At 47.4% G+C, this 121,896-nt stretch overlaps 2 protein-coding genes and 1 pseudogene across 2 annotated transcripts; 2 read left to right on the forward strand and 1 right to left on the reverse strand.

The window, feature by feature from the left end:
- Positions 1–74,184: 74,184 nt before the first annotated feature.
- CCT6B (chaperonin containing TCP1 subunit 6B) lies at positions 74,185–113,680 on the reverse strand. Its single transcript, XM_075561394.1, has 14 exons — positions 113,507–113,680; positions 111,136–111,199; positions 110,506–110,640; positions 103,291–103,464; positions 101,289–101,392; positions 92,665–92,775; positions 92,363–92,522; positions 89,518–89,600; positions 89,080–89,176; positions 88,644–88,791; positions 79,503–79,636; positions 77,098–77,200; positions 74,866–74,938; positions 74,185–74,360 (listed from the first exon to the last, which is right to left on the reverse strand). The coding sequence occupies exons 1-14, from the start codon at positions 113,641–113,643 to the stop codon at positions 74,288–74,290; spliced, it is 1,596 nt and encodes a 531-aa protein (XP_075417509.1). The 5' UTR covers positions 113,644–113,680; the 3' UTR covers positions 74,185–74,287.
- LOC142460637 (small Cajal body-specific RNA 11) lies at positions 102,440–102,566 on the forward strand (annotated as a pseudogene).
- An 83-nt stretch (positions 113,681–113,763) lies between the features above and the next one.
- ZNF830 (zinc finger protein 830) lies at positions 113,764–120,943 on the forward strand. Its single transcript, XM_075561393.1, has one exon. The coding sequence runs from the start codon at positions 113,809–113,811 to the stop codon at positions 114,904–114,906; it is 1,098 nt and encodes a 365-aa protein (XP_075417508.1). The 5' UTR covers positions 113,764–113,808; the 3' UTR covers positions 114,907–120,943.
- The last annotated feature ends 953 nt before the right edge of the window (positions 120,944–121,896 follow it).

The following is a 121,896-nucleotide window of genomic DNA, read 5'->3' on the forward strand; positions in this document are numbered from 1 at the left end:
GATCCCCGATGGCGTAATGTATTACCTGTGGGGCAGCTTACCGCAAGGTCGGCAGTTTGAATCCACCAGCTGCTCTTTGGGAGAAAAGGGTGGCTTTCTGCTCCCATAAACAGTTGAAGTCTTGGAAGCACACAGACCCATGCTATCCTCTAATGGACTTGATGGCAGTGAGACTGGTTGAGTAAATTTTGCGGAGGGAGAAACATCTGCCCACAGCTTCAACACAGACACAGTCCAGCCCTATCATTTCACAGATGAAGCCACTGAGGCCCGTATGGGTAACAGGGACCCTCCCAGGATACACGGTTAGTTAGCAGGAAAGGCAGGATGAGACACCCCTCATCCCTCTGCCCCCACCCCCGAATGAAAAATCCGGGAGCCGATTCTCACTCACAGCGATCCTGCAGCACAGAATAGAACTGCCCGTTGGCTGTTTGGAGCTGCCAGTCTTTATGAGGGCAGAAAGCCTCCCCGTTCTTCCGCAGAGCGGCTTCTGCTGCTGGTGGTAGGTGTCATGGAGTCAGTTGTTGACCCGATCCACAACAGAGCGAAACCTACCAGTCCCGCGCCATCTTCACAACGGTTCTTATGTGCGAGCCCACAGCTGCAGCCACTGTGCCCGTGCAGCTCTTTGAGGGACCTCCTCTCTGCGTTCTTGCCCCTCTTCTTCACCAAGCATGGTGCCCTTCTCCGGTGACTGGTCTCTCCTGACATGTCCGAAGTATGGGAGGTGAAGTCTCGCCAGCTTTGCCTCTAAGGAGCACTCTGACTGTACTTCTTCCAACACAGATTGGTTGGTTCTCTTGGCAGTATATTTTCAAGATTCTTCACCAGCACCATAATCTAAACACATCTATTCTTCTTCGGTCTTCCTTATTCAATGTCAAACTTAACACATGCATAGGAGGCCACTGAAAATACCATGGTTTGGGTCAGGTGCACCTGAGTTCTCAAAGTAACATCCTTGCTTTTCGAGATTTTGGGGGAAGTCTCTGGGGGAGGGAGGGGATAAGGAGGAGCTGATGTCAAAGAGTTCAAAAAGAATGTTTTGAAACTGAGGGTGACAGCAATTGTACAATTATGATTGATCTAATTGAATTATGGATTGTTATATCTGTAAGAGCTCTCAATAAAAATGATTAAATTTAAAAAGAAAAAAAAGAAGTCTTGTACAGCGGATTTATTTCAATGCAACTCGCTAGTTGATCTCTTGACTGCTGCTTCCAGGAGCACTGATTGTGGATCCAAGCAAGACAAAATCCTGGACAACTTCAGCCTTTTCTCTGGTGATCAGGGTGTGATCTGCTGGCCCAGTTGTGAGGATTTGGATCTCCTTTCCATGGAGTTGTAATCCACACTGGAGGCTGCGATACTTGATCTTCACCAACAAGTGTCTCAAGCCCTCCTCACTTGCAAGAGGCAAACTTAGGTCAGAGCAGCCAGTGGGTTTGAACTGCTGACGTTCTGGTGAGCAGTCCAACACATACCTCTCTACAACACCAGTGGTCCTCTCCGGACCCCAAGCACCAAACCGGACTCACTGCCATTGAATCCATTTCAACTCACGGAGACCTTATAGGACAGGTGGTACTGTCCCTGCGGGTTTCCGGGACTGGAACTCTTTGTGGGAGTAGAAAGCCTCATCTTTCTCCCTGTGGACCCCTTAGCGAGCCCATTCCCCACCTCTCCTGGGCAGACTCAGAGCCCACGCTTCGCCTGCAGAAACGTAGGCTCGAGTCTTCCTGATAAAGCCGGGGTACTGCTGAACAACGTTTTAATTATTTTGCAGAATTGCTTTAATGGGTTGCGTGAGACTTCAAAGATTTTTAATAAAACCTCGTGAGCTCTGGGGGCTCCATCCCCTCCCCGTGCTCCCCTTTGTTATCGCCCCTGATCCCATGAAGATATAACATTTGTCACTGTTTCATTAGGAGCTACGGTGCCCTGTGTTATTTATGAGCTTGCTATTTATTGAAAATTGTATCTTTGAGGGGGGGGAGCGTGGGGTGAAGTTTATCACAGAGAAGCCTTGGCAAGAAAATTAGTGACATTCTAAGTCCCCAAGTCCCTGCTCCTATAAAAACTGATTGAGTTCACAGTCCCCAAGTGCCAGCATAACTAAGAGCCCTGTCCCAAGGGGGGCTCTCTGGGTTCCTTGATGCCTTCACTGTCCTTAGGAGAGGGCAAGGGTTCTGGTCACCTCCTCCCAGGTTGACCTACGCCTGTCTTCCTAAACACAGAAGCTGTTTCATCCCAAGTAACATATGCACAAGTCAAAGAGAGTATGCTGCTAAACAACAGCCTATTCCCAGGCTCGCACCCGTTAGGCAGCCACCTCTAACTTTTAAAATGTCTCCGCTTATATTTACTTCCATTTTTCTCAATAATACACTTCTGTTGGTATTTCTTGATTCATCCATTTTAGACACAATCTATTGACTTGCTGCTATCGTAGACAAGGATTTAGCTCACTCACACCACCACCACCCCTCCTGCCGTATCTCTATTTTTAGTTCCTCTCCCGGTTACTTTTGTGATCCTCCATTCTCTAGAGCAGTGGTTCTCAACCTTCCTAATGCCATGACCCTTTCAGACAGTTCCTCATGTTGTGGTGACCCCCCCAACCATAAAATTATTTCATTGCTACTTCATCACTGTCATTTTGCTACTGTTATGAATCAACATGTAAATATCTGATATGCAGGATGTATTTTCATTGTTACAAATTAAACATAATTAAAGCATAGTGATGAATCACAAAAACAATATGTAATTATATATTGTGAAATATTTATTTCTAATGCCAAATCAATGAAATTTTGTCTTGAAGCATGGTGTAGCATGGGTAACAGTCTTCACACCAGGTAATCTACATGGGGGCGGACCCGCCTGGAGGTGGATAGAGGAGCGGTGTCTAGGTTCCTAAAACCATGAGAAATAGCATCTATAAGCCAAGTTTTTCTGCACATTTTTTATGCTGAACAAGCCCTCCTCAGCGTATACTTGATTGAGGGTCCCACTTTCCTATTCTCCAATGCAGTGCAGGTGTTCTCCAATCTCTCCCGCTCACCTGTGGGCGCCCGCAGGCTCTGTGGGTGGTCCGATGACTACTGCTATCACGGCTCTTCTTTCTCCTGCACACCGGCAGCCCCTGTGTTGTCCATGCCGAACTGGGCAAGAACCTGCCCGCTTCTGTGTGTGGTACCTGGGGCGCACGGCATCCTCATCCGCTGAATGTCGGATGCGCTGCTCTTCCTCTCCCGCGCTTCTCCAGGACTGTGGCCAATGACGAGCTTTCGCAGCCTTACTCATGTTTGGTCACGCCCCCTTGCTCCACCCAAGCATTGCTGACTACAAGAACCGGTACATCTCTGGTCTCGGATTTACAGTACGTTTATTTACAGTCCTTAGTCTGCTACATTTTATTTTTTATTTTCTTATTAACCCCTATCCAGACCCAGTGTTGACTACGCTTGCACAGAGCAGCCTGTGTTCAGGCTCATAATATACATGCTGTGTTGTGTGTGCGCTGTGTTACTGGATGTGTTGCACAACGCTGCGTGTGTGTGTGTTATGAGCCCTAACACCGGCTGCTCTATGCAGTCATGTCATCACATTCTGGAACATCATCAGCCTGCGTTCGGCCTCATACTATACAAGCTGCGTTGTGTGCGTGCGGTAAGGCAGCATGTACAGTTATTGTTGACTCCACATTGTTTTTGTTGACCCTCTTTTCCACTCACAGAGCTACTTTACTGTTTGTCTTTGAAATATTCAAAAATATTGAACCTATTGATGCCTCAATTAATGTAATTATATTGGAATCTATTTTTATGTGGAAATTTACCAATAGCTGCTGCATTCCCCACCCTAGGCTTGTACTAGAGTCAGTTAAGTTCCCCGTTGTGTGTGTGTGTGTGTGTGTGTGTGTGTGTGTGTGGTAAAATTAGATGTCTCGGCTTCTATTCGGGCCGGCTGATACTCAAGTATATCCAATCAGTGTTTTCTGATGGTCTTAGGCGACCCCTGTGAAAGGATCGTTCGACCCCCCCACCTCCAAAGGGGTCACGACCCACAGGTTGAGAACTGCTGCTCTGGACAGAGTAAAAGCACCCCGGTTTGAAAAAGAGGCTGTCCCCACCCTTTCCTTCATCGCACTTCTGAAGATCCCAGCTCCTCACTCTGCCACCCAGACGCTCACTTGTGTGCTGTTGTTCTGGTTGGCACTATTTCCATTCATTCTATACCCCTGGGAGAGTTCTTCTAAGAGTTGAAAAACTACTGAAAAGCATTACATGACTGTGCGCAGATATAAGGGGGTCACGTAAGAGTCAAGGAGTGCACGATGAGTGACTAGTGTCCTGTCACGTGTGTGTGTGAGCCATTGGGTTTTCGCCGGTTTAGTTTCAGAAGTACATCTCCAAACCCTTCTCTCTAGTCCTTCAGTCTGACAGACACCCTGGCAACATGCAGGCCTCCCCTGGCAGGTGTGGGGTAGCTGTGCGTGAGGTACATTGGCAGGAAATTGGATACAGGCCTTCTGCATGTCAGGTGGAAACTCTACCGCCGATCCAGCAACGCCTTTCTGTCTTGATTTACTCGCTCGCTTATTGCAACACAATTTCGGTGGCTTCCTTAAAAAGGCTTGATGGGAGGTACATGTATGACTCCTTGCCACTTAAATGATGGGCTGGCTGAACACAGAAATGCTAGGCTGAAAATCATTTCTTACAGAATTGTGAAGAGATCTGATGAGAGTCTGATGCGAGTCTACTCTGTGTTCTTTTTTTTAGGTGACCTGATGGTTCGTTCCAAAATCTGGAAAAGATTTCTTTCTGCCTGTTTCCTTCTGTAGGAGCCCTGGGGGGGGGGGGGGGGCATGGTTACGAGTTGGGCTGCATTCCACATGGTCGGCAGTTTGGAACCACCAGCAGCTCCATGGGAGAGAGTGGGCTTTCTACTCCCATGAACAGCTACAGTTTTGGAAATGAACTAGGCGGGGTGGCAGTGGGGGTCGTGCTGTCAGCCAGCATTGACTTGTGACAGTGACTCTGGAGTTTGGTTGGTTTTCCCTTTTGACTAGGACGTTTTGCAAAGTGGTGTGAACTTCTCATTTCCTGTGTTGGATACTCCCGGGCCAATTTAAAATTTTCCAGATTTCAATTGTAACTTACATATAGCAAACAGCATTGATTTGTTGCTGTTGTTGTTGTTAAAATGCACTGCCGTCAATCAAGTTGATTCCAACTCATACAAATCCTGTCCACGGTCTCTAAAGTTTTGAACCATCACAGAGCACAGAGCAGGGGCCCTATCTTTCTCCTGCAGAGCTGCTGACCTTATGTTTATCAGTCTCATGCTAATCCAGTAGAACCACCAGATGACAGAGAGATGTAAAAATGTCCACCTCCAGCAGATTCCCGCATGCCTCTCCTAGTCGGTAGCTTTCTAAGAGTTCATCACTCCTGGGACCTCAGTCACCGCAGATAGGGCTGCCTTTTGTTGTTCTGGTTGGCAGTACAAACGGACCTACGGGAGAAATGGTCATTCGCACTGTAGCCTTTCACCGTGCGTCATGCATCAGGATGCTAACTGCAAGGTCAGCAATTTAAACCCACCGACCACTCTTGGGGAAAAGGTGCCCGTCTGCTCCCACGCAGATCCACAGTCTCAGAAACCCTAGCCCTCTCGGAGTCAAAATCAGCTCTGTGACGGTTTGTGTTTGGTGGAGGTTTTCCTCGGATCAATGACTATGGGAGAGTGCTGATGTTCTCTGCGCAAAACCTAAAAACAAACGCTCCTGTAGCTGAACGGGTTGAGTTTCTTGTTATTGTGGAAAGAAAAACCACCCCCCAGGGATCTGCAGACTGGCTCGGTAAGAAGCTGCAAATCGATCCTCGCTGCTGTCAATTCATTCCAGCTCGTGGAATCCAAATGTGTCAGAGTGGAGATGTGCTCGGGAAGAGTTTTCAAAGGCTGCCATGTTTGGTAAGTAAATTGGCAGGTCTTTCTTCTGAGGTACTTTTGGGTGAGCGTGAATCTCTAACTTTTCCGTTAGCGAGAGAGCACGCTAACCGTTTGCGCCAACAGGGACTCCAAGGGGATGCTGCAGCTCGCTACGTTCCCAGTAGGCTCTGCCTCGTGGTGACCTATGTATATCTGAGTGGAACACCGGCTGGGTCCTCCAGCATCCTCACGATTGCTATGTTCAAACCCATTGCCAGAGCCACTGTGTCAATTCAGCTCATCCAAGGTCGACCCCCGACTTCACCAAGTATGATAGCCTTTTCCAGAGAAGAGTCCCTCCTGGTAACATATCCAAAGTGCACGAGATGAAGTCTTGCCATCCTTCTGGAGCATCTCCTGGCTGTACTCCCTCCTAAACAGACATGTTACTCTCTGGCAGTCCGTACACTTTACATATTCATAACCAACCCCACAGTCCAAAGGCATCCACCCTCGGGTCTTCAGACTCGTGGTCCAGCTTCACGTGCACACAGGTGACTGAACACACCAGGGCTTGGACTGAGCGCATGTTTCTTCATCCTCAAAATGTCAGACACCTTCGCTCTTTAACACTTTAAGGTCAGTGGTTCTTAACCTTCTTCCAGCCGTGACCCTTTCCTACAGTTCCTCATGTGGCGGGGACCCACCCAACCATAACATTATTGTCGTTGCTACTTCCTAACTCTGACTTTGCTACTGTTATGAATCGGCGACCCCTGTGAAAGGGTTGTTAGACCCCCAAAGGGGTCATCGCGACCCACAGGTTGAGAACCGCTGCTTCAAGGGGGTTCCTGTGGCCGTGGATTTGGCTACTGCCAAGGCATTTGATTTCTTGACTTTCTGCTTCCGGGAGCATTGATTGTGGACCCAGTAAAACTGAATTCTTGACAACTTCAATCTTTCCTCCTTTTTATTATGAGTTATCTTTCGGTCCAGCTGTGAGCTTCTTTACAAAATGTATGTCTCAGACGCTCACCCATGTTGTACCATGTAAACGTTGTTGGTTCTTTCTTATCGGTACATGTAATTTCATGATGTGCGTAAAACCCATTTATTTACCCACTTCATTTATGGAGAACACATCCATTTTGAGGGCAATGCCTCCCATGTTGGAACTGCTGTGGACAATGGCTCTTCAACATTCATGTACATGGTGAAACAAGTCTGTATCGCATTTCTCCTGAGCTCATGCCTGTTGTTGTTCTTGTTGCTCTGTATCTACTCTGAGCGACCTCACGGGACAACAGCCCAAAACCCTGCCGGGCCCGGCACCATCCTTACAATGGCTGTTGGGTTCACGCCCATCCTGTGTCCATTCATCTTGTCAGGGCCTCGAGATAGAATGGTTGGATCCTAAGATGGGCACCTATGTACATTTCATAGCTGCTCCCAAACAAGACCCAACGTGATGTGCACATTCACGCTCCTGCCAGCAGCATCCCAGAGCTACACTGGCTCTACATCCCCCCAACACCTGCAGACCTTTGCCTGTTGTCAGTCTTGGAGGAGTGTGGCGGCATTTCATTGTGAACTTTATTCGCTTTGCCCTGATGATTGATAATGTTGAACGATGTTTAATATGTTTAGGGACTGTCTTTGTACTTCTTTTATTGACTTGCTTTGTTAAGTGCCTATTCAAATATTTTGCTCATTTTTATCAGCAAAAGTCTTTTACTCGTGGGTTTCTAGGATTTCTTTATATCCTGTGTTTACAAGGCTTTTGTTAGGCGTCTGTGTTGCCAATACTTCTCCCAGTCTTTGTCTCGCCTTTTCATTCTAGTGATGTTGTCTCTTATTGAAGAAGCGTTCTTAATTTAAATAGGGTCTAATTTAGCAATATGTTCTTTTATGTTGGTGTTTTGCGGGGGTTGGTTTGATCTAGATGGGTTCCTGTTTCCTTTTTCACATTTAGGTCTATGACCCATCCTAGATTAATTTCTGTCTATGGCAGGAGGTCAGAACTTTGTATATGGTATGAGGTCAGCAAAAGGTCCATTTCTTTTTCATGTGGATATTGAATTGCCTCCGTGTCAATAGAGCTCTTCAATGTGTAGAGTTAAATCTTTCAGCTTTAGAAAATTATCTTGTATTGTTTCTGGGCAGTCTCACGCCTCTGCCTTTCTCTGTTTTGAAATTCCTTTTATTGAGACGCTGGGCCTCCTGGAGGGCTCCTCTGGGCCTTTCACACTTTCTACTTCTTCTTGGCTCCTTCCTTTTTAAGTTCTGGGCACTTTCTTCAACTTTACTTTCCACGCCTTAAATGGAATTGTCTTTCACGTATCACATTTTTTAATTTCCGGGTGTTCTATCTTGTTTTCTGATTATTCCTGTTCCTCCGCTCTTCCCTTCTTCCAGCTGTTCAGTGACTAGCTTCCCCTTTCCTCTCCTCAGTGGACCATTCTCGTTTCCTGCAGGGCCTTCTGCACGGGAGCGGAGGGAAGAAGCGTCTGGTCTTGCTTAGTGTTCCAGAGACTGCTCATGTCTACGGAGATTCCACTTGCTTTGATCCATTATTTTCTCTCTCTTTCTCTCTCTCTCTCTCTCTCTCTCTCTCTCTCATCTAAGGTCAAATTAGAAGAAGGCTTATTAACAATTTGCAATAAGCAGATGACACATCCTAGTTTGCTAAAAATGAGGACCTGAGGCACTTGCTGATGGAGATCAAGGATTGCAGCCTTCAGTATGGATGGCAACTTAATGGAAAGAAGACCCAAATCCTCACAACTGGACCGATAGGTAACATCCTGATAAATGGTGGAAAAGTTGAAGTTGTCAAGGATTCGGCTGTATCCACAACCAGTGCGCATGAAAGTAGCAGTCAGGAGGTCCACTGTCACGTTGCCTGGGGTAAATCTGTTGACAAGACCTCCTAAGAGTCTTAATGGCTCGCTGAGCCTCACCTTTCAAGTTCTCCGGTCTCTTGCTTTCTGATGGTCTCAGACGAGGGTGCATCTGCCTTAGCCAGTTCCCTGCTTCAGCTGGCAAGACTTCACTGCCTACAAGACATCCCTGAGAAGAAGCCACATGGACCTACCCTGATGCAGCCCTGGGTGCTGGAACAGCCGTGTGGAGACCCCTGCCAGCGCTGAGATGCTTACATGCTCACTGATTCAGCTTTCCTCCTGCAGTCGGCATCATAGTGTGTGTTTTGTGAGATGGAGGAGGACTTTGTGAATTGATGTCGGACAAATAAGCAAATGTTGGACTTGTGGGCTTGGGCAGCACTGGGTTGGGGTGTTTTCTTGATGGGCACTTACCCTTTATATAAAACTCTCTCTTCTACATATGAGTTTCTGTGGATTCGTTTCTCTACTGTACCCAGACATACACACCATGGTATTTCCAATTGTCTCATATACATGTGAAAGTTTGACATTTAATAAGAAAGACCGAAGAAGAATGGATACATTTGCATTGCGGTGTTAGGGGAGAACACTGAAAGTACCATGGGCTGCTAAAAAAAAGGTAAGCAAATCTGTCTTGCGAGAAGTACAGCCAGAATGCTTTTTGGAGGCAAGGACAGAGAGATTTCATCTCACATACTGTGGCCATGTTGTCAGGAGACTAGTCCCTGGAGAAGGACGTCATGTTGGGAAAAGTAGAGGTGCAGGGGGAAGAGGCAGGCCCTCAATGAGACACACTCACACAGTGGCTGCAACAATGGGTTCAAGCACAGGAACAGTGGTGAGGATGGTGCAGCCTGGCAGTCTGGCCAGTGTTTCGTGCTGTGCTGCAGAGGGTCACGACGGGTCGTAACTGACTCTCTGGCACCGAACACCACCGCCAACATGGCCAGCTTCCCCAGGGAAGCACACTCTGAGCCAGACTTGCATGCGGGTAGTTTGCTGACGTGTCCTTAGAGCCAGACCCTGAGCAGAGGGTGGAGGAAGGAAAAATGGGGAAGGGGAGAGGGGTAGACTGTGATGCGGTTGCCACAAAGGCTTCAGCTGGCATCAAAGAGAACTCTGGATAGGAAATGGCCCTTCATCTTGTCCCACCTTGCAGAGATGAGCAGGAAATTTATCATCACCCTACTCTCCAGTTGTTGAATGCAGGCTGCCCCCAGGGAGGAGTTGTAATCTTGGGCAAAGCAGCTCTATCGGGTTGGGAGAATTTATTGGACAAGAATTTGACTGAGAGTCAACATTCACAATGGCGCGGAGAATGAATGCCCCTATCCCTCTTGCACAAGCACCTTCAGGATACAGTTCTATACATCAGCATCTTGCTTCCGACAGAACAGGGTGCATGGATACTGCTGCGACTAGGGTGTGTGTAATTCCTTTCCTCTTATGGCAGGTTGAGCACTTCCTCAGGAAGATTATGTTTTGACTTAGCCTAGTTATTGATCCAGTGGCCAGGAGAAGTGGGGGCAGATTTTGAGGGTTGTACATGCTGTTTGACAAGACAGCAGCTTCTCCATGATCTTCTAGCAAGTGTGGTCAAAGGGAGATCCTTGACCTCGATGAGTAAGAGCAGGCCATTTCTTTAGCTTCAATGAACCCAGGAACACCCGAAGATTTATGATTTTCAAATGCATTTTGCCCAAATGGTCCTATCACAAGCCTCAAGGCACCCCCCACCCCCCTGCTTCTCAGTCAAGGTCCTGACCTTGGAGTCGTGAACTGGGGCTACTAGTCAACTTTTTCCAAGATCACTGTCTAGTCTTCCTCCTTGAACACTAGGTTTCTTTAGGTAAGTAGACTCTGAGGCATATATTTGCAACCAGGATGTTTACTGAGGAGCTTCTTTGGACACCCTAGGCGATGCTAAGTGTTAGGCATTAGGCTCCTAACTGCTGGTGAGCAGTTCAAACCTCCAGCCTCCACTGGAGAAAAGGATGGCATTGCCTCCTTCCATCAAAATGTACACTCGGTATAGGTCTGTATGAGTTGAAATCAACCCTCTACAGGTCTGTATGAGTTGAAATCAACCCTCTATAGGTCTGTATGAGTTGAAATCAACCCTCTACAGGTCTGTTTGAGTTGAAATCAACCCTCTACAGGTCTGTATGAGTTTAATCAACCCTCTACCGGTCTGTGTGAGTTGAATCAACCCTCCATCGGTCTGTGTGAGCTGAAATCAACTTCGTGCAGAGGGTTTGGGTTAGTGGGGCTTTCCTTGGATCGATGTCCATTGGAGAGTGCTATGCTCTCCAAGCAAATCCTTGAAAGATACTCTGGGAGTGGAATAAGCTGAGAGTTTTTGCTTGTTGTAAAAAGAAAGGCTATACACCATGGCCCTGCAAGGTGTATCAGTAAGAAGTTGTGAATCAACAGTGTCTGTCAAGTCAATTCTAACTCATGGCAACTCCATATGTGTCAGAATAGAATTGTGCTCCCTAGAGATTTCAATGGCTCTTTTCTTTTCCGTTGTGTTCTTTGAGGTTGAATCCCAAGTCTTTTTTAAGGTACCTCTGGGTGAACTTAAATCTCCAACCTCTCAGTGGCTGAGCATGTTAACCATCTGCACCAACCAGAGACTCCAAGTACATGTTGGTGTTGTTGTTGTTAGGTGCCATCAAGTGCCAGTTCCAACTCACAGCAACCTTATGCAAACAGAAGAAGGGGAAAGGCCTAGTACTGCATCATCCACACAATTGTTATGTTTGAGCCCATTATCATAGCCACTGTGTCCACCCAGCTCACTGAAGGCATTCCTCTTGCTCACTGACCCTCCACTTTACCACGCATGATGTTCTTTCCCAGAGTCGTCTCTCCTGATAACATGTCCATAGTACATGAAGAGATGTCTCACCACCCTCACTTCTACGTGCATCTGTGTCAGTCTGGGTAGACTAGAGAAACAAATACATAGATACTCCTATGTGTATGAGAAAGAGCTTTATGTAAAAGAGCAGGTGAATATTGAGAAGACATCCAGCCCAGTCCAGATGAAGTCCATGGGTCCAATAGTAGCCCTTATGTCCGATACCAGTCTATAAAGTCCTCTTCAGACTCATGAAACACATGCAATGATGCTGAATGCAGGACGATCACAGGCCAGTGGGTGGGACGTCTCGTGGATCCAGTGGTGTTGTAAGCATCTCAGCTCCAGTTCCAGAGGTCTGACTCCATCAGCCTCTCTCCATGTATCTTCCCCACAGGGATGTCTCACAGGGAGTAAGCAGAGAGGGAGTGTGTCTCCCACCTCCAAGGAGGAAATATAGGAGCTCCCAGAATCCTCATACCCACACTGAGGCCTCATTGGCTCTATCCTGATTCACAGGCTAGACTCCACCCCTATACTATTAACCCTCAAATTGGCACCAGATTATGTAACTACCACAGCATCTAAGCTGTACTTCCCCCAAGACAGATTTGTTAGTTCTTCTGGAAGTCCGTGGTACTATTCCTCACCAACACCATATTTCAAATGCATCCACATATTTCAAATGCATCCGGTCTTCTCTAGCTCTTGTCCAGCATTCGCATTCTTATGTGGTGATTGAAAATACCAGGGCTTGGGTCAGGTGCACCTTAGTCCTCAAATGAGATCTTTGCTCTGACCCTTTAAAGAGGTGTCCTGCAGCAGGGCTGGTAAAGGTGGTCTAATTTCTTGACTGCTGCTTCCATGAGCATTGATTGTAGATCCAAGCAAGATGAAATCCTTTACAACTGCAATATTTTCTTCGTTTATCATGTGGCTGTCTGCTGATCTAGTTGCAAAGATTTTTGTTTCTTTACATTGAATTGTAATCCACACTGAAGGCTGTAGTCTTTGATCTTCATTAGTCGGCGAGAGATTCAGGTCCTCTTTGTTTTCTGCCAGTGAGATTATGCCATCTGCACATCGAAGGCTGTTCATGAGACTGCCACTAATCCTGACGCTGTGTTCTTCTCCACAGTCCAGCTCCTTGGATGACTTGCTCAGCATGTGGACTGAGTAAGTATGATGCAAAGAGATGACTGTGCCTCGCATCTTTCCTGGTTTTAAACCATGCAGCATCCCCTGGTTCTGTCGGAATGACTGCCTCTTGGCCTACATACCTGAGCACAATTAAGTGTTCCAGAATTTCTCTTTTTCACAATGTTACCCAGTTTGTTATAATCCACAGAGTATAATGTCTTTGTATAGTTAGTGAAACACAAGGAAACATCTTTCTGGGAGACTCTGCTTTCAACCGAGACCCATCCGACGGAGAACAAGAGTGTTAACCCTCATGCCGTCTTCTCCCTTGACTGCAGCTTGAATTAGCGACAGCTCTCTGCCTATGCACGGCTACAACCCTTTCCAAACTGTGGAGCCAAATCGTACTTGCATGTGACAGTGATGATATGATTCAATAATGTCCACATCCTGTTGGGTCCTCTTTTTTCAGTAAGAGTGTAAATATAGGTCTCTTCCTGTTGGTTGGCCAGGTCGCTGCCTTCCAATTTTCTTGGCAAAGACTGATGAGTACTCCCAGCACTGCTTCAGTTTGTTGAGATGTCCCCACTGGTATTCGGTCACTTCCTGGAGTCTTGCATTTCGCTAATGCCTTCGGTGCAGCTTGAGCGTCTCCCTTTAGCGCCATCCGCTTTTGACCATCTTCCACCTCTTGAAATCGTGGACACTGGCCAATTCTTTGGGGGACAGTGATCCTCTGTATTCCTCCCCCTCTTCGTTTGGTGCTTCCTGCATTGTTCAATATTTTACCCAGAGAGTTCTTCAATATTTCAACTTGAGGCTTGAATGTTTTCTTCAGTTCTTTCAGCTCGAGCTATGCTGAGCTTGTTCTTCCTCTGGTTTTCCGACTCCAGGCGTTTGCACACTGCATTATGATGTTTTACTTTGGCCTCTCAAGAAGCACTTTTGGAACTTTCTGCTCAACTCTACTGCCTAATCATTTTTCTTCATTTGCTTTGACTACTGTATGCTCAAGATCAAGTTTCAGCGTCTCTTCTGGCCTCTGCTTTGCTCTTTTCTTTCTCTCCTGTCTTTTTAACGACCTTTTGATTTCTTCACTTATGATATTCTCTATGTCATATCACAACCCGCCTGGCCTTTTCTTTGGTCATTGGCGTTAAACAGGTCAAAGACGTTCTGGAGATGCTCTCTGAATTCAGGTGGGATGCACACAAGGTCATATTTTTGCTCAGGTGAACTGTTTTAATTTTCTTTTGTTTCAACCTGAATTTGCATATGAGGGTGTTATCAAGACTTTATTATGGGATTTGGACTCATATTAAATTATTTGGGGGATGGTTCAAGGAAATGGGACTTGGCTCTAAATTCTTTCTGCTAGAACACCCATTTCCATTGAGTTTATTCCAACTCATAGTCATGCTATGGGTCAGGATAGAACTGCTCTATAGGGTTTTAAGGCTGTAAATCTTTTTTTTAATTTAATAAATATTTTTATTGGGGTAAGGCAGTAAATCTTTACAGAAGTAGGCTGCCTCATCTTTCTCCCATGCACGTGCTGGTGGGTTCAAACCACCGAACTTTCAGTTAGTCATCGAGTTCTTACACATTGTGTCATGAGGAATCCTTTTCTATTAGGAAGCAGGGGTGATTCCCTTCTTCAGCACCCTTTCCTAGAGGGGAGGAGAACTAAAACCATGTTCAAGATGTAGCTGGTACAAAAAAAGCACTATCCCTCCTACGATCCAAGAAGGGAAATGTTTGGTATCGGGTGGTTTGGACAGTGGCCATATGTTCGTCTTTGCGTAAACATGATTACAGGGCGGTCTTGCTTTTTCTCCCAAGCCATCCTGGTCACTGAGCAGTCTGTGTTCCCAGGCCTGTCTGTGAGTGCTAGACCACTTCCTAGCAATGCCAGGATGCCCGGGGCTGTTCTTCTTTCTTGGGAGTGATGGAAACAGGACCAGGTAAAGTGAGAGGTCTGATGGAGTCATAGCAAAGCCTCAACTACACCCACAGGGAATGCTGAAGCTCAGCGGCCTTTCAGAGCTGTCCCCTGAGGACGCAGCTAAACCTTTAAGTCTCCCACGCTGAGCAATCTTTGGAGGCAGGCCATCACTAGAGAGGGGATCTCGGACGTGGCAAGTTCAGAGAGCAACCAACGAGCCTTCAGCTGCCACCATTTCCAGGCACTGGGAGGAAGTGGATGGATGCCTTGGCCCTGGAAGTGGAACCTGGGCAGGACACTTCAATATCCATTACATTCCATCTCCTTTCCCTTCTCTCTCTCTCTCTCACACACACACATATGCACATCCTCTTAAACTAGGACTTTGAAATTCTCATTTACCAGAGAAATTAAGGGATCTGCATAATGTTGTCCTTCCCACCCCCCATTCCGACCATGTGGAACAAAAGATGAGATGGAGAAGAGAAAGGCTGGAGGAGGAGAAAGGTGAAAGACGGAAGGGCAGGCCCAAGGATTCCATCCCGGCGCATGGGTAGGGGGCAGAATTAAAAATCACTAAAACTAGCACCATTGCACAAAAGCCTCCCACCACAACCCCAGCTCAGCCGTGTCTTCCTCATCCCTCCTGGGAGCAAAATAATGCAAAATATCCTTCTGAGTAGCTAATCTGCACTACAAAGAGAAGCTGGGGGGAGGGAGAGACTTAGGCTACAGGGAAGGATTCAAATTGAAAATGCTCAGGGGGCCCCATTAATAAAGACAACAATTCAGCTTCTCACTGCGCAATCAGAGAACAAAGAGGAGAAATTGCTGAGTCCCCTACCTGAATGGGGAGGAAGGCACACGGAGCAGTGAGACACAGACAAGTTGATTGGGCTCGAACCACAAATGTCTCTCTGAGTCTCTCCAGAGGAATTTACAGGATGGTGGCTTTAATAAACTGCTATGGGGCCCAGAGCAAACTTGCCCCTGGCTACTTCCCTTCGTAGGTCTCCCAGCTGGAGCTGCAAAGGTGCTCTGCCACAGGTGAGCTGACCAGGGTGCTGGATTCAAATGGGAGTCTCCCTGTGCTTGATCATTGCCCTCCAACACAGAGACCACCCCCTCCCGGTCCACCTGCCCCCACCCGGTGTGGGAGTAGAATTGATTCACAGAGTGTTCTAATCATTGAAGCAAACCAATAGGCCTGACTTCTGAGACACCTCTGGGTAGGTTTGAACGACCAATCACCTAGCTAGTAGTCAAGCACTTCACCTGAGCCGCCCAGGGGCTTCTGAAACCTCTTTACAGTGTTGCCTGCATAAAGAGAAGGATGAGCACTAATGACGAAACTACCAGTTAGGTGCCAGGCGCTGCTGAGTTAGTTACTTTGTCCTTTATCTCGGATGACTGCCAACAGCCCGGTGATAACGGTCAGAGACAAATAATCAGCATGCACCAGAGCTTAATCTGCAGTCGTGCATCGTTTAACGCTCATGATAAGTTTTGTGAAATGGGACCTTATGTGATTTGGATTTTGTGGGAACATCACATCATCATCTGGTCCTGCTTTTTCTCTAAGCACCTGGAACACGTTTCATATCTTAGGCGTGGTCGCTGATGTGCGGACAGGGGTTCACTTTTGTGTTTGGGATGCAATCCATCCCTCTCGGATTTTCATTAGACTTGTAACTTTCAGTGGAGCACATCCTTAACAGCCTGGAGAATTGTTTCCCCTTTGTTTTTGACAATCTTCATGAATAGCGAGTGTGACATGCCTAAATCGAGAGCATTCAGTGATGTGTCACCTGTGGGTTGTCTGGGACCCTTGTGTGTCACTTCTAAAAGGATACTTATTCTTCACTTCGTGTTGCCGCCATCCCCGACACTGGTTTGGTTGAGCGTGGGAGCCGTGATTCACTTCACAGTAATACAATTTTTTAACAGAAGAAAATTAAACATAGAGGTATCGCTATAATACTCAAGAGATACACGCTACATGAGATCAGATGCGGCTGCCTACCAGTTGAAATTAATACAGTAAACCTGTTAGGTAGAAAGTATAGTGGCATAAGTCAGCAACAAAGGCATTTGTGATGAATATATATATATATATAGTTATAGTTATATAGTTATACAGATCAAACTCCCAACCATGGCCATGCTTCGGGAGAAAGACAAGGCAATCCCCCCTCCCCCGCCCCCGTAAAGATTTATAGCCTCTGAAACTCAACGGGACAGTTCTCTGTCCTTCAGGGTCAGCGTGAACTCAAGAGCAGGGGACAGGTAGCACGTTCTGCTGTTGCCTGAGCAGACGTCGTGCAGGATGGGACTGTACGCCACAGGCTGTGCTTGATCTCATTTGCGCAACAAAACTGTGATGCAGCCCCAAGTAAATAACTCCAGGTTTTGGGGAAACAGTTTTGTTGAGATAAATTCAGATCCCCTACAATTCACTCGTGAAAGGTGCAATTAAATGGCTTCTAACGACCATCAGCACAATCGGTCTGAGGATATTTCCACCACCTCCCCCAACACCAACCCCTGGCACTCCCTTCAGCTCTCCCCTCCAGCTCCTCAATTCACCAGCTTGGCAGCTCCCAGCCCTACCCCCAGCCCCAGGCAATGGCTGGCTCACCTTTTTTTTTCTCTAGATAGTAGCCTATTCTGGACGTTTTCTATCAATGGAATCATACCAAATGGAGTCTGACTTCTTGCACTTAGAAAATAATGATTTCAAAAAAAAAAAAGAAAATAATGATTTCAAGGCTTGCTCGTGTTGTATCATACATTAGTATCTTCTTTCTTTTTGTGGGACAATAATATCCCACTGCATGAATGTACCATGTTTTATTTATCCCTTTGCCAATTGATGGATACTCAGGTTGTTTCTACATTTTGGCTAATTATAAACAATGCTACTATGAACCTTCATGTACAAGTTTTTGTGTGGACATATGTTTTTATTTCTTTGGGATATCTACTTAATTTTTTCACAATTTTATTGGCCTATAATTCACGTACCATTCAATGGCTTAAAAATACTAAAAAGGGTTGATCGACCATTACCACAATCAATTTTAGAAACATTTGCTTCACTCTTGTACCCATTATTATTAGCTCTCCATTATCCCCAAACTCTTCTGTCATTACCCTAACGAACGAGGTGGTTGTCTCTACGAATTACCTATCCTGAATTTCACATAAATAATATCACATCCCAAACCCCAACAATGACAACAAAATGAAACAAAGAAAAGCCTCAATCCAAAAATAAGCAGAAGATCATCGGACCTGCTGTTAGGAGCCATCGAGTCGAGCCCTGTGCACACAGAGCAAAGCGCTCCCCTAGACCGCATTAAACGGGTCAGAGGGGGAAGGACATCATAATCTGCTAGGTTTACCTGCAGGAACCCACTTTCCAATAGTCTAGTCACACGCCTAGTCCATGGTCTAAGGGAGTTCAGTGGAGGCTGAATCTGAGCAGGGGTTCTGCAAATGGACTGGGGGCTTGCCCTGCCATCCACAGCCTTCTGCAAACTGAGTGCTCAGAATCTAAGCTCTGACACAATGCCTTCATCTCATCACGGATCTTATTATGCACAATCCTTGGATCACATGCGCTGCTGGTTCCTCCGACGTGCACTCAGCGGACACTTCACTTAGGCAGCTGCTTGTTTTAAAACAAGCCTTAAGACCCCAGACGCCATTCTTTCTGAGAGCCGGGCACCATCTGATTTATGCACCACATTTTGTGATTGCACCCGTATCTTCAGTGATCACTTCACGAGGGCAAGCATTGTTCTTAGATTTGGGGCTTTTAATCAAATTTGAGCTCAACATGAGATATCTGTGTAGGAGTTGAATTGCTAGACCATATGGCAACCCAGGATTCAACCCTTTGAGGAGCTGCCAGACTCTTTTCCAAAGGGCCTGCATCACTTTACATTCCCACAAGCACTTTATGAAGGTCCATATGCTCACACATTTGTTATTATCACCTTTTTAGATCTAACCATCCTCTTGTTGTTGCGGACCCATAGAGACCCCGTGCACGACAGAAGGAAACACTGCCCAGTCCTGTGCCAGCCTCACGTGTGTCCCTGTGCCTGAGCCCATTGCTGCAGCCACCGTGTCCACCCCTCTCATTGGACTAAAGTGGGGTTGTGACATCCAATGACAACATCCTAGAGTGGGTATGAAATGGCATCCCATGTGGTTTTCATTTTCATGTCCTTGGTGACCAACCATGTTGACCATTGTTGGCATGGGTTTATTGGCCATTTGTATGCCCTATTTGGAGAAATGACTATTTAAAACCTTTTTTATATTAGATTATCTTTCTTTTTTTATTGAATCATAAGAGTATCATATATTCAAGATATAGACCCCTTATCAAAATATCATTTGAAGATATTTTCTCCCATTCAGTAGATTGTCTTTTTACTTTCTGATAGTGACCTTTGAAGCTTAAAGATTTTTTCATTGTGATAAAATCAAATTTCTGTTTTATAGTTGTTATTGGTTATAATAATCCCATTTTACAAATGAAAGCATTGAGGCAGGGACATTTAGCAACTGGTCTGTGAACTCAAAATATTAACTAACCAAGTTACGATGTAAACTCACGTGTATTGACTCAGAGCTTCTGTTGAGGGCCTGGGGAAGTCACTATGGGCAGGGAATCTGCCACATGTAGCCATGCTCCTTCCCAGCCTGGGAGAGTGTCTGCCCTGCCCACAGAGATCAGAAATGGCACAGCATCAGGCCCTGGCAGTTCAATGGTGTTACCTTGTCCCAGATACAGATACCAGAACCATCATTCAGCATGCCTGCTCCAAAGGCCCACACAGCACAGGAGAGAAACTCTCCCTCCTGGAACGTTTCTGTACAGTGTAGCCTGGAAGCAGGAGGGTGGAGAAAATAGCCTCTCAGGCTAGGGCCCATCAAATCATCAGAAACCAGAAACCCACCAACGAGTCTTAAGAAATTTAAATAAAATACTCTCTGCTCCCATCCATGACCTCGCTTTTATCAATACAGATCCCTGTGTTCAACAAAAGTGCACTAAGCTGAGAAACAGTGGAAGATGGAAGTCTGGGATAGCCTTGTCCAGCAATGTAGACATTGAGGCACTGTTTCATGACGTGACCAGATTCTTGGCTCTGTCAACACCATTCAATGGGGTCAATCTCACAGCCATCTCCTCCTCTATTTTCCCACCCGTTGTGCATTGAATGGTGTCCCCTGAAAAGATACGTTGGCGTCCTAACCTCAAAACCTGTAAATAGGACCTCGGTTGGAAAGAAAGCCTTTGAAGATGTTATATTGGTTAGCATGGGGTCATGCTGGAGAAGGTTTGGTCCTCCTCTATTCTGAGTGGTGTCCTCCTAAAAAGAGGCACGGAGAACATGGGAGAAAGACGGCTGAGTGATGACAGGCAAAGACTGGAGCGAGGCATCCACAAGCCAAGGAACGCCAGCGGCTGCCAGGAACCAGTCAGAGCTTGAGAGACCCAAAGAAGAGTTTCCCCCAAGAGACTTGAAACAGAGCATGACCCTGCTGAGACCCTAAATGTGACCTGTTAACCTCTAGATCACCGTACAGCACACGGGTTGTTTTAAGCCGTCACGTTTGCGGTGACGTTACAGCAGCCAGAGGAAACCAAGGCACTTGGATTTTAAAGTGTGAAAGTGTGACTCGCCCCTGAGAGAGAGTCTGTGCAAGCCTGAGAACGCAGAGGTGCGTCTCGAAGGCCCCACTGCTCCTGCCTGTGGACGTCCTGCAGCCGCTTCAGGTGCCAACTCAACCATCGAGCTTCCTGCACCGGAAGATAGGGTCCAGACCTCTCTGTTGAATACAGCGGGGTTTCAGCACTTTATGGACAGGTTCCCGATCGCTTCATTCCATTTCTCCAGGGAATTTTTGAAGCCTCCTTCTATTATTCTTTTATGCTTCATTCTCGGACAAACCCTTTTTGTACAAAAGGCCCATCCTGCCTGGAGCACCTTCTTCTTGTCTTTCCACTTTATCTCTCTTTTTAATTAAAAAGAAAGGAAGAAAATCACTCACCTCTGCCCCCAAAGAAGCACAAATTAAGTCACCATCACAGTGTTCCCTTCGCAAACAGCACTTCTATGGACCATAACCCCAGGACTGCTGCCAACTTCCCAGGAAACTTTGCCCAAGTCATCTCACCCCTCGAGGCTCAGGTCTCGTCTCTAAAATATATCCTGTGAGCTGAAAGCCCTCTCCCCCTCAGACATCAACTCTCTTTCTTCTTTTTTTAAAAATCATTTTATTGAGGACTCATACAGCTCTCCTCACAATCCACCCATCCATCCACTGTTTCAAGCACATTTGTACATTTGTTGCCATCATCATTCTCAAAACATTTGCTTTCTCCTTGAGCCCTTGACATCAGCTCCTCATTTTTCCACCTCTCTCCCCACCCTCCCTCCCTCATGAACCCTTGATAATTTATAAAAATTTTCCCCATGTCTTACACTGACTGACAGACATCAACGTTCAATCAAACGATTGACAGGCCTATAAACATAAGCCCCAACACCTCAGAACAACCTACCCTCTGCGACCAAGAGGACACTATCTGCCAGAAACAAAGGCAGGCAGAGGTAAGAAGGACAGGCGGACGGGGATGGGAACCCCGGGAGGAGCTGGGAGAGCGCCGCTCCGTTGTGGGTGATCACAATCAAGCTCAGAACTCAAAACGTGTGTGAACGGCGGAGTGGAAAACCACCGTGCTCTGTAACCGTCCCCCCAATGACAATTAGACATTAAAATTAAAAGGCACTCATTCAGTGGGGCACTTTAGTTTTGTGCAAAACGTTAGTTTTGGGTAGAGTTGGTGCAAACGTGACACAAAAGAATAAATATGCATGCAACTCCGTTACTTATGTGCATGCTCAAATATTTCAGGGTAAACAATCCTGGTGTCCACAATGTACTCGAAGTGCATCGAAAAGCAGAGGTGTTGATGGATGGAGAGGGAAAGGGATGGATCGATGGACCATTGTGTGACAGAGAAAATGTGCCAAAATGTTAAGACAAGCTGGGTGGTAGGAATATGGGCATGTACTGGTTAATTCTTTCACATTTTTAAAATGATCATCAAATGATGAAAAATAAATCAAGGAAGCCGTTTGGGCTCCCCTCTCCTGAAGGCCCCTGCCACCGTGAACACGTGAAGAGTCCTCATTCTACCCCTGAGTCACAAGAATGCAGCTATAGACTCCCGGGATGAAACACTAGCCTAGGGTGCAATGACTTCAAGTGCAAACCAAGGGCACACCCCACCTGCTCTTGAGGACGACAGGCCCTGTTTCCTGAGCACCTGTGGTGTGTCAGAAACGTCATCTTTAACCCTCCAGCACCACTATGAGGGCGTGGCCAGAGGGACCCTTCTTAAATCTAAGTCGGATCCCATTATTTCCCTGCTCAAAACTCCCCAACGGCTTCCTTCTCACTTGCAGTCAATGCCAACATCATTAAAATGCCCTACGAGATCTACCCCCACCTCTGCCATCTCTGCGTCCCCCAGCTCACTCCACTGCTGCCACACGGGCCTCCTTGCTGTTCTGGGAAGGTGCCGACCAGGCACTCACATCAGTGACTTTGCCTTAATTCTTCCCCCCGCTTGGAATTCTTAAACCAAAGCCAAACTCACTGCCATCAAGTCAATTCTGACTCGTAGCAACCCTGTAGAGCAGGGTAGACCTGCCCTGTAGGTTTCCGAGACTAACCCTCTACAGGAGTAGAAAGCCTTGTCTCCCTCCTGAGCCGTGTCTCCTGATCTCAACCTGCTCCCCATGGGGTTAGCAGCTCAACTCAGAACCACTATGTACCCAGGGCCCCTTGGAATTCTGAACCGGCGACAATTTTGTCGCCTAGAAGAAAGCTGGTAGTATGTGGAGGCATTTTCATTACCGTGACTGGGAGGCATTACCGGCATCTGGCTGGGGGGAGGCCAGGGTGGTGCTCAGCATTCCACAGCGCGCAGGACAGCCCCCTACTGCAGGTAAGCACCCCGCCCAAATGGCCATGGTGTTGAGGTGGAGTACCTGTGCCCAGAGGGCTTCATGGGTCACTCCTTCAACTTCCTTCAACTTCCTGCTCCGGCCTCCGTGTGTGAAATAGAAAACTGCTGACACTCCCAGGCTCATTACTGGGTCTTATCTTTCCAATGGACCATAACCCTCCTGTGAATCTATGCCTCTCTCCTTTCCAAGCTAGAGTGTACGCTCTGTGAAGGTAAGCTCCGTGAGGACAGGGGCTTTGTCCTCCGGTGCCTTCGGCCTGGGCCACTCTGTTTGCAGCCCTATTTCCCAGCCCCTGAAGAGGTACTGCGCAAACCCATCAGTGATCTCCATTTTACAATTGCAGAAACTGTGACTCCGCTGAGCATCTTACTCAAGGTCACCATCGTGGATGCCGTGACCTGCTGCCCAGGCCTCCCCTTCAGGTCTGATGCCCTCACTGCCCCAGCTGCACTATCTGCTGACTAGTAAGGGCTCAGGAATGGCCCTCGACCCAGCGCTCCCTTGCCCGAACTTAAGCTCCTTCCCAGAAGAGCACCCATCAAATGACTGCTTAATGAGGAAGAACAAGAACGGGGCCCTCTTGTCCGAATCTGGGAATGCTAGAACCCCTTCTAGTACCACTGGGTGGGCTGAAGCCCCTGCTGCACTGACACCCACATTCAACTGCTCCCTCGCCCTCATCCCATTTCCCGTCGGTTATAGATCTTCTTTTTGTGAGCACACCCCAATAAACTCCCTGCACCACACAATCCCCCAACACAGAGCCTGCTCCCAGGGGAGCTCAACTGAAGATAGTCCCAGTTTGGAACAGACTTAAATACCCTCATTTTTCTGGTCTTCCACACTGCCCCTGCCTTGTCTGGAATCGGTCAAAGGCGGGCGAGGGGCTGGGAATGCTCAGGGGTCTGAGTCCTCTGAGACACTCCCAGTCTTCAGGGAAAGATGATGCTCCCCATCAACTCGCCACCAGGAACAAAGCATCATGGGCAGAGTGAGCCAGATGCCAGGAGGGCTCAGGAACAGGCCCACCAGGGAGAGGCTGCCTTGAGCTCAAGGCCATGGCAAGGTCACTTACCTAGAAGTCAATGGGACCGATCCCCTCCCCGAGACTCGGAGCACAGACTGGGTGACCTCCAGAGAGGATTCCAACCAGCGGAGCCAAGAGCAGTGATGCAGCCTGTGTGTCCTGGGTCTAAACCTGGACTAAAGGATCCCCGGAGGCCCTGTTTCTATGAAAAAGAATGCCGAAGTCCCAGCAGTCCCTGGCTGGAACCTCCCAGACTCAGTCCAGCTCTGGCACGGTGAAGACCAGTAGCCTTCAAGAGCTCCTCCTCCGCCTCTCCCGGGGCTCAGCCCTGCTCTGGGCTCAGATCACCTTCAGCTTTGCTCTGTTCCCTCCTGGTTCTCCCTCATTCCTGGGAGTCTTAAGAAAGTCTCCAAATATGAGAGAGCTTCCAACAATTCATGGAGAAACGGAATGGAAAGAACATGGGATTTTGCTCACAACATGTTTGAAGTTCCCTCCTTCATAGTCACCTGCTTCCCTTCAAGTCTGTTGTCCATTCCCACTTTCTAGACCTGCCGTGGCCGCTATCCTGTGCCTCTTAGCCACTCATCAAATGCTATGGAGGGAGCAAGGGAGAAAGACAAGATTAAATGACCCATCCCCGATAGAAGCACTCTGTATTTGGCTGCTTTAGAGCCCGGGCCTCTACAATATCATTTCTGAATTTCCCTCACTCTGTCAAAGAGCCCAGGCGGCGCTGCTGGGGAAGTGTGTCCCTAACCACACGGTCTGCGGCTCAGACCCACATCTTTTATCTGCCAAGGCATGTCCCTCACCTCCACCTTGAGGTTGGAGAAAACTGAGGTTTGGGAAAAAGGGAGAGCGCTTTCCTGAGGGCATTTAGAGACCTGAGAGCCCAGAATTGGCCCTTCTCCAGTGGCCCTTTCAAAGCAGGGCCACAGGACCCTGCCCTGGGAAATGTAGGCTGGGGGTACTTCCAGCGGCCAACCCTATTATCTTCATACTTAGACCTGCATCACTCTTTTTGTTTGGTATGTGATCAAATGTAATATAAACGCTACTAGTTTCAAAAAAAGAGAGAGAGAGAGATTCCGATCTTGGCAATGTGCATTGCTTGGCGATGCCGAGACCCCGGGTGTGAAACACTAATGGGCAGCTTCTGCCCACACAGTCATCAGAGAGCCAGGGACAGATGCTCACTGGCCGGCAGAGCCACGGAGTAGAAGCAGTGGCAGCTACATCACACTTTCTCTGCCCAGCTTGGTTCTGGGCCCGGGCTGCGGGGCCACAGGCGATTGGCAGTGTGCGGGACAAACACAGCTCGGGTCCCTTTGGGCTGGCCCACTCTCCGTAGTCATCCTCTGCCACCCACCCCTGGCTTCGGTGGCTGCAGAGCTGAGGCCAAGCTCCTTACCTTGGTCACAGTATGTTCCTTCTGTGTCTTCAGTTTCCATGCTGAGAAAATGCGACGGCTGGACGTGGCGGTTTCCACAGGGCTGTTCCAGCAGCAATGATCCGGGGGCCCCGGGGCCCTACCAGGTAAGAAAGAAGCCCTGCCTCTCTCACCCCCATGGGGTGGAACCCAGAATTCCTCTGACCAATCGACTAACAAAGCTGTGCCTCTCCAAGTCAGCCTCCCACCTCGGGCTCCCTGGGCACCCCAGGAGCCTCGGCCACTCGACTCCTGGTTCTGGATGTGGGCCCTGAGCCTGTTGCAGCTGGAGAGGAGACGAGGGGCCAGCACCGACTGCCATTTCTCCGTGCCAGGTCCAGAGCCAGGGGCCTCTCCTCAACATTTCTGACCGCCATTCTTTCATGGGCAGCTGGATCCCCAGCAGAGAAGTCTAAGGCTTGGTTGGAGACGTTCATTAACTTGTATGCCATCACACAGCTCTAGGTTGGCAAGGCCAGATTTACAGCCCGGGATGGCCCCGTGTCCTCTTGGCATCATCAGAAGACGACGGAACCCCAAAAAACCACTCGCAGAGAGAGCCCATGAGAGCCCTGTTGGTTTTGATGAAGAAGATAGTGTGTTTCTCAGAGAAGTCAGGGTTCAGGACTCGTGTGAAGAGGCAGCCAGATATCAAGGACAAACCTCAGGCTCTGGAAGCAGCCAGCTTGAGATCAAACCCTGCCTCTACCATGTGCCAATGGGGTGAACTTGGGAAATTGATAAGCTCTGTGATGCTCAGTTCACTTATGGACCGATACCGACCTCGTAGAGTGGGTGCAAGGACCGAGCCTGACAATGCACAGGAGAAACCCAGGTGAAGCACATAGGTGGGGCCATCACAAGGCTCCATCCCCTCCCTCCACAGGCCAGCTCTGTCCAGCCTGGAGTCCTGCTACCCCTCCAGATTGTGAGCCCTAAGAAATGAACGTGGACATGCTCGCCTGGACAGAAAACCCACCCGAAGAAGCAGTCCTCCTCCTTGGCTTCTGCCCACGGAGCCACAGCAAAGAGGCACAGGGCAGACACACAGGGACCGCAGCAGGCTCTGCCTCCTCCCGCTCAGCCTGGGCGCCTGCCATCCCCGCGCATTCCCTTCAAGCTGAGAGTTGGCACGCAGGCGCCCCCAGCCAGATGTTTGCGTTGTGTTAAGAACGGCTTAAATAAAGCCTTTAAAACAAGACTCCTCCGCCATCAAAGGGACATTCCGCTCCTGGCTGCGTCTCTCTGACACGCGAGAGAAGTTTGTTAAAGCAGGAAATGGGGAAGAAACAAGCCCTCGGCAAAGCTGGAGCGTGTTGAAAAGCACACAGGGTTTGCCACCGTGCCCGGCCCCTCCGATGTCTCCAGCGAAAGCAGAGCGGGCGCTCTGGGACGAGCCAGTTTCCCCAACCCCTGGCAGAAACCGGCAGCAACAAAGGTGTCTGGGGGAGCTGACCGGGGGTGGTCATCTGACAAACTCTCCCTGGCCCAGGTTAAAGAGACATATGCTTGGTCGGCATTGGCGATGCCTCCTTCTCCCTCCCGATGCCTCTTCCCCCAAGTAGGGACTTGAGAGGAGAACGGAGCCCACCATGGTGGCACCAGAAGCACTCCTTTCAAGGAAGAGGAGGCTGTTAACTGGAAACACAGTGAATCCAGGGCGCATGAACCCTTCATGATCAGTGCTGAGAGTGGCGATACCGGAGGGTAGAGGGAAGGTAGGGTAGAAAGGGGGAACCGATTATAAGGATCTACATATAACCTCCCTGGGGGATGGACAACAGAAAAGTGGGTGAAGGGAGACGTTGGACAGTATAAGACATGACAAAACAATAATAATTTATAAATTATCAAGGGCTCATGAAGGAGGGGGCAGGGAGGGAAGGGGGAAAATGAGGAGCTGATACCAAGGGCTTAAGTAGAGAGTAAATGTTTTGAGAATGATGAGGGCAATGAATGTACAAATCGATTGATGTATGTATGTATGGATTATGATAAAAGTTGGGGGAGCCCCCAATAAAATGATTTAAAATAAATACATTTAAATTTTTTAAAGATGCTAATTTGCAAATAATTTGGTTCTATTTTGTTTTATTGTTTTAGTCTTTTTTCTTTACATTCTGCAGCAAAGGTATATGAATAATTTATGTGTTTGAAAATGCAATCATTGTACATCTAATAAAATTAAAAGTCTGCATAATGCTAAAAAAAGAAAACAGTATATTAAAACCTCGAACAGATTTAAATGGATCATAAGGGAGATGAGATGATCGGGTGTTAACCTAACTGCATCTACAACGATTCACTTTCCAATATATTTTGTACACTAGCAAGACTATCACATCTCTGGTTCCTGGTCAGAGGGGATTCGCCAGGGGCTTTTATGATGACTAGCTTTTTCAATCGCTAGACACCATCTAGCTTCTTCACCCTACTTTGCTGTAGAACCTATATCTTCAGTGATCTCTTCATGAGGACCAGCATCAAGCCGGGCCATGTCATAAGAACGAATTGTTCTTAGATTGGAATTAGGATGAAGTGCATTCCTGCACGTCTGGTTTACTTATGTCTCTGTTCCGCCTTAGAGACATCACTGTCAGTTCATGTTGGCGAACACGATCCATCCCTCCTCAGGGCATCGCTCCCTCTGCCCTCGGACCAATGCAGAACTACTCTTATGAGTCTCCAAGCCTGCCAATGCTTGCAGGAGTAGAAAGCCTCAACTTCCCCCTGTGGAGCTCATGGGTGGTTTCAAACCGCTGACCTTGCAGTTAGCAGCCCAATGCGCAACCACTTGGCACTGAGAGCGTCATTAGTTTCGCCAATGGTATAGAACTTAAAATACTTTCAAGAAAAGGAAGTTATACAAGTATAAGCCAGCTATGAAACACGGTGCGTGCATCGCTGACTTGTAGAGACTGAACCCGTAAGTGACTGGATACTACTTACATAAACAGCAGGTGTAGGTGAGAGGGCACATGCTTCCATAACATTCCTTCACAGCAGCAGAGCCACGCCTACCAGATTCATCCCATCATGACAAAGCAAGGAGGACATTCACATAGCAAAGACATGGTCGCTCCCAGCCACCATCCATTGGGCACCCTCAACTCTCTGAGGGAGTACAGAGCTGCTCCCACAATGCTGGTGGTGGTTTCAAACTGCTGACCTCCTAGTTAGCAGCCCCACACAGAACCACTGAACCCCCAGGGCTTCAGGGGGGCTGTTGCAGTTCTGTATCAAAAGAGAAGAGATTCAGAGGGAAGACTGCCACGGGACTATGGGAATTACGCGTTGGCGAGCCCCAGAAGGCCTGGGGTTACGAGAAACTGGGAGAGATAAGAAAGGAGCCTTGGAAGAGAGCAGAGCCCAGCCAACCCCCTCCATCCCCAAGAGTTTCCATCCTCTCAGTCTCCCGGTGGGTGCACAAACCCTGCGCTGCTCTCGGGCTGATCCCAAGGGAAGCTCCCAGCCGGGACTGAAAGAACCGAAGTGAGATTGCCACAGCTGCCCGTCAAAGGGCACGGCGTCTTCCTCATCCCTCACAGCTTCACTGGACGCATGAGCGGGCCTGCCATTGAGAATCCCTTTGTGGGGAGGTGCCAAGGCTGAGGTCAGATACATCGGGGGTTGGTTCCCATTCCACCGCCCACAGCTGTGTCCTTCACCTCTCTGAGCTTGCATGTCCTGATCTGCCTTCAGAGAAACAACAGCGCCTTTTCCCTCCCATCGTGGTTACGGAATCAGAAACAACCATGTCTATGAACGTGGCTGGAACAGTCCGTGTGACATAGTATGAACTGGATAATTCCTTGTTAACACCAAGCAATTCTTCCAAGGTCACGGGTGCAACCTCAAATTCACCTCAGGAATGTCCCCCGGCATCCCACATCCTCCAGTTCCAACAAGGGGGTGCTTTGCCTCGAAGACTTGCGTGCCAGGACAACCTCTGTAATGCATGCTAAGGGACCCTCATTCAGTCGTCACCAAGGACGCACTAGCCAGGCCTTCAGAAGGGCCCTCATCTCTCTGTGTCATAGCCAGCGAGTCCACTTCGACTCAGCAACCTGATAAGACAAGGTAGAACTGTCCCTGTGAGTTTCAGAGACTGTAACTCGTGACGGGAGTGGAAAACCTGTCTGTCATCCTCAGAGCAGGCTGGTGGATTCGAACTGCTGACCTTGAGTGAACCCTGCAAATCTCTCTCTCTCTCTCTCTCTCTCTCTCTCTCTCTCTCTCTCTCTCACACACACACACACACACACACACACGGTACCACAACAAACTACACACCCATGGGGGTTCCTTGAAGAATTCGGTTTGCCTCTCAGAAGCAGCACTTTAGAAGACCAGCTAAGCCTCTAGCTCTAGCCTAGTGCTTCCCAAAGCTGGCAAATGTACCCCTCCCTCTCCTTGCCCCTCCCAGACAAGGTCCCCCATCTATAGGGAGCCCTACACGGGGTCTCTGTGTGACCCCCATGCTCTGGTGTCTGAGCAGAGACCCTGCCCCACCATGGACCTCACTTGCCCATTGTCTAAGGCATGACCACCCATGAAGCTAAACGCAGATCACCTTCTGCTGTCTCCAGCCAGCTCCTCCTCTGCACCCCTAGCAGGGTCCCCAGCCCTTCGACCAGTCCTCTGCCCACCCCCTTTATGCTACCACTCTGAACCACTCATAAATTGCCAAGTTTGACTCATTTTTCTTCATAAATCCAGAGCTTCCAGCCTCCTGTTTGATTTGTGTGCTTGAATTATCCATGAAATCTTCAATGGCTCGATGAACAGCCAGGCAGAGGTCCCACTCAGCTCCTGGGAGGAGCAGCCGCCAAGGTGAACCATGACGGGTTGGGGGGTTCCCAAGGGGCACGGTGGTTTTCTAACCTCTGGAGAGGGAAGAAAGCAGCCTGGTGGACTGGGTGGTGGGCTGCTGACTGCAAGACTGGAGGTTCAAGGCCACCAGGGGTCCTGAAGGAAAAAGAGGAAGCTGTCTGCTCTCATCATAGATCCCTGGAAACCCCAGGGAGCAGCTCTACTCTGTCCTGTAAGGTCCCTATGAATCGGGAACCACTGGAGCGCAGTGGGTGAGGTGGCTAGGGGAGAGACTTGAGGGATGTGGCCCAGCGCATCAAGGGGAAGCACTGACCAGTCCAAGAGCACGCTGCTCCCCGTCAAAGGAGGGGAGGACCCGGTCACACAGTCTGTCCCCAGGACAACGCTAAGTCCCCTCAGAATTTTGGAACTCAAAGGCAACTTCAGATGTACCTGATTTTACAGGCAGGACAGCGAGGATGACCAGGGGTGGGACTAACAGCACCCTGTAGTGGAGGCAGGGCTGGGGCCAGTGCTGTGAGCCCAAAGGCAGGAAAGAAGCATCTCCACCCACAAGTCTCCCCAGCCCACCTCCCCACCTGCCAGGTAGCCCCTTCCTGCTGCCAGGACCCTGAAGAAATGGCCCAGTCGGCGGCCCCCAGCCTATTTATGGAAGCGATCCAGCCCCAGCTGAGAGCTTAAACACATCTCCATCATCAGTTCCTCTGACCCTGCTGCCCCCACTGTTTCTCAGGAAAGTTCGCTGAGATGCCCACCTTTTTCCATCGAAACCACCAGTCCTCAAAGAGCCAGCTGAATGAGGCCTCCTGCCTCTGTCACCAGCCCCACCCCGCCCATCACGTGAGGGAGACACTAGTGTGACATGGGCGAGATGAGACCCTGGGAGAGGCTGATGGCGGAGCGCACACACACACGCTCCGTACACGCGGCTGTCAGTAATGATGTGATTGTGGAGAACCGCTTCCTGACAATAAACGCCAACCCGTCTCTCTCCCTGCTCCTGCTGGACAGCTCTGGCTGGGATGCTTGTCCTGTAATGAGCCCTCAGCCACTGCCTGAATAATTCATGTGGGGGCAGGGCTGGGTCCTGAAGGGGGGTTGGGATGAAGTGGAGGAGCCGGGAGGGAGAACAGTGCCCTTCGGCTGTGGGTGCTAAGACGGGGATGGTATTCAAAGCGACAGCTGCACGTTTAGAGAGGTGGAAGGAGGGTTCCAGGAGAGGGAACAAGGGTGCAAAGACCCCCAGGCTGGGCCCTGGGTTTCAGCTGCCTGCTCCCCAACCTGGGCTCCGTTTATCTCAAAGCTGCCTCCTGTCCTTGAGTAAATGGCCAGCACTTCGCAGCCAGCAGTGAAGCCCACAATCCCTCTGGGAGGGAAGCCAAGAAGACGTTATCTTAGAACTGAGTCATGTTATCTTAGGGACACTGAACGGACACATAGTGTGGTCTTGCCCGGCTTCGCATCTCAGCCCTGCCCCTTGCTAGCTGTCTGCTCCCAGCAGAGAGCCCTGAGACCAGGCATGCAGCCTCCCCAAGCCTCACGTCCTCAATCTGTAAAGTGGGGCTAAGAATGTCCCCTACTTGCCAACGCCCCTTGCTGAGGCCTGTCAGTGTGTCACACAGTGGTGGCTTCTGTGCACCTGGCTTTTCACATACCAGCGGGGTCACCCATGGCGGATAGGCTTCCGCAGACCTCCCTCACTACAACACATCAGAAAGAAGGGCCTGGCATTCTACTCCTCAAGAAAAATGGCAGTGAAAGCCTTATGCACATCATCTGACAGCGTGAAGGAAGGTGAGCCCTTCGGGTAGAGAGACCCCAACTCCCACGGAGGAAAGGCAACCTCCTCGACTAGAGTCACATTGGTGACGGGGATGGGGTAAAGCTTTCAGGACCTGTGTCCCCGGAGGGCACAACTCACAATGAGAAGACGGGTCGCTCCTTTCATAATTGGAACACGGAATGTACACGGCACGTCTCTACGAAAACTGGAAGTTGTCGAGATTGAAATGGAAATCATAAAGATTGATAGCCTCGGCATGAGTGGGTTGAAATTGACTGGTATTGGACATTTTTAATCAGACAATCATATAGTCGACTGTGCCGGCAGTGGCAATTTCAGAAGGACTGACAACATTCTAAGAGAATATGTCAGGCTCTATCCTGAAGTACAGTGCTGTCACAGCGCAATTCCCTCCACCTGCAAGAAAGACCAGTTAATAAGACTATTATTCAAATTCATGCTCCGATCACTAACTCCAAAGACAAAGACATGGAAGGTTCTCACCAACTGCTACAGCCTGGTACTGATCAAATATGCACTCAGGATACATTGTTAATTACTGGTGATTTGGATCCGAAAGTTGGAAACAAAGAAGCAAGATCAGTAGTTGGAAAATATGGGCTCAGTGTTAGAAAAGGCACCAAAGATTACACGACAGAATTTTGTGAGACCCACAACTTACTCATTGAAAATACCTTTATTCAACAGCACAGACAGCTTCTACATGCATGGACAACCAGATAGAATCCCTAAGAATCAACTTGACCACACATGGGCAAAGTGATGAAGGGAAAGCTTAGTATCATCAGTCAGAACGAGGCCAGGAGTCAACTCTCATGGTTGGAACAGATCAACGGACGGAACAGACCATCGGTTGATCATACGCAAATTCAAGTTGAAGCTGAAAAAAAATTAAAACAAGGTCACAAGAGCCAAAGTAAAACTCTTGAGTCTATCCCACTTGAACTTGGGGACCATCTCAAGAAGGGACTTGAAGCACTGATCAGTAAAGATCAGATGAGTTGTGGAATAACAGCAAGAATATCACCCATCAAGAAAGCAAAGGGTCATTTAAAAAGATAGAAAAGACCAAAATGGATATCAGAAGAAACTCAGAAAATTTTGTTCTTGAACATACACTAACTAATGCCATTGGAATAAATTATGAAGAAAAAAATGAAATATGCAAAGACAAAGTTGAAAACCAAAAGGGAAGGACATGCTCCACATTTCTCAAACTGGAAGAACTGCAAGGAAAACCAAGCCTCAAGTTGTAACATTGAAGGAGTCTACTGGTAAGTATTGAACGATGCATCAAAATGTGAAGGAATACACAGAGTCACTGTGCCAAACATACTCAATTGATGTTCAGTCCCTTCAAGAGGTGGCCTGTGATCAAGAAGGAAGATCAAGATGCAGTGAAGGTATTGGGGAAAAACACAAACATCCAGGAATGACAGATGACCAAGTGAAATATTTCAACAAATGGATACATATACCAAGAAACTTGAAAGACAGCTATTTGGCCAAACAACATTCCAAAGAAAGAAAATCCAAACGAATGTGGAATTATCAAACAGTATCATTAATATCATTTTCAAATAAAAGCTTGCTGCAGATAATTCAACAAGGGTTGCAGCAATAAATTAATGAAGAACTCTCAGAAATTCTTCATCAGAAGAGTCAGATTCAGAAGAGGCTATGGAACGTGAGGTGTCATTGCTGATATCAGATGAATCCTGATGCTTATCTGTGCCTCACTGACTATGCAGAGGCATCTGACTGAAGGTACAGATAACATCATGAAGAATGGGGATTCCAGAACACTTCATTTTGCTCCTTGTAAAACCTGTGCATAAGCAGTCATCTGAACAAAGCAAAGGGGTGTCAAGTGGTTTAAAATCAGGAGAGGTGTGAGTCAAAGCTGTATCCTCTCACCATACTAAGTGAACCTGTATGCTGAGCAAATAATTCGAGAGGCTATACCATATGAAGAAGAATGCAGCATCAGGATTGGAAGGAGACCATCAATCCGTGATATGCAGATGACACAACCTTGATCAAAGGGAAGAGACTTGAGCCCTGACTGATGAAGATCAAAGACTACAATCATCCGTATGGATTGTAAATCTACATCAGGGAAACAAACATCATTCCTTATTACTGGACCAATAAGCAACATCATGATAAATGTTAAAATTATCGAAACTGTGTTAGTCTGGGTAGCCTAGAGAAACAAATCCATAGAGATTCATATGTGTATAAGAGAGTTTTATATAAAGGGTAGTTGTACATTAAGAAAGCCTCCCAGCCCAGTGCCACCCAAGCCCTTAAGTCCAATATTAGCCCATATGTCTGATACCAATCGATAAAGTCCTCTTCAGACTCGTGAAACACATGCAATGACTCCAAATGCAGGATGATCACAGGCCAGTGGGTAGAAAGTCTTTGGATTCAGTGGCGTTGTAAGCATCTCAGCGCTGGCAGGGGTCTCTATGTGACTTCTCCGGCTTCAGAGGTCTGGTTGCATCAGGGTAGGTCCATGTGGCTTCTCGAGCTCAGGGCACTAGTGTAGTTCCTTGTGTCTTGTCAGCTGCAATGTCTCCCAGGGGGTGAGCAGATAGAGAGAGCTGTCTCCCACTTCCAAGAAGGAAATACCAGATTTCCCAGAATTCTCAGGAGAAAGTCATGCCCACACAGAGGCCTCATTGGCTATGACTGGACTGACAGACTAGACTCCACCCCTTCACTCTTAATCCTCTCGAGTCCCAAATCGACAATAGATTATGTAACTATCATAGAAGGTATTGAGGATTTTTTTACTTGAATCTATAATCAATGCCTATGGAAACAGCAATCAAGAAATCAGATACATATTGCAGTAGACAAACGTGGTACAAACGATCTCTGTAAGTGTTAAAAAGCAAGACTGTCATTTTGAGGACTAAGATGTACCACATTCAATCGCTTCATAGGCAGGTGAAAGGCGGGCAATGCATAAGGAAAAATAAAGAAGAATTGATGCTTTAGAATCATGGTGCTCACAAAGAATATCGAATGCACCATAGATTGCCAGAAAAAAATTTTTTTAATCTGCCTTAGAAGAAGTACAGCAAGAATGCTCCTAAGAAAGAAGGATGGCAAGACTTCATCTCACACACTTTGGACATGCTATCAGGAGGGCTAGCCCTTGGAGGAGGACATCAAGCTTAGGAAAGTGGGAGAAAAGGGGAAGGCCTTTATCAAGACAGACACAGCGGCTGTAACAGCGAGTTCTGACTTAAGCAAGGATTGTGAGGATGGTACATGCCAGGGCAGGGTTTCAGTCTGTTGGGCACAGGGTCGTTTTGAGTCAGAACCAACCTGGAGCAACTAATAACAACATCAACAGCTTGATAAATTCACTCTGCAAACATTCACCAGATAATAAGCATAAAGGGGGGGCTGTAGGTAAGATTAATATTATTCATGTTCAGGCACAAGGCAAGATTGGGTTTTTAATCTGCCTTCAAAATGAATCACACACCCTTCACCCTCTGTGACTTATTTGGGGTTCTCTAAAGAAACAGAGCCCGAGAGATACACGAGGGTAAGTCAGAAATTATTGCCGCACAATCATAGAAAGTTTTATGAAACAAGCACATGAAAATGTTGAAGTCTTTGTTTCTCAACACGTCCTCCCTCTGGGGCTGTCTACTTCTGAAAGTGGGGTTTGATCCCTCTAGCCCTTCCCCTCCAAGAACTCTGTCTCTATTTACACCGTGCCCAAATGGCAGTTTGGACATCCTTGGGGGATTCAACTGGTGCCTCCTTTCCAGAGTTCTTTGAGTTTGGGGAACAAAAATAAATCTAAAGGGGCAAGAATAGGACTGTGGGATGGGTGGGGTATGGTTTCCCAAGGGAATTCTTATAGGACAGTGTGGTGGTTACATAATCTGGTGTCAATTTGAGGAGTAAGAATGTAGAGGTGGAGTCTAGCCTGTCAATCAGGAGATAGCCAATGAGGCCTCTGTGTGAGCATGGCCTTCTCCTGAGGATGCTGGGAACTCCTGTATCTCCTCCCTGGAGGTGGGAGACTCTCTCTCCGCTCACTCCCTGTGAGACATCCCTGTGGAGAAGACACATGGAGAGAGGCTGATGGCAGTCAGAGCCTTGGAGCTGAAGGACCCCGTCAGTGCTGAGATGCCTACAAAGCCACTGGACCCACAAGACTTCCCACCCACTGGCCTGTGATCGTCCTGCATTCAGCGTCACTGCGTGTGTTTCACAAGTGTGAAGAGAGCTATATAGATTGGTATCAGACATATGGGCTAATATCAGACTTATGGACTTGATCTGGACTGGGCTGGGCTGTTTTCTCAATATTCAACTGCTCTTGTATATAAAGCTCTTTCTTCTACACATGAGTGTCTCTATAGTTGCTGTAGTCTGCCTGGACTCACACAGACCGTCTTTGCATCCCTTGAAGCAGAGCAGGTGTTGCATTGTTGAGATGGGGGGGCGCGGTTCTCAGAACAACTTTTCTGACTTTTTATTACTCGCATGGTGCTCAGTTTCTTAAAGCTCCATTATAAGAAGTCTCCATCATCACCCTTTGTCTTCCAAGGGCGTCTATCAAGGCTGCCCTTCTGGAATCTCAAACATACTCCTGAGCTAACCTACCTGCCTTGAATTCAGCTGGCCCGGCAGATGCCCTGACAATTTTTGATTGTTTGTTTTTAATGAAGGCACCCCAATGAGACTTAAGACAAGCATTTTAACCTTCCTGGGAGAACTTGACAGCAGTCACGTCACCCTCTGATCACAGAGATATATTTAGATACGTTTTGTTTGGAATACGCTTGTGCATGTGTGAATTGAAGTGTGTGTGCGTGTGTGTGTGTGTGCGTGTGTGTTCAAAAATTGGACGTTAGGTGACAGGCAAGCTTGTGTTCCAAAACCCATGGGTCAGGTGATGGAGAAGAATGCAGAGTGAGGGAAATTTGCCAAAATGTCTATTTACAATCTGGAGGCCGGAACACACCCCAGGGAAACTCCCTTCTGCTCGTACGGTTTCCAACTGCTTGACGGAGGTCCACCCACATCATGCAAGATAAACTGCTTTACTCGCGGCCAAGGACCCCATCCCGTAACGACTTCGTAACACAGAGTCTAGATTAGTGTCACAGCCTTGCCAAGTTGACACATAAAATTAACTGTGTCTGTCTCGGAAGAAGTATAGTCAGAGGGTCCTCAGATGCTAGGATGGCAAGACTTTGTCTTGCTTACTTTGAACGTGTTATTATGAAGGACTGGACCCTGGAGCAGGAGGACCCTCAACGAGATGGATGGAGCCAGTGAGTGCAGCAACGGGCTTGCACGTAGCATCGGCCACAAGGATGGCCCAAGACCAGGCAGCGTTACTTTCTGCTGGGACCCACGTACCTAACAACCATCACAGCCCACATCTGCACGGCTTGTATATCAACCAGGCATCCTCTCCTCCCGCTGTGAAGGGTTAAAACGATTCACCATCGCCCCACGGACAAGGAAGCGCCAAGCTCCCGCTTCGCTCCATTAGAACAACGGCCGTGCGGAGCGCCTGCGCCCACTGGAAGGGGCTGCGCAAATGGGTTCTTTATTAACATGCTCTTAAGGCGCCGACTTCATTATGCGATGCTCCTGGGCCCTGATGGTCCCTTCACTTCCATTTTTCGGTGGTGAGCAAGCAGGCCTGCAGCTGCGCCCTAAACCATGGACAGCCTTCCGTGTTGTAATCAAATGAAACGTACAGCAAAGCTCATCGGCCACACATGGATGCTGAGCAGTATGATCGTCTGCCTCTTGGAGACAAGCTCTCGAAGACAAGCAACAGCCTTTGGCCGCTCCCGAAGCCTTCAGCGGAGGTGGTGGTGCTGGGTTTAAATCACATTGCAGGCACATGCTCAAATTCATTCTGAGGAGACGCCAAAGACCCTGGACCCATCCAAACACCCAGTGTTTTCTTCTGTCCTCAAACCTACTCAGCCACTCTCAGCTCGGGGGGGGGGGGGGGCGCCCCGTCATCGGGGTGCTTCGTGCATAGGTCTCAGTGGGAGAAAGGGCCGGGCCTGTGAGCTGCACTGTGCCAGATGGCAGTTCTGATTCTGCCATGCACCTGCATGGCCCAAGACGAGTCCTCTCGGGTCTTCCCAAGACCTTAGCATTTCCAGCGGCTCGGGTTAAGCTCCAGGGGCCCCCAGGGGGCGGGAATCGCTGGCTTTGGGAAGCACTGCATGTCCATCGTGACTGCAGCAGCCAGCCTCATCTTTCTGGGTTGGGGAGAGGGGGTACCCGGAAGAGAGCTGGCAGGTTTACACCACCAGCCTTGAAGTGAGTGGCCCAACACTTAATCCACCGTGCCTCGAGGCTCCTTGGATGGCACGGACACCCTCCAGATACCGCCACGGCGGCCTCGCACTGCTTGAGCTTGAGGTTGAACTTGAGACTGCCCAGTAAGCTCTGGAAGAGCTGGGGGGTGTCCAGACTTGCAACCTCCAGACTCTAACGCCTCTTCCTCTTCCAGGAAAGCCCAGCAGCCGCCCTGTGCCCTGTGCTCCCTCCAGCGCACGCTGCCAACGCTCCGCGCTCTCTGAGGCCATCTGCAGTGACGGCCCCCTCAGGGCCTACTGCCGGGGAGCCCTGTACTCAGACCTATCACATGGTGATAGAATTGGGTCCGTCTCAACTCACAGGCACAGCGCCAGCACACAGTAGGTGCTCTCCTGAGGGTGGGGGTGGGGAGCGGGACCGTGCTGGCTTTTCCCTAGAGGTGGGGAGGACCCTCGAGAAGGCACCCAGTTGGGGAGGCTGGGCAGCATACATCTGGAGCGGCATGGGTGCTCTCAGCCCAGCAGGCCCACCACCTGGGAGTACAGCTCACGTGTAATTGGGCACTTACCAAGGTGCTGGGTGCTGCGCTTCGCACTCTGCACCCATTACCGTATTGACTTTTCACAATCGCTAGGTCGCGGATGCCATTAGCCCGACTTCCAGATGGGGCCGGGAAGATCAGAGGGGCTTATTAAGCTGCCCAAGGGGACACGGCCCCTAAGTGGTGACACCGAGGCGCCAGTCAGGGCTGCCTCTGGCACACAGGCGCTTATCCACACAAGCTGTCTACCTGCCCCCAGGCAGCCACCCTGTCTCCACACACTGTGTCGCCTGGGTCTCAGGCTTCTCAAGTCCAAGGCTGAAGGAGCCGGAGGCTCAGCTGAGACCTGCATGGTCCCTCCCATCTTCCCCCACCCCCACCCACCCTGGGCAGGGCTGAGACCGCCAGAGGCCACCATCAAAGGGTAAGCACCCCCGCTCCATTACCGGGTCCGTTCTGCGGTTCCTAGATATAAGGTTCTCCAGCCACCCGCAGAAGCTAAGGAGAGGGAAGGCCTGGACACAAAGCTGGGCGAGGCCTAGCTCTGCCCTGCAGGCTCACTTCTCCCTGCTGCTCCTGCTGCAGGCACCCAGGCCCCAGCCCCTCATGAACCTGAACCTGCAACCCGGTCCTCACCTGGATTCGCCCTTCTCACGAGCACTGAGTGGCAACCAGGAGAAAGACGGTCTGATGGCCAAGGTGTGGCTCCCAGGGACTCCCGGATGGAGGTCAGAGCCAGGCACACACGAGAAGAGTCACTTCTAACAGAGCCCATGGTGGATCTAGGGACCCTGGTGGCATAGTGGGTATGCATTGGGCTGTGATCCAAATGGTGGGCAGTTCAAACCCACCATGCTTCTCCAAGGGAGGACAGGGCTCTGTATAAAGAATTATGGTCTCAGACACTCACACGGCTGTTACTACCACACTGCATGCTCATGATGGGGTCCAGGGGTGGCCAATGAATTGACCAGAGGTTGGGTAGGGCCACGCCCTGCCTTCTACATCTGGGCCCGGGGTTTCCATCTCTCCACATCCAGGTAGCCAGCTGCTCCACCGGTTCCACCTCTCCAAACCACCACATCCTTCAGGGCTGTCCAGGGGCACCCCGGGGTCCCTGAGGAGGGCAGGGAGACCTGCTGTGGACAGAGCCTGGCACTAGAGAGCTGTGAAATTGGGTGAGGACCTTGTCTCTGAACGACAGCCTGGAGGGGGCTCAGAATCCCAGGTGCCCCCTATACATGCCCAGCACCCTAGCTCCTCCCGCCTCCTCCCGCCTCCCCGCCCTCTTCCTCCAGGAACACCCACCCACCCAACCCTTGGAGCTGCTGGCTGCCACAGGGCTCTGCAGAGGGTCTGTGGGGTAAGACTGCCCCCCACAGGCAGTCAGGGGAGGAGGCTGCTTTGCTCTGAAAACCTGGAATTCCATTGGCAGCTTGGGGGCTGGAGGGGGGGTGTGGATCTCTGGGGGACAAGAGGCATCAGAGTCTGTTTTCTAGATTCTCTCCAGGGCGCTGGTTGGCAGTGCTAGGGGCCACACTCCCCAAACCCAAGGCTGGTAGAAAGTTACTGGAAAGGCTCTCAGGACCCGACTGACAGATGGCTGGGGGGGTGGGGGAGGGGATCCTCAGAGGGCAGAGGCATCTTCTCCCACAGCCCGCTACCCCCAGACCCACCCCCAGCACAGAGATCTGAGGGCAAGTGCTACCCATGGCCCTCCCTGCACTGACCCTACAGCAGACTGAGCCTTAAGGATCTCTCCACACCCCCTCTCTCTGCATCTGGAACCAGAATCCCCTTTGCAGCCAACACCCTGGGCTTAGGCTCCAGTCCAGGGAGGTCCAGGGTGGGGAAGAGGGAGGGGGAGGGGGCGTGGAGGCCAATGGGTGGGCCCAGTGTTGTGCTTTCAAGACTGCCTGGAAGAAGGGGGGCCAGGCAGGAGCTGGAACCCAGCCAGTGCAGGGAGGAACCCCAGAGAGCAACTTCTGACCAATGGCAGCAAATCTGGGAGGAGAGCGGCTTGGGGTGGGGTGGGAGGGAGACACCCCAGAGCCTATTTCCATAAGCACATGGTCACCGCCCTCTCACTTCATTGGAGAGTCTGAAGCAAGGGGTGGGTGCCCGTGGCAGCCAGGAGCACTGCTAACCCAGGGGCTGGAAAGCCAGCGTGGGCCTATGCGGGCCTCCTCCCCCCGAGAGGCAGTCTCTTCTTAACTTAGGCCTGGGTTCCAAGCACAGACCTACAGCCTCCTCTCTGAGTCTTGGCTCCCTCACTTCAAAGGCACGTTCAAAGGCAAGTGCTGCCAGGGATGGGCCTGCCTGGGCTCGAAACCCCTCTGGGTTCCCATCGAGGCGGGGATTCTCAGACAAGAGGCTTCACCTCTCTGTCTCCTCACCAGGCAAACAGACGTCACACCATGTGACACCACCTGCGCGTCACCACCTGAGGCTGCCATTGCATTTAAAGAAGGCAGCGGGTGTCAAGCTCCTGGCACACAGCGAGTTGCGAGGGGGCAGCGTTATTGACAACCAGATGTCACCGTGTTAGGCCGGGTTAACTAGAGAAACAAATCCAGAGACATGCTATCTGTGTAAGAGAGAACTTTGTATCAAGAAGTAATTATGCATCAATAAAACATCCCAGCCCGGTCCTGATCAAGTCCATAAGTCCGATATTAGCATAAGTCTGATATTAGCCCATGAAGTCCTCTTGAGACTTGCACAACACATGCAATGATGCCAAAAGCAGGAAGATCACAGGCCAGTATGTGCAAAGTCTTGTGGCTCCAGTGGCGGTGGAAGCATCCCCAGAGCTCTGGCTGCCATCAATGTGGCTCCAGGTGGCTTGTCAACAGGAATGGGAAGCAGAGAGAGTGTATGTCCTGCCTCCCAGGAGGAAGACCAGACAGAGTTAGCCACGCCCGCACAGAGGCATCATTGGCTATGATTGGATTGACAGGCTAGACGCCACCCTTGCAGTCAAGTTAACAGATTATGTAACTGCCACTGCCACCAGCCACAATCAAGCCCGAGCCAGGAGCCCAGCCATTTCCAGAGGGCTTCCAAAGCCCAGGGGTGGAGTGCGGGTGCCTTGATGACCCATCCATCAGTCCCACCCATCATGGTCCTAAGTTCTAGGGAGCTTCTAGGCCCCTTCTTCAGGGCCCTGGATGCCGGAGTGCAGAAGATCTCATGGGTGGGTGGTGGTGATCATGACCTACCCTGTGCAGGGAAGCCCAGTCCCCTGCCTCTCTGTCTCTCGGGCCCCGCACCCCAAGCTTACCAGTCCACTGTCCCTCGGGCCCCACACCCCAAGCTGCAGCCTGGTAGCCCCGGCACCTTCCACATTCTAAATCCGTTTGAGCCCCGTGCTAACTAGGACCACCAGGAGGGCAGAGGAGGCGGTTTCTGGCTGGCGGTGTGGCAGGGCCAATTCAGATCTCTACCCAGGGGCGGCGACAGAGGAAGGCCATGCGATGGATTGACCAAGTGGCTGCAGCCGTGAGAGCCATTGTGAGCACAGCAAGGACGCACGGGTCGCTGGGCTTCAGAACCGACTTGAGGGCACCGAGCAACCACACCGGCGCTCCCAGACCCGGCCGACTCCAGAGGCTCCTTCTGCGCTCCCAGATCTGCACCCATCAGGCTGAGGTCAGGCACCCTGGCCCCAGAAGAACCATGTGGCACTAGATGGGCAAGACCTGGCACAGGTGAGGGCAGTGAGACCTGGGGAAGGCAAGGGGGCAAGAGTCATCCCTCTCAATAGTGTACCTCCACGTCTACAGCTGCACAGAGACCCACGTTCACTCGTGGCTACGTTGGGGGGAGGGCGGTGGGGGAGGGACTGCTGGGAGGGGGCTGCGTTGCCGTTTGGGGGGTGCGTGAAACATTGGGGGATGGATGGTAGCATGCCGTGGGGCTGAGATTCCTGTTACTGGACTGTACACTTGAAAGGGCTGCAATGGGAAGCTTTGGGGCGGGGGTGCCCCTGAGGGTGTGTTTGTGTGGGTGCATTCCGTTGTACAGAGGGTTGCTGGAAGTTGGAGCCAACTCGACAGCCCCTAAGGACAACGGATCTCACCACAGTGCAAGTTTTCAAGAGAGCAGAAACAAGCCTGCGTAGTTGGTGACAGAGACCAGACCCCAGGCCTGCTGAGCGCCGGGCCAGCACACTCCCGGCTGCACCCACGGCACCCGTTCTCCCTATGAGCCCAGCAAAGACGGGTCAGGAGCACACACTCCAGCCCCAGGCAAGTCTGAGTTCAATTCCTGGCTCCCTCCTATCCTGGCTGGGACGCCCCTGGGAAGCCGGCCTGAGCACTCTGCTGTTTTACCTGTGCAGGGGTGGTGAGGAGGATGGGAGCTGGTGCAGAGCGGTTGGGGACAAGCTGGAGCTGGCATCCAATGAGCTGGTCATATGGCCACCCCTTTGACGGTGTCTTATATTCACACACACGTGCACATAAGCATACACATATATTACACATTAGTGAAAGGGAGGAAAACATAAAATCCTGAAAGCAATAACCTGAGACCTTTGTCCCATCCCTGCACACACCTGCCTTTGGTGGTGTTGGATGAGGGGAAGAAGGGAGAGGGAGAAGAGGATTGGGAAGGGGTGGCAGCAGTGGGGGGGAGGGGGCTTAAGGGTAGTTGGGGTAGGGGTGCAGGAAGCCACCCAGAGCTGACAATTAAAAACAAACAAACTCACTGCCATTGATTATCTGACTCATAGTGACCCTACAGGACAAGGTAAAACTTCCCCTGTGAATTTCCGAAACTGTAACTCTTTACTGGAGTAGAAACTCCCATCTTTCTCCTGTGGAGCGGCTGGTGGTTTTGAACTGCTGACCTTGAAGATCCCAGGGCAACTTGTAACCACTGTGCCACCAGGGTCCCTTGACAATAAGAGACCAAGATTTTCCTCTGCTGTTGAGCTGCACCTCTCCCAACTGGCCCCTGCTGGTCACCTAGCAACAAGCATCTCTCCCGAATCCTTCCCAAATCACCGAGAGCTTCTCTTCCACCATGCCCTCTGTCCACCCTCGCCAGCAGCCTCTCCTCAGGCAAGCCACCTCCCAAGGGAAACTCGCACCTCAGGTCCCTCTAGGGCCCATCTCCCGGGGCAGGACAGCAGTAGAGAATGTTGCTGAGAGCTGGATGGCTGGGCGGGCAGCTGACCTGAGCTGCGTGGGACTGTGGAGATGGAAGGGGGCCAGCCCTGCCCTGAAAAGAGAGAAAGGGCGGAGGCCACTCTGGACCATCCCGGTTGATCTTGATCTTTCTGAGGCCTCTCTTGTGAAGACCCAGCTGCAGAGTCCACCCACGTGGCCCTCTTTGACCCCGGGAGTCAATGTTTGAGGAAAGCTTTGGACCAGTGATGCATTAGGGAAGTCTGCGGCACAAGACCTCTTCCGAGTACTGAAGAGCAAGGATGCTCCTCTGAGGACCGAGGTGCGCCTGACCCAAGCCACGGCATGCTCCATGGCCTCATTTGCATGTAAAGTCGGACTCTGCATGAAGAAGACTCAAAGCATTCGAAGGTGGTCCATGAAACATTGCAAGTATCATGGACTGCTTAAAGAACAAACATCTGTCTTGGAAGAAGTACAGCCAAAACACTCCTCAGAGGCAAAGATGGTGGGACTTTTTGTGCCAACAGGGCTCCCGTAGGAAATGTGGGCAGAGTGTACACTGTCAGTCAGGCTGCAGCTTGATGGGAGGGCGACGGAGATAAATGGCTCTCTGGAGGCCGGCTTGCCTCGCTCTTTGCTTTGGACATATTGTCAGGAGGGGTCCGTCCGTCTCTGGAGAAGGACGTCGTGCTTGGTAAAGCAGAGGGGCAGCAACAAAGAGGAAGGCTCTCAGCGAGACAGACGGCAGCCGCGCCGTCTGTAGCCAGGCATGGGAGCAATTGTGAGGACGGCAAAGGGCCTTGCTGCTCCATTCTGCTGTGCACGGGTCGCTATGGGCCGGGACAGCCTCGGAGGCACCTAACAGGTACAATGGAGACCAGTAAAGAAGCGGAGAGGAAGCATCTGCCTGGTGTCGTACACCCATCTTCCCTCAGGCCTGGAAGGTAAAGACTGAACCTCATTTTACTGACAAAGCTACCCAGATAAAAAGGCCCTAGGAGAGCGGTCCCCACCCCCGGCACCCCGGCCACAACTGGACCGTTGACCCCAGGACTGTCCTGGGAAGTGACTCTCCTGTCCTGTCTGCTGCCCTGGCCTCAGCAGTCTCCTATGCCGGCTCTGTGTGGGTTCATCAGACTGCCATCACCAAAGGCCACAGCAGAACAGAAATGGCCTTCTAAGAACAGAAATTGATCATCTCACTGTTCTGAGGCTCTGAGACCCAGCCCAGGACCCCGTCCTCTCTGTGCCCATGCATCCTTCCTTCCCTCTCAGCTCCGCCAAGCCCCCGGTGTGCCTTGGCTTGTGCATGTAGCTTCACGGGCATCTTCCCTCTGGGACTCTGTGTGTCTGCTCTCTGCTTCCGTCAAGACACCACTGAGACAGAACTGAGGACACCCTCTTCCATGGGCACCTGTTACCCCGTGTTGTTCTCGGGTGCCATCGAGTCTGCCCCTGCCCATAGCAACCCTGTGCACCAGAGAATGAAGCCCTGCACAGTCCCGCACCTCGCGGCTGTTCCGATGTCTGCACCCATGGCTGTAGCCAGTGTCATCCGTCTCACTGGGGCCTTCCTCTCCTTCGCTGCCCCTGCACTTGACCGAGCCTGGTATCCATCTCCAGGGACCGGTCTCTCCTGACAACATGGAAAAAGTATATACGATGGCGTCTTGCCATCCTGGCCTCTAAGGAGCACTCTGGCCGTACTTCTTCCGAGACTCATCAGTTTGTCCTTTTAGCAGTCCATGGTACTGTCAGTATTCTTCTCCGGCACCACCATGCAAATGGGTTGAGGCTCCTGTGGTGTCCAACTTTCACATGCATGTGGGGCCGTTGGAAATGCCATGGCTTGGGCCAGGTTAACCCACAGCATCTTCAAAGACCTTATTTCCAAACAAGGTCACGTTCACTGGTCCTGGGGGGTGGGGTGGGGGACAGAGAGGGGAGGAGACTTCAGCATACTGAGGGATTCAAAATGTAACCACTGCAGGCTCCTCGATGGGCTCTCCAGGCCCCAGGGTCACTGACAGACCAGGTTGGCATAGTCCGGTGGTTCTAGACCTTCCTCATGCCACAACTCTTTAACACAGTTCCTCATGTTGTGGTGGCCCACCCCCCAACCATAAAATGATTTTTGTTGCTACGTCATCACTGTAATTTTGGTACTGTTATAAATCAGGTGACCCCTGTGAAAGAGTCATTTGACCCCCAAAGGGGTCGAGACCCACAGGTTGAGAACCGCTGGCACAGTCACAACACACCAGCCTCAAAGCCTGCGTGCGGGCTGGCAGCTGGTGCCTGAGTGCCAGGGCTCTTCATCAGTAGGTTCCATTTCGCCCAAGCCTGGTCTCAGAGGGTCGGTGCTAGGCCGACCTCAGAGATGGCCCCGAGGAGCAAAGTGAGGGCCAGGAGCCAAGCGATCTGAGTTCCTGCCATCAGTTTCCTGTGTGACCCTGGGCCAGCTGTTGACCCTCTCTGCCTCCTGGCTCCCATCCACACAATGGAGGTCCAATTGCCCCTTCCTCGCCGAGCTACTATCAGGATAAACCGAGGGCACAGCCCCAGGCCTTAGAGCAGCTCCAGGCACGGGGACCGGCTATAGTTATCCAAGGGTTTGCTACTCTTTATTTCCAACCATTGTGAAGTTCACCGGTGATGCAGTGATTAAAGACCTCGGCTGCTCACTGAGAGATGGTGGGTCAGACCCAGCAGAGGAGTAGGCTGTGACGGTCTGCTTCCACGCAGGTGACAGCGCAGGACACCGTGCGGAGCAGGCCCCCTCTGTCCGGAAGCATCAGAATCAACTCCATGGCAGGGCGTACCCACTAGACTGGAGGTCTTCCCAGCTTCACAGGTTATTTTCCTGCCTCGTCTGACCAAAGCCGCACCTGCGGGCAAGTTCAGCAAAGAGCCACGACTTCCACAGAACAGATCCTGGGTCTGCATCGGGTGTCAATCCACTGACCACAGCCATGTGCCCAGGTCTGCGCTGAAGGCCAGCACATGGCCCCGCCCCTGTGACTAATCTCAGCCTGGAAGCCCTGGTCCTCCCCTCCAGGGCAGCCTGTTGTTGTCATCCTGGCCAACGCAGCCCCTAGGCTTCTGTGCACGTCCCCCCAACCCACCCACCTCCCACTCTCTCCCCCCCACCACCCCCCACACACACTCACTGGGACCAGGTTCAAGTCAGTCTTCTCCCTCTCCCCACAGCTGCTCCCACAGTCAGGGAGAATCAAAGCATGAAAAACACTGAAATTACCAAACGCAATTTCCCTCCCGAGACCAGACCCATTTGCTGCAATTTGTATTTCCAAGCCGAAACTGCAGCTCGGGAGCCGCTCCTAGCAATCCCCGCCCCCACTGACCATGTCCATCTCCCCAGCACAGTGCGTGTACACACACACACACACATCCCCGCCCCCACTGACCATGTCCATCTCCCCAGCACAGTGCGTGTACACACACACACACACGCACACACACACGCACACACACACACACACCCTCCTCGTAATGACGGTGCTACCAGAGAGAGGCGCCAGAGCAAGAGCGAGAGACAGGAAAGAGAAAATAAAACAGGTACTCAGGCTCTCTCCGCTACAGCAGCTAGGGCAAGGACAGAGGGCAGAGCCCGCTACAAGGAGCCCAGACTGGTTTCGGGGGGCTCTGCATTAAAACAACACGTGAGATGCCTACTCACTGGGCTTTCACGTCTCGGGGACACCTCCAGCCCCTCAGACAGTGGTCTCCCAGTGGACAGAAGTCATGCCAGAGAGGGACAATGGGCTTGGCCCAGGGTCACACTGCCGAGGGGCGTGACGCTGTCTTTCCTAAGAAGTTGCTTGTTCTCGCCAAAGACTCACCCTGTGACTTGGGGCACCTCTTTGGGCCTCAGGTTTCTCATTCCCAAATTGAGACTGGACCGGTGTCTTCTTGACCTTCCTCTTTTTTTTTTTCTTCTTCAAATCGATGCTCTTGCTTGAAGAACCACTACAATCCCATGCCCCTTCTGAAGGACAAACACATAGAGAGGCTCTTGTTTGTTTTCCAAAAGGAAAGTCCTGTTTTCCAAAGGGAAGATCCCTTTCCAAAGATCATGCCCCTGAGTTAGCTTTCTCACGTGCCTTTCATGCTCTCCGGGTCCCAGGAGATTCTGGCGCCCAGCAGGAGGCAGCATCCCTGCTCAGCTCCGCACAGCAGGGGCAGTCTCCCCGGGGCCATCTCTGAGAGGCAACAGAGAGTAGGGTGCAGGGGGTGGAGGCCCTGCCTGCAGTCACAGTGCCTGGGGCAGGCTCCCCGGCTCTCTAAGCCTCACTCTCTACCACGCCTGTGAGAGGGTCTCTACGGCACTGTGGGGTAGGCATTGGACTGCTAACTGCGAGGTTGGCGGTTCAAACCCATTAGCCACTTTGTGGGAGGAAAGTGAGGCTGTCTGCTCCTGTGAAGACTGACAGTGTCGGAAGTCAGTGGCAGTAAGTCTCTGGACAGACCACATGGTTGAGCTTGAAGACTGGCGTAAAGGTTGGAGGTTTGAAACCCCCCAGGGGCACCCTGGGAAGCAGGCCTCAGCTCTATGGAGCAGGTCCACTCTGCAAAGTGGGGTGGCCGTGACACAGGGTTGGGCTTGATGGCAGCGTCACAGGGCAGCTGTAGTTCTGTGGGAGAATCCCTGCCATCCATGCATGGAGGTTCCATTCTCGGTCAACCAACCCTATGCGCAGCCACCACGCCTCTCCGCACGCGGGCGCGTCATCTCCGCACGCGGGCGCGTCATCTCCCCATGCGGGCGCATGATCTCTTCACGCGGGAGCATGACCTCTCCACGCGGGCGCATCATCTCCCCACGCGGGCGCGTCCTCTCCCCACGGGGGCGCGTCCACTCCCCACGCGGGCGCGTCCTCTCCCCACGCGGGCGCGTCATCTCCCCACGCGGGCGCGTCATCTCTTCACAAAAGCTTCCATGTGGCTAAGAGGTTGTCATGGTTTCCACGGAACTTTCAGAGGAAGAGAGGTGAGGAAGAAAGGCTTGGCCCTCTGCTTCCAAAAATCCAACAAGGAAAATGGTAGGATGCCAGTGATCCGGAAGGACGGGCAGCACGTGTCCTGGGGTGCGTGGGATCAGGACTCCCTCCTCGGCAGATCCAAGCACACGTCACCCCCCTCGGAGCCCCCCTGGTCCGCAATAGGACCCAGTAGCAGTTAAGGTTGGCGCCCTCTGACGACTCACTATCATCTGCACCCCGGGGAAATGTCGACAGCAATCTTGGGTCCCTTTGCTCGGTAACCACCTGGGAAGAAGCACACCAGCCTGTGTGATCACGAGGTGTGTTAGTTTGGGTAAACTAGGGAAACAAATCCACAGAAACTCATACTATAAGAGAGAGTTTTATATAAAGGGCAAGTGTACATTAAAAAAGCATCCCAACCCAGTGCTGTCCAAGCCCATAAGTCCAACATTACATGTATCCAACAGCAATCTACAAAGTCCTCAATCTCACAAAACACACAATGTCGCTGACTGCAGGAAGAAAGCCAAATCAGTGAGCGTGTAAGCATCTCAGCGCTGGCAGGGGTTTCCACGTGGCTGCTCCAGCACCCAGGGTTGCATCGGGGTAGGTCCATGTGGCGTCTCAGGGATGTCTTTCAGGAAGTGAGCCTGGCCAGCTGAAGCAGGGAACTGGCTAAGGCGGCTGCAGTCTGGTCGGATGATCAGAAAGCAAGAGATCAGAAAATCAGAAAGGCAAGGCTCACCGAGCCATTTATCTCTCTGCCCTTCAATTAATCCCACATGTGTTTATCGGCTGGGATGGCACAATAAACCTTAACTGTCTCAGGAGGTGTTGATGGGATCAGGTATCAGGCATCAAAGAACAAAAAAAAATCATATCATTGTGAATGAGGAGGAGTACGGAGTACAGACCCAAAGCCCATCTGTAGGCAACTGGACATCCCCTTACAGAAGGGTCGCAAGTAGGAGACAAGCAAGTCAAGGTGCAATATAGCACTGATGAAACATAACTTTCCTCTAGTTCTTCAATGCTTCCTCTTTCCCCTCACCACCCCCACTATCATGACCCCAATTCTACCTTACAAATCAAATCCGGCTAGACCAGAGCATGTACACAGGTACAGATAAGAACTGGAAACATGGGGAATCCAGGGCAGATAAACCCCTCAGGACCAATAATGAAAGTAGCGATACCCAGCGGGGAAAGGGGAAGGTGGGATAGGAGGGAACCAATCACAAGGATCTACATACAACCCCCTCCATGGGGGTGGACAACAGAAAAGTGGGTGAGGAGAGATGTTGAACAATGTAAGACATGACAAAATAATAATAATTTATAAATTGACAAGGGTTCATGAGGGAGGGGGAAAATGATGAGCTGATACCAAGGGCTCAAGTAGAAAGAAAATGTTTTGAGAATGATATGGCAACAAATGTCCAAATGTGCTTGACACAGTGGCTGTGTGTATGGATTGTGATGTTGTATGAGCCCCCAATAAAATGATTTTAAAAAGAAAGAAAGAAATCGAGCAGAACAGTGGGGAGAAAGGAGGCAGAGTTTGGACAGCAATGAAAGAGGGGACAAAAATTGGCTTCACCCAGAAGCAGGTACTTGGTAGCGTCCATCCCAGCTCTCATCCTGACAGATAACTTTGTGTAAGTGGCCTGGCCCATGCCGTCTTTTCTGCCCAAGAGACAGGTGGTAGCCCCAGCAAACAGCTAGCCCAGGGAAGGGGCGGTGGGGAGGGGGGTGTGTGTCAGGCAGGGGGGCGGGGAGTGCTCAGCACCAGACAGAGCCAAGCACTTAATACACATTTCCTTATTCCTCACAACCACCCTACCACGTAGGTGCTCCTGTTCGCCCCATTTTACAGAAGAGAACGAGGCTCTGACTTCCCAGGACTGTCTCCAGCCCGTGAGGGGCAGAGTCCACGACATGCCCCTCTCTCTGTCTAGACACACTCTCCTGACAGACCACAGAAGGGCCTTCTGGCCTGCACACCTCTGCCTCTTCACCTGGTCCGTAGTGACAACCTGTGGGAAGGCAGAAGCTTCCCAAGTACAAAAGCAACTCTGCTCTTGGGCCTGGCAGGTCCCAAGACCCAGGCAATTAGCTCATGTGAGGCATGCGTTTCTGTCCTTGACCCTCCTTTCAAAGAAGGAAATGGGTTCAAGGTGACTCCTGGCCCGGCTCAGTCTCCTACCCGCGCTCTCTCTCTCACCCATCTCCTCGCCTAAGACTGCAGCAAAGACTGTGGATGGCAGGGGGGCATCTGGAGCAGGGGTGACATGGGGTTCCCCTGCCGGCTCCCACAATGACAAGAGGCCCCCAGGAGCAGAAGTAGAATTCCTAAAGGTCATCGTTCACCCCCATGGGCACCCTGTTCCCCAGGCTAATCGCCTCCCAAATCCAGGGAGAGTCTGCACTTGGGGGGGCGGGGAGTGCATGGCTTCCCGGAATCCTTGCGGTCCCTTTAGCACAAGATAAATTGTTGCCTCGGATTCAATTTATTCCTCCCTCGCCCCCACCCTGTTCGGTTTCCTAAAACAATAAGAAAACACATTTCTCATCACTGCATTTCATCCTTCAGGCGGGGGCCAGCGCTGCACGTCTGGTACCGCGGTCGTGGGGTGCAAGCGTGAAATGAGGGGGGCGGTGAAGATGGGGGGGCTGGACTACAGAGAGGCAAAGTGCTGGGAAGGAAATGTTTGGGGGATAGGGCCTGGCTCTAATGATTTAATCACTCTCTCACTTCCCTGCACCCGCAGAGGCGGGCCCTCCCTGCCGTCTGCTGGGGAGACTCAGTGAGGACTCACCAGCCGGGGGAGAGACTGGCCTATAAATCACTAAGTCCATTACAGCCTCGGCCAACTCTGACGGGGGCTAGTTCTGCTCGGAGGGAACCAGGCCAGGGAAGGCTGCTCTCCGGTTCTGGGGTTGAGGTCTTTGTGCTGCCCCGCGGGAATTGGCCCGGCATAAAAAAACCCTGACATTCTAATACCATATTCCTTTCAGGGAACTGGAGTTTGCAAAGTAACCGATGGGCCCTGTCTCATTTCCCTCCCATCCTAGGGTGGTTCTCTCCAGAGCTTCCGGCTCCAACCCTTAGGTCTTAGCTGACAAAGCAAAAATAGAACACACATAGTCGATAGCCAGACAGGGGAAATTATACTCCGAGCCGAACTAGGAACTGAGCCTCATTCTTAGGAAGCAGGACACGTTGCAAGGCATAGCGCCCGGATCTCTCGGTAACCAGATTCTGAACAGAGCTCAGCTCCGAGATGGGGGCCAGCTGGCCCACTGTCCTGCTTTGAGCATGCTGCTCTCCACAGACTTGCCAATCATTCCGTCTCGTGGATGGGGCTTCTGAAACAAGTCGCTGTGACCCCTGGAGACACCTGGTGACCCAGGGACAAGCAAGGTAGACAGGTCAGCTCAGAAGGTCAGGGCAACGGGGTTTTGGGGGGATTCCAAAATCTTGCTTGGTTTTCTCAAAGGACACAGGGCAAGCATGAGGGCTTCTTAGGAAGAAGGAGGTAGGAAATGGGAAACCGCCTTGGTGAGGCAAGGGCCAGGGATGCTCCCCTGAGGAATACGCCCGCCGGCTTCCCGGGCAGCAAGGACCGTCCCACGAGAGCATCACGGGGAGACCCCACCCCCATCTAGCCCAAAAGCTTGCTCTTGCCCTTGGAGGTTTTTGGTTTGGTGTTTGTTTGTTGTTTTATTGTTTTGTGTTTGTTTGTGCATTCCCAAAACTCAAACGTTTGAAAGGAGCATGGTCTGAGCCCTTCACAGAGACCCAAACCGCCGTTCTGACAAGGAATAGCAGGAAAAGTGCCCAGTGCCCCAAGGATGAGGTCAGAGAGACGCAAACCCCCCTGGGGAAGGTGCCGGCTCCCCTGAGCCTGTGTCCCGGGGTAGCGCCTTCGCACCTTGATGTCGTTTGCGGAACAAGGATGGGTGTGGTTTTGCATCGGACTGCGTGTCTCACCTTCTGACAGATGCAGGGGTTCCTAGAAGGGGGTGGGAAACCTCCACGATCTTTTCACTGCACCTTCAAAGCCTTCTGGGCTCGCTGTACAGAGGAGGTGCTATAAAACTATGTCACACGGCGCACTTAAAAGACCACGAAAGGGAGGGCGCGTCCGGAAAAAAAAAATGTTCATAACCTGAGCACACAAGGGTCGTCACGTGAACGCGAACGGGAGGCACGGGGCAGTGCTTTCGGGGTAGCTCTTCCTGTGTCCCGCGGGGCTCCAGGTGTAGCGGGTTCTGCTGAGCTGCTAAACCGCAGTCACTGGTGGGAACCCAGCAGACGGCCGTGGGTGAAAGACGCCGTCTGCTCCCATGAAGACTTACAACCTTTGCCCTAAGTTTCACCGGGAGTCGGAAGGGTCTCAACAAGAGTGGGTTACCAGGTCTCCCGTTCATTGGATCCTCTGGATGGCCCTGCCCAGGTAAATGCTGCATAGAATCCTTATTCTAAACCAAACCAAACCAAAGCCAATGCCTTGCTGTGGAGTCAGTTCTGATGCAGACAGGCCCCTTTCTGATGCAGAAAGGGTAGAACTGCCTACTGGGGTCTCCAAGATTGAGGTCTTTACAGAATCCCGTTGTCACATCTGTCTTCCTCAGAGCGGTTGTGGGGCTTGGGTTGCCAATCTTCTGATTAGCAGTCGAGTGCTCATACAAACGGAGCCCTCGCGGGGTAGTGGGTTACAAGTTGGTCTGCTAACTGTCAGGTCAGCAGTTCAAACCGACCCACTGCCCTCTGGAGAAAGGAAGTTTTCATCCACTATAGAAATCCACAACCTCCCCATTTGTCGGCCACTGGAGATCCACTTGCAGAGGGGTCTAGGGGAGGAGATGAGCCAGTCAAGGTGCGATGTAGCAACAATGAAGAATACAGCTTTGCTCCAGTTCCTAAATGCTTCCTCCAAATCCTACCTTGCAAGTCTAGCTAGACCAGAGGATGTACAGCTAGGAACTGGAAACACAGGGAATCCAGGGTGGATGATCCCTTCAGGACCAGTGGTGTGTGTGTCGATACTGGGAGGGTAGAGAGAGAGTGGGTTGGAAAGAGGGAACCGATTACAAGGATCTACATGTGACCTCCTCCCTGGGGGACGGACAACAGAAAAGTGGGTGAAGGGAGACATCAAACAGGGCAAGATATGACAAAATAATAATTTATAAATTATCAAGGGCTCATGAGGGAGGGGGAAGTGGGGAAGGAGGGAAAAATGAGGACCTCATGTCAGGGGCGTGGGTGGAGAGCAAATGTTTTGAGAATGATGAGGGCAATGAATGTACAGATGTGCTTTACACAATTGGTGTATGTATGGATTGTGATAAGAGTTGTATGAACCGATTTTTAAAATAATTAAAAAAAAGAAATCCACAGCCTCAGAGAGGTGAAGCGACTTGTTCAAAGTCTCTGACCCCTCCCTCACCAAGCCACACTCCCCCCTCTTCCCCATCAGTGTCTGGAGAGGAGCAAGCAGAAGTCTTCAGGACCAGAGCAGGTGAGATCCCTGTGTGGATCTGCAGCTAGTCCCCGTGGGGTCTTTGGAGTCCATCCATAGGGACAATCGTTGATGCTAATGAATGTTTGCCCTTCAGTGGAATAACCTCAGCAATGGTAACCACCAAGTTAAAACTGCCCGTCCAAATCCAAATTCAAAGGCATGCCGTTTTCAATTGCTAGAGAAGTGCGGCCCCACGGAAGTACAGCCAAAAACGCTGTGAGCTCCAGGTCCCAGGGCTGCGGAGCCTGCCCACAGGGCATTTAAGTCTCTGCAGAGCTGAACCAGGGCCGCCTGCCGTGTGGGGGTGCAGGAGCGCCCTGCTGCTTTCTGGGTGGAGATGGGAAGGGGCTCGTGACCACCCGCCTTCATCTGAAAATGGGACTGAGTGGGTGCCATCAAAGCCACTGCTAAGAACCCCTCAGCCTTGTGGCTGAGAACGCTGATGATTATGCCACCCCAGCCAGCTGAGGAAGGTGACCCCCCAAACAACAATACCGATATAATTGTCTCTGTAGTGGGCAGGGATCTCATATCCTTAAATATAGAAATCTTGGAGACACTCAAGCCCACGGGATAAATATTTTTAGGTGTTAAGCGACACCGCGCCTGTTCAGTGTGCATTTGTAAGATCTGAGGATTTGCCCTGTTTCAGAGCGTGGGTCAGCCTTTAATTCCAGCTTAAAATATCTACTGGTAACTGAGTCACAGCTGAGATTTTAAGTGGAAAAAGGCTTCTTAAACTCACGTACATTGTGAGGTTACTTAAGATTCTCTACGGTTTTTTAAACTTTCTTAATTACTTGGGAAGGTTTGTTAGATAATCTAGCACTTGAAAGTGAAATAGGTTTATCACATGACATTTTAAATATTTGAAGGTGTTTTCCTTAGTTTGTCAGTGGAACAAACATCAATCAGAAGTCCTTTAATGATGTGTTTGAACTATGAAATGATATGATATCTGTACTAACTCGCAATTAATAATATTTTTAACTGAAAATAAAAGACTACAGCCTTCAGTATGGGTTGTAAATCAATAGAAAGAAAACCCAAATCCTCACAACTGGATTGTGAAGTTGTCCCGAGTTTCATTTTGCTTGGATGCAAAAAGGAATGCTCATAGAAGCAGCAGTCATGAAATTAAATGGCATATTTTAAAAAATAATCAAACAAAAACCCACCAAACCCACCGCCATCAAGTCAATACCAACTCACAACGGGCACATAGGGCAGGGCAGGGCTGCCCTGGTGGGCATATGAGACTGTGACTGGCTTTGTTGTTGTTTGTTTTCTCATCTGCATCTTCGTTTAATATACGTTCTGTACCGAGACTGTCACTTTGTATAGGAATAGAAAGCCTTGTCTTTCCTCATAGAGTAAGTAGCTTGTGGTTTTGAATTTCTGGCCCTATGGTTAGCAGACAGATGGTTAAGGATGATTGTGTCAACCTGGCCATAAACACACGTGGGATTAATTGAAGGGTGGAGGGATAAATGGCTCTGTGAGCCTCGCCTTTCTGGTTCTCGAGTCTTTTGCTTTCTGATGGTCGGAACAGGGTTCAGCTGCCTTAGCCAGTTCCCTGCTTCAGCTGGCAAGGCTCACTTCCTGCAAGACATCCCTGAGAAGTCACAAGGACCTACCCCGATGCAGCCCTGGGTGCTGGAGCAGCCACGTGGAGACCCTGCCAGCTCTGAGATGCTTACACGTTCACTGACTCGGCTTTCCTCCTGCAGTCGGCATCAGAGTGTGTGTTTTGTGAGATGGAGGAGGACTTTGTGGATTGATGTCGGACATATGGGCTAATGTGGGACTTGTGAGCTTGGGCAGCACTGGGTTGAGACGCTTTCTTAATGTACACTTACCCTTTATATAGAACTCTCTCTTTATATATGTGAGCTGTTTCTCTAGTTTACCCAGACTATCACACAGCCCAACACATAACTACTATGGCACCGGGTCGCCTCCAAGGACATAGGACGGCACAAGACCCTTTTACAGCATTGAAGAGCAGAACGTCACTCTGGAGTCTAAAGTGGGCCTGACTTGAGCCGTGGTTTTTCAATCGCATCATAAGCATATGAATGTTGGACATTGACTAAGGAAGACCACAGGTGAATTGATACATTCGAATTGAGGTGCTGGTGAAGAAAGATGAAGGTACCATGTACTGCCCAAAAAACAACACGCAGATCTCTCTAGGGGCAGTGCCACCAGAAACTCCTTAGAACTGAGGGTGTGGAGACTTCGTCTGCCAGGCTTTGGGCAGGCCACCAGGAGAGGCTGGCGCCTGGGAAACGGTCAGAGGCTGGCGCTTGGGAAACTAAGGGGCAGAGGACAAGAAGAAGCCCTGCAAGGGAATGGACTGACACCGTGGCTGCACCAACGGGCAGGAACTTCACCGTGATGGGGCAGGTCCAGGTAGGGTTTCCTGTTGCGCACAGGCTCCTGAGTTGGAACCATCTAGACAGCACCCAGTAACAACCACCACCACTCGGCGGTGCCTGGGTCACCATGAGTCAGGACCGGACTTCGTGGCGACCAACGTCTTTGAGACACTGGAGCCGGAACTCTGAGCCGTGGCAGCTGGGATTCAGTCAACTGTCTCAATCCCTGTGTCGTAAATTCCCCCTTAAAGTAGCCCCTCCCCACCAGCCAGGGCCAGCTGGGGGTGGGGGGTGGGGAAGGAGAGGGAGGAGCCAGTCTCCTTCCTGTGCTCATAGGTACTGGAGCCAGAACTCCTGTCCAGCTTCCCTCGTCTGAGTGGCCCCCAAACTGGCAGCTCGGGCAGCACCTGGGTGCTTGTTAGAAATGCAGTCTCAAGCCCCAGCCCCAGAATCAGCATTTTACCAGGACCCAGGGTGACTTTGGTTCAGCCACCCTTGCCTTGGCGTCCAACTTGTCCCTCGCTGCACAAGACCCCAGCTGTCTAGGGGAGAGCGGGGAGCTCAGCCCAGAGTGGGGCTGGCCTCTCTCCCTGGGGAAGCGAGCATCTTCCACGGCTGGAAGCTCCTGGCCAGCGGCTTCTGAGAAAGGTACATTTTGTCGAACTGCCCAAGGCCACGCTAATCTTTAATTATGCCGTTAATGTCTGTCTCCCCCCAGGTAGCCCTTATGCCGGCAGTAACGGCAGGGCCTGGCTTTAAACAGCTTGCAGATTTCCTGACAGTATTAATGGAAGTTTTGCAAATTGATTTGAGGAGATTAGATGGAGAGAGGCTAGTGTGACTTGACGTGAGGCCCATTCTAAGTGGCTCAAATCCTTCCGCCCTTGATCTCTGCCCAGGGCAAGAAGAAAGAGCAGGCGTCCAGGGGCCTGGCTTCCCGGGCTGGCTCTCCTGGGGTAGGCTGTGACCTCCTTCTGTCTCTTCCTCTCTGAACAGGTGGGAGGAGTCAGGCTTGCTTCACTGGGTAGTCTCTGCTGGCCTGAGCTCGGATCACTAAGTCGGAGAAGCTGACAGACCGGTTAGACTTAAAGGTCTGTGTGCGTCCTTCTTCCATCACCCACTCAGTCACTCAGCGAATAGAACTGAAGACCTAGGTGAGGCTGGACAGTAGGTGCTGGGGACACAGAAATGGATGAGCTGCTGCTTTGTGGGTAGCATGCAGATCCCTTCAGGAGAGACAGAGAGACAGACATGGACTGGACCTGCTGGGCTACCCTAGGTCAGAGTGCATGGGCCCTGCCTCCACCATCCCCTTTGCTCTGGGGCGCTAGAGGGCCAGAAAGTCAGTGAAGTGTGGCAAAGGTGCCAGGAGGCCTGGGTTCTTGAACCACCTCAGCCTCTAAGGGGCACGTAACCTCCGACGAGCCACTCTCTACCTCCGGTTTCTTTCTCTGGAAACGGGCGATGCTTCCTGGTTTTGTCAAGGGGGTGGGGCTGAAAGAGGCAGCGTGAGCTAGTGCCCCTGTGGGCTTACATGGCAGACGGATGGGTCTACCTCTCTGCAGGGAATTCTGCTGGGGCACCGTCTCCAGGGGCCAAGCCTGGCTCCGGCTCCATTTCATCTAATGACTGACCTCAAGCTTTTAAAAGGTCCCCAGGAAGATAGCAGAGAGGGCCCTAGAACCATGGACCCAGAGCCAAGGTAAGGATGCGGGGTCTGCCCACTCCCTGCCCCCATTGGTGTGGCCTGGCTCCTCAGGCGACCCCCATCTCTAAACCACCCCGTTACTGCAAGCTTGGACCCACCTCTCCCTGACTCCGGTGACCCAGGATGGGAAAGTACTGACTTGGGGTCCCCCATGGTCTTAACATACCCAGGGGCGTCCTGGCTCCCTGCACACCCAACGTGTTCCTCCAAGCCGGACCACCTCTGTGTTTCTGCCCCTGTGCCTCTCGCTGCCAGCTGCCAGGTCTCCGGCCCTCTCTCTGTGTGCCAGATCCCCGAGCGCCTGAGTTCTGCCCACCACTGTGGCCCAGACCCCAGGGCCTCTGCCAGCTCTGAGCGCACCAGGCGCGATCCCCTCCACTGTCACTGCAGTCTGAAGCAAGGCAGACTTATGGGCCTCGGTTTTAGTCTAAAAATAAGTTTCAATTAAAGTTGAGCGGAATGAGAGGGAATGTTGCCTTGGGCAGGCCGCCCCTCTCTGAGGCTTCCTTTCAAGCAGATGGTTTGTAGCATTTTTAATTAATGGGAAATGGTGCAGATGGGGGCCCTTAATAGCCTGCAGCAAATGTAGGGGCTGGGGAGGGGTGACTGGCCTTGGCCCTAAGCAGGCTCAGGGCCAGGGAGGGTCCTGTGGAGGGAGTGGAAAAGGCCCTACCTGCCCTTCATCCAGGACTCAATGGCTACCTGGCACCCAGCACCAGGGGCTAGCCCCAAGGAGGGCAAAAGCCTTGTGCCCTGGAACCTCCGCACTGAACCAGCATGCTATAGGCCAGCAGGGGGCTGGGGCTGGGGTGGAGCAGGGCCAGCTGCTCCAGGCCTGTCAGATGAGCCAGGAGGGCCTTCTTGCTGGTATTTTATATACCTCTCATCAAAACGGGCCTCCACCTTGAGCAAGTCTTTCTGTTCAGAGCTTTCGCATTCTCCTAAGGATTGGAGCCTCATAAAACTGCAGGTTTGAAAGGATCAGAAAGCCCAGGCCACTCAACCACCAGGAGCTGCCTGCCTGCCAGCTGGCCTGCCTGCCAAGAGGCGGGCTGGCCTCCAAGGCCAGGCCCTCGCAGCCTCCAGCTTTCCCTATGGGCACCTCCTTCCTTCGGAGAAGCCTTCTGGAGAAGGAGGGTGGACCCCGCCTCTGAGAGAATCATCTTAGCGGTGAGAATTAAAAGGGTAACCCTGTCCTTGTGACGGTGCTGCCGGTGAGTGGTGTCGAGTTGAGGCAACATTGTGCAAGATCACTGCCACACTCCAGCCCGCTGGTGCGGCCGTGGTGCAGTGTAGCCATGGGGCCGTGGTGCAGCGGGGCTGTGGGGCTGTGCCTCCCTCCCCAGGTACCCTCTGCTAGCCCACCAGCAGACAGCCTTCTTGCCACCTGTCAGGGCTTCTTCCCTAGCTAATCTCTGGCACTAGGTCGCCATCTCTGTCTGGAAGCGCCACCTGAAGTCTGTCCGTGAGTGATCCTGTTGGTCTTGGCCAGAGCAGTGGCTCTTTACAACACGCCAGTCACCGCCAGCGGACAGAGGGGTGGTGAAACTGGTGCTGGGGCCAGGAGAAGAGCCAGGGGAATCCGTTAGGTCCGCATCTCGGCCGAGCAGCCCTGCTGCTTGGTGTCTCTGCTGTCTCCTCAAAGAAGGGCCCGTGGTCAGAGGCTGTGTCCTAAGGCAGCATTTCCCGGCCACTCAGTCAGTCAACACAAGCTCCCTGAGCCCGTACTATGGGCCAGGCGCTGTCCTGGGCACCAAGGACGCAGCTGGGTGTGGAGAGTGGCAGGGGCAGGGAGGGAGGAAGATGAGCAGTAAACAACCCAAGGTTTTATTTCATGTCAGGTAGCAATGAGTCGTGTGAAGGAAAATAAGGCAAAATATACAGACTATGGCCAAGAGGCATAAAAGAAGAATATGAAACAAAACTGCGGGAAGGGGTCAGCAGGCAAGGCTGTGGCAGAGGAGAGATGCGGGTTGAGTGGGAAAGCAAGAGCAAAGTCCCCAAGACAGAAGCAAGCTTGAGAGGAGGATGTGCAGGGAGGCAGACCAGCGTGGCTGAAGGCTAAGAGTTCTAGAAGCAGCGGGGATGTGGAGACGCCCCCACCCTCCCTGCTGTGCTGCTGCAGAAGGCTCTGAGAGACCATGGAGGTGGGAACAGGGATCATCCACTTCAGGGGCCCCAAAGAAGTGGGACTGGGAGGGAGGAGTGGATGGCTACAGGGCCTGAAAAAGAAGTGCTTTGTGACTCTTGAGAGATGTGAGGACCTGAACTTCAGTGGGGAGGACCCGGAGGGGTGGAAGATACCAAACAGCAGCAGCAGCAGCGACCATACTGGTGTCCCTCTTATCCGAGGGTCCCACAGCTGCAGTTTCAACCGTCTGAGGATCGAAAATATTTGAGGGGAGGAATCCAAAAGCAGTTATGGAAACATGCGCTCTGAGACTGAGAGGGAGCATTGCCTTTGCATGGCATTAGGTTTTATAAATCTCTTGAGGTGGCGCGGAAGGAGGGGCTATAAAGTACAAGGTTACGTGGTCCTATCGCACCATAAGTGGACTCGAGCCTCCCCCAAGACGGATGAAAACAGAGGTGCTGGACTCGGTCCCCACGGCGCCCTAGAGGCAACCACGACTGCCCGGCACGGTTCTTAGCGCTGTCCTGATTGTGGTTTGGATGAGTTTCCAGCGCGCACTGGCTTTCCCTCCAACAAGTCGTACATGTTTGTTTAGTGACCTGATGGCAGCCACTACCATGTGCCGGCCCTCCTCCCTCCTGCTCCGCGTGTGCTTGACTTCACACAAGTCTCTTCTTTCCCCACGATCCCGCGACGCCGGCACTCCCATGAGGAGGAATCTCAAACAGCTGCGTGTGGTTTACACCGCTGCCCAGTCAGGTGGCAGAGCCAGGGTTCAAACAAGGCCGGCTGGTCTCGGGACGCTCAGGTGAGGGGCCTGGATAAAGATAGCAGGCTGAGCCAAGGAGAGAGGGGGACTCGGGACAAACTTTGTCTTCCGGATGGCTTTTCTCCCCAGGAGGCTGCTGGTCCTTCATTGTGTGTTTGGGAGGTTTTCCAAGGGCTTTTCTATTTGATGCTTCCGGTGGACACAGAGGAGGACATGCAGACCCCAGAGGTGGTGACCTTCGTAAGAATGATGAAGACTCCAGCCCCCCTGCTCTTTCATTCAGCCCAACAGTACTGTGGAGGGGCCTATGAAATGGCAGGCACTGAGCTAAGCACTCCAGCACAGGGGGGGAATACTAGCTCAGAACATTCCTGGTTGTCCTCGCCCATCAGCCCAGTAAGGAGCACTCTTGGCCCCTAGGGCCGTGGGGGAAGAGCACCCTTGGGTTCCTGCTGTGCCTGACCTCCAGGGACATGTCTCCAGCACAGCTAACTACTGGGGGTCATTCTTCCCCAGCTTCCTCCTTAGTGCTAATGTGCTTAAGTAATGACTACATTTCAAAGCCTCTGTTGCCATTAGGAGTGAAAGGGAGAGAGCAGAACGGCTGAGGTGAGCCTTTGCGCCCTTTCCCCCACTCCCTGCTGGAACTCCAGACCACTGGGGATCAGAGAGGCAAGTCTGAGGGAGGAACTCATGCTGTGAGCGTGGAGCAAAAACCTAGAGCCTGGGACACACATGACAGTGAGGCGCCAGCATCCAAGCCCTGGCTCCCTGGCTCTACCTCTGAGCGTGAGAAACCCACGTTCCTGAGGGTGAGTCGAAGGTATTGCTATGAGGGGTCTCGTTCAGAGATGCATGGGCTTATTGTGTAAAATGGGGTAAGCAGAGCCCTGTAATCAGTGGGCGGCTGCAGACAAGTTCTCTCTTTAGACACTCCGCGGCATCTTGGTACTTAAAAAGGCATATCAAATCCAAAGGGGCAAGCGCTTGATAGGTTTTTCTTGAGGGACTTAGGATCACCAACAGGGTCACATTTTGAGAGTTTTGTTTTTTAAACGTTTTTGTGGTTTTGCAGCAGAACTAAGCCTCATAGGTTGCTCAAATTAAGGTTATTCTTCATCTCCGTTCCTGACAGCCAAACTGATGTCCTAGTTGAGACAGTACTTACAGCCGTTTGCAAACTGATACGGGTTGCCCGAATCCCAGATTGGTGAGAGAACAGGACGCAAACCTGCTTCCTCGTGGACTCAAGCTGCCAGCCTCTACACCCGCTGCGCTCGTCTCAGGGCAGGCTGCCTGCTTCCTGACCTGCAAGTCGTAGGAATTTCCTATTTACCTTCTCCTGCACCTTCAAGTCCCAAGTCGCCGGGTTTTTTCAGGCTCCCAGAAGCAAGGCCCATAAACTTATTTCATATAAATTTTAGATGTGCTCTTATCTCGGGAACACCTGCATCCTAGATGTGTCTAGATACAGGGTGGTGTCGTCTGTGAGGACATTCTGGATAGCTTGCGTTTCCTTCTCGTGCCCGACCACACTAGTTAACGCTCTGGTGCTGGGTCTGATCCAGAAGTGAGAGCGTCCCTGCTCCTATTACCCCTGCTCTTGGGTGGAAGGCAGGCAGGCCTCCACCACTCGGCTGATACTCACTGCAGGTGTTTTGTAGGATCCTTTCTCGAGGTAAGGAAGATTCCTTTTACTCCAAGTTTGTTAAGCGTTTTTTATCATTAAGTTTGAAAATGACTCTGTGTAAGTCCATTGTGTCGATTTTGTTCTTTTTTTTAAAACATTTTATTAGAGGCTCGTACAACTCTTATCACAATCCATACATATACATACATCAGTTGTATAAAGCACATCTGTACATTCTTTGCCCTAATCATTTTCTTTTTATTTCTTTTTTCACCTTTTATTAGGGGCTCATACAACTCTTATCACAATCCACACATATACATACATCAATTGTATAAAGCACATCCGTACATTCTTTGCCCTAATCACTCTCAAAGCATTTGTTCTCCGATTTTGTTCTTTATATTATTTTTAATTTTCAGATTTAAATCAACCTTGTATTACAGGACAGATCCTACTTGGTGATGGTATATAATATTTTTACGTGATTTTGGTGTTTTATATAGAAAGTATGAAGTTGGATTTGGTTTCCCAGCATCTGTTGAGGATTTTGCATGTACGTTGAAGAGGTTGTCTTTTCTTGTGATGTCGGGGCAGTTGCTGTGTCCCCAAGACCAGCCCCAGGTCTGATGATTTGCCAGGAAGGCTCACAGGAGTCCACACAGGGTCGTACTCCTGGCTGTAATTTATTGCCACAAGGCAGCAAAGGGGAGAGGCGCGTGGAGGCAGACCACAGGGAAACAAGTGCCAGTTCCCCAGAGTTCCCTCCCAGGGAAGTCACCCAGGACACACCTAGTGCCCAGCAACCAGTAGTGCAGCACGTGTGAAATACTGGCCACCGAGCAAGATCCAGTACGCAGGGTCTTTACCAGGGCTGACGACATCGGCAACCCCTTGCTTGGCATCCACCCAAATCCCAGATTCCCACAAAGAAAGGAGGTACTCGGTAGCAACCACAGTGCTTGTATAAACAAGCTGGGCCCCGTGAGCTAGACTTCAGGCAGGGGAGTGGGAGCCTGGTGTTCCTTACAAGCCCTTCAAGTGATTCCAGGCAGGCTTGCTACGCGAACTCTTTTCTGCACGCATTTTCAACCACAAGCCCAGACGTCAACAGAGTGTGCCCAGAGAATTCAAAGGTACTGTTGTGATTTCATCCACAGGAGGTAGGGAGGCTCGGTGACACAACGGTCTCGTTTCCCTGAAACTGCGCTCCGTCAGCTGCCCGGCGTGTCTGCTGTAAGGTCAAGTCTGTGTCTGCAGAAAGCTTAGCGCAGTGACAGAAGGAGCTCTCGATCCATGTCAGGCAGTGCTGAGGTCAGAAAGAGTCCAGACACTGTGGCCCTTCAACAACGCTCAGGCCAAGCCAACCCAGCTGCCTCCAGATCGATGGGGAGCCATGTGTTCAGAATAGACAGCTGAGCCCCAGAGGGCTTTTCTGTGACTGCTTTTAAAAAAAGAAGAAAAAATTGCCAGGCCTTTCTTCCAGGGTCCATCTGAGGAGAGGAAAACCTCCACCCTTTCAGTTAGCAGCCAAGCACGTCACTGTCTGTGCTACAGGGACGAGCCAGCTGGGCTGTTATCAGGTGCGAGAATGACATGCTGCCGGGGCTGCGGCATCCTCACACCCTTCCTGTCTGACCCTATTGCTGTCTCAGTCCATCTCGCCAGTAGCACCCCTCCACCCCCAACCGCACCAGGCGTACCAGGGACAGTTGTGAGGGCGCGGTGGAGAGGGTGCACACTGGTTGGAACAGCCGCTGGCGCATCCTTTTACTCATCCGGCCCGACAGCCCAAGCACCACGGACACTGCTTGAGCCTCCCTGGCTAGTCAGAAGCTTGCAGCATTACTGCCACTCATTGATTTTACTTGACTCCTGTCACAAACTGTACCCCGATTTTCCTTGAATGCACACACTTGATGGTCACAAAATTCAGAATGGTTAGGCAGTTGTTCTGTGCTCCATGTGGACCAGACACGGTGTGAAGCAATGTACACATGCCCTGATCAGGGAAGCCTGGTGGGCACCGCTGTTACCCCCTTTTCAGAGAAGAGGCGCATAGCTGGGGACTGTAGAAATGGGATACGGTTCTAGGAACTGCGACTGGAGGCTGCCCTGTTCTACTGCACAAGCCACACCTGGGGAGTCTGCTTCCCCCTCCTCCCCCAACCCCTGGTCAGGATAGCTGTTCACCCATCATCTTCTCAGACTCAGACCACCAAACGAGGTAGGAAATGAGTATTTCTTGAAGCTCAGGCTTAATGAAGACAAATATCACAAGAAGTTGGATGGGGGAGAAGACCTGGGTGCCAGGCATGCTAAACATCCTACGGTGGACAGAAGCGTCAGGCCACCTGCCGTATGTCAAGCGCCCCTCCAGTCAGCAGCTCTACATGACGAGTCGGCCCTGCCTGCCCCTCTGGGACACCAGAAAGAGGCAGCAGAAAGGGCCTTTTCAAGCTCACTGCTTTTGAAGGCTTACCTGATGCTTCTCCAAGTTTTGTGAAGCCCCTGCCAGGCGACCATATGGTCCAAACCTGTTCCTCACCCTCTGTATCTAGAATTAGCTCCCAGGTACGGGCAGGAGCCAGAGCCAGAGCCATGGGCTATTTGTCCAACAAGACACTCGGCTCCAGCCTGGCCCAGGCTGTGCCAGCGGATTCTTGGAGAAAGCAATTAAGAAATGTGGAGTCTCAGGAGGAAAGGAACCGCTGTGGCCATTGCTCATTGTGAGTGTCATCAGCTCGGCTCTGTGCCGTGGGGCTTCAGCAGCGCACAGAGAGCAGCCGGGACCACGGGGACCATGGGCTCTGGAGAAATGGCAGCGTCCTCACAGTTCTTGAGGGAAAGCACCTCCCTAGAAGACATGCTTAGATGTGTGGACTCGCGGAAGAGTAAGGATTGCCTATGGTTAGATTTAACCTTCAGTCATCATGTTTTGTAAATAGTCCATAAATAGCTTATAAACTAGCAACAGTTTATAAACAGTGCAGCGGCACTACAAGCAACCAAGACACTGTGATCTTCCAGTTGCCCATCGTGGTCCCTTTCCTATAGAGCCTCAACGCCTGGCCAGGAGAAATGATGACTGAAGGTTAAATCGAGCTCCTGAAGCACTGATTTCCTCACCGATCCACTTAAATGCCTTCCCGTGTGGAACAGGGCAAGGAGAGCAGCCCTGTTGACAGAGTCGCTGCGAATGGCCGTTGACGACTGGCTCCTCACCCCCCCCCCCAGATCGCTCTTACAATTATATAGGTGGCTGTAAAGGAAGAGAGAATGGATGGTTGCAAGGTCTTTATACTTGGAAAGAGAGATTAAATGGAACTATGTTCAAGAAGCAAAAGCCTGGGATGGCAGCAACATCGTGGGCGGCTGGGAAGGTAGTCATGTATGCTGATCGGCGGCATCAAAACATAAAGCAACAGTGATGGCCCATAAAGTGCTCTCCGAGAAATGGTTACCATTACTAAAGGAACTATAAAGACGAGCGGGAGGCACGAACGGGGAGGGGAACGGCAGGCACGGGGGGGGATAGCAGGCCTCGGCTCAAAATATTTTGCAGGAGTTGGAAGCGTATGAAACAATCTTAAGATCAAGCCTTTTTTTTTTAAAGAGAACTGTCATTTATATTTCTTAGTAACCTACACTCCAAAAGATGGAAAAATTAGTCAAGCCACTTGCTTGATACAATGGATATATGGATTGTTATAAGAGCTATAAATGATTTATAATATAGAGATAAAATGTCTGGCAGCTCTAGCATGAAGTGGCCTTAGCTCACATGGGCAGTTCACTCGGCATGACGTGACCCCCAATCTACAAACACATTAAAAAAGTTAGCATAAATACAGCACATCTCACGTTTAAAATGGGAAAGGCAAAATGTTCAAGAGGAAACCACAACAAAATAAGCACTAACAGTAAACTGTAGGAGCCAGGAAAGATCAGAGATGAGATGTACAATCTAGTTACAGAGTGGGGATCAGTCTTGAAGGGAGGGGTGGAACAGAGGCCCCTAAATGAAACTGGGGCCTTGAAAAGGCTGCCCTGTCCGCCATGGGAAAGCTAGACACCCTCTACCCCCTCCCCTCGCCCCCACAAGCCAAGCAAAGCAAAGCAGCAAGGATACCTGCTCTGCTGAGGGCCCGACAAGGAACTAGAGCCTCAGATGGACATCTGGAATGATGGGTTTATAACACCTGGGCGCAATACGAAGCGATGGAGCCCATGTCTCTCAGCTGCTGGGATTGTAAGTTGGTGAAGCCTGATGGAGGAGAGTCTGGCGACGCATCAAGATGACAAAGCAGGCTCCTAGCAGAAAACAACACAACTGTAACTGAGACTCCTACCCCCAGCTGAATGGAGCGGCTCTCAATAGTTAGGGTGAAAATAAATAAATGGGCAATAGACACCTTTAGGACACGTAACTAAGCGCGTAATATTACGAGACTTGCACTAGAAAGTCAAGAAGACGAAATTGGGGGCAGGAACAAGAAAATTACAAGAAAGAATGGTAAGCCAAGAAATGGAAATCTGAAAAATTTTAACAGGAACTGACTACAAAAATTATTTTTGTTATGACTAATTTGGAGGATTTAAAAACAAACGAATTAAAACACTGAATAAGCAATCATGTCAATCAAGGCAGGCGTGACTATTTTAAGTGTTCTCGGAACTCTGTATTGTTAGGGAGGAACACAGAGTTTACGTTAAGTATGCAAGTAAAAAATTTTGAGTTATCCAACAACAATAAATATAGGATTTGTTATTTTCAAATTATCCGAGCAAAAGAGGGTTATGGGATAAACACAACTGGATCGATCCAAAAGAAGGCAGTGAAAAGAGAAATCATAGGAAAAGAGGTAAACAGAACACACCGAAAGAATATGGCAGAAATAAATCCAACCCATCAATAATCATGGAGTTAACCAAACATGCCAGTTAAAAGATATTGCCATATGAATTTGAAAAAGTAATAAAGTCTAGTTATGGGCTATTTTTAGAAACATACTTAAGACCTACAAATAGAGTTAGAAGACAGGAAAAAAGTACAAAAGATCACCCACCACATACCTGACCCTACCCCCAAACCCGCTGGTACTGTCATTGAGCATAAAATAAGACTTGGAGGAGGAAAGCATCATTTTATAAAGCACAGAGACAAAACTGAGAGAGCTTCAAAAGAAAGTTGATTGGAAAATGTTATTCAAAGGTAGTGGGATTTTTCCCACCAGTTTTTGAGGCCCCCTTATATAAACTACCCAAATTGACACAGAAATAGAAATATTGATGACCTAAACGAAGAGTGGCCACCAAAAACCACTCCCTCCCATCTCCAACGCTGTCCGTGGCCAGCCCTCCCGCCCTCCAGCAGGCTCAAGCTGTCCCGAGAGAGGGTAACAAGCCCTCCTTGTAAACAGTTGCTATATCACTGACACGAAAATCGGACAGGGAGAGCAGAACAAGGGCGATTACAAGCTAATGGTGCTCTGAGCACATGCATGCAACGCAGATGCTGGCATTGAGTCTAGGGATGTACACAAAGCCAGAGTCATGTTTCATCAAATCCAAAGTGTCCCCGACTCTGAGATGCATCCGCACTTTACACACTAAGAAAGAAAAAGGTTTTGTCACTTAGACCAGGGCATTATGCTTTCTTTTATCACGTATACATTCTAGCTTATCCTTACTTACCAGAGGAGTTTTGCGAATTATTCACAAGGCTTCTTCATCGCTCATTCTTAGGCATCACTAATGTTTTACAGTGTTTCGCACTCAGAGTCTAACTCTTCTAAATGACTGTGATATCTATTCCTTCCACCCTGAGATGCTGACACATTTCGTATTCTTCTACGGTGGCCCCAGTGTTATCATTGAATCCACTGGAAGTTTTGCTGAAGTTGTCTCTAACTCACCAGAAGAAAACAACAGGAAATTTACAGATAAGAACCAAGACTCACATTCCTGCACACGTCTTTAAATGGTTGTTGACTAAAACACTACAAGATTGCTGGTGACTTCATTGGAGCAAGAACAATTAGGAGTTGTCATTGCACACATCTTCTCCCCCACCCCACCCCTAAAAGAATGCACTTCAGAGGACAGCACTGAAGCTACAGCTCAGGGAGAGGGGCACGTCTGATCAGAGCACACAGGAGCAAACGGACAGGGAAGGAGAAGAACACATCCTGGCCCACCAAGCCCCAAGGATGATATTCCTGCTCAGAGCAGCCTATGCACAGAGAAGATTCAAAGGGCCGGCTCCACCAGGAGACACGAAGTCCCTCACTGACCCTAGTGCTACACGGACAACACTGGAGACACACTGTGAAATTGTGCCTGATCTGACCCCATCACACAGGTGTGAAACATTAAAGGGCATACAACAGAGCAGCAAGCAGAGCGAAGCAATGAAGCCCCCGGGGAATACCAAAAATAGACTTTTGGACCAGAAAACACACATAAAGGTCAACAAACAAGCCTTGAACTATTTATAGGCTTTTCTTCTTTTGTCAATCGCTGAAGACAAAATGAGTGTATTAGCAAATGTGGTAAAGAAAGCTGATGGTGCCCGGCTATCAAAAGATATAGTGTTTGGGGTCTTAAAGGCTTGAAGATAAACAAGCGGCAATCTAGCTGAGAAGCAACAAAGCCCACATGGAAGAACACATCAGCCTGCATGATCATGAGGTGTTGAAGGGATCGGGTATCAGGAATCGAAGACCCAGAACAAAAAATCTGAATAAGGGGGCATGTGGAGTGGAGACCCAAAGCCCATCTGGACAAGTGGACACCCCCTTACAGAAGGGTTACAAGGGAGAGATGAGCCCGTCAGGGTGCAGTGTAGCACCAATAAAACATACAACTTTCCTCTAGTTCTTTAATGCTTCCTCCCCCCCGCACTATCATGATCCCAATTCTACCTTACACATCCGGCTAGACCAGAGCATGTACACAGTTAGAGATAAGAGCTGGAAATATAGGGAATCCAACACAGATAAACCCCTCAGGACCAATAAATGGAATAGTGATTCCAGGAAGGGAAGGGGAAGGTTGGGGGAGAAAGGGGAACCAATCACAATGATCAGCATATAACCCCCTCCCGGGGATACAGACAACATAAAACTGGGTGAAGGGAGACATCAGTCAGTGTAAGACATGAAAAGATAATATATAAATTATCAAGGGTTCATATGGGAGGGAAGGAAGCTGGGAGGGAGAAAAAATGAGGTAACACAAAGGGCTCAAGTAGAAAGGAAATGATGGTGGCAACACATGTACAAATGTGCTTGATACAATTAATATATGGATTGGTGTAAGAGCCTCCAATAAAATGATTTTTTTAAGTTGTCATTGACTGTAAGGGCACCAGACTTTCAGTGGGAGAATTCTTGCCTTCCACTGGGAGGTCTGATTCCTGGTCAGTGTACCTAAGTGCAACCACCACCTCTTGGTCAGGGGAGGTTTGCAGGTTGCTATGACACAGCAGAACTTCAGACTAAAGCAGACGAAGGGGACAGTCTTGGAGATCTCCTTCCAAAAACTCAGCCCACAAACACCCTATGGATCACAACAGTCTGATCTGCAGCCATCACGGGGAAGGCACAAGGCTAGGCAGCAGTCTGTCTGGGGATGCCATGAGTCGGGCTGACCCAGCAGCTGTGACCAACTGTAAACAAACGTGAAGGAAAGCATGCATTTTACCATCACTGGACCATGGTACACGTGGCTCACCACAATCAATCAGGGCTTATCCCAGGAACATGAGGATGTCTTCACTTAGGAAAACCTATCAACTGGGTCAAATCATTAACAAATTAAAGAAAAACATGTCCATGTGTACTGAAAATCAGTGGATAAAATTCAGCAGTCATAATTAAAATGGTCTTGGTAAAACAGAATTAGGAAGAAACAGACTTAACCTTCTACAGGCCACACCAATGTTGCACAGCAAGGAAGGGGAGGAGGGAAAGTAGGGTACTAGAAATGCCTTTGAAAGGAGGCCCTGCATAAAGGTGCTGCTGTCATTACTTCTGTGCCCGGCTGTGCTGCGGGCCTCGGCAGCTTCATGAAGCAGGAAAGGAGTAGAGATTGTCTAAGGATTGGAAAATGAAACAAGGAACCACACTGTTGTTATTCTCACACAACTTGCTTATCAACCCAGATCAGCCAAAACAGTCTACAAAGTATTGAAGGAATAGGAAAGTTCAGCAAGGATGCAGAACGCAAAAAGGTAATATAGAAAACTCCACAGGGAGCTGCTAGTATGGCAACAGACCATTTAAAAACATAATTTTCATAAAAGACCTGCTTTATCAAAGCGTCTGGAACAAGATACCTAGGGATAAACCTAACCAAACATGTAATGCATTTTTGTAGAAAATATTTAAAACCTTATTGAAACAAAACATTTCCTAATTAAAAAAAACCATCTTATTTCAGCACTTAGGAAGCTATAAATGAGGTGATATAAAATATGAGTGGAAGAACTCAATAGAGTAAGATGGCAATTTTCCTGACATCATATAATCATTATAATTCTAATAAAAATATAAGTGTACAAGTTGAACCTAAAATATATTTAAAAGAGAGAAAAGATCTAAGAACAGGCAAGATAATTTTGAAGAAAATAAAGGTGGGGGAGAGAGTAAATGAACCTCCCAGGTAACAAAGTTTTAAAAATTAAAATATGATATTGACATAATGACAATGTACCAGACCAGTGAACCACCCCACTGTGACCAGAGACCAACCAAAATAAAGTGTGACCAATCCATTGGACTGCAGTAAGACCTTGGCATAAGATAGAGGTGGCATAACAAATCACTGGGTTAGAATGTCTAGGTAGTCACATCAGGAGCATGGGGAACTTAGAGGCATAGCATATCATGCACAAAAGCAAATCCCAGATGAGCTACAGGCCCAAATATGGTAAGCAAAATATCAAGAAAAATATTTTTTAAGTACAGAATAACTTGTAGAAGAACAAAAACATGAACTGAAAATATATGATAAATATCAAAATATGTATATAAATTCTGTGTGCTTCTCAAGAATGAAAAAGCAAAGCCTCAATCTGGGAGGAAAAGGTTATAATTATGCAAATATGCTTATATCACCAAATAGAAGGGAAAAAACACCAACAGAAAACAATAACCCCCAAACTCAGACTCACTGCCATGGAGTCAGTGTTGACACATAGAAACCCCCTGTGGGTTTCTGACACTGTCACTGTTAATGGGAATAGAAAACTCAGTCGTTCTCTCATGGAGCTGCTGGTGGTTTCAAACTGCTGACCATGCAGACTGCAGCCCAACACACAACCACACCACCACCTGGGCTCCTCATGGAACACAATGTGAACCGGCAACTTCATAGAACTGGAAAGGAACATGGCTATGTGAAAACAAGCACAATACGACTTCTAACAAATGCAATGGCTGCTGATATGTAACTTGGTGGCATTACAGTTGGCGAAACTTAAAACTTCAGCAATACAAAGAATTGACTGGTTGGTCAGTTTGCAGTCTAACTGGTACAGACTGCAGAGAAGAATACAAACTGTATCATCACTTAGTAAATATCAAGATGAAGCACCCTGAACACGAGCAATTCCACTTCTGGGTATAATCTGTAGGAAAACGCTCACCTATGTGTCTAAGCAGCCACATACAAAGAAACTCCAGTGATGTTGATTAAAATAGTGTAAAACTGGAAATAATTTAAAGGCTCATCAATGGATTTATTAAATAAAGATACACATTGCAGTAATTTATAACAGTTCAACTTCATGAGTGGTTAAATTTCAAAACGATAACATTAAATGAAGAAAAATGCAGTAGGTACATATCTATAAAATATGACTTACACTTATTTTAAGAACCCAATCAGAGCATTTTGCATTGTTTTAAGTAGGATACTGCAATGTGCCAAAGATTACCTCTAGAGAGGCTGAGAAACGCCTAGGATAGGGAGTGGATGGGGGAGCTGGCACTTCAACAATCTCTGTTCCTTTGTATTTCTTTAAAGAAGGTCTGAAACAAACATGGCAAAATGTTCTATTTGCTAAAGCTAGCAGAGAATATAAGGGTGTCTGTTACATGATTTCCTCTTCTTGGGGCACAGTAGATATATTTGATCATTTAAGCATTTTACATCACAAAGGCCTACCCATGTGCTTGCTACGTCCGTTTAAAAGGCCTGTCCTAAAGAACAAAGACTAAGCAACGGCGCGCTCGGTTTGAAATGGCAAAAAAGGGGAGGGGCAACTGGGTCAATAAACTGCAACATGAGCAGACATGAGGGGTTTCAAAAAGTTCGTGGAAAACTCGCATTACCTCTCCATCCATTTTCCAGAAATTTTGTGACATCTTCTCAGATCTAATGAAAGGTCGTGTCTCCATAAACTAAACTCGGAAAGCGGCTGACAACTTACTAAGTAAAAAAGATGAGCTCTGAGACGCTGGGCTCTCAATGAAGGCAACAACCGGTGAGGGATCCTCCCCTGTACAGCAACACGGGCGCAGCTGCCGTCTCTGAGGCATCGATGCATGGGAGGGCGGTACCACAGAGAGGAACCAAGCAACAGTGAAAAGTGCAACCGCTTCGTCCCTGCGCTTGGAACAACCAGCAGCAGCAGCAGCAGCAGCAGCAGCAAAGGTATGGCTATAGTAATACCTGACAGTAACAGTTACCCTCAAAGCCAAAGCCATTTATTTCCCAGTGTTGGTGCCAACAATCCTCCCTTTCCAAGTGAAACCTATCCTAGCACATCATCCAGTCAGAGAGCTACAAGAGTCAGCACGGTAGCAGAAGTTCCTGATTGTCCCTGCACCAGGGCCGGGAAAAATAGAATCAGTTAGGAGAAAAGTAAGGGGCCTGGCAGTGCAGTGGTGAACCACTTGGCAGCTAACCCCCAGAATCACCCATTCAAATCCACCAGCCGTTGTTTCAGAGAAAGCAGTCAGGCCCAAAGGTATCATTCCTTTATGGTAAACATCTTTCTTGTGTTCATTACATTTGATAAAGAAAAAACATTTGAGAGTGCTGAGATCAACTAATAGAAACAGTATTTATTGTGTGAGAATAGCTCGGGCTACGGAATGGTAGTTGGCTTCAGCTGCAGTGCATCTCAGCTTCCAGAAGGAGTGACGCTGAGCTCGCTCACCCGTGGAGAGAAGACATGCCAGCTCGCATCATTTCATCCACTAGAAGGATGTTGGTGGCAATCACCGTGCTGAGGAAGAAGAGGACCAGGTGAGCGATGTCCGCCAGCCCACTCCAAAGAGTCCCTTGTTTTTTAATGACGTCGGTGTGAGATTTTGTGAGACAACGCTGTTATAAATACAAATATCACCTCCTGTATTACAATTTCAACTCCCTTATTGATAAGGTCCAAGCCTGATTTTATAGTCCAGCAAAACTGAGCTCATTTTTAGCATATCATTTGATTTTTCCCACTAAACACTTGAAGTTTCGTCGCCCACCCCTTCCAAGTGAGCAGCAAGACTAGCTCTTCCTATAACCAGTGGAACTACAATATAAAAGGGAATGTAAAATGAGAAAAGTTACTCTTTCTCACTAGTTAGAGCTTTTCTAACCGCTTATCATTTTCCCACTACAGACTGGTGAAAGTCATTTAAGATGTTTTAATGTTCTTTCCCTTTTCTTGTTTAATTAAGTTTTTAATGTTATTCACCACGTTCTAAAGGTGTTTTTTCTTCATATGAATACAAACTTACCAAGAGTGAAGCAGCTGCTTTTTCACACAGTAATTATCCCAGATTCCTGCATCTGCTGCTACCAGTGGTTCACCTGCAAAGTAAAAATTATTTGAATATACCATCCTGATAGTAGATTCTATTGACATTAGTTGGTATGACCCAATAATATGTAATACACCATCAAGATCGTCAAGGTCCCCAGTGACCTCGCACACTCTGTAAACTCCAGTGGTCCATTTTCAGACCTCATCACCGGTGGCGCTGGACAAGCGTCACTGGAGCGCCCCCACCCTTCCTGCTTTGCTTCCTTTGTCCTAGGTAGCTTCTCTGCCTACTTCAATGGCTGTCTTCTTCCAATGTTGGCACACTCAGAGGTTCAGTTCTGGACTCTCCTCTCCTCTAGACACACTCATACCCCAGGCGACTTAACTGTGCTTCTGTTTAAATCATCTGCACTCTCGGCCTCTCTCTCTCTCTCTCTCTCTCTCTCTCTCTCTCTCTCTCTCTCTCTCATTTGTGGTTTGGGTAGAAGTTCATAGAACAAATTTGTTTTTCATTCAACAACTTTGCATGTTTTGCTTCGTGGCATTAGTTGCAGGCCCCTCAATGTAAGAACACTCTCCCCACTTCTTCCCTGGGGTCTCCATTTCCCTTTGCCCATCTTTCCTGCCCCTGAACCTTGGTTTTTGGGGAAGCACTGCCCTTTTGGTCTTCTGTGTTGTTTGTTCTGAGGAGTACAAGGGAGATTCAGAAAGTTTGTGAAAAATTCTATTTTTCCATGAGTTTTTTTAAAACCCACTCATCTGTTCCTCGTGGTGTTGTTGGTCACATTATGGACCTATTGTTTGGCTGGAAGGTGATTCTAGGGCTAGGTTCAGTTCCAGGTCTAAAGGGTCCCTGAGGGTCATAATCACAAGGGTCCCACCAGCGTCTATCAGACCATAAGTATGGTCTTGAGTTTTGGTCTACACTTTTCTCCCACTCTGTGCGGGATCTTTTATCGAGATCCTCGTCAAAGCAGTTGGTCATAGTAGCCGAGCACCATCTAGTTCTTCTGGTCTCGGGCACTATTTGTGTGGGCCATTAATCCACTGGACTAATTGTTTCCTTAAGACTTTGATGGTCTTCACTCTTCTTTGCTCTGGACAGGGAGAAGCCAATAGCTGTATCTTAAGTGGACTCTCCAGCTCAGAGCTTCCCTGAGCTCCAGATTCTTACTTGATAGTCTATGAGATGCACTGCCATTATGTTGATTCTGACTCACAGTAGCCCTACATGAGGTTTCTGAGACTGTCAGTCCCACAGGAGCAGAGAGTTTCTTTCTCCCATGGAGTAGCTGGTGGGCTTGAGTTCAGACCTTTAGTTAGCAGCCCGACACTTACCCTGAAGCACCACCAGGGAGCCTTTGGAAGTTGACAGGCACTTTAAACTTTGCCCAGACTGAGTGCTGGGCCTCCCCAGCAGAACTGGCTCTACCCACTATCCTCTCCAATTCTGTTCATGGTAACCCGACCTTCTGCATGCTCAATTGGCACCTATCAGGGAGAGCAGTCGGTGTGAACCTTTTAAACATCACTAGACCATGTCGCAACGCTGTGCAAAATTCCTCCCCACCCCATGAGAGGAAAAGCCCAAGTCCTTAGGCCCACAGACTGGCCCGACGTAACCTAACTATTGTCTCATCTCTTTCCTCCTACGCAAGAGACCCCAGCTTTTCTCCCAGCTGCTTCCTCTCCCCAGGCAACCACATTGCTAACTTCCTCACCTCTTGTTTTAAACAGATGTCTTCTCGATAAGGTGCAGCCTGACCACTCTCTAAAAGGCAACACCCCCCCCCCCCGTGCTAGCTTTCACGATCATCTTTCAACTGCTCTTTATTTTTTTCATAGCACGTGTTACTTCCTAAAATGCTATCCGTTTATTATTTATGCCTGCTTTTCCCACTACAACAGATTTTTGTCTCTTTTGTTCTATAATGAATCCCAGGAGTCATATAATAAGGGCTCAATATTCATTTCTTAAAAGAATAAATATTTTTTAAAATTCAGGAGTCAACTAACCGACTACCGCTGAGTTGATTCTGACTCATCATGACCCTATAGAACAAAGTAAAACTCCATAGGGTTTCCAGGACTGTAAATATTTACCAGGACAGACAGCCTCATCTCGCCTGTGAAACTGTTGAGCTTGAACCTCTGACCTTGGGGTCCCTTTTCTTTATTAAGCAGCTAAATGTCTTCACTTTCTTACCTGTATTCAAATCTATGCCAACAAGTTGTTTTGATTCTGAATGTTCGGCCTGAACTTTTAATAGTGTTTCCTGTGGGTCAAAACCAGAATTCTGAGCAAGAACCTTTAGGAATAAAAAGAATAAGACTGTTAGTGTGGAATATCTTAAACATACATCCTTGAGTACCAGAGCTGACAGCTCAGAAAGGGATGACAGAAAGTCCTGGGTAGAGAAAAAATGTGAGACAAAACTCAGTGATAAGAAATGACCAGACTGACTGGTAAGACCGAGACTGGTGGCCCTTGATCCTTGTTCAGATGGGGGAGTGAACTCAGCTCCTTGGCTCGATTTTCAGGCACACAACAGAAAGGTCGACAGGGAACAATGGCGCTAGGGCGTACCCAGTCCTCAGAGTCATTGACCATTTAAAATCGAGAGGGCGGCGTTTGCTCAAGGACAGAACTGAGGAGACAGGAAGGGGTATGGAAGGAAGAGCGAGCAGAGACTGGAAAACACATACACAGCATGCTGATCAGGGACCTCCTCTTTCTTCTTTTAAGTTATTTCACTCTTAAGCTAAATCAAGCTATTCTTTTAACTATCTGGCAGTGTTTATATTTCATTCATCATTTCTCCTCTATCACATTAAATTCTGAGGCAGATATTAGAGTGTCTCATCTCCAGCTCACTGCATTGATTTCCCTACTTATAAAATATTAAAGATATCAATGACACATGTTTTAAACCAAGAAGGAAATGCCACGCTCCTCTTGTTTCCCGATCCCTCCGGCCTCGGGTCCTCCAGCTGTCCCTAGATGGTCAGCTCCACGAGATGAGAAAGCTGCAGCCTGTGACAGCAGGGATTGAGACGCCTGCACCCCACACAAGGGCCATGTTCCAGTGGTCCCACATTTGATGAGGAACGAGGTTCTATCAAGGTGCATTGTGTCTGGTGGGTTCGATCGCCCCGTATGCATGAGAACGCTGGACAGCCAAGAAGGAAGCGCCAAGACTAATGGATGCACTGGAATGAGGGTGCAGAGGAAGAGTGCCCAAAATACAAACAAATCCATCTTGCAACAAATACCGCAGAGTGCTCCTCAGAGGCAAGGGTCACAAGACTTAGTCTCACGTACTCGGGACAAATTTTCAGAGTAGACCAGTCCCTGAGAAGGACATCATGCGGAAAGCAGAGGGGCAGTGAAAAAGAGGAAGGCCCTTACCGAGATGGACTAACACAGTAGCTGCAACAACGGACTCAGACATAAGAACTGGGAGGATGGATGGCACAGGACCAGGTGATGTTTTGTTCTGTGGTATATAAGGTCGTTATGAGTTGGAAACAACTTCATGGCATCTAACAATGCCATAAGATCATGGCGCACTGGTGGCATGATGTATTATGCACTGGACTGCTGACCACTAGCCCCACCTCCAGAGCAAAATGAATCTGTCTGCTCCTCTGAAGATTTACCGTCTCAGAAACCCAAAGGAGCCATTCTGCTCTGACCAATAGGCTTGCTAAGGGTCGGCATTGACTGGCTGTCTGTGAGGCTTTATAGGATCATTCACAAAGAGCCCACAGTTATGGGTCATTTGGCAATTATGAAGAGGGAAACTTTGCTGGGATTATTAGCAATGCTTCGATTCGTAGCAGCACTCCCTGCCACAAAGTTGATTCTGACTCATAATGACCCTCTAGGGAGGGGTAAACCTGCCCCTGTGAGTTTCCAAGACTGTGAACTGGTGGTTTTAAACTGCTGACCTTGGATTAGCAGCCCAATGCATAACCGCCGTACCTCCAGCTCCTTTGAATTCAAAACAGCATATTTGGAAGACATTTTCTGTATTTCTAAGTAGTTCACAACCAGATTAAGCAAATGAAAAAACAGCAACAACAAAGGAACCACATTTCTCTGCCCTTCTGCTGTCACATAGCGGGGGGTAGGGGGACCAAGTTTCTCTCCTTTCTATGGGAATTCTAGTGACTTTAACAAATACAAGCTCATATTTGGGAGTTCTACAACAGCCTGACCTTTCACAACTTAAAATGACAACACTCTGGATACCGCCGACAAATAAAGGTCTACCCTTAAAATCTAATTTTTATGTCTAAACTGTTTCTTCATGACTACTTAATCATGACCCATTTCTAAAGGAAACCTGTGGGGCTCCTTTCAAGAAGCATGCTTCAGAGGAAGAAGCAAGGGGATGAGCTAGCTATTTCATGAAGCTTCTGCAAGGATTCCCAACTTTGATCACAAAAGTGTCCCTGTTTTTACTGTAAAACACATCAAGAGGAAAACTGCACGAGGACCCTCAAATAAGATCCTGTCTTTCTCCCTGCTGTTAAACAACAGGCGATTTGTAATCTTAGCCCTTTATGTCTCCCCACTTGCACCTCTGGCCATTAGCGTAGTTGTACCTTAGGAATGATGAGCAAGGCATCAGCAAAAGCTTGGACTCCCAGACGGGCTCTCCCTTTTACAATGAACTTGTAGGCAGCAAGACTTTCGGCCATTGCCACTTCAACGGCACCAGCCCCTGGAACCACACAGCCTTTGGGGAAGAAAAATGACTCTCACACATGCACATACACGCACAAAGAAAAAGACTTAAAAAGCAATTTGCTATTCAAGTGTGTTATATTATGTTGCCTTCCTTGAAAACGAATTTAACTCTATGTAGAAATCAAGTGAGTTTCTGAGCTCCGTGGTTATTCACTTGTCTTGTGAAGCGCCCTAAAGTTACATGCCACAAAATAATTACGCCCCGTTTGGGCAACTGGGCTCTAAATGTTTACTTTGTTTATCCTCCAGTTAATAAGAACAGACATTTCTGAAAGCCAAAATAGACAACACTTCAGAAACAGTAACAGGAGTAACAATTTCCTGGGGGTTTAGGAGGGGACGGGAGGAGCTGATATCAATGATGACTGTATAACCCACTCAAGGGGAACGAATAACAGAGTTGCAAGTGAATGGATACATTGCATAGTGCAATATATATATATGGAAAAAATAATATATTATAATAATAATACTAAGGGCTTCTAATGGGTAGAGCAGGGGAGGGAGTGGATAAAGGGGAGTTGATATCAAAGAGTTCAAGAAAAAGTATTTTGAAACAGATAGTGGTAGCTATTGTAAAATTATGCTTGATCTAACTGAATTGTGGACTGTTAAAATATCTGTAAGAGTTCCCAATAAAATGATTAAAAAATTAACTTTTAAAAAGAATATAGTCAAGAAAAAAAAGAATAGACATTTCTTCCACTTTATTTTACTCCTTTATGGTTATGCTTAAGAGGTTCTAATAGTATCAGCTTTGAACATTTTTCAGGCCAAGATAATTAAGCCATAGTTTCTTATATACTAGGGGGTACCCCACCCCACCCCACAACCCCAAAATGGAATCCCAAAAAAAAACTATGTATTTAGTTTTTTTTACAAAATAACCTTATCACCTTCAAAGTACTCTACATTACACTTAATACATTTGTCAAATCTACAATTCTATTCTTGGAAGCATTTTTCAAACTCATCTGTTTGGATGACTGACAGCACCTCCCTCATTTTTTTCTTCGCCTTTTCTACATCATCAAATTGCTGTCCTTTCATGTCCCTCTTCATTTGCAGAACCAAAAAAGCCACCTGAAGCTAGGTCAGGTGAATAAGGTACATGGGGTAAAAGAGGCATGTTATTTTTTGCCCCAAACTGACCCACTGAGATGGCTGCATCGTAGTGGTAAGAAAACCAGCCCCCTGTCTGCCACAAATCAGACTTTTTGTCACACGCTGTTACTCAATCTTTTCAGAACCTCTAAAGAGAAAGCTTGACTAACAGTGTGACCTGGAGGAGCAAACTCCAAATGCACTGTGAGTAGACATTTCCATCCATTCACGAAGCTGACAGACATCCAGAATGAGGTTTGTCCTCAATCAACATTTCACCTCTTTTGAAATCAGAAAATCACTCACACACTTGAGTTTTTCCCATAGCACTGTCCTTGTAAGCTGTGTTCAACATCACAAGTTTCTGCACATTTTCCCCGAGCAGGAAACAAAATTTCACAGCCGCACACTGTTCTCTTAAATCAGCCGTCACAAAAAAACGAGGTTCAAGCGAAACTGCTTTTATGGAAAAATTCACTATGATCAGAGAGAAACTTCTCAGGTGACATCATGAGCGCACTAATTCAGAGTGAGTGAGTCGAAGCTTTCTTAGTGGGGGGAAATGTGGAGTGCAAAAGCTCTGCCCAGGACAATTCCAGCTTTTGGGGGGAGGGGGGTACTCCCTCCTAGAATTCTCAGAACTCAGTGAACGATTTCTTTCTATACTGGAAAAGAACCCGGACTTCAAACTGAGAATAATGTTAGTATCTATCCTAAAGCAAAAATCTGGTTAAACACATAAATGTGTTCAATCATGATGTGACTTTTGTACCAGCTTGTGTGGTTTTGTAAAACAGGATGACTCGTCCTTGAGCCTGAAAACTCCTTTAGAATCACTCATCTTCAAAGCTCAACAGCACAGAGTCTCTCCCCGGGTCCCACGGCATTTTCCCACCACCATCCAGCTTCTCTGCTTCACTTCTCAGGATGACTGCGCACCAGAGTTGACAACCGACAGGGTAATCCTAGCTATCACCTCCCAATCACACTTAAAATGCTTACAGTTTTTTTAAAATTTTTTTTTAAAAAGCAAAAGTGGCATAGGGAAAAAAGCTACTGTATACAAACATTTTAGGGGTGAAGACGGGGTAGTATGGAAGAGACCAGACCAAAACCAGGGATGTACATGGTAGACAATGGTGGAGGAGGTGGGGAAAGGAAAACAAAAGGATGAATACAAGGAAGAAAAGGGTAGTGGGGTCATGGGGCATTAATCCACCCAAGGAGAGGGTATTGTTTATATCTCCACAGGGAAAGTGGGACCAGACTTCAACCCAGTGTCACAAGGTGTAAACGCAATATCCCGGCGTGGAGGAGGGAACCGGTGGAGAGGTCTGGGAGGCTGGCCCCAGCACCATAAATTAAGTGGATTCCTGCCCCTCCCCCGAAAAGAATTTGTTCCAAAGGACGACATTGACTCTGCAGCTCTGGGAGATGGACATATTTGATCAGAGCACACGGGAGCAGATGAAGGGGCAGGAGGAAAGAGTGGAGCACAGCCTGGCCCACCAGGCCGTGATGATGATGTTCCTGAGTAGAGCAGCCAGTCCACAGAGAGAACAACATGGCTGGCCCCACTATGAGACATGATGCCCCTCAGTGACTAAGGGCGATACAGGGGACAGCACCGGAGACACAGTGTGGGAATTGCACCTGACCTGATCCCACCACACCGAGGCAAATCACTGGGGGAGTGCAGCGGAACAGCAAGGGAATGGAGTGGCAAGGTCCCCAGGGAATGCTGAAAGTGGACTTTGGGGCCAGGGCGTGGTGCCCCAACAGACTGGACTGGAAAACGCTCCTAAGGGCCAGCAAACGATCCCTGAACTAACTACAAGCTTTTCTCTTGTGAACTGTTTTGTTCTGTTCTTTTTCAGTGGTTTGTTTTTGTTGTTTTGTTGTCTGGTTGTATACTGTTGCTTTGTTTTCCTCTGTCTAGTTTTCGTGCATGTTAGTGACTCCACAGGTCTGTCTGAATAGGACAGGCTGGATGAACTATCTGGAGGAAAAACAACGGGACCGACAGTTCTGGGGGGACTTGGGGTGGGGGGGTAGGGGGGGTAAGGAAGTGGTGTTAACAAACCCAGGGACAAGGGAAAAACATGGGACCCCAAATGGTAGAGAAGGGGGAGTGGCAGGCCTGGTGGGAAATGATCAAGGGTAAGGTTGCTTAGAGAAGAGGTATACTCTAGCCCAGGTGGCGATGAAGCATGGTAGTAGGGCAGGAGGAAAGTCAAGGGAGATGGAGGAAAGAGCTAGGAGTCAAAGGGCATTCATGGAGGTCTAGACAAAGACATGTACATGCAAATATAAATAGGAGGATGGGGAAATATATCTATGTGTCTATATTTATAGGTCAAGTATTAAGGTGGCGGAAGGACCTTGGGCCTTTACTCAAACACTCCCTCAATGCATGAATACCTTCTTTTATTAAATTGGAACTCTATGATGCTCACTCTCCCGACACAACGGCTGGAGCCAAAGTGGGTGAACAAGTAAATGTGGTGAAGAAAGCTGATGGTGCCCGGCTATCAAAAGAGATAGTGACTGGGGTCTTAAAGGCTTGAAGATAAACAAGCGGCCATCTAGCTCAGAAGCAACAAAGTCCACATGGAAGAACACACCAGCCTGTGTGATCGAGTGGTCCCAAAGGGATCAGTTACCAGGCATCAAAGAACAAAAAATCATATCATTGACTGCACACCTCCATGATAGGATCGCTGAAGACAAATGGGTGCATAAGCAAATGTGGTGAAGAAAGCTGATGGTGCCCGGCTATCAAAAGAGATAGTGTCTGGGGTCTTAAAGGCTTGAAGGTGAACAAGCGGCCATCTAGCTCAGAAGCAAATAAGCCCACATGGAAGAAGCACACCAGCCAGTGCGATCACGAGGTGCCCAAGGGACCAGGTATAAGGCATCATGCAAAAAAAAAAAAAGATATAAGTGTGTGTATGTATGTGTATATATGTGTATATGTATATATGTATGTATATATATATAATATTAAATGAAGGGGGAAGTGCGGAGTGGAGACCCAAGGCCCAAGTGTCGACCAATGGAGATCCCCTCATAGAGGGGTTTAGGAGAGGAGATGGGTTAATTAGGGTGTGAGGTAGTATCGATGAAGAACACAGCTTTCCCCCAGATCCTGGATGCTTCCTCCCCCCAACTACCATGATCCGAATTCTACCTTGCAGGGCTAGATAGGACAGAGGCTGTACACTGGTACATATGAGGGTTGGAGGTACAGGGAATCCAGGGTGGATGATACCTTCAGGACCAACGGTGTGAGGGATGATGCTGGGAGAGTGGAGGGTGAGTGGGTTGGAAAGGGGGAACTGATTACAAGGATCCACATGTGACCTCTTCCCTGGGAGAGGGACAGCAGAGAAGGGGGGAAGGGAGACTCCGGATAGGGCAAGATATGACAAAACAACGATGTATAAATTACCAAGGGCATATGAGGGAGGGGGGAATGGGGAGGGAGGGGGAAAAAAAAACGAGGACCTGATGCAAGGGGCTTAAGTGGAGAGCAAAAGCCTTGAGAATGATTGGGGCAGGGAATGTATGGATGTGCTTTATACAACTGATGTATGTATATGTATGGATTGTGGTAAAAGTTGTATGAGTCCCTAATAAAATGTAAAAGAAGAAAAGAGAAAAAAATGATTAGGGCAAAGACTGTACAGATGTGCTTTATACAATTGATGTATGTATATGTATGAACTGTGAAAAGAATTGTATGAGCCCCAATAAATTGTTAAAATAAAAATAAATAAATAATTGCAAAAAAAATGCTTACAGTTCCTTGTGAAATATGGAACACATGTTTTAATATTTGTAAGGTATAAATATAAACAATAATAAAACAAGCACGTACCAACCATCCAGCTTAAGAAACAACATTGCTAAAAAACCTCTCTGGTCCCATTCCCCTGTGAAAACACCCTAGATCAACATTCGTGAGATGCCACCAAAGTGGTACTTAAGAGATGTGTAAACCACTAACTATCTATGTTAGAGACGACGGTCTCAAACAAAGAACCTCAGCTCCCACCTTTCGAGGCCCAGAAGGAAGAGCCAGTGAAATCATGCAGTGGCCAGTCCTGGTGCCCGAGTGACTCCTCGGGCCCCGGAAGGGCACACGGCCAGAGCCCTGAAGACATGGGCAACACCCTTAAATACAGACTCATTTCCCACTCCACCTTCACCAGTCAAGCAACTGCCAAGTACAAAGGCCCCATATCCCACAACCAGGGAAACAAAAGCAGTGTTGCCCCACAAACGGATGGAAGGAAGCAATGGTGCAGGCAGAGGCAGTGGCTGTGGCGATAGCTAAGAGTCAGAAGAAGTGGGAAGAAACGCCTGGAAAAGGAGAAAAACCAGCTAGTTGCAACTGCACTCACGTCTTCAGAAAACAGCAGAAGCAGCCAAGGAGCGTGAGGAGACAGGACAGCGGCCCCAAAAGGAGAAACAGCAGAGACCCCAGGCTCCACAGGAAAATGGAGTGTATGACCTATCTCACCGTCCAAACTCAAGAAGAAAAAACATCTTTCCCAAGGAGTAGTTGGAATGATCTTGAAGGGGTGGCTGTCCCCAAGAGGAAGAAAGATCAAAGTCTCTCCCTGAGGAAGAACCAGCTGGTGGTCCGTATGATCATCTCAGCAGATATAGTGAAAGGCATCAAACCACCTCCAGCAGCCATGCTTATTAAACAGAACGCCCAGCAAAGAGAAATAGTAGAGAATTCCCTCAATCTAAAATTGACTCGATGGCAGTAAGTTTGTTTTGGGTCCAGACGAGGAGCAGACTCCCAAGAAGGATTAGCCACGGACAACCTGAAGGACAGCAATGGAACCTTGTTAGCAAGAATGCTGGCGGATGAGCCCCTGGGGTAGAAGGCATCGAGTTAAGGCTGTTGGTATGGATTTGCCTGTTCTGAGCATTTCACAGAAATGGAACTATATAAGCGACTTATTGTTTCTGGTTTCTTTACATAACAATGTTTCTGAGGTTCAAATTTGTTCTAAGGCACCAGTCATTTTACCTACCACTTACATCATCATATCAATGTCAACACAGTAAAACAAGCACTGTTATTAATAAGATAAGACAAAACCGTTTTGACTCAGGGACTCCTGAGATTATGTATGTATCAATGCCTCAAGTGTCAATAATCAATTCCTTTTGATGGTCAACTAACACTGTTTTTAATGAATATAACACATTTTGTTTATTCATCAGCTAATAGACATTTATACTGTTTCCATATTTTTGTATTATAATATTTCGTTTGGGGTGAAAATTTTGTATACATACTATTCAGTGACATTGATTACATTTTCACAACACTTTCTCATTTCTGTTCCAGTTGTCCCATGAATCTAGCTTCTTCCCCTCCACCCCCCTTACCTCCTCACCTTCGCTTCTGGGTAAATGTCGACTGCAGGGTTGCTATGGATTGGCACAGACCCCGCGGCAGTGAGTGAGTTCACTAAAGGACGGAGCACAGTACTCATGGTGGCACGATTTTACTGCACAATCTGTCACTTACCTGGAAGGTGGCCTCTGGGAGTGGTAACAGTACAAAGTTTACAGGGTGTCTCAATAGTCTCAGGGGTTCCCCCTCGTCTCTACGAGCCCTCTAAGCCTGGCCTGTTAAACAACTTGAATTTTGTTCTGTGCTTTCCTCCCATTCTATTATCTACTGTGTCCCCGGTGAGAACTCGCAATCAGGGTAGCTTGACACCATCTAGTTCGTCTGGTCTCCAGGTAGCTAATAGTCCTGTCGACTACTTTCTTCTTCTTTGAGTGATTGATTTGCTTCTTTCTCTTCGGCTTCAGATGAATAAAGACCAGAAGTTGGTTCCAAGATGATGCCACCCAAGTTTTTAAGAGCCCAGACTCTACTAACCAAAGTAGAGTGTAGAACACAAAGTTTATGAACTATGTTATACAAATTGACCAACTTGTCCCACGAGACAATGGTGCCTTCCTCTCGTTGGTTCTTAAGAATAATGCTGTTATGAACATTAATATACAAGATTTTATATGAATCTTTTAAAAATCATTTTATTGGAGGCTCTTACAGCTCTTATCACAATACATTCATATATTCATACCTTACCAGCATCATTTTCTTTTTTTTTTAATTTCATGATTTTGTAACTTTTTTTTACATTTTATTAGGGACTCATACAACTCTTACCACAATCCATACATATATATATCAATTGTATAAAGCACATCCATACATTCCCTGCCCCAATCATTCTCAAAGCATTTGCTCTCCACTTAAGCCCTTTGCATCAGGTCCTCTTTTTTTTCCCCTCCCTCCCCGCTCCCCCCTCCCTCATGAGCCCTTGGTAATTTATACATTGTTATTTTGTCATATCTTGCCCTATCCGGAGTCTCCCTTCCCCTCCCTTCTCTGCCGTCCATCTCCCAGGGAGGAGGTCACATGTGGATCCCTGTAATCGGTTCCCCCTTTCCAACCCACTCGCCCTCTACTCTCCCAGCATCGCCCCTCACACCCCTGACCATCATCATTTTCAAAACATTTTCTTTCTACTTGAGCTCTTGGTATCAGCTCATTTTCCCCTCTCCCACCATCCCTCCCTCATGAACCCTTGATCATTGTTTTTCATGTCTTAACACTAACCACTGTTCTCCCTTCACCCACTTTTCTGTTGTCTATCCCCCTGGGAGGGGGTTATATGTTGATCATTGTGATCGGTTTCCCCTTTTTCCCTCTACCTTCGCCCTACCCTCCGGGTATTGCTTCTCTCATTATTGATCCTGAGGCGTTTATCTGTCCTGGATTCCCTGTGTTGTGAGCTCTTATCTGGACCAGTGCACACCCTGTGGTCTACCCAGATTGGTCTAGCCAGATCTGTAAGGTAGAATTGGGGTCATGATAGTGGGGCGGGCAGTGGGATGGGGAGGAAGGATTAAAGAAGTAGAGGAAAGTTGTGTGTTTCATCGGTGCTGCACTGCCCCCTGTCTAACTTGTCTCTTCCTTGTGACCCATCTGTTATGGGATGTCCAATTGTCTACAGATGGGTTGGATCCACACTCCACCCCCTCCCCTCATTCACATAAATATGATTTTTTGTTCTGGATCTTTGATGCGATATCTGATCCCATCAATACCTCGTGATCACACAGGCTGGTGTGCTTCTTACATGTGAGCTGTGTTGCTTCTCAGCTAGATGACTATGTGAATATATTTTTTCAACTCTCTTAGGTATATACCCAAAAGTAAAATTAAGCAGTTATATGGTGACTCTGTGTCTAACTTTTGAAAGAACTGTTCTCCAAGGCTGATGCATCATTCTATGTTCCCACTAGCAAGAAGTGAGGGGTTCCCATTAGTCCACATCCTTGGCATCATGGTCGTCATGAAGCGCTATCTCTGTGCTTCTGAGTTGCATTTCCCTAATGAATAATGATATTGAGCATGTCTTCATGTGCTTACTATTCTATTCTAAATATGTGTATTTTACTGAGTTATTCACCCTAACTCCTTTTTAGAAATTAAAAAAAATAATTATCGATAAATAAACTCGGCCCTAAGGTAATGTGATACTTGCCAGCTGATGTTAGTTCATTTTTGGAAGTTTTAAGAATACATTTCTAAAACTAAAGAGACACTGTAGTATCAACCTAAATGTGTTTTGGTTTGTTTTTTTTAAGTCTTGAACAGCAGTTCATTTAAAAACTATTAAGAATGTCCCGAAGGATAAACCTCACAATCCACACTACAAATCATCCAAAGTGAAACGAGAGACTAGTGATCACTCCTGCCTCTTCAACTATTACACATCTCATGGTAGGCTTATTATTACATAGGAAAGATGTGACATTGACAGCCATCACAAAAGAGAGCTTACCATCTTCAATGGCGTTTTTGACGGCCCGAAGCCCATCTCTTAGGGCATCCTTGATCTGTGTGAGGGTGTGCTTATTGGGTCCTTTCACCAACAAGGTGACAGAGCGAGGGTTAACACAGTCCTCAATAAAAGTAAACTTTTCATCACCCTAAAGGATAACACGAGAAGATAGGCCTTGAATATTTAACCTAATTATGAAAGACTAAGTTAATGAGAATCCAGTCTTCAGGTGAGCCCTTTTTGATAAAGCATAGCCAACGCTATGTTAAATGTAGTCAAGTTATATTTGAACTCATGACAAACAGGTAGAACAAATTGTAAAGTCGATCTATGAATCATTCGGACTTCAAAATGAAAAGCCAAAGTTAAACATTTCAGTGTTTACAATGTGAACATTCAGTGTTCACTTTATAAGCACTGTTGACAGGATACTCACTAGTGTGCACTCATATACAAGACCAGCAAATCCCAAGCAATCCGGAGTGAGGTCCTCAAAGGAATTCACAGCCGTTCCACCACAAGCAAGACACAATCTGAAATCACACATGTCACCGTAGTTTGGGTTAGGGCGAACATAAAGATTTAACTTCTTAAAATGGAAAATGGCTAACTCAGGAAACAGCACTGTCACAATGTTTCCAAAATCTGCTGAAAGAAGATGACAACCTTCCTCATACTTCAAGCAAATTCTGAGTTAGGTTCTCAACCTTGATCTTCGGCAGTTAGATTATTTTCTGAAATTAAGAACACAATTTGGAATTTTCACACTACTTTGCTCAGCAAGATTTACAAATATGCTAAAAGAAATACACATGGAATAGTTTCAGCTTAATTTTTCAAAAAACTTAGGATACATAGCTATTTGCAAGCTCACCTTTCCATGTTTCTTCTCTTTGCTCTGCGGAGAGCTACTATGCCATGCTGTGCAAGCGCATCTAAGGAAAGTGGATCAATTCCCTGTAATCAAATTAGCATAAAAGTTACAAGTACATTTTAGCCAGAGAGTTCTCAAACTCTTTGGTCTTAGTATCACTTTACACATAAAAAAATTCAACAAAGTGCTTTTGTTTATGTCAGTTATATCAATCATTATTTCTCATATGAAAAATGAAAAGACATTTTTAAAGTGATCCCTAATCCATTTAAAGACATTAGCAATTCTGTTTCCTGTTAGCATAAATAGCATCTCTAATAAAAATGTACTATATTTTGGAAAAGATATATAATGAAAACAGTGACATTGCTTTACATTTTTATAAATCTCTTTAATATCTTTACTAATAGCAGACAAGTTAATTCTCAAACCTGCAACTTCATCCAATTTGCTGTGACATATTATTCTTGCTAAATAAAATCTGGTCTCAGACAATTTTATATTGGGAAATGGCATGTTTTAATAGACTTTTCAGGTAAATATGGAGATTCTTCTTTGCTACTATACCAAAACTCGACAATTTGTAGTATCTTAATGGTCAATTTCAATGTGGAATATGAAACCATATCAATATTTTTTCAAACTCTTACATTAAAATCCATTTATGCATCCCTGTACAATTTCAACAAATCATCTATCTGTTTAGTCATTTGGAAAACAGCAACTCAGAGTTAGGCAGAGTTTACACAAATGCTAATATAGTTCATAGTTATACAATCCCCCCCAAAAAATCACATTTGTTAATCACTGAGGATATCAGAAAAAGCTTTCAAGGAATGGGAGGCTTTTCATTTGAAACTTTTCATTTGAAACTCAAAAGTCATCACTGGAAACATTATCTGGTGTCTTCTTTGAAGTGGCATTTTAAGATAGAAGGAACCAAATACCTAAGTCTAAACAAACATAGTTTCAGTTGTTCTTTCAAGTTAAAAGAGTTCTATGAAAAAGTAGCTAGGTTAGTCTGCCACTGAAACTGGGCGAAAGCTCCCTTTTCCTTCCACACATCCTGTTTTGCTACGCAGAAGCACGCATCGTGTACCCTCCTGGGGGGGGGGGGGAAGAACAACAGAAACCACGGGGGAAGGGAGATATGGAAACAATCCTTTAAACCTATCAAAGGGTCATGGAGGGAGGGGGAGGAGGAGCTGATCCCAAGGGCTCAATAGAAAGTAATTGTCTAGAAAAGAATGAGGGCAACGTGTGCACAAATGTGACCGATACAACTGATGTATGGATTGTAATGAGCTGTAAGAGTCCCCAATAAAATGATCTTTTCATTAAAAAGTGCTTGGTGTATATTTCACCTTATAGAGATGCATATTTTAAAGTCAGATTTTAATAAAATGACTACTCTTGCTGCTGTGGCAAGACACTTTTAGCGACGCTGGCTGTCCTTGCTCTAACTGCAAACACCTGGTGGTGCGGCAGTAAAGAACGAAGTAACTGCGTTACTCTTTGGTACCAGTGGTTTGACTGGTTCCAAGGCGCTATCAGTGCAATGTCAGCAGTGAGAGGGCACTGATACGAACATTATGAAGATAATTTTGACCTCGCAGACTCCCTAAAGAGGTGTTCTGATTTAAATGGTTAAAACCTTGTCAGGGAACCAATCACAAGGATGGATGTATTCCCCACCACCACCAGGGGGACAAACAACAAAAACGTGGGTGAAGGGAGACAGCGGACAGTGTAAAATATGAAAATAAAAATCATTTATAAATTATCAAGGGTTCACGAGGTGGGAGGATGGGGGAAGGAGGAGAAAAAGAGGATCTGATACCAAGAGCTCAAGTAGGTAGAAAATGTTTTTAAAATGATGATGGCAACATATGGACAAATGTGCTTGATCCAATTGATGTACAGATTGTTATAAGGGCTGTAAGAACCCCCAATAAAAATGACATCATTTTTTTAGTACAGAGAAAGTATAAGCCATTTGTACATAATGTTGTTGTTCAGGGTCACACTGGCTGTATTTCTGATGTTTGGGGTTGGAAGGGGATGTGAGGGCGGGCAGTGTATCCACTCTTCTGCCATCGGCTGAGGACGTCCTCGGAAACTGACTAGCTCAGTACCCACTGCCAGGCCTGGACTCTGGCCTGCTGGGAACTCCAGCAAGCAGTTACATTCTTATCTGGTTGGCAGGGTAGCAGGGTTGGGGGACAGCACAGCTGCAGGTAGTCATTCAGGTCTTACAAGATAGTATACATTTCTTGCTCATTGGGCTGGCTGAGTCTGGAGACATCTCGGAAGGGTGCGGGTCTTGTTTGGAGGCCCCGAGAGGGAAGACGAGATGAAGTCTAAAATTTGTCATTTGCTCCCCCTTGGGATGCATTTTGGGCTAGATCTGATTTTTAATGTTTTCTGTGGTGTAAATTTTTTCATATTGGGTTTTATCTCTGCTGTGTTTTGTCATGGTTGGTAGCCGTGTTGACTCTGTGGTGTATTTTTCTGGTTTGGGTATAAGAAACCCAGGATGGGTGAGTCTATAAAGACAGGAAGTAGAATAAGGCTTCCTGGGGGGATGGCATGGGAGGTGGGGGTCGGCATAGGAATAAGAAGGAGCTGATCTCGAGGAGGACAAGAAGGAAGCAAATGTGTTGAAACGGTGGCAGCCACGGGACAACACTGCTTGATGTGACTGAACCGTGGAATGCGGTGATGTCGGGATGAGGGCCTAATAAAATGGCTTGAAGGCCAAAACACAGTGTTAGGGACAGCCAAGGGCCCACGTTTGAAAAGTGCTAACCATTCACACGAATTATTAAAGTGAAAACTCTCTTACCTTTTGATTAATGACAATAAATCCTCTGTTGGAATTGGCACAGACTTTGTGTTTGAGGGTTATTATTTTTTGTACTCTATCTTCAATAAACTTTCTTTCAGCTTTGACTAATTTCTCTTTATCTTCTGCAGTCTTATAAAAGAAACCAGAGCTCACCTCTCTAAAGGATTAATAAAAACAAGCTAATAAAGGCAGAAGGGGAGGTGGAGGGACTCTATGCTAAACATTTGGGAGAGAGGAAATCAAAAACACTTTTAGGGGCAAAATTTAAACGTTTTATGAAGAAAAACTAGCATACATACGTTTTTTCATATTCAAGTGACACATTGCAAGTGAGGATAAATGCATCTTCTACTTGTTTCTTCATAGCTGGGTGGCGGGCACCATGATCTAAAACCAATCCTCTGATCAGCCTATTAAAAAACACGCAGTGCTTTACTTTGAATGTACAGGCTAAAATTTGGTATAAAATTAGACAACTACACTAATAAGGCTGTAACAAAACTGCCAAGGCTCACATTGTTTCCTTGTACCAACTTTAACCTAACACACAATTAGTCAAATTAGAAAAGCGACTCTAACACAGTTTGACTGTGGAGTCACAGTGAAATGTCAGCCCAGAATCGTTCTCTGCGTTATGCGGCTCAAACACATGACAAAGCTGGCCAAAGAATGAAAGGTAGGCACACAGTGGGTGTCTTAGGAACATCTGTTCAAAATAATTACAGGCAGCAGCTAAAAATTGTTAGCCTAAATGGCCAACAATGGAACACTGTTCAGTAAACAATGACCTGGCTACTTGCTGGTCCTGAAAACTGTGCAGTAACACGGAGAAATATTTACGGTGGGAGCTGATAAGCACAGAATGGCAGACTGCATGTAAGGCATGATTACAAGAATTCTTTTTCAAAAATAAGCACCTTAGTATTAAAAGGGAAAGGAAGCTACAGGGAGTAAGAATAGAGGTGACATTAAAAATTTTCTCCTGCTTTCTAAATGGTCTTCTTAGAGTACATACTTTTACAAATTCGTAAAAAACACACTAAAACTCATTGCCCTATATTCTATTCCAACTTTTCCAACATATGGTGGTCCTGTGGGTCCACAGAACCAACTGCTACATAGGATTTTCTTGGTTATCATCTTTATGGAAGTAATCACAGAACCTGAGTGGATTCAAACTCACAACCCTAGGTTGTTAGCAGCTTAACAAAACCAACTGAGCTAACCAGACTCCTAAAAATGTCATTTCTACTTTGTTGCTGCCAGTGCCGTTGAATCCATTCTGCACAACAGAATGAAACCCTGCGCAGTCCTGCGCCGTCCTCACAATCGTCTTCATGCCGGGGGATATTGCAGCGTCCATTCTGTCAATCCCTCTCAGTGAGGGTCTTCCTCTTTCTCACTGACCATAGTGTCCTTCTCCAGGGCCTGGTCCACAAGTGGAAGTCAGGCAGTTCACACCACTAGAGCAGAACCGATACCTAATTTTTGGTTGAGCTCAGCAAGCTAGTTGTGAAAACAGCACCTGTAATCGTGTTCTAAGGCTGGCAGCTGAACCGCTACCCAATGCGGAAATCACAAATACACATGCCTTACTCTTTTCTAACATTCATCTGCACAACAGCATATTCTGGGTGCCTGTGGTAATGTTCATTCCATCCACGGACAAAAATTATAGAGCTTTGCTGGTGCTCTTTAGTTACTCATTTCATAAACTCATTATATTTTTGATGAAATACTACATTTCTATTCCCTCTGTTACTTCAGCAAACAAACACGTGTGTAAAGGGGATAAGTGTCAAACAACCGGAGGGTGACACACTGTCATTCATTTCAGCTTTGTGTTATGCCCCAGCTTACCACGAGATATGATGAGTGAATTACGCAATTCCTGGAAGTGTTCAAAGAGCTAGTGTCAGAACAATGGTAAGTGTTCAAAGATGGACATATGTTCAGAGAACAGTCCCTGTTTCTGACCCATCAAACACAATGCCTGGTGTCCACTTGGCCTACCTCTAAAGGAATGGGATCCTACTCTTTTTGTTTGTTTCTATAAATATTGCATTGGGGGCTCTTACAGCTTACAATCCGTACATTATAAGTTACACTAAGCACAATTGGATACATGTTGCTATCAAAGGATCCCACTCTTACAGTGAAAGATTAAGGATAAATCACACAGCCAATGATGCTTGGATAAAAGCAAAGACTATTGCAGGTGAAGATGCTACTTAAACAATATAGAAATATCTTGAACAGTTTTGTTTTCTGTGAGGAATATTTTAATAGTCTTTCATCATTATTTTAAAACGTACAACAATTTAGTTTTGTGTACCTCTTTTATTGTTCTTATCTACATATAAACTGTAAGAAATAATAAACTACCTCTCAGTATATCTTTGTTTTATATTTAAAACAATCATTAAGGCAGTGAACCAGTTGTTAAATTGTTTGAATCCTACACCTGGTCTGGGCCCTTCTTGATAACAGACACAAAGTACATACATGAGACAAATGGACTTTTCCCAAAAGAGATTAGTTCGTTCTTCTGGTAGTCCATGGTCTGTTTAAACAATTCCTCTTACGTAGTATTGGGACTTGGGTAAAAGTTTACAGAGCAGATTGGTCTTCCATTCCACAAAAAATCATATCATAGTGAATGAGGCGGGGGAGTGCGGAGTGGAGCCCCAAGATCCACTTGTAGGCCACTGGACATCCCCTTACAGAAGGGTCTTGGGGAGGAGACGAGCCAGTCAGGGTGCGATGTAGCAACGATGAAACATGCAACTTTCCTCTAGTTCCTAAATGCTTCCTTCTCCCCCACTATCATGATCCCAATTCTACCTTGCAAGTCTGGCTAGACCAGAGGATGTACACTGGTACAGATAAGAACTGGAAACACAGGCAATCCAGGGTGAATGATCCCTGCAGGACCAGTGGTGTGAGTGGTGATACTGGGAGAGTGGGACGAGGGTGAGTTGGAAAGGGCAAACCAATTACAAGGATCCACATGTGACCTCCTCCCACGGGGATGGGCAACAGAAAAGTGAGTGAATGGAGACATCGGACAGGGAAAGATATGACAAAATAATTTATAAATTATAAAGGGTTCATGAGGGAGGGAGAAAAATTGAGGAGCTGATGCCAGGGGCTTAGGTGGAGAGCAAATGTTTTGAGAATGATGAGGGCAATGAATGTACAAATATGCTTTACACAATTGATTTATGGATTGTGATAAGAGTTGTGTGAGCCCCTAATAAAACGATTAAATTTTTTTTAATAAACCATTAAAAAAATTAAGGGATTCTTCTGAAATAGAGATCCCAGAACTAGCTACATTCAAAAATGACAGAGTAGCTTATTTGGATTAATTGTATCTGGTTGCATAGTGGTTAACTGCTAAACTACTAGCCACAAATCTTTGGTTCAAGCCCCCTCACTGTGCTGCAGGAGAAAGATGTAGCAGTGTGCTGATGTAAGAATGGGCAGCCATGGAAACACCACAGGGAAGGTCTACTCTGTGGGCTGCTATGAATCAGAATCTGCTTGATGCCAATGTGATTGCTGAGGGAGGGAGTACTATGAAACACACATGCTGGATTAAAAAAAAAATCTTAATAAAGAGCCACAAGATACTGCTAAAAATTACTAGGCCCAAAATTAAAAGAACACAAAACCCCAAGATTAAGAAAAGAACTACAAACACTTTAGTCTGAAGTCATTTGGCAATCCAGGCAGACCTGAATTTTGGTTTCGACCACCTCTAAATGAGAGGGGAACAGAATTAAAAACCCAGGGCTCATTCGCTGTAGAGTCTAAGATACTTTCCCAAAGGACTGCGTGCTGCAAACACAAAGAACACCTGTGTATAATGGAAATGTATAATTCCAATTAGGAAAGTATAAAAACATAATGCTGATATATGCTGTAGAAATTCAGTCACTCTGGGGGGGGATAAAGGTTGAAAGGGAAACGAAAGGCATTTAAGGTGTTAGTAATATTCCATTTATTGTACGAAAGCTGCTCTCAGGAATGTTTCATGAACATACATTGAGCCGTACCTTTATAATAGATGCAGTTATCTGTGTTTATCGCATCTTACTTTTTACAACTTTATTTTTAATCAAGAGATTGATTTTTTAAAAGATTAGACATTATGAGATCATTGGTGGATAGCAAAATAGAGCAATATAAATTATTCTTAACATAGCACAAAAGGCAATAGTTGGAAAATCCAAATGACAGCTTAAGAGATATGGAAGACAACATGAAAAACATCAAACACACATTTAATTGGGGAAGAAGATGAGAGAGGCCAGAAATAATGTTTGAAGGAATAATATAAGTAAATGGGAATTTTCTAGAACCAGAAGAAAAACATTAATCCACTGATTCAAGATGCCTAAGAAATCCCAAATGAGATAAAATACAAAAAAAATTCATACCTGGACATAAGACACAGTAAAAGTATACTTCCAAATACAAAGAGTAAACCTTAAAACCATTAGGGCAAAACAATTTATATTGACTGCCATTGAGTCAATTCCAACTCAGACTGGCCGCATAGGAGACCACAGTGGATCTGCCCCTGTGAGTTTCCAAGACTGTAATTCTTTACAAGAGTCAAATGCCTCATCTTTCAAGAAGCAGCTGGTGGTTTCAAGTTGCTGACCGTGTGGCTACCAGTTCAACACATAGCCCACTAAGCCTGTATGCACGCACACGTACACACCCACACACAACTTCTATAGGACGAACAATTAATTTCTGCCCAGCAATAACAGAAGGCAGAGATGACATCTTCAATAAGTAGATAGAAAAGAACTGGTAACCTACTATTCTATACCCAGTGAAACTATCACCACAAAGGCAAATTGAGAGAAAAGATGGTCACTTCAAAAAAGTTCAATGCACCAAGACAATATTTTAAATCCTTTAAAACTGTATATAACTAATAGTTTAGTCTCAAAATGTATAACTCAAAGCTGTCATAAATAAATCCACAATCACACTAAAATACATTGACATATCTCTCAGGAATTCACAGAAAAGCATTCAAAACATCAATAAAGATATAGAGAGTTTGGGGGAAAAGATTAATAAACCTGATCCCTTGATCCAACTTGACATATACATAAAAGATATTTTACCACATTGGAGGAATGTATGGATTGTGATAAGAGATGTAAGAGCCTCCAATAAAAGTGTTCTTTAAGATATTTTACAACTGTAGTATTAACATTTTTTTCAAGCGCATAAAACATTTACAAAAACTGAACAGACATTAAGTCTTAACGAAGTCTCAATCTCATGGAACATAGTCTTTGACTATAATGTAATTAAACTAGAAAATAATAATAACCCAAAATTCCCCATGCACAGTGAAATTAAGAAACACACTTTCAATAGAAAATATGAGCACAATAAAAAAAATAAAGGGAAAAAAGAGAAAGAAAGAAATAGCAAGAGAAAAACAAGAAATGGACTGGGGAATTTAGATTAATAAATGTTTAAGAGACCGATCAACCAAATGCAATGTGATGACTGTGCTTAATCCTGATTCAAGCGAAACTAACAACAAATTATGAGATGATTGTTGGAATGGGAACCTGTGAGGGGAGGGGCTTCAAAAAGGTCAGAAAAAGTAGTGGCATTAAATGATAATGAATTTCTTTCACAAACGTATTGAAGGCCTCTCATAGTATACATGTGATGCTATTAAATAAGTGCCGTATATGCTCATGCATAAGTTGATTTTTTTCAGCACTTTTTTTGGGCAGTTTTTGTGGTAAAATTGGGTGCCTTGGCAGATATTCAGGGCAGCTGATACTCGAGTATACAGAGTACTCATTTTTAGATGTGTTCCTATCATGTGGCGACATTAGGTTAAAAAATATATTTCAGTGGAGTTGAGATGGTATTCAGGTAGAATCACCTGCCCAACACTCCTGCTGTTAGACCAGAAAATTAAGAGGCATGGGAAGCAAGTCCGAGGAGAAAGCAATGGGGCCAACAGTACCGGAGAGACCTGGTGGGAGGAGGAGGCAGGGCAAAGGAGTGGTGAGCAAACAACACAATAGAAAGGGGAACAACTAGGGAATTAAAAGCAACAACAGGGGGACATGGAGATCCCGGGGTGTTGGAGCAACAGCAATCTAGCTGAGAGGAATTACTAAGAGGTACGAGAAGGGCGAGCATGACGGTGGGCAGGAGAAGGGTGAAAGGAAACAGAGAAAATATCTAGGAAGCAAAGCTATAGATAGAGGTGTAAACATAGGTGTACACTTATGTAAATATATCAATTCATAAAAACAGAGGTATTGACCTATGTACATATATATGGCAATACATTGAGATAGTGGACGGACTTGGGGCTTCTGCTCAAGCCTTCCCTCAATGCAAGAACACTTTGTTCTAACAACTTTGTTCTAACAATCCGGCATTCTGTGATGCTCACCCTCCTGACATGATCGCTGAAGACATAATAGGTGCATAAGCAAATGTGGTGAAGAAAGCTGATGGTGCCTGGCTATCAAAAGATATAGTGTCTGGGGTCTGAAAGGCTTTAAGTTAAATAAGTGGCCATCTAACAGAGAAGCAACAAGCACACATAGAAGACATACACCAGCCTGTGTGATCATGAGGTGTTGGATCAGGTAACAGGCACCAGAAGCTCCAAAACAAACAAACATATTGTTGAAAACAAGGGGGATCGGAGCAGAGACCCAAAATGCATCTGTAGCCAATGGGATATCCCCTCACAGAAGGGTCACAAGGAAGGGAAAAGTCAACCAGGGTGCAGTATAGCACCAATGAAACACACAATATTCCTCTAGTTCCTTGAGGCTTCCTCACCCCCCACTATCATGACCCCAGTCCTGCCTTGCACTTCAGGCTAGACCGGAACATGTACACTTCTACAGATAAGAGCTCATGACACACTGAATCCAGGTCAGATAAACCCCTCAGAACAGAAATTGGGAGTAGCGACACTAGGAGAGTAGGGGAAGGTGGGGAGAGGAGAGGATGAGGGCACCAATTACAATGGTTGACACATCACCACCACCCACCACTCAGGGGGATGAACAACAGAAACTGTAGGGGAAGGGAGACAGTGGTCAGTGTAAGATCAGAAAATAATAATAATTTATAATTTATCAAGGGGTCACAAGGGTGGGAGGGAAGAGGGAAGAGCTGTTACCAAGGGCTCAAATATAAAGTAAATGTTTAGAAAATGATGATGGCAACATATTACAAACATGCTTGATACAAATTGATAGATGAATTGTTATAAGAGTTGTAAGAACTCCCAATAAAATGATCTTTAAAAAATTTTTTTTTCTTCAGTGATCCTATCAGGAAGGTGGACACCCACTGACATGTGCATAAGCTAATATGGTGAAGAAAGATGATGGTGCCCAGATATAGTGTCTGGGGTCTTAAAGGCTTGAAGGTAAACAAGTGGTCACCTAGCTCAGAAGCAACAATGCACACAGGGAAGAAGCACACCAGCCAGTGTGACCATGAGCTGTCAAAGGAATCAGGTATCAAGCATCAAAAATAAAAAATCATATTATTGTAAATGTGGGTGAGTGCACAGTGGAGACTCAAAGCCCATCGACAGGCAACTGGACACCCCTTAATGAAGGGTTGTGAGGAGGAAATGAGCCAGTCAGGGTGCAGGGTAGCAACGATGAAACATAACTTTCCTCTAGTGTTTGAATGCTTCCTCCCCACACTAGCATTATCCCAATTCTACCTTGCAAATCTGGCTGGACCAGAGGATGTACATTGGTACAGATAGCAGCTGGAAACAGGGAATCCAGGACAGGTGACTCCTTCGAGACCAGTGGTGAGTGGTGATGCCTGGAGGGTGGAGGGAAGGTGGGGTAGAAATGGGGAACTGACTACAAAAATCTATCTATAGCCTCCTCCCTGGGGGATGGACAGCAGAGAAGACATCAGACAGTGTAACATATGACACAATAATAATAATTTATGAATTATGAAGGGTTCATGAGGAAGTGGGGAGGAGGGGGAAATGAGCAGCCTATATTAAGGGCTCAAGTAGAAGGCAAATGTCTTGAGAATGACAACAACCACAAATGTACATATATGCTTGACACAATGGATGTATGTTGGGATTATGATAAGAATTGCACGAGCCCCCAATAAAATAATTTTTAAAGTATTTTATATACACAGAGACTTCACCTGAAGCATTTGCAGGTGAAATGTGGCTAAATTTGCTTCAAAATAACCTTTCTTTGGTAGTGGGGTTTGGGGAAACGAAGAGACAGAGATACAGATGAAAGAATATTTAGCCATATATTAAAAACTGATGAACACAGATGGCAGGTTCATGAGGACTCACTATTTGACTTGCCCTATTGTTATTTGAAGGGTCTTCAAAAAGTTCATAGAAAATGGAATTAAAAGTTCATGGAATTTTCCCAGGAACTTTCTGAAGCCCCCTTGCATACATGTGAAATTCCCCATAACAAAATGAGTTGTCCAAAATCAAGTTGCCATATACTCTGGCTCCGCTGGGAACACACCTTCCATTTAGTCACATGGCTAGCCCTCATGACATGGGACCCCTTCCCATGGGATCCCTTCCCATCACGCATGTCCACACTCCACTGCTCTGGCCTCTTCGTTGCATTCATTATCACGTATGTATGCGTCTACTGGCTCTCTCTCCCCAGTAGGAATGTAAGTTCATTTGGTAAGTTAATTTTGTTTTGTTGACTCTTCATTCCCAGTACCAAGAACAGTGCCCAAGCTTCATGATAAGCACCTAATTAATGCACGAATGAAATGGATGCCGGTCGGTGTTGAATTCAATGATTCATGAAAGAATATCTAAAGATAACCAACTATTCCAAAAAGCTACATAGTGCCAACATTTTTTATAATTTACTTTGTATCCATTTCTGATTTATGCTTCATCTCCACAATTTCTACCATGAAAAGATCAATAGGGTAACCTGGTCTTCTCACTGCCAAAACAGAGTCCACCACAGCCTGAAAGACAAGTAAATGAGAACAGTCAATTATTTGCTCAGCTAGACTCCTTGCCCGGGTAATTGATAGTTCAATTAAGCAGGGACAGAGACTCAGACTCCAAAAGAGTGTCTACCATGCTAGAAAACATAGAGCAAGGCCTAAAGGGGCCACTACTAATAACTAATGCCAAAGGGTACTTTAGAGTCCATCGGGACCGCAAGTATCATCAACCCTAACACCTTCACTTTACAGATGGGGAAGCTGAGATACAACCTGAAGGGCTGAAAGTACGGTTGAAGCGCTAGTTGTAAAGCCGGAACCAGTATTTAAATGGGTAGCCCATTGCTCTTCCCACTGGTGATCCCACTGAAGAACGCACTAGTGGGAAATGAGGAGGTCTAGTCTCAGGGAAGAGCCCACATTCCCCGGCTAAATCAATATGAAGAGTTTTTTCAAGGCTCGTGTTTTATCATGAAAAGTTTCCATGTCATAGGCAGGGAAAGATCCTAGGATGTTTGAACGAGTTAAAGGCAACAGAGGTTAATACTGTTACACACTTCATTCTACAAGCAGATGCTTTAAAAGAGCTTAAGTTTCCTTGGCATGCCATAAAATGTGTTCATGTGAAAACAATACTTACCCCTAAAAATCCTAATGTACAATTGATCCTCCAGAAATACATGTCTTATTTATTCTGCCCATAAGCAGTGAGTCTCAGAAGCCCAGAGGGGTTGCTATGAGTCAGCACTGACTCGATGGTAGTGAAATTATTATTGATTGTGTCACATGTCCTCAGGGATATATAATTCGATAAGTACAGCACAGGGATATATAATTCGATAAGTATTGCTTTGCTCAGAAAACATTTAAAATAAATGGCTATAGAAATTAAGGGCTAAGGTATAATTGCCCTTAAAAATCATAATAAAGCAAAAAACACAAGTATCTTAGAAATGTTTACGCAAGGTAAACATTTGATTTGGGGGCCTCGTCTGGAATAATGGAGAAAAGGCCCTGTGGAGATTGAGAGACTCCATGTGCCCAGAGCTCTAAAGAGTGGTCCCCTCGTCCTGGCCTGTGTGTCCCTGCCCCCATGCTCAGCTGTGGCAGGGGACTAGTACGGCATCTCCCTCTCAGTTTAGGAGGACTGTCCTAAGCACAGGGCTGGCTCTTAAAGGCACACGGGCACTTCACACACACACACACAGTGGTCCCGTTCAGGAAGACCGGGCCACTTGCTGAATAGGAACTCCGCCAGCATCAAATGCAGCACGTTATCAGAATCTGTGTTCTGACTCCATTCAGCCAGAATTGTCGGATCTGAATCTGAGTGCCCACGTGGGCTTTCCTATTGGTCAGAACTAACCAGAAACAGCTCAAGTCTTCTAGTCAGTTCAGCATTGATGTTTCAAAGTCAACTAGGAAGAGAGCGTTCTGATCTGTACGACAATCTTCTGTGAACTTGGTGGTTATGGACTGACCAATCCTGAAAACAGCTATGGTTCCCGTTTCCAAATAGGCAATGCTGGAAACCACTATTATCAAAACAATAGCCACTTGATACGAGCCTTCTCAAAATATGCAGCCAGCCTGTCCTTTCAGTACATGCAGAAGTCGACATTTAAGCAGGAAGGAATATGCATTTTCTATCAGAGGTACTCTGCCTCATTACAGTGGAAACTTTAACCCATAGCACCCTGCCCAAAACAACTTCCCCCCAGTACCCGCTCACTTTTCTACCTTTAGACAAGTGGAACCAATACTGTTCTGATGAAATTCGTCTACAATAAGTCTGCTAATGCTGGTTTCCATGTCCTATGTTCAAAAGAAGTGCCGGCGGCGCTCCGCTCTCTTACAGGGAAAGGGAAATAGCACCAGGCTACACACGCTCGGGAAATACACCTTTAATTGCATACCTCCGTTAACACACCAGCCAGCTCAGCGTGAACTTTCGTTTGCAAAGATGTTTGAGCCACTGCCAAGAGGGTGTTTCTTTTCATCTCCTTCTTTACTTTAATGTCCTCCAAAACTTCAAGGGCTTTTGTCTTCGCAGCTTCAAATCCTTCAGTTATTATTCTAGGGTGCAGGCCCTGTGAGAGCAACCTAAGGCTATAAACTCTCCAGTAAGGCATGCAAAATGAAACGATCTTTTCTTATTACTATGTCCAAAATCATAGTACTACCTCTATCACCGCCACTAAACACAAGTGTTTAAGTATATGCATGCAGTATAAAAGATCTTTTTTCAGTGCATATTTGAAACAATGCCACACTTACAGAAAAGGTACAACTCTAATTTTTAACAAAAACTGTACATCTATTTTTGTGGAACAGAAGTAAAATCCCAAAAGAGGCCAACCTTATTTGTGGGACAGAGACTGGTAGGACTTCCCAACTTTCGGCTTTCAGATACCCTGCAGGTCTGCAACTGAACTCACTCGGGGGTTCGAATAATCAAGCACTCAAGGTCAAAGAAGCAGCATCTGCCCAAGGACAGGGGTTAGGAAATAAGGAGTGGAAACAGGAACCACCAGGAGAAGTGATAGTGCACTGAGGAAACTGAAACGATGAGCTGGAACAAAATGTGCAGAAGTGGTTGGATGTAAAACTGGTGGTCTGCTCAGTAAGCCTCCACCTAAATAACAATAAGAAGGATTCTTACTTGTATTTTTGTATTATTTAATTGTATTTTTTTCTGAAAAGCATGACTATATTGTTCTTCAGTACTCACCCTTCTAACTGGGTACCAAAAAAACTCCTTGGAAGCAGAAGAAAACCAGCAGCATTGGCTTGCAGAAAAGGCAGACAGACATACACCATTTTGATCAATTGATCAAAGTTAACATTATACAGGATCAGTGTGTCTGCACCGCCTCGATGATGGTGAGTTTGGTTTTCCAGAATGGGACAAATTAACAGCATATGGCTGCTGGTATGATGCACTGCGGACATACCACCAACCACCGATGCACGGCACCATAAGCTCAATCTCGTCAGGAGCACACAGATCCATGTTGAAGGACGCTGGCCTAAACTTCACTAGTGGCAGTGTCTTCACATGCACAGAAGACTCAAGAACTAGTAAAAGATGTGACAACTAAATACAATGTATGAGCCTGGAGTCTCTTTTGCAATAAAAAGCATCATTGGAACAAGTGGGAAAATCAGAATCTAACCTGCAAATTAGATAATAGTACTGTATCCATGTATCAGTATCAATATTGATTTAAGGCTTTAAATTATTATACTTTGATTATGTAAGACAACTCCTTGATTTTAAGAAATACACACTGAAATATTTAGGTGATCATGTCTGTAATTTATTCTCACACTCTTCAGGGAAAAAAACAAACATGTGCCTAGCTCACGTTCATGTATGGGAGCTATTCATATGATGTACATATGATATTTCAAATGTTATCATTTATACACATTTAGATAAGTGAGAAATACTTGGAAAATCTGGGTGGAAAATATAGGAATTCTTTGTAATACTCTTGCAACTTTACCATAGGTCTGAAATAAGACATAAAAATTGTAATACAGAGTATTGTTTGTCTGGCAAAGTAGTACTCAAGTTTTTCTTTTGTTGTTTTACACAAGCTTTTTGAAAGCTGGTCTAAGTAATTGTTTCCCTCCTTTACATTAGCCCTACAATTTTTATAAGATGGCATTTATTAAACATTGTGCCAGGCACTGTTCTGTTTTATATAATCTCAACAACAACATGAGAGACTGTTTTTATTATTTCAGATGAGAAACAGCGGTTTAACGGGATTTTAGAACTCACCTTCGATTAGCAAACAAGTAAGAGATGCAGTCAGGATTTCAACCCACAATACCTGACTCCAAACCCGTGTTTGCTTTTGTTTTTTAAGTTCCTCCGTGTAGGACTTCATAATCTCTCATCTGAACTTGTATGAGCACCTCCAGCGCTGAATCCTTGAAACCATCCCTCAAACAGCAAATACTTAAAATGTCCATGAGACTGCATATCTCATCGGTATGTTAAGATTTGTTCCATAACACAGATGGCTACAGCATCGGCTTCCTGGTTGATATGCTGTATGCCGTCTGTGATCTAGCCCACTCCCCTACTTCCTGAGATCCAGATCGGTAGCCATTTGAAAGAAAAGTGACCCAACAGAAAGAGGAAATCATCGAGCAATATCATTGATAACACACACAAGTAAAATTTTGCTGAAGATACCGTAATTCAAAAACGATAGCAGCAGTACATCATTAGAGAGCTGCCGGGATGAGAGCTGTCACTGCTAATGTCAGAGGATACCAGAGAGATGCCTACACGTTGTTTTATTGACTGTGTAAAAGCAGTTGCCTGCATAGGTCACGACAAATCACTGCTAACACAACAAAGAATGGGAATTCCAAGTAACTGCTTTGTGCTCGTGCAGAATCTGTACATAGATCAACAGGCAGTCGTGTGGACAGTCAAGAGCAGGCTGCATGGTTTAAAATCAATAAAGGTGTGCATGTCAGGGTAGTAATATCTCCTCACCATATTCAATCAGTATGGTGAGGAAATCATTTGAGAAGCTGCACTGTAAGGAGAATGACACAACATTAGGGATGGAGAAAAACTCATTAACAACCGTATTTGCTGAAAGTGAAGAGGATTCGAAGCACTTACTGGTCAAAACCAAAGACGATGGCCTTCAGAATGGACTATGCCTCAACATGAAGAAAACAAAATCCTCACAACTGGACCAGTAAGTGATTTCATTTTAAGATGGATCCATAATCAATGCCCATGGAAGCCGTTACCAAGAAATCATACAAGGTATTACATGGGAGAATCTGCTGCAAAAGAGCTCTTTAAAGTATTCAGAAGCAAAGATATCACTTAGAGGACTGGGGTGCGCCTGTCCAAGCCACGGTATTGTCGCGCTTCCTACGTATATGCTGGACAATGAAGACGGAAGACCGAAGAAGAATCTATGCACGTGAATTATGGTATTGCAAAGAATACGGAATACCCCGTGGACTGCTAAAAGAGCACACAAATCTGTCCTGGAAGAAATCCAGCCACATTACTTCTTAGAAAGGCTGGCGAGACTTTGTTGTCCCATACTTGGGACATGATGTCGGGAGGGCGCAGTTCCTGGAGAAGCTGGAGGGCGGGTGAAAAAGAGGAAGACCGTCGAGGAGCTGGATGGAGACGAGGACTCCCACAATGAACCGAGACGGAGGAACGAGGGTAAGGTTGGTCCCGGACCAGGCAGGGTCACTAGAAAACCAACGACGAGATGGCAACGAACACCAGCATCCGCTTCCTCAGCCTCGTCTCCACTACGGTCCAATCAGTTGAAACCCCAGCCACACCCACATCGAGACCCCCAGCAGCTCCATGGTAGAAAAACTGGGCTTTCTACTCCTGTACCCAGTTACAGGCTCAGAACACCCACAAGGGGTCACCATGAGTCAGCACTGACTCGATGGCCATTGAGTTTGCTTTGGTTCTACACATACCAGGTTACTTCTGTGTGCCTCTGTTGGTGCTGTGCCTTCTACCTGGAATGCCATTTTCCTTACTCCTCACTCGTTCATCTGGCTCACTCCTTTTCCTCCCGAAGACATGCCCCAAGCCGTACTTCCTCCAGCAAGCTCTTCTCAACAACTCCGGGCTCGTTAGGCGATCGAGCCTTGCTCCTCAGTGCTCCTGGTGACATCCAGCTCTATCAGGAACCTGCCACTCTTTCCTCATTCTGTGGGTGTTTGTCAGCATGACCCCTGCCCTCAAATGCCTTTATTCCTACCCAGCCTTAATGTCTCATAGGCTTCCCTCCATCCCGTGCTTCACAGGAAGCCCACACACTGCGCAAGATGTACCACAAGCTGACTAGCCTAACTCACTTTCCCTACAAAGTGTCACTGACCTGGGATGGCATAAATGAAAGGCTGGGGCAATCATGTGGAAGGGTTTATATGCCACTGTTGGGTCAGCGTCTTTTCCCTTTCCTTCTCCTGCTGGATGTTAAACGAACGGAAGCAGGTAATTCTGATTTTCCCTGGGAATCTTACTCTCATGACATAAATAAGCCTTAGGAAGAAATAGCATTGTGGGTGGAGAAGCTAAGAGACAGCAAAGACCTGGGTATCAAATAACTGATTAAATTTTTTAATCACCCAAGCCTAGGGCCTGCTTTATCACTCGATGTTCTGTAACAGATGATAATCATTTCCTGACGATTTGAGTTGCAAATCTCTACTACTTATAGCCAAAAGCATATTAGCTGATGTAAGAAGCAAGCACTGAATTAATGTATGATTCCCAATACTAAATGAAACACAAAGAAACAGTATCTTCAGTAATTTGTTTAGGTTGTGCTGAAATGATCCTTGAAAGAGGACAAATGCAAAAACGTACTTGGAAAAGCGAGCTAACTGATGCCAAGAAAAGAATACAGGTTAAAGAAAGCCCTGGGGACCCGACGGGAAGGTATTGTTGTGTCTCCACAGGGAAAGAGGGACCAGACTTCCACCCAGTGCTCCAAGATGCGAATGCAACGTGCCGGCGTGGAGTAGGGAACCAGTGGAGTGGTCTGAGGAGCCAGCCCCAATCCCAACTATGTGGACACCTGTCCCTCACCACAGAAGAATTCATTTCAAAGGTAGGCATTGAATCTGCAGCTCTGGGAGAGGGACATATCTGAACGGAGCACATGGGAGCAGATGAAGGGAGAGGAGGAGAGAGTGGAGCACATCCTGGCCCACCAGGCCTTGAGGATGATGTTCCTGATTAGAGCAGCCAGACAACAGAGAGGACCACACGGCCGGCCCCACGAGGAGACATTACGCCCCTCATTGACCCATAGCCCTACAGGGGACACCGGACACACAGTGTGGGAATTGCACTCGATCTCATCCTGCCACACTGAGGCAAAACACTAAGGGGGAACAACAGAACAGCAAGGGAACCAAGCGGCGATGTCCCCAGGGAAAGCTGAAGGTGGACTTTGGGGCCATGGCGTGGTTCCCCAACAGACTGGACTGGAAAACACTCCTAAAGGCCAACAAACAGTCCTTGAACTAACTACAAACTTTAGTTTCTTGTTGTGTTTTGTTTTTGTCATTGGCTTGTTGTTTTATTTTGTTGTTTGGTTTTGCTCTGTCTTGTTTTTGTGCATGTTATTATCTCTGCAGGTCTGTCTAAATAAGATAGGCTGGATGAACAACCTGGAAGAGAAAAAAACAACAGGACCGACAGCTCCGGGGGGACAAGGGAGAGGGGGAGGTGGGGGGAAAGGTAGTAGTGTTAACAAACCCAGGGACAAGGGAACAACAAGTAATCCAAATCAATGGTGAGGGGGGTGTAGGAAGCCTGGTAGGGCTTGATCAAGGGTAATGTAACCAAGGGGAATTACTGAAACCCAAATGAAGACTGAGCATGATAGTGGGACAAGAGGAAAGTCAAAGGAAAGAGCTAGGAGGCAAAGGGAATTCATAGAGGTCTAAATAAAGGCATGTACCTATGCAAATATATTTATATATGAGGATGGGGAAATAGATCTATGTGCATCTATTTATAGGTTTAATATTAAGGTAGCAGGACATTGGACCCCCACTCAAGTACTCCCTCGATGAAAGAATACTTTCTTCTATTAAATTGGCATTCTATGATGCTCACCTTCCCAACACAACCGCTGAAGACAAAGTGGGTGAATAAGCAAATGTGAAGAAGAAAGCTGATGGTGCCGGCTATCAAAAGATATAGCGTCTGGGGTCTTAAAGGCTTGAAGGTAAACAAGTGGCCATCGAGCTCAGAAGCAACAAAGCCCACATGGAAGAAGCACACCAGCCTGTGTGATCACAAAGTGTAGAAGGGATCAGGCATCAGGCATCTTCAGAACAAAAAAATTCTTATCATAGTAAATGAGGGGGGAGTGCAGAGTGGAGACCCAAAGCCCATTTGTAGGCCACTGGCTATCCTCTGGCAGAGGGGTCTCGGGGAGGAGACGAGCCAGTCAGCGTGCGATGTAGCAACGATGAAACATACAACGTTCCTCTAGTTCCTAAATGCTTCCTTCTCCCTCACTATCATGATTCCAATTCTACCTTAGAAGTCTGGCTAGACCAGAGGATGTATACTGGTACAGATAGGAACTAGAAACACAGGGAATGCAGGACAGATGACCCCCTCAGGACCAGTGGTGTGAGTGGCGATACTGGGAGGGTAGAGGGAGGGTGGGCTGGAAAGAGGGAACCGATTACAAAGATCTACATGTGACCTCCTCCCTGGGGGATGGACAACAGAAAAGTGGGTGAAGGGAGACATCGGACAGTACAAGATATGACAAAATAATAATTTATAAATTATCAAGGGTTCATGAGGGAGGGGGAAGGGAGAGGGAGGGGGAAAAATGAGGAGCTAATACCAGGGGCTTAGGTGGAGAGCAAATGTTTTGAGAATGATGAGGGCAATGAATGTACAAATGTACTTTACACAATTGATGTATGTATGGACTGTGATAAGAGTTGTATGAGCCCCTAATAAAATGATAACAAAGGAAACATAACTGATATGCTATTATATTGCTTATGGTGCAAATTGTAAAGTAATTTTAATGCATAAGAAATTGAAGGAATTAATTTTTTCACAAAAAGAAAGCCCCGAGGTAGAAACCTGCAGGGATTCCAGAGGCTTCTGAGTGGAGGCATCTGGCTACAGTAAATGGTTTATAAAAGAAAACCAAGTTAGAAAGGTAGGTAAATTTACCATGTGGAAAGCTTCAGTTTTCTCCAGTTACCTTTTCAAGATGTATGATTTGACTGCAACTTTATCGTAATATTTTCTTTCTTCGGTTAGCCACATCTATCTTTTTATCTATATCTACATCTATATATATCTATAGAATGAGTGAGATACATACACATATCTTTTTTCATATATCTACAATATTTCATTTTTAAAAGATATTACATTAAAAGGCATTATTATGGGAAAAGGTAGTTTTTCACTTACAATTATCTAAGAATATCTTGATTCAAATGAACTCACGTTCTAAAATGAAGCCTTTTATGAGAAGACGACTTTGTAAATTCTTTTACTGAAAACCTTTCCTTTCAAAATAAAGTTCGACACGAGTATGCATTTTGTAGGATTCTAGTACCTCAGAAATGTACAGGTCAGCTTGTTTCAGCAACTCTGCGATAATCAGAACATTTGAAGTAGTGCCGTCTCCTGTCATGTCATCCTGGGCTGTGGCTACTTTTGCAATCAACGATGCGGTTGGGTGTTGAATTTGCTGGGGAAGGAAGTAATGGGTGAGAAAAGAGAGAAGCTATGACAAAGTAGTCCATCACAGAACAAGATAACCTGGGGGTCAGGAGGAGAATTAAGATATGAAATAAGCATCATTCTCCAAGTTCTGTATTCTTACTTAATAAATGTCAAGCCCCAAACTTTTAACATTGAGAACTAATGAGGTTTGAACATTTTCTCAAGTCTTTGCTTCAGAATGCATTGACATTTTCAAAATAAGATTAAATCCTTCAATCTCAAAGAGGAAACCACTGACTAAAACTAAAAAGGATTTTTTTCCGTGATGACAAAGAGTACGATACAGTGTTTTTAGATGCTATTGATCCGGAAGCATCCGTATGCCATTATTTTGGACTGTACAAAGATTTCTAAAGTAAGCATTCTTATTGAGGTTTAATCTAACAAGGCTGTGTTCTTCCGTCAGGCTGATCAGACTGTGTTCTTAGCTCGGGTGTATGATGGCTTCTTGAAGGCTCACCATCTCACGAAGCAGCACATTGCCGTCTTTGGTGAGTTTGATGTCACCTGCTGCAGACACAAGCCTGGCAAGGGAACAGGGATGTTATGAACCTCACGTGGCAAGAATCAAGAAGCCCTTCACCCTCCCCCTCTCCCGTGTCTGCCCTCTGCTATCCTTCACGCAAGGAACAAAGCTTGAAAAACATCCACTGTACTCTGGAGGACACTATGGTAGTGGCCATCATTTGCAAGCCACAGAATTTCTCTCCAGGTGGACTGTTATGGCCACTTCCTTCCAAATGAAGTATCTCTAGGTTGAATAGCAGTTGATGAACTCACCCTCCTCCTTCAATTTCCTTCCGCACAATAGTGGCCTACAAAGTGAACACCAGGAGGGGGCGCTCTTAGAGCAACGGACCACATCCTATCCAAGGGGCAACACTTTGCCCAGAAATAAAGCTCCAAAGGTGGGAAGGGACAGGAAAGGACCACGGAGGCAGCAAACACGGCGAGGGCGTGGGAAGAGTGCTGTTGCATTATGGGGATTGTATCAGACGTCAATGTAGGATCTGATGAGCGGAAAACCCATTTGCTCTGTGGACTTTCATCCAATTCATAATTTGAAAAAATGATCATTTAAAATAAAGAGCAGTTGATGGACTATGAACAGGACTTGTTCAAAGAGAAGTGCTTGAATGTCTACAAGCCACAATTTCAACCACTTCATTCAGGTTTTATGTTTTTGGAATGTTTTCCTTCCATTCCTCAGCTTGGTTTCCCTCATGCCTCCTATTTACCAGATCACTAAGTTCTGTCAATTGTACACATGAAACATCTCTTGAATCAATCTCCCTCACTCCATTTCCAATGTCATTCTTCCTACCCTTTCACTCTTTTGACCTTCTCCTGGCATCTCAATGTGAGATCTTCCTACCACATTACACTTCTCTCTCTAGCAAGCAATGTGATTCAGTCAGGTGCCTACTCAAAATCCTCTTAATGGTGTTCAATTCTCCATCACCTTCAAAGAAATATCCAAAGTATTTATCAACGACATACCTTACGTTTCCCAACCTGGCTTCTGTGTTTATCTTTCCTGCCTCGTCTATCACTTTCCCACAGGGAAATCTTGCTTCCAACACCTCCTGCTTTGTTGTAGTGTCTATTGCATTTGCATCATCAGGTTTGCTTGCTCCTGCAGTGCTCTGCCTGGAGGCATCTTCCCCCTTTTTCCAACTGGTGGACTCTTATTATTACTCTTTTGTGACAGATCAAACATGTGCTTAATGAGGAGCCCTGGTGGCTTAGTGAGTTATGAGGTTACAAGTTGGGCTGATAAAGTTTAAGATGAGGCTGCCTATTCCAGCAAATATGGGCAGCTTTGGAAACACCAAGGAGCAGGTTCTATTCTGTCCCTCTGAGGCAGACTCAACTCGATGGCAGTGGGTTTTTGTTTCCCTTCTCCTAGCATTAAACAGTCCATTTCTTCAGCAGATAGACATTATTGCCACATGTCTCCTTCAGAACAGAAACTTTATCTTGGTCACCTGTGTCCCCAATGTTTGGTACAGTTAATTTACCCCCACCAAAACCCACTGCCATCATATGAATGCCAACTCAGAGTGACCCTACAGGACAGAGCAGAGCTGCCTCTTTGCGTTCCGGAGACGGTAAATCTTCACTCAGAAACTTCGCTTCATCTGTCTCCTACGGAGCCACTGATAAGCTCAAACTGCTGACCTTATGGTTAACGGCTCAACGCATAACCCACTGCGCCACCCAGAGCTCTTACGGTCATTTATTCTTGTCTCTCTCCTCTTACACACACTTCCCTTCACCATTCTTTTTCCCTGGGGTGGGGGTGGGGGTGGGGGGTGATGCGTTAAAGAAAATGATAGTGCTAAAGAAGTACACGCATATAAAACCCTTAAGCACAGAAGGACATGCCTAAGGAAGCCACAGCTCAAAGGTTACAGAACCTGAATTTGAACCCACGACTGCCTGACTCGAAAGCCACAGACACACACACACACACACACACACACACGCACACGATGTGAATTACAGAAGGACGTGTAGTGTCAAAGACCAGAGGAATCCAAAGGTTGACGTTACTGAGAGACTAAATCAATCGTCCTTCTAATCGTAATGGAACAAGACAACGAAAAGTTGGTGGAGTCGGCCGAGTTTCTAGATTCACTCAGGGCGGCATTTCCCCTCCTCCGTCCACAGGCTCCAGACGAGCCCGAGGAGGCACGAGGAGGAGGGGGCACGAGCGCCCAGCCGTGTCCGCCTCGCTCGGAGCTCCCCCGGAACGTCGGGCTCGGAGGACGGCAGGACCCGCAAGTCCCCCAACCGCCGCTCTAACTGCCCCTCAACCGCCGCCTCACATTTTCATGGTGCCCTTGGGCCCCAAGTTGCTTCGCAGCACATCCTGCAGCCCCCGGGCGGCGCATATGTTGACGGACAGCGCCGCGCGGGCACGCGCCACCTCAGCTTTGGAGTTGATGGCCTTGACCGCGGCCATGGGGCGGCTAATCCAGGCAGCCCGCCCGCCCGCAAGGCTCGACTCGCCGGCCCTCGCGCCACGCCCACTCTGGCGCGCCTCAGCCAATCAGCGCGAGGACCGGAAATTGCGTCGTAAAGCATCGCCGAAGCGGAAGTCAGAGTCGCCTAGGGTCCGGTCGCAAGAATGGCGTCCTCCGCTTCCTCGCGAACTTCTTCGGGGAAGCGAGTGGTTAATCAGGACGAGCTGCGGCGACTGATGAGGGAGAAGCAACGCTCGAGCTCCAATCGGAAACGGATCGAGTCTCCCTTCGCGAAATACAGCCGCCTGGGGCAGCTGAGCTGTTGCCTCTGTAACACGCCGGTCAAGAGCGAGCTTCTGTGGCAGACTCACGTCCTGGGGAAGCAGCACCGAGAGAAAGTGGCCGAGCTGAAAGGCGCGAAGGAAGCCACCCAGGGACTGTCCGCCAGTGCGGAGCCTGCGTCGGCCAAGAGGAAGGCGCCCGACGCCGAAAGCCACAGCGTGAAGCGAGCGAAGGCCTCCGCGGCGCCTCAGGTACAGCCCTCGACGTCCGCCTCGCCCGCCGCTAAAGCGACCTCCAGTAAGCCCTCAAGGCTCGGTTTACTCGCCGATTACGACGACGACGACGACGAGGAGGAGGAGGAGGGGGAAGAAGAGGGAGGAGAAAGGAAAAAGGAGGGCGTTGGCAAGGTGGCCCCAGACGCACTGGGCAAGGAGCACTCACTGCCCTCCTCGCGGGAGGCAGCCACGAGTGGACTGCCCAGCGATTTCTTTGATGCAAACCCTCCCAAGGCCCCGTTGATCCCTCATTCGGGGTCAATTGAGAAAGCAGAGATACACGAAAAGGTGGTGGAAAGGAGAGAGAACACGGCGGAAGCACTCCCGGAAGGTTTTTTTGACGACCCAGAAATCGATGCCCGGGTTCGAAAGGTGGATGCCCCGAAGGATCAGATGGACAAAGAGTGGGACGAGTTTCAGAAAGCCATGAGGCAGGTCAACACCATTTCCGAAGCCATCGTTGCCGAAGAGGACGAGGAGGGACGGCTGGACCGGCAGATCGGGGAGATCGATGAGCAGATAGAGTGTTACCGTCGGGTGGAAAACCTGCGGAATCGCCAGGACGAGATCAAACATAAACTGAAAGAGGTTCTGACCATAAAAGAGCTGCTGAAAAAAGAGGAGGAGAATGCCGACAGTGACGACGAGGGGGAACTGCAAGATTTGTTGTCGCAGGATTGGAGGGTGAAAGGGGCTTTGTTGTAGGACTTCAAAGACCCACGATTTTAAAGCCGTCTTCTTTTGTATCGAAAGTGCTGGCTCTTGATATAAACTAGAGCTGCCTACCTAACCAGTTACCGAGTTAAAATGAACCTGTGAGGAACAGCACTTTGGAAAACTGGTGTAATGTACTTTTGAGGTAAAGTTGGTTTTGAAGTTTTTCACATTTACAAACATGGTATTAGGTTGTAAATCTGCCCACTAATTTTTGCACATAAATACATATATTTAAGCCATTCTGCTTTGAAATTTGTGAAGTAATAGAAGTCCATCCAATAGGCAAGCTTTTGGAGCAGCGGTTTGCAACCTGTGGGTCTAGCTAGACCCCTTTTGAGGTCGAAGGACCCATTCACAAGGGTCGCCTGATTCATAACAGTAACAAAATTACACTTCTGAAGTAGCAACAAAATTAATTTTTTGGTTGGGGGGGGTCACCACAACATGAACTACATTGAAGGGTCTCTGCAGTAGGAAGGTTGAGAACTGTTTTAGAGGAATATAAATGTTAATTGAGATAGCCTTTTCTGACTTTGAAAGCAAACTAAGTGGATTTTGTTTTGTTCTAAGAGTATTGCTCATGAACTGGTAAGTCATTCTAAGTTAATTCACTAGGTGTATGCAGTGTCAAAAATCGGCCGCATGACCAACCTTCACCAACCCAAAGTTTTTTTTTAACTAAGCCAATAATTTTCAGGTGTTGGTGAACATGAGAATGACCTTTGGAACTTTAATAATAATAATTTGGACTTATTTTCAATGTACCTGAGCACTACCCATAGAAAGGTTCAGTAAGTCGGAGGTGGGGCCTAGGCAGCTAGTTGGTTTTTGAAAGCAGTGTGGTTAATGCACACATAAAATTGGAGAACCACTCCCCTAAATGTTAAATTTCATTGTTACAGTTTGTAGTGAATTATGGTTCAGAATTACTAGCCTTATCTGTTGCAGAAAGGTTTTGTTAGTTGTTTTTCTCGTAACATTTGGCTTGTGCTGCACAATGGTAGTTTAAATTACTCTTCCTTTTGAAGATACTAAACAAAAACAAAAAAAAACCACTACCAGCTAGTTGAATCTGATTCATAGTGAGGCTACAGAGCAGACTAGAACTGCCCCTGTGGATTTCCAGGTCTGGAGCTCTTTACAGAAGCCAGGGAGTAGAAATCCATCTCTTTCTCCAGAGGATCTGCTGCTGGTGGTTTCAGGCAGACCGTGGACTAACCCACTGCCCCACACAGGCTCCTCTGTTGAAGATCAAGGTATTCAAATAGGAAAGAGGGATTGACAGTTCCAAGGCTTGAAAGGGATACTCAAAGAGCAGTAGTAATCGTGAGAGCTAAGACCCAAACGTTTTCACTCCAAGCCAAACAAGAATCTAGGTGTACTTTATCTGCAGGCACTACCAGATTACAAATAAGGTCTTACATCTGCAAGTTGAATTTGTGTGTAAGTCAGAACAGTTGGGTGTGGTTTTACCAAAATTTGTTTTAGCATATAGTATGCCTTTCTATGCATAAAAAAAAACTTCCAGATACACCCAAAACATCTTTAGCATAATAATACCATAATAATGTTTTGGAGCATGTTGCAAAGTAGCACCCACTTATTATTACATACTGTTGTATGGACTCAGTTTTTAATAGAACCAGCTTTATGAAGTGGATCCAAAAATTATGTAAGTTGGACTTGTGTAACTAGGGACTACCTGGAGATTAAGTTCATCTAATTTAGCTACAGCCCACTTTATGGTCGAGAGTACCCAGAAAAGTATGGAAAACCTTTTTGTTTTGATGAAGGCTTCTGGACAACAGTATTAAAGGAAGGTTACTGTAGGTGCAGTGGACAGAATGGAATGAACACGGGAGAAGAAAGCCTAAAGGTAGTTAGAAACGAGCTTGTTTAGGTCTGGCGTGAGAGAAAAGAAATAGCATTTCACAGGGAAGGGGAGTTTCAGTGGAAGAGAAACGGGTAAAGATGGAGCCCTTCGTGTGGAAGATTAAGAGGAATCATCTAACAGCAATTGTGATATGCCACAACTCTTTAAGAAATCATTTTACTGGGAGCTCTTACAGATATAACAGTCTCTAATTCAATTAGATCAAGCATCATTGTTCAATTGCCGCTACCATTGCCACCAGTTTCAAAACATTTTCTTTCTTGAGTTCTTTGTTATATTCCATCCCCTCCCTCTCCCACCCTACCCCCCAGAAACCTTTATATAAAGGGGTAGGGGTATGTGTGTGTGTGTGTGTGTGTGTTTGCGCGTGTGTGTTAGTTAAACCATCCAGTGTACCCGTCCACTTACACTTCTGTTATTTGCGCCTGTCAAGTGGGGTTATACAGTCATCACTACTGTCAGTTCCACACATTTCTAATTGCCCTCTGCCTTAGGCATTTGAGCGAGTAGCTGATCAGTGATAGAAACTCTGGGGCACGAACCCATATGCAGAATTTTCCATCATTCATGACTGACTGATTTCAGAATGTGAAAAAGTGAAAAGAAAGGTAGGCTGGGATAGTGGCCCCAGTTCTACTTGGCCTAAGAGTTTGATAATAGCACTACATATATAATTTCGTTTTTTTCTAGTAGCCACATTAAAAAGACCAAAAGGAAATTAATAGATTCATTTCATCTAATAGATTAACATTTCTACATGCCTCCTTTAATGGTAATTTACCTCATTTTTAAATCTGGTTCACATCCATTTCAATTTGGACTCAGCACATCGTAAGTGCTCACAGCCATGTGGCTATTGGCAACCCGCAGGACAGCACAATTCTGAAGGGAAAGTGTGCAGGGAGATGAAGTTAATGTTGGTAAGGGTGGATTCTAGACAGTTGTGGGGAGCCTCAGTGCCATGCCCTTGAGCAGTGGCTCTCACCTTCCTCATGTTGCCACGCTTTCATACAGTTCTTCCCAACCACAACATTACTTTAGTTGCTACTTCATCACTAATTTTGTTACTGTTATGAAATGGGCCACTCCTGTGAAAGGGTCATTCGACCCCAAAGGGGCTGCGACCCACAGGTTGAGGGCGGCTGCTCTGGACTAACAATTGAGTGTCCTGGAGGGCTGTTGAGTCCTGACTGGGATACAGAAGAGCTTCAAGAGCGCTGGGAACACGTAACTACTCCTAGGAACCCTCATTTGGCTTTGAAAGGCCCACGAGGTCCAGGGATGGTCTGCTAGCTGCAGACGGTCCTTAGGCCTTGCTGAGTTTGAGATTAGTGTAGTTGGTCTTTTCGGAGTCCGAGTTTGAGACTAAGCAGCTTCAGAGGTCAGTGGCTCCTTTGGAAATCTCCTTTTATACCTCTTTCAGCTTGCTCAAGTAGGTTTTGGCATCAGACCATGAATACCACCAATATTGCTAAATCATAAAAATTGGTTCAAAGGCTTCCTTCCACTCATTTGTTCTGTCCAGAGCACCCACTAACTCAGCCAACAGCATAGTAGAAATTTTGTCTTCAGAATGCTACAAAAGTATCCTTCAGCCCTCCACTTGCGAGCTGTTCCCCCAACTTGAATAACAACAGCAACAACAACAAGGACTTTTGTCCAGTGCCTCACAGTTTACAGAACGCTTCCTCGAACATTTCACTGAATGATGGCTTTACACACCAGGAGACAAGATAAGAGGCTGTGGGGTTAAAATTTGCAGGGGTGAGGAATACAATGTACACCTAAAAGCTTTAGGGTAGCAATCATTACCTTAGTATGGAAAGAAAGAGATTGGCAACAGAACCACCTGGGTTGAGTTCCCACTCCATTGTAGGCAAATTGCTCCTCTGAACCTTAGGTCTGGGCTGTGGAGTGAGGATGGAGAGGTAGTTCCTCACCGGGAGGTGGTGAGACTCAGATGAGACCTGCATGTGAGATGTGAGAGGGCTTTTGGGAACTGCCGGGCAAGAAAGCGTTCTCTCTTTTTTTTTTTTTTAAGGGTTCCTTTCAACTAGTTGCATATGGGCGTCCTCTGCCTGTGCTTGCTGACAAGCTGGTTAATAATTAAATGTCCCTTTATTTCCTCTGTAAAATGAAAGAATTACAGCATTTTTTTTTTGAGACTTATGCTCCAAATCCTTAATTCTATCATTGGTTGACATGAGATCAGCAGGAACCCACCTTTGGCTATTTGGAAGCAGAAACAGCTGAAATATTGTGAATCACACTTCCGAGATTCCCAGTTTAATATCATTAACAGTGCCCCTTTGAGGACCAGACCACCCTATCCCCTGCCCTCCCCCCAAAAAATTCAGAAATATATATACACACATATACAAGGGGTACCCTAAATGATTTTTTCAAAGTTATGTATTTAAAATTTTTTACAAAACATCCTTATCACCTTTAAAGTACTCTCCATTAGACTTAACACATTTGGCAACTGTAGCACCTTCCCCTCATTTTTCTTCCCCTCTTCTACTTTGTTGAATCACTGTCCTTTCATGCTCCTCTGCAGTCTCAGAAGCAAAAAGCAGTCACACACAGCAAGCTCAGGTGAGTAAGGTGTGTGGGGCAAGAGAAGCTTGCTGTTTTGCTCAAAACTGGCGCACTGAGATGACTGCAAGAGCAGGTGCACTGTCGTGGTGGCAAAACCAGTTCCCTGTCTGCCACAAATCAGGCCTTTTTTGTTGCACTCTGTTATGCAATCTTTTCAGAACCTCTAAATATAAAACTTGATTAACAGTCTGACCTGGTGGAATGAAAACTCCATCCAAATGCACTATACCCCTCACATTTAAAAAAATCAGATTTTGGGGGTACCCCCTTGTATATAGATAGATTTACTACCTAGAGGTTCGATATGAGGAAAAAATATTAATAAATCTGAACAAAGAATGGGAGGCCTCAATGGAAATGCTGTGTTTCCTGTCTGTGAATCAGTTAGCTGCTTGGCTGGAAGTTGTGTGGGGGATTTGAATAAATACATGGGCAGGAAGGGTGGCTAGAGGCCCCTAGCTTGCTTTATAATACTAAGAGTCTACCAGCCTGTATTATGCCAAGAATTTAGAAGCTTTAAATTTGTGTAGAAAGGAAAAAATCCTGAAACGCACTACATTCTATTTTTTAATCTACTTTCACTCCCTCAACAATTTCATTGGTTTTAATTTTCCATTTGAATCCCAGGCCTTGACCTTTCCAACCTTCTGGCTCATCTAACTTCCTGATCACATCTCTAGTTTGTTGTTTAATACTGTGTTAGGTGCCTGCAAGTCTGTTCTGACTCAGAAGCCCTATAGGATAGGGTAAAACTACCTCTGTGGGTTTCCAAGACTGACTCTAGGAGTAGAAAGCCTTAGCTTTCTTCTGAGGAGCAGCTGGTGTGTTTGAACTGCTGGTCTTGAGGTTAGCAGCCCACTGCATAACCACGATACCACCAGGGCTCCAGCACATTATTTACTCTGTTTCACAAATTCTTTAAGTTTGTGTGTATATAAGTCAATGTCTCTCCTCCCCAGGGTGTGAACTCCAGGAGAGCTGGGAGTTCATCTGTCTTGTTCACAGCCTGAAGTAACATCTAGCATAAAGTAGGGCTTAATCCATCGCTGCTGAGTGACTAATAGCCAGCGGTGCTCTTAAAAGGCATTCAGGAGTTGTTAATTCCCATGACAGATGGCCACAGCTCCCACTAAAGGGTAGGAACGCTAACTGCTCTTTACCAAGTCCGTTGTCATTCAGACCAGGCATGGCCAAGTTTCATTTCGAGAGAAATGCAGCCAAGATTTTTATGTTTTCAGGTGAAATCTCAGGAACACAGGGGGCTGGATGTGATCCCTGAGCCTCCACATCGAGACCCACACTTCACCTAATCCTTTACTCTGCCTGTCTTTCCCCCTCCCCCCTTTATTTATTTTCTGTGTCCCATTCCACCTTGATTAGCTTTCTGTCTCCCAGGCATGTCAGTTAAGGGCCTATGCCCTTGTGGGTCCTTCAGCTTAGAATCTGACACGATGACAACCTTCTCACTGTTTCTCAGCTCTAATATCTCTTTCTCTGAAGGGCCGCCTCTGACACCCCCACCCCCACCCACAAACACCTCCTGTCAGTGTTTAGCACATGGCTCTGCTTTACGAATTCTCTACGTTTCTGTGTATGTAAGTCAATGTCTCTCCACACCAGGTGTGACCGTCAGGAGAGCAGGGAGTTCATCTGTCTTGTTCACAGCCTGAAATAACATCTAGCATCTAGTAGGACTTAATCCATCGCTGCTGAGTGACTAATAGCCACCCAGCAGGATGTTGCTTGGAAACGTAAAGAACTGAAAACACTGGGAATCAACCAGAATAGAAGTCCGGTCAGCAAAGCTCTCGGAAACCTTTTCCCACCATGGTTCTCCCTTCCCTGATGCAGAACCAGAAACCAAACTTGGCCATCAAGCCCGTTCCGACTCGTGACCCTATAGGACTGAGCAGGACTGCCTCTGTGGGTTTCCATGACTACTCTTTTCAGAAAGAGAAATCCCATCTTCCTCACACAGAGCATCTGGGGGTTTCAAACTGCTGACCTTGTGGTTGGCAGCCCACCTCATGAGCACTGCCGACATGAGAGAGGGAGCGCACAGCAGGGCAGGGAGGCGTGCAGAGTGGTGTCTAGAGCTCAGTGGGGCCCCTCTGCTTTCAGCAGCCAATGGGAAGTCCTGAGGGCACCAGGCAAGCAAAGATGGATACCCATGTGGTGGCAGGAGCTCGCGGGCCGCCCTGTCTACGGCAGTGGTTCTCAACCTGTGGGTCGAGACCCCCTTGGGGCTTAAACAACCCTTTCCCAGGGGTCACGCCATTCATAACAGGAACAAAATTACAATGATGAAGTAGCAACGAAAATAGTGTTATGGTTGGAGGAACTGTATTAAAAGGTCGCGGCATTAGGAGGGGTGAGAAACACTGGTCTGGAGCCTGCTGAAGAGAAACCAGGAGGAAGCAAGTGGTTCCGGAACAAAGGAAATTAAAGAGGCAGTGCACTCTGCCTGGCAGCCGCTCTCAGCC

This window comes from Tenrec ecaudatus, chromosome 10 (assembly GCF_050624435.1).
Source record: "Tenrec ecaudatus isolate mTenEca1 chromosome 10, mTenEca1.hap1, whole genome shotgun sequence".
In the NCBI taxonomy this organism is placed as follows: domain Eukaryota; kingdom Metazoa; phylum Chordata; class Mammalia; order Afrosoricida; family Tenrecidae; genus Tenrec; species Tenrec ecaudatus.

Coding starts and splice junctions, on each gene's coding strand:
- ZNF830 (XM_075561393.1), top strand. CDS start 113,809: ATGGCGTCCTCCGCTTCCTCGCGAACTTCTTCGGGGAAGCGAGTGGTT.
- CCT6B (XM_075561394.1), bottom strand. CDS start 113,643: ATGGCCGCGGTCAAGGCCATCAACTCCAAAGCTGAGGTGGCGCGTGCC. Junction 101,393..103,290: donor TGGCTGGTGTGTTAACGGAG/GTATGCAATTAA, acceptor CTTGTCTTTCAG/GCTGTGGTGGACTCTGTTTT. Junction 89,177..89,517: donor AAGAGAAGAAACATGGAAAG/GTGAGCTTGCAA, acceptor GTGTGATTTCAG/ATTGTGTCTTGCTTGTGGTG.